The sequence below is a fragment of the Plectropomus leopardus genome, chromosome 7 (genome assembly GCF_026936395.1).
Source record: "Plectropomus leopardus strain MGB_pleo_1.0 chromosome 7, ASM2693639v1, whole genome shotgun sequence".
Classification (NCBI taxonomy): domain Eukaryota; kingdom Metazoa; phylum Chordata; class Actinopteri; order Perciformes; family Serranidae; genus Plectropomus; species Plectropomus leopardus.
In genome coordinates, this window is record NC_142182.1 from 19,662,586 (window position 1) to 19,806,764 (window position 144,179).

Sequence of the window (144,179 nt, forward strand, 5' to 3'; positions counted from 1 at the left end):
TGTTTTGTCATTAAGTCGACCAAAGACCAGGAATTTCTGTTAAAAGCTGTTGAAAAAACTCATAAGTGGACCTTTGAATTGAAATATTTTGTTGCAAAATTGTCTTGGCAATCGGCTCTGCCTGCACATGGTCAAATTAAACCCCCTCTTCTCAGAACATCAGTTACATTAACTGAGAAAACTACATAGAAAGATGCAAATATATATAAATAAATACAAGAGACATCAGCATAGTCGTCAGACTTATAGAAACTAAAACTGCTTGGCTTAATCAGTCTGAAACACGCAGATAAGCTGCCATGTTTTCAAATCGTTTGAATGGCTGATGAACCCACTGACCTCAAGTTTACTGGATTCCTGTTATTCGTTTTTTCTTCTTGTGTACACAGAACTGCCTCTCTGCTCTCTGCAGATGTGCCAAACAATTGGCAAGTCGTCACTGTAACAGCAATGTGGCAAAGGTTTTTACAAGTCTGTACATTAATAGTTTTAGGTTTACTGATAGCTCTGTGTGTCTTCTGAAGTCATGTTGGTGATAAAAGTGTTTGAACGTGTTAAAAGCAACTGGCAACTGAAATCGCCATTGCCACCTGTGGTGCCTGGCCTTGAAATGGTATCCATACAGATCCATAACACCCAGCCATTATTTCACACATTTCTGCTAACATGCTGCTTTTCCCTCTCCTCCTCTCCCTCCCTTGTTTTCTCAGTCTCTCTTTCTTTTCCTCCCTCCAGCCTTGCTCTGTCTGGAAGCTGCTGAGGAGCTGAATGGTCAAAGCCAGGATGAAGTCATCATGTCTTTATATCATTATATTCTCCTTTTACCTTTTTTAGTCACAGAAAACCCATAAGGGTGGGGCGCCAGGGCATAGATTGGCCGTCGATGGGAGCGACACACACACACACACACACACACACACACACAAACACACACACCCTTTAACCCTGTTATGTGCCCACTCTTCAGCAGGCCCCGTCCTTTCCATCCTGACTCCCTCAGAGTTTCCATGACAGAGCTACTTTAAATGGGCACAGTCACATTTCTTTTTGGGAAATGCTGCGTAAAGTGACGTTGACATTTGGTGGATAATACTCTACTTTATGGCTGTTCAGGAAATAATCATCACTTTTGTGGTGCAACATGTCTCAGTGAAAAAAAAAACCTTTGAAGGTCCACCAGCTTTCATTTGGAAAAAAAAGTGGCTTTGGGGGTTTTTTTCACCTCAGTAGAACTTATAAAGTACAACAAGCGCTACCTGTGCTGCCAAAAACTGCCGTTAAATAGAGGGTGAAGCCACCAAAAACAATTCTTCACACATTTTTTGATAATTTTCTGAAAGTATAATTGATTTTTTCACATATATTTTTTTGGCTTCTTACAATCCCCAAATATTTCTTAGAACTGCATCATTAACTGGCGTTACATGTTGTCATTGGAGGAGCTCTGCTTGGTGATGCAGTTAATGGTTTTGCAGTAGTTTGTAACACACCTACATCACCCAGTTTGATAAACATCTTCAGCATGAAAACTCAGCAGCAGCTAATTCCCAACAAGCGTCTTTTCAGCTACTTTTCCACTCAAGCTAATATATTCATGTGAGTTTATGTGTGTGTATTCCAACATAAGAACGTACACATTGACTGACTGTTTGCCACGGACAAACTTTCCACACCGTGGCACACACACACACACACACACACACACACACACACACACACCACACACACACACACACACACACACACACACTTTTTCTTTTTTCAGTGTGTGTGTATATGAGCGCAGGCTGAGTAAACCCCACAGTGGTTTCCAGGCTCAGGGTGAATAAAGGTGCCTTTTGTCAGGCCTGGGGTGGGTTGGGGCGGCCGGTGAGGAGGCGGCGGGGGTGTCCAGTCTGGAACAAGCATGAATGTTCCCTCAGTTCCCTCAGACATCGCACTTCCCTGCCTACTTTCACAGCAGCACTAGAAGAGAGCAAGAGAAAAAGAGGTGGGGTAGGGAGGGGTGCCAGGGTGGAGGAGGAGGAGGAGGAGGAGGAGGAGGAGGTGGGGTGTGTTTGAGGAGGTGAGCGGGAAGCTGGGGGGTGGGGTTTGCATCCAGCCAGTGAGCTCATTGGAACAGCGTTGTTGTTTTTATCCTCCTACTGAGCGTGTAGTTTTTGGAAGGCATACGAGCCGCCGGCCGGCCAGCTCCCTCAGTTGCCCCTTACCGCTGCAGCAGAGAGGAGCCACCCCCACCCCTTTACACACACACATACACACACACACACACGCACATGCGTGCACACACACACACTCACACACACACACACACAGCTGGCCTGACTTACCCACAGGTATCACCCCTGGTTTTGTTAGCGAGGTCAAGCGAAGACTTAAGCGAAGATAGCTTCACTGAGTGAGTTTTCTCATTTTTTTCTTAATCTTCTCATTGGCTTCTCCCTTCTTTCTGTATTTTTTGGGGTTATTTTTTCCCAAACATTTCCACATCCTCACACGGCGGTGAGAAACCAAGTGGACCGACAGAAGAATTTCACACCCTGATGTACATCGAGGACAACAAACGCTGAGAGAAAGCAGGAAATTGCAGCGCAGAGAGGTGGAAGAAGACAGAGACAGAAAGGTGTCCTAACTGGATTTGTTTTGTCTGTCTCTCTGTGTCTCTCCCAGCCGTCCGGCGCTCCGGTGGAAAATGATCCTCTGGGCCCGCTGCCTCCTGGATGGGGTAAGTTTGCCTAAAGCACACTCCTAATACATACACTCCAGACAAAGTTATGGATGTAAATTGGTCTTGAGGTTTGGACTTCTCTCAGATTTTGGTCAGTCTTAAAGGCCTCTCTACCTGCTGGAGGTGTCTGGTGTTGAAGAAAATCTGATCAGCCAGGACAGGATTCCTAAGTTTGAAGCTGTTTTCAATCAAAACCTGAAATCCTGGCCAGTTTTGTGCAGGTATTTTTGATGACTCTTTGCAAGCAGTCAACAGCAGAGCAATGCAATTTGTCAAGCTATGATCCGTGGGCTCTTGATTTAGTCAGAAGTTGTTGAAAATGTGTTTTTTAAATTTCTGCAGACAGTTGTGATAGTGTGAGTTTTGCACAAAGTATTGCAAAATGTTTACAGCACGGGAGCATTTTACTTTTCTCCACAGAACTCAAACACATTTTTGATGAATTTAGCCTCCATGCAACATCGGAAACTGGTTCTGAGCTTCTTCCTCGTGTTCTCCCACTGAGCACAGCCATTAATTGATTGATTTACGTCTCTGATTTTCATTCCGCCACTGAAAATCTGGATAAAGTGTCTCTCTGGGTTTTTTTCATCCCCTGCTCATGTTATACCAATCCATCACTGTACGCACTCCCTTTACTCTTAAGTCCGCAAATTACAGAGGCTGCGTTATTGATGGGACTCTTCATCATCCAACATTTTCCCAAATGAGTAATGTAATCGGATCCACGCAGAATCATGTCACACACATTCATTCATAAAGGAACGCCGCTGGCAGCTCCGTACCAACATTTTCACAGACTTCATCACACAGCCATGTTCGCTCCAAAAACCCCTCGCTCCCTGCCCATGATGCCTTTTCAACATGTTGCGGTACCTCAAGACCAAAACCTCAATTATATCGCTGGCTCAGATTCGCCTCTCTGGCGTGCTCTTTTTTTTTTTTATCTGTGGTCGCTTCCCTCGCTTTTTTTTAAGGCTCAAATTCAAAAAGAAAAAGATGTGAGAAAAGAGGGAAAGATGGAGGAGACGTATGAGAGACACTGGAATGAAAGAAACGAGAAGGGGGTGGAGGGGGGGTTCATACTGGATAGTAAAATGGGGGTGGAGTGAGCCAAGGAGAAAGCTAGTAACAGTTGCAATGTGAGCACTACTGTTTCTGGGCCCTCCACACACTCCTGTTAATGAGAAAAAGATGTCAGAGCGATGGAGGGAGGAGGATGGGGCACCAGCTACTCTCTCATGAGACCAGTGGCTTACCTAACACACGCACACACTTTACACACACTTCCATAAAATAATGTTCTGTGTTAAAGGTGCTTCCAATGTCGTCCTTCAACCATTTCGTGCCTTTTTGTAACAAAACCTTGCCTCTGTGCCTAACAGAGCATGGTCAGCATGGTCACTTTGACTTTTAGACACCCCCACCATGACCTTAATGCCACACACACTCACACACACACTTAGGTTTACCCCGGTGAGGTATTCGAATCAAGCCATAGTGAAATATCACACAGCCTTGCTGGTTTTCTATCACGCTGGTGAGATTTTTTTTCTCTCCATGCCGAAAGAGAGAGTGAGGCCAGTTTTTGCTGTCGGAGCCACTCCGGTGATCCCTCTGATCTCTGTTGATTTATATTGGAATTTATGTGTTTTTATCAACTTTCCAACTTCACATATCTCAAATCCTGTTAAACTCATTTTTTTCATTTGTGTTTCTATTTGTATCCACAGAGAAGCGCCAGGACAATGGCAGAATTTACTTTGTCAACCACAACACACGGACAACGCAGTGGGACGATCCTCGGACCCAAGGGTGAGACTATGAACCAGAAAAAGCACTGGTGTGTGTGTGTGTTGGTGTGCGTGCATGTGTCTGCCTGCTCGTTGGATGTTATGTCGCTTTGGGTGTTTGCTCTTCCTGGTGAAAATTAAATTATCATACACAGTTTAGTGTGACAACAGAGGGAGTCGTCTGCATTATGATGTGTACATGTTTCCCACTGATCAGGGTGACTCCTGGAATATTATGGGATTTAAATATTTTGAAGAAATTTGCAAGAACACAGCAGAAAACATTTTACAAATTGACAGTTTGGAGCTGAAAAACAGCACCAGTAAAAGAAAATTTTGAAATGCGTGAAACCCGATGACCTTCGATCTATCTTTATTTGATCATTTTCTGGCATCGCTCTCTATTTATTTGACATTTAAACACTTCCTGAGCTGAATTATTTTCCTCTCACCTCACTCATTCTAATTGAACCTCTAATTTCACACATTACAGATTTAAATCTTCAGGCTCGTGAAGGTGCAGGGCATCCTCTTCTGTATATGACATCATAAGGGCGAGCTGGAGATGTGGTGACGAGCCTCAGTTTGTGCCTCTCGTCTGTTAACATTCAGGTCACAGAGCTAAGTATAGTGACCTTTGACTGACTCAGAAGGTTGTCAGACAACACTTACTGCTGTTGTGAAGTTGCCTGGGTCTAGATCTTTGAATCCACACACTCCACCAGATTCGAGATGACCTATTGATTAAATTTAATATGGAAACGCTATGAAACAAGTTAAAATTCTGTCTGATATCAGGCAAGTTCTGAAGATATTTCCAGAATCCCCAAAAACTATGAACGTCTGAACAGGGAAAAAATAAATTTTTTAAGCAGTTTCCAATCAAAGATGGTAACCAAAAAAGATCCTTGCCTAGTTTCTTTGGTTATCAGGTTAAAGGTCAGTGTATTGATGTTCATATAAAAAAACCTTGATATTTTAATTGTGTCCAATAAAATGATCTAGCATATTTATCATGACTGTTAACCTTGTTAAAAAACACAACTTGTTACACGCAATTTTTTTTTCTGTTTCTTGTTTTTGTTTCATTTGTAATTTTTATCCCAATGATTGTGTGAAGACTCTCAGTCATCCAGGTCATGGTAGCTTTAGGTGCTGTATCATAGGCAACTGTACTTTCTTGAGGATGTTTCTCAAAACTGAGGTAGCCTCTTGGATGAGAGAAAATGAAAAGAAATGTCTTCAAGAAACTCAAGGATCTCCAAATGCCCACCAGAATCCTGATGATTGAAGTGTTGTAAAATGACCTTTTGTGTTTGTCAAAGATTGGTGGGTATTTATTTTTCTGACAAACAGATGTTTAGTCTGTGCTTCAAATGTAACACACAAAAGGCGCAAACTGTGGCTAGGCTGGGATGAGGAATTCTGGGCCGCATCACAATATTGCTCTGAGTCAGTAGTCTTTATAATAAGGTAACGTTAAATGGGCCACTGCTGCTGTGAACCCCACTAATGAAGGCTCTTTAGACTTTATTCTGTTTGGCCGCAGTCTGGATGCCCTTATGGATCCTCAGCGGAGACAAACTCCTGATATGGCTTTAAATTTAAAGCAGCGTAGGGTTTTTGTTTCAGCGTACAGGGCTTTAGATCCACAGGTTGGCGGGGAGGTGTGTTAGTTTCATCCCCAGGACGGGGCCCCTCCGGCTGGGACCGTGCTCACTGCCCTCTCCCTGTTGCAGGATGATCAAGGAGCACCCCCTGCCCCCGGGCTGGGAGATGAAGTACACCGCAGAGGGAGTCCGATATTTTGTGGACCACAACTCACGCACCACCACCTTTAAAGACCCCCGACCCGGGTTTGAGTCAGGGTAAATATTCTCTTAGCCCTTCCTCCCAAATCTGCTTTTGAAAAAAAGTATGTCACAGGCCGAGGCAAAGACATTCTGAGGAAATGATCATTCAGTTCATGGACGAAAAATACATGTAAAGTGAACTCAATCAAAACATCTTTTAAGTTGTTTTATTATAGCACAATGTTTTTGCCTGGGTCTGACATAACTGCATTGTTAATAGTAATTTAAACAATCCCCTCGTTTTGTGAAAACCTTAAAGATCATGATAAAAGTTAAAGCTATATCTTAATCTGAACTCCATTATCTTTTTTTTAATTTTTTATCTGCATCGTTATTGAGCCCATGTTTTATCCATTGCCTTTCATTTCTTTTTTTTTTTTAACAAAATATTTCTTTAGGCCAGACAGAGTCACCTTAAGCCTTACAGATATTTTAACAAGAAGTCCTTTTTTATAACAGCAACATGTTCATGCTAGCGCACACACACTCACACACACACACACACCTCTTCCCCTCAGCCTGTGGATGTTTGCCTTGCCTTGAAGCAGTCTCAAATCTCACCGCAAAAGTTAGGAGAATGTGCAGATGTGCGACAAGAGATCCACTGCAGACTGCGCTGGCATGTGTGTGGGTGTGTGTGTGTGTGTGTGTGTGTGTGCGCTGGTGTTTGTGCCTTTCTGTGTTTCTGTTCATCATACAAGTGTGTTTTAGCTTGTGGCGTGCTTGTGTGTGCGTGTGTGTGCATCTGCAAGCTGCGTTTGATGCTGATATTTGAAAATATTTTTAGGCCAACGGTTATGGAGGCCTTTTGAAAGAGTCTCAACTGTTTTTACTCTGAATCCTGCAGCAGTGTGTGTCCGCGGCCAGCGCTCTGCCGCTGCGGTCTCCATTTCCTAACCCAAACCGAGATGTGCCCGGCAGCTCGGCAAGCACAAACCCGACGCATTAGAGGCCTCCTTCTTCTTCTCCCGCCCCCCCAAATTTCACCCTCTCTCCTCCCTTCCTCACATTATCTCTCTAACTCTCTTTCTTTCTCTCTGTGTCTCAGCCTCTCCGGTGCTGACAAGGCACATATCCAGCGTGTGTGTGCAGTGGGTTGGTGGAGCTTATACTAACACAGCTGCAGGCCCAGACTCACCTCTGCCTCTGAGACCCAGACACACACAGTCGTTATTTCGAACAGAATGGCTGCTGGTGTGAATTTAATATTTGCTTTTTGTCTCTGGTCTGAAACCTGGAACATGAGGGCCTCCTAAAGGAGATCGTCATTTTTCTGTTGTAAAATTGACTGAGTCTCTCTCTTTGTATGTGTGTGTGTGTGTGTGTGGGTGTTTGTGCATGCGTGTGTGTGCGTGCAGGTCACGGCAGGGCGGTTCACCTGGTGCTTACGACCGCAGCTTCAGGTGGAAGTACCACCAGTTCCGTTTCCTGTGCCATGTAAGTGTTCACTACAGTCTCAAGCCACTTCAAAACTGTCCCTGTCGACACACCTCACCACGATCTACGTGTTTGCGTCTATCGCTGGAGTTTTGGTTTGTTTAAGTTATGCCGATAGTTTTGTTTTATATACTCAGATTTTGTTATATCTTTCTATTAGATTTTTGGCCCCATCCCAACATAGTTTGGGTTTTGAGGAGCAGAATTCTTTAACTTCAGGCTACATATATGTGATAGAATTTTTAAATTATTGACTGCATTTGATTTATCATCAGTGGTTAACTAGAACCAGATTCTGCTGAATTAAAGCAAGTATCATAACTAAATATATCACTATAACACAAGTACTCACCCATGTTTAGCTTAGCGAGGGTGTTTCTGGCAAAGACTTACGAGTCAAATTTGGATTGGCGTTAAAGTTAGAAGATGTTTGTGTTAATCAGCAGCTGTCAGCGTCTTTAAAGACTTTTCGGGAGGTTTGCTGACTCAAACCTTTGTAACAATTAATTGTTTAACATATAGAGTTCTTTTTAGCTTTACGGTGATGCTAACTTCTTGATGTATTTATGTTATTTTTTATTTTGTCTCTGTCTAGTCCAATGCCTTGCCCAGCCACGTAAAGATCTCGGTGTCCAGACAGACGCTGTTTGAGGACTCGTTTCAGCAGGTCAGAGACAAAGAAAACACACTCCTGTCCTACACTTAAATATAACTACACCGATTGTGTTTAGTTTGCCAAAAAAAAATAAAAAATCACCACATAATTATGGGATCCACTCATAGTACTTGTTTTTTTGTTGTGTTTTGTTGTTTGAAATTCAAAAAGCTGTATTTTGAAGCTTTTGTATGCACTTTATTTACACTCAAAGTACTAAAAAATGTCCAGTTTGAATTTTTTTTGTAAATTAGAAAATGTTCAGCGGGCCAAATTTGTCCAGAGAGTTGTGAGTTGAGTATGACTGATTTAGAGGATGAAAACACACATTATTCATTTCAGACTTCACTCAGTGACTGAGCCATCATTATCTTTCACAGCAAGGAAAATAAAAGATGAAGATAGATGTTTAATCCACTTAGTACTCATCTCCAGTTTTCTGTCAGTCTCAAATGTTGCCTGTTAAAAAATATTTGTATTTATAGTCATGTATGTCTTGTTCTTTTTTGTTGTTTTTTTTTATATCAGATCATGAATGTGAAGCCATACGACCTTCGCCGCAGACTCTACATCATTATGAGAGGAGAGGAGGGGCTAGACTATGGCGGCATCGCCAGGTGAGAGCAACAAAAAAAACAATGCACCCTTCTCTAATTTTGTTTTTAAATGTTGTTTATGGTGATGGTGTTTTTTTCCTTCTCCTGATGCCGCTGCACAGACTTCCTCCTTGAATTTAAACAGCTTTTATGTTGGTGTTAACTTCAGTTTCAGGCAGGATTGATTTTGAAAAATCACATAGAGGCACTGAGGTGTTGAAAATGCTGATTTTCTATTCTCTGTAAATCCTTAACTTATTATTTCTCTGGTGTGTCAGAGATTTGTGTGTGTGTGTGTGTGTGTGTGAGGATTCTCACTTGTAACCGGCAATCGCACAACACCTCCTACCCTCTTGCAACATCTCTGTCCTCCTTCCCTTACCCCACCCCTCCATCCACCCATCACATGTATCCATCCTGCCCCCTGCATCCGCTGTCCTCCAGGTCTTCCTCTCTGTATATGTTGTTATTTTTCTGTTGGCAGTGTTCTCATTTTTCTGTTTGGTTTTGCATTGTGTCTCTGTCTCCGGTGTCACGTCAGTGGTTTTACCCTATGGTAGGTGACATCATGCTGTTCTACCACAGGGTAGAACCACGGACGGGATGTTGTGAGGTGTCTGCGTCCGTCCGTCCTTCAGTCAGTCCATATCCCTCCCCTCCCATAAACCCCAAGGGGGAGGGCAGGGGCCTTGGGAGCACTAGGGGCTGGTGCTGCAGCTGGTGGTGGTGGTGATAGTGGGCCCTCATTCTCTCTAACATGCATCCTTCCACAGTCTGTTTGTGTCTATTTTATTCTGCCCTGTTGTATTTATCCGCCATGTTATATGTATTGTCCCCATGTAATTTATATGTGCAAATTTGTTGATGTACTATATGTTCTAATTTATACCGCTAGACAGAGTACACTTATAAAATTCTTATTTTTGACACCTTTTCATGCAACATTACCACAAAAAAATAGCGTAGATGAAGAGAAAATAGTCTTATTTATGTTATAATTCTTCATCATGTTTATTTGCCAGAATCTGAATCAAGGATTTATTGCTAAGTAGGTTGTTATTTACATTTGCTTTGGTATTTTGGTGCATTGATTAAACTTACAATAAACATTTTAAGAGGAATAAATTAAGACAAAGCACTGCTTCATTCAGAAATTACATATAGAATAGAAAAATTTACATTAAAAAATGCACCTTTAAAAAATACCATGACATAATAAATGTGTACAGCTTCGCTGTTTTAGAATAAGCTGTACAGTTTTGTGCAAGATTTGCAAAAATATTTAGCAGTGGATGTGCAAAAGTTAACAGTAAATATGTGCAATGTGCAACCCTTCTGTTTCTGAGATTACAATATAAAGATTATTACCACTCATATCAGTCCTGGCTCTGTTTAAATGTAGTAAAATCTGTCAACGTGGACCTCGAAAGTTCAGAAATTATCACATTATATCTGTTTTTTTACATGGCGAATAACTGACGTGGAGTTATGTACATTATCGATCTAAAACATTCATTAAATGAGAAGCTGTAAACTGACATTTTTTTGCCAAACGTAATTCAGGATTTCTTTATTCAGAATTTAATTTAATTCAGGATTTGGAAACCTCCATTAAATTCATCTGAAGTAACATTAAATGACTCAGAGTGCAGTCGTCACACTCTGCTTTACTAAGATGACCTTGTCACATTTAGAAGGTGGTAGTTATTTTCAAAATACTTACAAAGAAAAAATATTAAATACTTCATTAAGTAATCTCTAACCTCAGTGGAGTTGTACTCAAAGTTAAACCTGCGTGAAACTCACAGACTCAGTATTGTGATGTAATGAAACAGAGAGCCAGCATCTCCTCCCTGAATCCTCTAGTCTTTCTCTATAAATGATGTTCATTCATTCATTAATCCTAAATTAATATGTCAAACAAACCTGGGACTACTTGAAGGATAAGCACGGAGTTAGACACTGGGATGAGTCCACAGAACCAAACCTGCCAGTCAGTCGACTTCAGACCTGAACTTAGGCTATAATCAGTTTATTACAAAATTCAATCATACAATGTGTCATTCCTCTGAAGAGGTAGAATAACTGTGCAATATTGTGAGTTCTGTTATTTTGTTTTATATTTTCTTATAAACTGTGCTCGTTGATATTGTTCTGTGCTCTGAATAAATGGACTGTGATTGTTTTTGTCTTTTCTCCATCATCTGTCATATATTTTATCTGCCCTTGCTCTTGAACACAAAAAGTGCTACTTCTTATTATAAAAATCCCCATTGTTATAACAGTAATTAACCTTGATCCCTGTGTCAAACTGTGCTGTGCTGAGAAGTTGAATTTAAGGGAACTGGATCTGGAAATTCCTTGAATAGTCCTTGAATTTGATGTTAAACTAGTTGTTTGAACCCTGTAATAGTTTTTTTGCTTCCACTGTTTCCTCCACTTCCTCTTTAGACAAGTCTTTGATAAATAATTGATAGTTCTGACATGTTAATTTACAGAATCATACATAATACTTCCTGATATGTGACAGTATTGCACCCCTGCCATCATCACTCAGTCCTTGAGACAGTATCGCATCTTCTTTCCTGCCTTAATGTTGATGTCCTCTCGTTCTGCAGGGAGTGGTTCTTCCTGCTCTCCCACGAGGTGCTGAACCCCATGTACTGTTTGTTTGAATACGCCGGCAAGAACAACTACTGCCTGCAGATCAACCCGGCCTCCTCCATCAACCCCGACCACCTCACATACTTCCGCTTCATCGGACGCTTCATCGCCATGGTGAGCTTCACCTTGGTTTTATTAAATCATGCTTGAGATTTGGTTTGCTTTCAGGGAGATTACAGAACTTTAAAACTGAACTACAACAGGCATCATCTGTTATTTGCTGTTTTTACTTTTACTCTGTTACACTTGCTTGCCAGTCTAGTTATTTTTTTATATTTTTGTCGCAGAAAATGCTGCCTCAGACATCTTCTGATACTGAAATGCCATTTGTAAAATCAACTTTTTATTGTTTCATTGTCGCTAGTAGTTATTGCACCCAAGCAACCTTTGCAACTCCAAAATCCATGTCTTTATTTTGATATTTTGCCAAGAGGACTTCTCCAAAAACATCACTCTAAGAGGTGTCAGTGCCTGCAGAGATGCAAACTGCAGCACTTTTTTGTCAGAGCAGCAGACAACTGAGCTCCTTTCAGCCACTCTTTCAGCCACCACCATCTGTGTTAAAAAAGGATAGAAGAAGAAATAAAGCAGAACAGTGTGAAAACAATAAAACCGAGCATTGTGGTGTAGTGGAGGAGGATTTAACATATGAGAAGCTGGCTGAGTCACAGAGCTGCTTTGAGGCTTTCAAATGTTCCTGTTAAAAAGGATGAATCATGGAGATTTCTAGTTATTTTGATCTGAATACTAATTCAGTTCCTTTTTGTCATTATGACAAGCATAAAACTTTAAGGAAAACACAAGTTGACAAGTATTTACTGTATTGATATCGACATTTTGCCCCAAATATCCATTGTTGGTTGTGGTATCTCAGAAGCTGTATCTGTCTGACCTTCTATTTGACTCCATTTATATGCAGAGCAATATTTAAAGCATAATTTGATGACAGCATTAGTCCACGTTGTGTAGAGCAGTGTTCCCGCAGATCCTTAAAGTGTTAAAAGACATTCAGTTTATTAGTTTAGAAACAAGGCCTTAATTGGAATTAAAATGTCTTACATCGATCTTTCAAAAGTCTTAAAAATGCTAAGACATTGGAAGTCAGATTTGATTTATCTTTTTGCAAAATCTTAAAATAATCTGTAATAATTTAATAATTATATATTATAATAATTTATTGTGACACAGAACAGGATAGAGGATCATCCAATGAAATGAGAAATGAACCTGCTATTTTGAGGAGAAATCTGTAAATCTTGCGTTACGCCCCCTGACCAGTGTTGCCACCTGGGTAGTGACTTCGTTATGGACGGTACCATCCTATCACTCAAAGCAGCCGCACTTGCATAACTTAAAGCTTAAAGTCTTCTATGTTTTAAAGATCTGTACAATTCAGTAGTTTTCAGGTTTTGGTGTCTACAGTGTATAAACATGATGTCCAGTATGTTCTATAATGTCCCTCTTTCTGGGATCAACTCCAGAAAGCTGTAGGTCCCAAAACCAACACCCCCACCCCCCCCTCCCCCTGCCCCCCCCCCCCCCACCCACATCATGACCTCACTGCCTCACCCAGCCCACACCCGCCAGCAGCTGCCTATATTTAGTCCTAAAATGCACTTTGCTGACTTCCCTTATAAAGATGCTTGTCTCTACCGAGTCTCAACTACCAAACCCTGTCGCTGCCTCCTTTTCTTCCTCTTTTCTTTACCTTTTTTACTTTCCATCCCTTCCCCTCACTTTCCGCTGACACCCTCTCCTCTGTCTATAAATCTTCCTGTCTCTGTGTGTGTGTGTGTCTCGCTGGCTGTGAGACAGACACATGGTCAGTCAGGATACAGTAGGACAGAGCAGACTGACTGAGTCAGTCATTGGGCGTCTGTGTTGTTCTTGGCTCATCACAGCTCTGAGCCCTCTGTGGTTTTTTTAACATTAAACAGCTCCATCTGGCCGAGTCTGCTCACTTTCTGTGAACACACACACACACACACACACACACACACACACACACTGAGCAAAAATTGTGACTTGGTTTGAAGCAATTTTGAATGTATTTGTGTTAAGTGCACACAAAGGCTTCAGTTATCTTTGTGTTTTGTCTCTGTTTTTAATCTAAGTGAAAATAAGGATAAAAGGTGGAGAATAAATCACCAGAATGTCATTTTGTAGTCAAATCTTCGCTGGCAGCAGCTACAGTGTCAGTTCTCCCCAGGACCAATCAGAAACACATAGTATACGATTTACAGCTGAAGTTGTGGAAACATGCGAAAATGAAACTTTTGTGACTTGAATCAGTTGTTCTTTTGTCGTGTATATAAGCAGGTATTGGGTGTCTGATGCTTAATGATTTCAACAGATGAAGTGAGCAGAATTAAATCAGACCGCCATGATTCTAGAAATAAAAGCCCCATTCATGTTTCCTGTAAAGGTGACTGGCTGTTAAAACATTTTTAACACTTGAATGGGCACGAAACAATCCCCAGTGAATCATCAGTAAAACGCTAAGCGACTGAGATGAAAATATTTATGAATTTGTAAAGAACAAATTTGAACCACATGTCACCACCGGCCGTGCAAAAACACCATAATATCACAAAATTACAGCAGGGGAAAAATTTCCCCTCCACTTCTCTGCTTTGTAAGATCACATCATGAGTTAATTTTTTATGTATGCCTCTCTGAATTTGAGCAGTAAAGACCTGGAAATGTTCATTATTGTTGTTACTAACGTTACAAATCCTTCCTGCAGGCTTTGTATCATGGAAAGTTCATCGACACCGGCTTCACGCTGCCCTTTTACAAGCGAATGCTGGACAAGAAACCCACGCTCAAAGACCTGGAGTCCATAGACCCTGAGTTTTATAACTCCATCATGTGGGTCAAGTAAGTACTGCAGGATAAGTTATATCTTTGTGTGTTACTATGTTACGCTGACAAGGGCAGAAAGAGGAAGAAAATAATCAGTAAAAACATTTTTCCATTTTTCTTTTAATATAATTCTCTATATGTTTTTTTACAAGAAAACTCCAGGTGTGTAGGCCATTATGAAATCAGTCATGTCAAAAAAAAAGAAAAATTGAACTATTTATTAATTAAAACATTAAATTGATATTAGATATTAATGAATTAAATCTTCATTTAATGTGTTTTCCAAGGATAACTGACCTTTAAAACCGATGAGGTGTAGCTATAAAGGTATACTCTGCAGGATTTTCTTATAAGAACGATGTATAGACTCATACAAAAGTAATCCCTCTCTCATCGCTTATGACCCACTCTGTGTGTGTTTTTCTGCACAGACTTTGCCCTCTTACTGAACTTTCATATTTCATCTTCTTATTTTCTGTGTTTGGGATGTTTATGTGTGTGCATCCCCAACACACTGAGGTGAGGGGGCTTAATACAAAGGTGGCAACCAGATGCCAGACAGTATGCAGCAAGCATCAAAGAGAAGGCGCTAAAAAAACTTGTTAATATAGCCAGCAGAAATTACAAACCAGTGATTCTGGGGTTGACTTTTACTTTCACTTTCGCTGGCGAGCGTGTTCGACAATCCAGCATTGTATACCCTGAAATATTCACAGCCCCAAAGAAGTTAACATACCCTTACCCTAACGGCTGTGTAGTAGGTGATTTAAAATGTAAAAGATTTATCCATTTTGTAAAAATTAAGCTGTGTAGCAAAAAGTACTGCCTTTAGTTTAGGTTGTTTGTGTGTGTGTGTTTCCAGAGAGAACAACCTGGAGGAGTGTGGCGTGGAGCTGTATTTTGCACAGGACATGGAGATCCTGGGAAAGGTTTCCACTCACCAGCTGAAGGATGATGGAGAGAACGAGCTGGTCACCGAGGAAAATAAGGAAGAGTACATCAGGTATGATAACAAGCAGAGACAGCTACTGAAACTAAAGAGACAAAAATTCAAACTTCATCATTAAAAGTCTAAATGATACCAGCGGTGGAGAGCCAAACATAAAAACCAACCAATGGCTCTTCCAGGGTTCCTGTGGATCCTTAAAAAGTCTGAAAAGGCATTGGAATCATTAATCCTAAAATAAGGTCTTTTTATGGGTAGGAGTTTAGTCTTTTTCCTGACTTTACTTTGTAAAATCTTAAAATAATTGGTGGTAGTTATATGTTTTTTTTAATCACAAAATTTACTGAATGCTTTTAACATTAACAACACCAAAAAGAGATGTTTTATGTTACAATAAATATTTGGAGAAAATTCTTCCTTACCCTAAGTAATAGATGTCAGTTCATGTTTTTTCTGCAATTTTGTTTTTGGAAAATTAGTTTAGATTTCATTCTGTGTGGCATTAATTAATTCTTTAAAAGTCTGAAATCCAGCTCAAGAAATCCTTTTTTCCGTCCCTCAGCCTGCTGACGGACTGGAGGTTCACCCGCGGGGTGGAGGAGCAGACCAAAGCCTTCCTGGACGGCTTCAACGAAGTGGTTCCTCTGGAGTGGCTTCGATACTTCGATGAGAAAGAGCTGGAGGTGAGGAGGAGCAGGGGGAGGGCTGTGATAGGGAGAGCAGGCTTCTCAGAGCTTGAAAACTAATGAAACAAAGTCCTTTGAAAGTCAGGACAAGTGTAATGACTGGAAGCCTTCAGTAGTAGATTAAAATGTTCATAATCCAGTCATAAGTAGCCAGCCTTTGACAGTTTCTGCTCACTAAAATTTAATGTCATATTTTAGACTCGACAGTGATAGTTAATGGAGTTTATATTAGCAGATATGTCATTTGCTGTGTTTAGTGAGAAAGAAGACATTTCAGTGTTGTTTCCTCTTTTTTTTAATGGTTAAACTGATCTTGAATGTAGTTTTTAAAAAAAAGTCCTAAATGTAGTGTTCTGGTACTTCAAAATAAAAGAAAATCTCTTCTCGTATGGGCAAAATGATAGCAGTTAAACTTAATTTATATTTATATTGTATGTGATACAAAAAGGTGCGTTACAATGTACTTCAAAATAATTGAAAACATAGCAGAAATGATTTATTTAAAGAAAAATAAAGAAATCAGAGATGCTAAAATACAATTAACAGTGAGGTAAAATTTTCTAGAAAAATAAGTTTTGAAAGACGAGTGTCTTTTAAAAAAATCTTAGCAAAGTGCACACTCTCAAATCTGTTTGGAGGCAAATCCAGAGTGGCGGTGTATGAACCAAAGGCAGCATCATCTTTTTACCTATTTTTTGTCTGTTTCAGTGGTTTAGTTTATAAATATTTCCTGACTGGTGGACAGTTTGACTCCTGCTGCAGCTGAGCTCTGTCCCAGCATGTACTCATTTCTAACACACACAGAGGATTAAATTAAAATTAGTTAGAATGAAATTAGTGTTGAGTAGAGATGGGAAATACTGTGACCTACTGTGTTAATACTGTCCTGTCCTGTGACGTCCTCTGCCCACTGAGTCAGACAAATGAGAGGAAAAAAGGACACACAAGTTCAGCGGACTTGAAACATCATTTTGTTTGTTGCAGCTGATGCTGTGTGGGATGCAGGAGATCGACTTGGCCGACTGGCAGAAGAACACCATCTATAGACATTACACCAAGAACAGCAAGCAGATCCACTGGTTCTGGCAGGTATGGACACACTGCGGTTCAGTCAGACATCACAGAGGCTTCCATCTAAACACACACATCTGTTATGATGGCGTACATGTGTCCCGCTGTGTGTGTGAGCTCTGATGTGCCGCTGAATGACGGAGTTGTGTTCCGGCAGGTGGTGAAAGAGATGGACAACGAGAAGAGGATCCGTCTGCTTCAGTTTGTTACAGGAACCTGTCGGCTGCCCGTTGGAGGCTTCGCTGAGCTCATAGGTACGCAACGCTGATTCACACAACACCACAACCATAACGATGCGATATCATCGTCCTTTAGAGATTTTTGTGGTTTAAGGATATTTGGCATAAGTCACGATGGCTCTCCACTATATATTTGTTGAGATTTTATTTTTCCAAGGCGACTGTGAACACATCATCAATCATCGATCATTTGGGGTAGATCTTTTTTCCACCACAATACGGTTGTCTCATACTCAGTATTCACTTTTCTGTTTTTACTGATCAGCGCTGAGCAACAGTCAAATGCAATTCGCCACCTCCAAGAGAAATTTCAAGTTATTGTATCCCAGCTTTCCCAGTATTTGTACTTAAGGCTTTTAATTTGAAAATTCTGCATGACATTTCACTAACAGCATCTGAACATCGGTCAGGAAAAGCCAAAAAGTTAAAACAAAACAAATAAACAAACAAAGAAATAAAACTAACCTAAATCTTAATTTATATGCTTTTCTAAGACCATTACCAGGAAATGTGTTGCCAGCCTTTTTAATAATTGATTAATTACTTTGAGTAATATTAGGAGAAAAACAAAATGTATGTTTTCAGCTTATTAAATGGAACTATTTATTCCTCTATGACAGCAAAAACCTATCTATAATTTCTGGAGAAAACAGGACATTTGAGGACATCATCTTGGGCTTTGGGAAACACTTTTTTCCATTTTATAACTTTTCATAGACCAAACAACTAATTGATTAATTGAGAAAATAACTGAAAGTGAAAATGGTTAGTTACAACCCTAATATTTGACGACATACCTTTTTTTACCCCATGCAGGAAGTAACGGTCCCCAGAAGTTCTGCATAGATAAGGTGGGGAAGGAGACTTGGCTTCCAAGAAGCCACACATGGTGAGCTGCTGTCTTATCTGTTAACATGATAAACATTGTGTGTCAAAATAATCCAAACTCAAATGGTTGCTTTTAGATTTTATGGGTGATGTTCCTGGAGACAAGAGGAAGACTGTAGGAGGAAGGGAAGAAGTTGCAATTAAAAAGCTCAAAAAAGCTGACAAGTGCACCTTTAAGATTAGATAATGTTGTGCTGGATTACATGCTGCATTTTTTATTCTGAATCTTTTTTGTGTAGGTAAGCCATTTAAAGGTCCAGTTTTAAGGATTTAGGGGCATCTATTGGCAGAGACTGAATATAAAATTCATAATTATGTTATCATTAGTGTATAGTCTCCCGACGATAAGAGTAATATTTTTGTCACCTTGGAATGAGCCGTTTGTATCTACATCTAAAGTGGGACAAGCCAAATACTGACTCCAGATACAGCCATTTGTGTTTCTGTGTCGGCCTCTGTTATTTTATAACATGCTTTACACACAGGAGACGTTTCAGTTTTTTTGCGATATGCAACTTCACTGCTAGATTCCACTAAACCCTACACACTGGACCTTCAACCCTTTAAAACCTGTGGAAATTGGCTCGATTTCCTTTAAAACAAGGGAGGCGACAAGCAATTTCACAAGCAGTGTTTTTGCAATTTGCAGGAAATTTCTTTCCAAGTTGCCAGTTATATTCTTCCAATGTTTTCAAAAGAAATTAAACTAATTTTCTCAGGTTTCAGAGGTTTAAATGTTTGTGAAAGGCATATGAATGCAGCACAAAAAAAAACAGATGTTGATCCAGGTGTTAAATAGTTAAACCAGCGTTTAATCTCATGGTGATCAAGAGAAAAGATTAAAAACATTCATACATTAATCACACTTGTGTAGAATGTGATCATAACAGTGTTTTGGAGCTCCGGCGGGATAAGATCATTTGGTTTGAAGGAAGATGAGACAGATGAGACAGAATCAGACGGCTTCATATCAGTCATTTGAAAAGAGGACATCACTGACAGGGACACATCTGCTAATGTCAAACTAACATACGGAGCAACACTATTGCTCTGTGTCTGAGTCAGTACTTTTGCCAGACAGAGCTGTGGTTTTTCCACTCTGTGAATCCACAGAGAGAAATGACTAATGGTGACCTGCCTGTCTCCTCCTGTTTGTCTTTTCCTCACAGCTTCAACCGTCTGGACCTGCCGCCCTACAGGAGCCTGGAGCAGCTCCGAGAGAAACTCCTGTTCGCCATCGAGGAGACGGAGGGATTTGGACAGGAGTGACGCAGGAAACGGACACAAGACAGATAAAGGAGAACATTTAATTCAATGGGATAGTTTTTTTTTGTTATTAATATATATAATTTTGCATTTGTTAATCACAGGGCTGAGAAATCACCTGTCATCTATAGCCCCTCACCTGGAGGGGATCATTTTGTGAACTGAATCATGGGAGCTGTGAGACGAGGACACAGGAACATAGAGGAAGAGTGTGTATGCTTACCTGTGTGTATGTGTGTGGTTGCTCACATTAATGCCATTGTGTATATGCATATAAATGGTGTGTATGTCAATGTGGGTTTGACAGGACGGCACATACAGAGAATTATATTTGACTAGAGTCTCACCCCCCACATATACACCGATTCACTGCTTAGAAATGCACCGAAACAAGACAACAGGATAGTTTTAATGTAAGCAGCAACTCACAACAGCAGCAGCACAGCTACCCACAAATGCAGTATAACATATCTACAAGAGAGAGAGAGAAATACATTTTTTAACATTTTAAAAGTAACAAGAGAAAGAGACGGACAGTGTGAGAGAAAGAGAGGCAGTGTGTGAGTGCATGTGTGTGTCCGAGAGACAGAGTGCTGTTATCATGTACAAGTGCACCTCTGTTACAGAGGCTAGAGAGATGAAATGTGATTTTATTTTTTATTTTTCTGTTACTTGTGAAAATTCAGCATTTTTCTTCTGTACATAACTAAAATAAATGAGACTTCAATCTTGAGCTGTGTTGATGCTCTTTCTTTTAAGAGACGGTTTGACGCACATAAAGGGTTTATATAAAAACAAACAAACGTTAAGGTTGTCAAGGTTAGAATTTGGTGGTTGACTGTCAAAAGTCAAGGTCACTCTGACCTCACAAAAATGTTTTTGGCCAAAGCTCAATAATTCAAATGCTTTTTATGAAAAAAAAATCACACACATATCCAGTAGGTGGAAAATAATGAAGCAATGACATTTTATATCTGAAGATCAGAGGTGAACTTCACTGTGACATTATAATGTTCTGCAAAAATACTTTTCTAGCCATTAATAGACACCATAACTCAAGAGCAGAGAGGTGACATTTGGTCAGATTCTGAATTGGTGACACTCATAGGTCTTCTGTGCAGGGCAAGATGTGTGTGAAGTGTCTGTGTTTTTACAGACACAGATGCAAACCGTAAGTGCAACTTGAGTGGTTTGCAGAGGCAAACAGCAGTGAAGCAGTCATTCTAGTTTCTTCCTGTCACTCTTGAAAGACTGTGGTTCAAATAGAGCCTTTCTATTTGAAATACATGTAAATCGTGATCTCCTTGCTCCCTCCTCTCCACCTCTCCACCCTAAAACAGTGAGAGAGTTAAAAACTGAAAAAGACTTAAAAAACAGAAAATAGAAAAGTTTTCAGCGTACAAATCTGACTGAAAAAAGAGTGTCATGAAGAAAAGTCTGAAGATTGTCATTGGAAAAACACATCAGAATGCAAAAAAAATCAAAATAAAGTTTCGCAATGCCTGTTTTATATTTAGGTGGATTTTTTTTCAGTGCCAATATTTCCTTTATCGATGCCAGATTTCCCATGCAAAATTTACTGTTGCTGTTCTAGCTCCATAGTTCTCAATGATTTCATGACTGAGTGCCATTTTATGGAGCCAGCATATATTTTAGATGCACACACTGATTTTTTTAATGACAACTGACTTTTTTAATGACCTTTTTTATGACATGCTAACACTTTCCAAAATCTGGCTGTGATAAAGCCTGTGTAACACCTATAGTACACTCTAGTTTTCCCATGATTAATGCATTTGAAAGTAAACAGAGAGACCGTATTTTTACATTGTAGCACTGCTACTTCTGTGTGAGTAAAAGATCTGAATACTATTCCACCATTGGCAAAAACGAAAGTGGCGTCATGTGTGATTCAAATGTTGATAAATCCAGATTGGTGCATAGATATGTGTGACATCACCTTTGTCTGTCATTAGTGAGAAGAGCAGGGATGAAAATATATAAAAATTTGTGAAATATTCAAAGTGTTTGCAGAGTACAGGGGGATCCTGAAATGAGGGAGTACAGAGAAGCAAAGTGGTCCCTCTGCATGAGCCTCTGACAGATGGGGACTGCACTGAGATCTGCATCTTTGGCCAGTGTTGGCTCAGTTTGTACACAGAAGAAATGACGACAGTTTGGATCAAAGTCTGTTTCCACGTTTTCCTTTTGCGTAAGAGATGCAAGTGTATTCAAAGAGCACAAAGAAGCTCAGTGTTCTCACGCTGGCCGTTATAGCAGCGGCTGCAGCCAAACAGCAGCAGTGCAGCATTTGCAAAATGCTGCAACAGATTTGACCAAGAGAATCAGTCAGTCTTTGACCTGCATGTTTGGGACTGCATATCAAGGAGAGACGGTCAGGTTAGAGCAAGCATCACATGATCTGAGATGAACCTTTAGTAATACACACGTCCACTCCTCGTCTAAGACAATGCTGAAGTTTGCTCTACTGGGCAACTGATATTTATTAACCATGGAGTCAGTTGAGATCATATTATAAATGGTCAGTGTTGTATAAACTTTTCAGATATTTTTTGAATTTGGTCGTACTGTTGGACAGAGGTCTTTTCAGGTATTGAAGATTTACTGGCTATCAATTTGATGACAAAAAGTGATTTTTCAATTGACAGAGCTGGGGGGGGGTCCTCCACTGGCACTTATTTTGATAATCAGGCTCTATTTTGATGATGTTTTATGCAATCTGGCAACTTATATATACTAAAAGTACAATTCTCAATGTCGATCACTTCATTTTTATTGTGACTTAGAAATCGGGGGGCCACATTTGGCCCGCGGGCCGTAAGTTCTATATCACTACATCTTGGTGATATTATATTTTATTCTACTTATTCCATCAACTAATATTGCAACTTCCCGTACAAAAAAATACTAATGTGCTAGTTATATATACGGATCATTATTAATGTATTAGCATACTGCATTAATACCATGTCAAATTGCTGAATTGGATTTTCAGTTAAATGAGGGACCTTTATTGTGAAAGTACAGCCATCCTCGGCTCCGCCCGGAAGTAACTTCTCAGTTGTCTCGAGGATCCTCCAAGCTGCTCAGTCAGTGGAAATTAGTCAAAATATTGTCCGTATATTGTTCATGTGATACCGTGACTAAGTTAAATACCTCCATTGTTCACTTATCCACATTTGTAATGCCCGTCTGCCTGCACTCACGCGCTCCTGTCCGGTTAAACATGGTGAACGCGGATGAAATCGCCAAGTTGTGCTACGAGCGTTTCAGCCAGCTGCCCCGGAGAGGGAAGCCTGAGCCGGGCAGAGAGTGGACCCTGCTGGCCGCTGTGGTCAAAGTCACCCGGTGTGCTAACTCTGACACAGGTTGGACAGCATAATGAACTACAAAACACGTTACAGTATATTTCATGCTCTTTTTATGTCCACAATGTTCAATAACTGTACAAAAAAGCTTTTTTTTCCCGCCTTCCTAAACGTTTTGCATTTTAATATCGTTTTTCGTCCACTATAACGTTATCTAACTTTTAACGTTAGTGTTTATTGTTACTGGTAGTGAAAATAACACACATTTCATTTAACCCTTTGCAACCTGAGCAAATTGCCTTGAAACGCGTGAAGAGAGCAATGAGCATTGAAAGTGAAGAAAATATTTTTAAAAATACAGCAAAATTACCTGAATTTATTATTATTATTTTTAAAAAGGTAAATGTCATGGAAAAGTGCTTAAAAAATTTAATAATTTTTTGACGTAATTTTAAATATGTAATTGTGAAAAATGTTCCCTAGCTTTTTTTCTTTTTTCCCTAGACATCTTCCTTAGCTTTTTTTTTAAAAAATAATTGTATAATGTAATAATTTCTAGCTAATTGTTTGATATTTCTTACCAAGTTGCTTATTCCCTTTGCCCCCATGTTTTTGAAAGAAATCACACCAATTTTGGTTTAAATTATTGTGAGAAGCACCTGAAAGCAGCACAAGGAGAGTGATATTGCTCCAGGTTTTAAAGGACTAAGTACATTTTCCGGTTTAGACTTCAAAATTGAACAGAACACAACACAGATTTGAGTGAAAATATTTTTTTGCACATATTTAGGCTATACAAAGAAGCAGCTTAACACAGAAATACAAATTAGACCACAAAACATGAAAATGGATACAAAAATATGTAGAATACATATACAAATGTTAAAGTATGAGGATGAAATATGTGATAAACTGTATTCTCATCAAACTCTTTTTGTCCATTCACAGTTGACAAGGAGGTTGTTTCCTTGGGAACTGGGACTAAATGTATTGGACAGACAGCTATGCGTCCCAATGGTGTGTGGTCTTGATGATGTAACTATAATTGATGTCTTTGGTTTCCTTTATGTGCTGAGTACTCAGTGTCTCTGACTTCTATACAGAGTATATTTTGGCCGCCCAACCAAATAGATTTGCCACCACAAAATACTTTCTTTTTTGTTCCATTAGTCTGTGTGTGCAGTTGAATTGTGACTTAATTTAAATGTCCACAGAAATGGTGCATTTTGGAAAAATATATTCTCTAGATGAAAATTTGTTTTTTAATACAGAGCTCGATGTTTGTCAGTTTCGGACCTTAGATCGCAACAAATGATCTTTGGCACACTCCTTCAAAAATCATTGTTAAAATAATATTTGTCTTAGTTCCTGAAAAACTGGCTTTAAAACAATATCTTGTTTTTGTTTTTCTTGATTCTCTCACAGGTGATATACTTAATGACAGCCATGCAGAAATCATTGCTAGAAGGGGGTGTGTCAGGTGAGTGTTTGTATTCAATTTTCTGTCCCTAACAGCTTGTTGGCCCATGCTGACACTTGGGCTGCGTTCCAAAAGTTGTTGAACTTGCCCTCCCTCACTTCCCCTCAGCCCTTGGTGTTTCTGAACAGCTGACGTTGCACAGAGGCCACTCTGAAAGCTGAGGGAAAGCAATAAGCAACTATCTGCTAATAGACGGGTGGATTTTTATATGTGTAAGTCGACCTACACAGACCAAAGAGATATATTAGAAGAAGTGAAACTGAAGAGCATCAGATGGTGAATGTACCTGTATTTAGGTTTGTTTTTTTAAAATTTATTTTCCAGTTTATTTACCCTCTCCTTCATCTGAGTTTACCTATCACTGCCCCCTAACCATGGATGTTTTTTTTGCATTACATGCATAGCTGCAATGCATAAAGACCTCTGAGGTGACCATCGATGTTCACTCGCTCCCTCGATCTCGCCAAGTTCACTTCAGTTTTTCAGACTATTGGAACGGCCTTTAAGATGGCGACTTTGATTCCCCCAAGGGCATGTGCTGAGGGGAAGTGAAGGGGGGCGTGTTGAACGAGTTTTGGAACGCAGCGTTGGTCATTCTCAAAATTGAGTATAGGCTGTTGCCATACTGTGTGTGTGTGTGTGTGTGTGTGTATGTGTATGTGTATGTGTGTATATATTTATATTAAACGCTGTGTATATATATTTGTAGGTACCTGATCCAGGAGCTGCACAGAGCCGTTACTGGCAGGGACAGCTCTGTGTTTTGTCGGGCAGATCAGCGGGGGAAGTGGAAGCTTCAGTCAGGAGTTTCCTTCCTCTTCTTTACCAGTCACACTCCCTGTAAGTCCAGTACGCTCCCAGTGTATCTACCAGCAGTGTATGTTAAAGGATTCACGAGCTACACATATGTATAATATTTTTTTACGTGTTGCTATTTAGATTTATTTATGTAAGGCATGTTTTGTCTTAAGTAATCCATAGTTTTTCAATGATCACTTAGCTGTTGTTTTATTCTTCTAGTTCGTTCAGAGAGTTTAAGTCTCTTGTGTTGATCTAAATGCTGTTTTAGGGCCTTTGATCTTGTCAGACAGCTTTAGTCCAAAGCTGTCCCATGCTCAGAGGTTTGTCTAGGAAGCCAAAATCAGTCTGAATTTTTTTTTTTGTATTTTTTAAAAATTATTTTTGTAACAGGATTGGTAGCACAGTTACAGTTATTTAAGTGACAGAAAGTAAGTTGTAACATCGAAGTCCACTCCACCCCACCTACCTACCTCCTGATATGATACACTAGCCAGGCAGTAGCCTATACATAGGGCAGGAAGAGAGACAGACAGAATATGATATGCAATTTAAAAAAAATGAATAAGAAAGGAGAAAAACATGTTATGCACATGTGCCTATAAAAACAACAAAACATTAATACATTCAGCTGATCTGTTACTCCTCACTCCCGTCTCCTGCTGCCCAGGAACCCATAATCGCCATACACATAAACCAGCAGAATTCAGACTAATCCCAATTACATACTTGTGCTGAATTCCTGTGTTGTCCATGATGAGATCCACAGGAATAGCCAACAGTACACATAAAAAACACATATAAGACAGTAATCTGAAACTTCTTGTCTGTCACCAGGTGGTGACGCCGCCATCATCCCCATGACTGACAGCCAGTCTCCGTCCTGCCCGCCCGTCACATCTGTAAGGGGCCAAGAAGGGACTGATGGAAGAGGAGATCTGAAAAGGAAAGCTGTGGAACCAAGTGAAGGGAAAAACGTCAAACGGCCCTGTCTAGAGGAACAGGAGACAGCGCAGACAAAGCCAGAGGACACAGGAGACACAAAACAAACTTTCCTTTCAGATTCATCTAAAAGTGAAAATCCATCGCAGAGTCACTCTGCACAAACACGTGCGGAAACTGCCTCACAAGATTCAGGACAGCTGGAGACAAAAGCCAGAGACCCCTCTGACGATGCTAGACTGCAATCACATGTCCTTGACATTCACAGGACGGGGGCCAAGTGTGTCTCCGGTGGGCCGGCCGACCCTCTGCACCCTGGGGCGGGGTACCACAGCACAGGGCTTCTCCGAGTGAAGCCTGGGAGAGGAGAGCCGACGCTGTCCCTCTCGTGCAGTGACAAAATGGCCCGCTGGGGGGTGCTCGGCTTTCAGGGCGCACTGCTGTCCCACTACCTTCAGGAGGCGCTCTACTTCAGCACCGTGGTTGTGGGGAAGTGTCCGTACAGCCAAGAAGCGATGCAGAGAGCTTTGGTTACAAGGTAATGCTGAAACAATAAGTCAGTTATTAAACCTTGATGTAAATTAAATGAGTTTGAGTTTCACACTGTTGGCCACATAAATCAAACAGCTTGAGGATCTTGTGTTTGGCTTTGGGGAATTGCTTTGATTTAATTTATTTTCTGACGTTGACAAACAATTAATTACTGTGACGGTCTAAGTCTTGATTTGATTGGAACATTTTCAGAAAACTGGAGAAAGAGCCATTTCTAGTGTAACATGTTAGCTTTGTGAGTAGCATGTAAAATGCTGAAAAAAAAGGGGGGGGGGGTGCAACCAATATTGTTTTTTCAGGCCAAAACTGATTCTTATTATTTAATGAAACTGATAACTGATATTTGAGACTGATATGCATTTAAAATAAAAATGTTTAGAATATTTAGAATTTGGAATATATCAAATTCCAACACAAAACTTTGTTTAAATGTCTTTGGCAAATGTTTAATGAGATTTTACAAAGTAGTTCCTCCAATGCTGACACTTTCTTTGCATTTTTTAATTAATTTTATTGGCGATCATTAAAATAAAATGCCTATACAGATTATCGGCAAAATGTCAAATATCGACCCTGATAATCTGTCGACCCCTATCACAAACAGCTGTCAGAAGATGTTTCTCTTCTCCATTTGACCATGTTAAAGTCTCTCTTTTATGCAGAAGAAGCTATAAACACAACATTTTGACATGTGGATACTTTAAAGCTGGTATGGTAAATGTGTTGACAAACAAGTCGTGTTTCTGGTGAACATGAATCCAGTATTCACTTTCTTTATAATCTCTGTTTTGGTCTCCACCAACTCCTGCGAGAAATGTTGTTCTCTTTAGCTGCAAAATGTTTAACTGACTTAATGGGCTTGTCGCTAACTTTGCAGTTTAGTTCTGGACATGTGTGTAGTGTTTTTCACTCAAATCCTTTGTGGCTAGAAACAAAGTTGATGAGAACAGAATTTTCTAAGCAGGAAACCAAAATGATGAGCTGAATGATGCTAAAAAATAAAGATCCGTAGCTGAAGGGAACTGCAGAATCAGGTGATGATTCTCTGTGGGCTTTCACGTTTCACAGTTTAGCTATTATTCATATAACAAACAACAGTAGTACAGCTTTAAATCAAAGACCCCTGCTGTAGTTTCATCACATGTAGGTCAGATTTACAGATGCTGAATATCCACACTGTTTCCAGCCTCAGTGTTAGTCCTGTGAGAGAAACCCATTATACATTATCAGTCACTGTTACTTTTAACTGTGTTGGAGCATTTTGAAGGTGCTTTTCCTTTAGTGCAAAGGAGTCAGCAGGGTTTCTGGAATGTAGTCGTCCTGTTTTGACAACTTCTATTGCGCGTCCTGTCTGTCCTGGACGAGGAAACTCTCCTGAGTTGTTCTTTCTGAGGTTTCTATCATTTTTTTCCTCGTTAAAGTTTTTTTTGGAGAGTTTTTCCTTACCCGTTGTTAGGGTCCAAGGACACCGGGATGTTGTATGCTGTAAAGCCCACTGCTGCAAATTGTGATTTGTGATAGTAAGCTTTAGAAATGAAATTGACCTGACTTGACTGTTGCGCTCCAGGTGCTCCCATCTATTGGACCTCCCTGCAGGTTTCTCTGTGTGTCCACCTGAGCTGCTCCAGTCCAGCCTGGAGTTCCCCTTCAGCCAGGCCCAGACGGAGCTCCGACACCAGGCCCAACAGGGACGTATCTCTCCATGCGGAGCAGGTGGGATCTCTCTCTCACACACACACACACACACACACACACACACACACACACACACACACACACACACACACACACTCTCTCACTCTCTCTTTGGTCAGAAAGAAGCATTAATGCTGAATTTACATCATCACAGTTAGTTACTGTTATTTCCAGTTTCCGACTCATGAACAGCATTCACACTGTCAACATCCAAGCTGTGATTACGACATGAAAATCTGTCTGACAGCTCTCCTTTATCTGACTTTGTGCTTAATAATGTGGAAATATCTGAAAAACAGTGTGGTCCCTCACAGCAGCCAAAGTCTGTAGTTCAAGGTGTTAACCTGCAAAAGAAAAGTGTTACATCATCAATGCATAGTATTGAATTTGAATCAGATTTGTCTGAAAAACATTTGGCAAATGAGTCAAAAAAAAAAATTCTGGGTTCTTGAAAATTCATGTAAAAGATTTTAAAATACCTATTATTATATTATTAATATTGTCATAGTATGTACAGTAGAACAAGAAACAAAAAATAGGACTTATATTTTAATATTTTGGAATCTGTCAACATCAGAATAACTAAGATAATTACAGAATTTCAGCTGGTTGATGATTGATCCCAGAAATCTCCCTGGAGAGTCTAGAAGAAACCTAATTCTCAACTCATAAGTCATAAATCAGGTTCCTTTCGGATCCTTAAAAAGTCCTAAAAGGCATTGAATTAATCAATATAAAAATAAGACCTTAAGTGGTCTTAAAATGTCTTAATTTAATTTTTAGCAGTCTTAGAAGTGCTAAGACTTGGACAGGTATGATTTTATGAATCTTTTTTTTCTAACATTGCATTGTTAACTCTTAAAATAAAAGTAACTTAAAAAAAGGAGAAATTTACAATTTATGCTGTAAGCTGTAGCAACCCTGATAAATTGATCAAGAAAAAAGTAATCATAGCGTGATTACGGTCTCATGTGTTTCAGCCATCAGCTGGTGTAATGTGACCGAGCAGCCACTAGATGTCACTGCCAACGGTTACAAACATGGAGTCACCAAGAAGGCCTGTGGCACCGCTAAAGCCAGGTAAACACTGTCTTACACTATACATGATACAATATTGTTACATGAATGAGAAGTCACAGAATTTGATCACTAAGGAGTATTCATTTGGAAATGTCAGTTTGTGTTGATGCACATTTTGTTTCAACAGGTCTCTTCTATGTAAACTGGAGCTTTTCCACTCATTCCTGTCTCTGGTAGCAGCCACCGACCCCTCAGCACTTCCCGACTCCCTCAGGTAACAAACAATGAGCTCTTTCATAATATCACCGACTGTGGTTTTAAACAGCCTCAGACTTAATCTCAGCAACCACAAACACTAATGAAGATCTCCAAATGATGATGTGGCTTTCATTAGTTTTTCATTTTGAGTAACTCTCATCTCATTTGCTGCCAAAGCATGTCGAATCGACAGTCAGGCACACTACCAACAGCAATAAGTAAATGTTTGTGTCACAGTCACAAGAAGCAGCGTTATAAAGAGAAAGTGCAGGAGGGTTTAAAGGAATCGTACAGTCACAGCGAGCCACAGTGCAACCTGGACAAAAGACAAGTGAACACCGACTGATGCTTTTTATTCCATAACGTACACCGAGACCTTTGACTCATTTCTGTGACCTCCATGTGCTTTTGTTTACAACTCATGATTTATGGGGTTTTTTTTGTAGTTAGGATAAGATTATCCTAGGTATTTTTCTTCCAAATGGTGTCACAAGGCTTGCTTGGGGTTGCACAACAATTTTTTTCTTTGTGGGTGCATATTTATGTGCGCCGCTGCTCTCACTGTGTGTGTCTTTGTATGTGAAATTTAGTGCTCACATTTCAACTGTTAGTCCCAATGTGTGCATCTAGGGTTGTCCCTGTTCACATGCTCTGTGTGTGTGTGTGTGTGTGTGTGTGTGTGTGTGTGTGTGTGTGTGTGTGTGTGTGTGTGTGTGTGTGTGTGTGTGTGTGTGTGTGTACTGATAGCTGAGAATCCTCTCCAAAGGCAGAACAGTGGTCTCTCTGTGTATCAGCATTTTAGTAGATAACCTGATCCCAGCCCAGTACACCCGGGCCTGCACATAGAGGGACACACACTCATACACACTCATACACTCAGCCCCAGCATACAATGACAACATTTTCTCCAAAGACAATGGTATGACTGGTGAGCAGAGGCAGTTGAGGTCAGGGAGTGGCCATTTTTTCTGCAGTTATAGAGTTTTGTATCTGACGGGACATAAATCGTTCAATAAAGTAGCCGACCAGCTAAGATCCAAACTGTCCACTTTATCTGCACAAGATTTTGTTCTTAATGCAACGACCCCAGTAACGTCATTTTGCCAAAAAACATGTTAATCTTTTAACAGTTTTTTCACAGCAGCCATCTTGAGTCTCTTAACACTTGGTTTTAAAATGCATTTTGGTGATCAGGACACAGACAGACAGCCGAGACGTCGCCGTTCACACCTGTGTCTGTCGTGCGTCTCCAGCCGACCACTTGTGTTCAGATTTCATTACCGCCTGCATCTCTTCCACCAAGTCAAAGAGCACACACACAATTACATCCACGTCTTGGCAGTCACGTCAGCAGTTGTGTCAATACAGCTGAAGATATCGCTGTCAACAAAATTCATCACATCTCTTTCCATACAGCAGTACGAGAGATGGTTGTGCATCACTTAGTTAAATGTTTTTTTCTCTGTGTATGTGTTCAGCAGAGCCGAGCTGCAGACCTACTGGGACTACAAGCAGGCATCCCAGTTGTATCAGCAGGCCTGGCAGCAGCTCCGCAGCCAGGCCTTCCCCTTGTGGCCACGCAGTGACAGAGATCTCCTGCTCTTCCACTGAAGGCCCACTCTCCCAAAACCCCACTCTGCAGCTGAAGTGTCCTCGTCATGGTCCAACTTGCCTGTTGGGTCAGCTGGTCAGCGACGTTTGAGGTCTGGATAAGTATTGTTTGGCTATATCTGACTCTGCGTAGCCCAGGATGTTACTGCTCGCAACAGCAGGACACCCCGCTCTGTCATGCTGTTCTCAGAGGTTGATGACCGCAGCTCGGTGTCCTCAGATGATGGCTTTATTTTCACAATGTGTGTGTCTGCGTGACGTGTTGTGACTGCAGCTGGCCGGTGTTCATGTTCTGAAAACACAGCTGGACGTACCTGTCTGCAAATGGAAAAAGTTCTAGGACCGAAGTGCTCTGGTCAGGTGGACTGAAGACAAACCGAGCACGGTAATGATTGTACATGTGTCATGTACACGTATTCAGTTTGTGATGGCCTGTAAACCTGACCAGGGTGTTTCCAGTGCATGTTGGGATAGATTTCAGTCCTCTGGGACACTCATAAAGTCAAAGAATAAGAACCTGAAGCTGCATATTTCTGCACAACAGTTAGGTCCTTCACGAAGACCAGAAACCAAATCAATGCAGGGTTGAGGATCTGCTTTGTTATTGCTTTAGCTCAGCAGATTCCACTGACAAGTAACGACCCACTTCATCTCGGCTAACACTGCACAGCATGCTGCCAGTTATGACCAGGAAGCTTTCATTGTGTATTTAATGTCATTCTCCTTCCCCTGCAGCAGAGAGCCTCAGAGATTTACAGCTCTTGTTTTTTTAAATTGCTTCTTAAAGTGTCAGATTAAGATTCAGACAATTTATTTGAACAGCTTGCTGCTGTAAAAAAAAATATTTACTGCAAATATCTGGTGATGCTCAAGAAAACAACCCAGGTATGTCTTTTTATTTGAATGTTTTTCACCTTAAGTTTGAGGTTTAATTTCTTTATATAACTCTTCTCCTCCTCCTCCTCCTCCTCCTCCTCGCTCTCTCTTTAGACACAGCTGTGTGAAAGCATGGGATGCACATTTTACCACTCATTATAATCACATAATTTATATTACATTCAATATACAATTAGCCACAACTGCTTATTCAGCTAAGGGTTGGGGGGGCTGGAGCCTATTCCAGCTGACATTGGGCGAGAGGCGGGGTACATCTACGGCCAATTTATGTCTTTGGATTGTGTGAGCCAGAGAATGTCATCGTTTAAAGTGCATATGGGCAGACCTGTATTGTAAACGATATACAATTTATATTGTTCACAATACATTCTTAGTGTATTTTCCTGCCAGATTCGCTTGTGTCTTGTGTGGCCATGTCACTGCACTAGTGGTCAAACACTGTACAAGGTTTCTTTCAATCTGAACAAATATGAAGTAAAAAGTCTTTTGAAATATGAACTATATTACTTTTAATAACACAGAAACACTTTGATCCATTTTACATTCACTTTTATTGGTCAGGTCTTCCAGCTACCTTACCTTTTTCAGATATCTAAAATCCCTTTATGTCTTTAAGATATATTTAACAAACATACAACACTGATGAAATAAAACAGTACTGAATATCATAGCATCCCATCAATATATTACACATCTACATACCATGTTTAAAGCCTTAATCAGCTTTGTGGTGCACAAATATGTATACTCTGATGGATCAAATAAAAGGTGGAAATACACTGCAGTCTGATTCAGCACCAAAAACCACAGATGCAGCCAAAATGTCAGCTTTTCAGGGGCGTCAGAGTGAAGAGGAGAAAGATCACAAGCGGTTCTGATTTTATACCTCTGACACCCGCGCAGCTAAAGAACTGAGCAACACTTTACTTGAAGTATTTAAAAAATGAATTATAGTGCTGTGTATTCTTCCTGTGGTCGTTACAATCACAGGGTTCATCAAATATGTGTATTTAATCATTAACAAGTGTTTAGCAATAAGTGTTTAGCACTCTTCGCACTAAAAATACACTTTCGGTGATTTTATCAACTGTTTCCTTGTGTATATTAATCATTAGAGTATAATGGGCAAGGAGAGGCTCAAACACTGCGTGTCTATGTGTTATCCCAGGAAAAGATGGAAAAATACTGAGACATAAAAAATGTTCCTGATGTTATCTTGTAGCTGTTTGTGTGCTAATGGCTCACAGTGTAATAGCAGTCATCCTTCTTAAGACAATCTGATCTTATACTTTAGTCCTACAAGCTGTACGAACGCATCACAATAGCTACATGTAAAGGCAGTGCAGGAGCCCCCGTCTGTGTTCACAGTGGGGTGTAAACAGTTGTTTCACTGCTACATACTGAGATATTATATGGCCTGCTTCCTCTGCTTTTGCTGCAGGATGATTTCTTACATTTTCCTGAATGCCTAAAAAAAAAAACTCCAAGGAAAGAAAAACATCTAACTTGTAGCTTGCAAGCCACCCAATTCATGTGTGTAATTGTATTGTAAAATTGTATTCCCAATTCAGTTGTGGAATTGGAGGGTGTGGCCCAAGCTTTTTACACAAGACACAGCATGGCTCAAAACCAGAACACTGACAACTTTTGAAGTGATTGTAAGTGACACGTTAGCTATAAATAGTTTATTTACACATCCAGTAGGCGTGGGGTAACATTAGCATGGTTGGTGCTAGAATGGATGGTTTTGGGGGGAGGAACACTGCTTTGATTGGTTATATGATCGTGCAAGGCATTGCAAGAGTGTTGATATTGACCACAGACACAAAGCTTTTTTCTGCTGTCATCGCGAGTAGTTCGATTTATGACAAAACATCGTATTATATAAAGTCGTCTGTATGTTTTGTTTGCAAAAATATTGAAGCTTTCCAAAGGCTGGAGAGGCAGGGCCTGCAGTGTATTTTGGAGGCTCCACATCCAACGCCCAGGCCACAGTGCATGCGTGAGCAGTGCATGTGTAGAGCGGAACCTGTTGTATTTAATTTGGGCGCCTGTCTTGACCGGTTAGAACAGCCACACTGCCAGTGTGAGCAGCGCTGCCTAGATGTGCTCTGCCCATTTAGAGAAACAGAGTCTTGCCGATTTTTTTCAGCAAAAATGGACTTATAAGACTTATATTGACATTACACTGTCTTACCACAATTCCAATGTCTTTATCTGTCAAAGACATTAAAAAAAGAAAAGAAATCTGATTTACTCAACCATTCCTGTTAAAACCCTCCAACTATGTTTCTGTCAACAGAATCCCTTCTGTTGTTGACACGAGGCTTTTTATTGTGAAACATTTGCAGGACTGTGTTGCTGACAATGCAGGAGCTTGCACGGCTTTATAAATGAGTGGGGTTCGTGCTTTTAATAGTGGAAATATAGTAGTTATCACAGTGGGCAGCTCTGCAGCAGTGCCGCTGTCATTGTGAACATCACAAGCTCGCAGGCCACAGCAGTTCAGCGAGGTTGCTGTCGCGCGCTGCTCGTGCATGCAGTGTGGCGGGAGGAACTGAGTGAGTTTTCCTGTTAAGTGTTTATAATTTCAGATAGTTGACCTGTGATGAAAACGTAAAAATATCACAGTAAACTTCAAGTAAAGTGTTGGATTTCTGTAGCAGGTCACTGAGGTTCATGACTTGCTGTTTGCATCATGAGTCTGAATCCTGGTTGGTGCTGATGTCTATCCAGCCAACATAATGTGCAAATACATAACAGCCAGACTGGGAAGCACTCAGTTACATCCTCGGGACTGGTGCTGGTCCCTGTCCCTGAGCTGGACACACTCTTCACACCACCGTCCACCATCATTCACCATCTCGACAGCATGAGCCGCCTTCTTTCACACCTACAGTTGTTCTCGTAGCCTGTCGTAGTGCTGAGTGAACCTGTGGCATTAAATACTGAAGTTTTATACACGATTAGATGAGCCAAACAAATACATCCATAACATGATTAATGATTTTAGTCGAATGATTATAAGGTTCCTTTCTCACTTCAGCCGAACACAAATATCTGTGACAACAAAGAAAGACAATGTAGCATGATTGGATAATGAGTGATTACTGATATATGTGTTTGCGTGTGTGTGTATGTTAGAGCCTAAATTATTATCATTTTTTATTTAATACTGGTGTCGGAAAATTAATATCTGACGTGCCTACAATGTGCGTTGTTATTGTTGTTTTACGGCAGTGTTAAAGATATTTTTCTCCACGACTGACCTTTAAACAGCAACCATGACAAAGGACCATTAAAGTCAAGTGTTTCTTGACACTAATGAGTTTGTTTATCATAGCATTTTAGTGTAGTTAGTTTTCACCATAAACGTGTATTTTCTAGTATCAAAAATTGACCGTAAATAACTGTGCCAAGTGTGTAGGTGCATTAACTCAAGAAAAGGCAAATGTTTGAAACATTTTGCACCAGTATATGTTAGGCTCTATTGTGTCAGTGTGTCTGTGTGTGTGTGTGTGTGTGAGAGTGAGAGAGAGAGAGACCGGTTATTAAGTGTTAACCCTGTGTTGTATAAAAGGCCTTGTAACCAAAGGTGTTTTCTCCGCTGTAGGCCACATACAGAAAGCCGTCCTCGTCCTTCTCCTTGTCGTACAGCTGGCCCATAGTCAGACTGCAACACAGCAAAAACCAGACACTTATTAGATCACAAACAGACAAGCAGCATCGATTATATTTACATCTCCTGTATAGGTTTGCACGCCTTCTATAGTGGTTATTTTTGCCGATAAACATAATTTTAAAATCTGTCTTCTATGTTAAAACCCACTGTGATTCCTCAGGAAAGAACAATTAGAGAAAGTAAAGAAAATGCACAAATGTTTAGAAAAATGCTTTCCAAATTAAAATAGAATTACCATCTTGCAGTTCTTCAAGTTGCAGTTTACATGCGTGTCTGTCCAAACTCGTATAATCAGGTTCGTACATACAGGGGCGAGTCAAATTCATGTACTTTCAAGTACTTTTTAAAGCGCTCATTTTTGTTTTTGAGGAATCATGAAATTGTTTTTCTAAACTCATCCGTTTTAAGTAAATTGTGCAAATTTAAATGGAGCAAACATGCTGCCAAATTTTACATCATCTTGTATTGTTGCCAAAAACGTCCTTTTACGAGAGGCTCCCATCCAAAGTGCAAAGGTCTTTAAATCAGCTCCAAACACTGCCAGCAGTGTCAGCTTATTATTAATTAACTGCTGCTTATATACTGCTGAATTATGGCTCAAAACTCATGCTATGGGCACAGGGAAATAAACTGTTTCTAAGTCTGTTTGTTCTGCTTTAAAAAAAAGTGTCTGACCAAATGTCTCCCCATTTGTTCCTGAGAACTGGCATTAAATGATGGTCAGAAAAGCATTTTTGCAGAACATTGTGATGTCACAGTTAAGTTGATCTTTTGAATATAAAATGTCATCACTTCATCATTTTATCCTATAGACATTTGTGCAAAAATGTTGTCATAATTAGCAAAGAAATTTGTGAGTTATGGACAAAAACACTTTTTGTGAGGTCATGGTGACCTTTGACCGTCAAAATCGAATCAGTTCATTGCTGAGAAGAAAGTTTCAGAAATAGGAATTTTAAGAAATTTCCTCCTGGGATATCACATTCACGAGAATGGGACAGACGGACTGACAAAATACCGCTGACTCAGCTGTAGCCAGCCTACAGGCATACAAACACTGTAGACACTAAAACAAAAGGCCTAGTTTGTGTGACACGATGAACCTGGAAGTTGCAATAACCCGTGCAGGTACTACGTCACAAATCGCACAGCCTAGACTTCAGAGCAAAGCCATCATCACTGTTTTTAGCAAAACCTCTGCTTTTCCAACCATGACAAGCCAAAATGTCTGTTGTAGGAAAAGCATATTCCAAAGTCTTATTTTGTACTCGTCAGTGATCCAGATTAGAGGATGTTTCAGATTTTAAGATGACTTAGTGATCTTGCTTTTAGCAGCAGTGCTGTAGAGTTGGAGTGTATCTGCCTTCATATTTGTACTTTCAGTCAGAGGTGGATCTCAATAGATCAATTATGACATTTAAACAGAGCACAGCATTTTGGGAATTACTCTCTGTTGCTGTCTGACCAATGTCAGATGTAATTTACATTACACAATTAATACAATTTAGGTGAGTAAAAAGAAGTGGTGATTATCGGTGACTGCTGACGACTTCTTTTTACTTTTGTAATTTTTGAGTCGGCACCTGGAATACTTTAAGGGATTTCTGATGAACACAGCACTTCTTTTGTTACAATTTACGTGAGACATAACAGAGTTCTTGTGTTAATATCAAACAGAGATGAATATGTGGAATAAGGAAGTGGTGGCTGTAGTATTTCCTTTCAGCTCCTTTTCATCCAGACTCCTCTGTTGACTCATCTGTGGGAATGTCTGCCTCGATAATCTTCAGTCCAGGTGTATCCTATTACCACACAATGCTGTTTAGAAGAATGTGAGATCACTTTGCTCAGTGGTTACGGCATGACTTTTAATCTCAGGCAGCAATGTATGAAATGAGAAGGTGATCACAACTATTTGGTGCTGAGGATAAATGTCAACTGAATTGAATTTGCATCATATTTTATCATCAGCACAAAAATTGTAATGTTACTTTCAAAAACTATGTTGTAATAATTAAAGGACTTCAACTTGTAACCCTCAATATTTTAGTTGTTTTTGTTTGTTTTGTCAACATGTAGTTATGATATGGTAACAACGAGTGTGGTTTAATACTACAATACAGGCAGTCTGTTTGCAGCCAAACAAAGTTACATTATTTTAACGAAGAAGTCAAAAATGGGTCACAGTTTGTTCCCCTGCTGACGTGTTGGAGTTGTATAGCCGGTCTTCACCTGAAAGCTCACTGTGGCTCCTGACGGCTGCATCAGTCCCTTAACTTTATTATTAATAAATTATTATTTATTTAACGTGTGTTTATCATCTAAACATAGGATCTAATTTGGTTTATTAATACATTTGCTTCATACAGTATATTTTCATTCTACTATTTGTTTTGTTGTTTCTCGTTTGCTGTTGTTTCTGATCATTGTTTTCTTTGTTGAGGTCTAATTCCTGGTGAAGGATGCTGCTCTCATGAACGCACGAGTTTGAAATGTAAAAAAAAAAACGTGAGTATAGTAAGTAAAGTTCTACTGAACTCTTGTTTATATACACGTCACTGCTGAATGGGTGAACCTCTGACACACCCATCAAACAGGAAGAAACATACCTGAAAGCCTGTTTCACACTGTTTCAAAGAAGTAGGAGGTAGCAGAGGGTTTTGTTTTTGAATTTAATTCCTTATCAGCCTTAGTAAAATTAACTCTAACCTGAATTGTGAGTGTATAGTTATTGTAGATGTTAAAGGCCGTTCATAGAAAGACTGATGTAAATGACGGTTGTTAGTTTAACTGTTGGTTTAATTTTACCCAGTGTGCATAGAAATGGTCTGATCCAGGAGTACTCAAAGACTCAAAGAAAGTTGAGTGTCCCTGCCCCTGAGTATCATGCTACAAGAAGGCCAGATTATTCGAGTGTGTGCAGTTACTCTTTAAGGGTTGGGGTAGGGCACTGTATTATGCTAAACGTAAGCCAGTTTTCACAAGATCTTTATCAATGCAATACAAAGTCTGGGAAGCAGGTCAGATTCTCCAGATAAACTGCATGTGTATGCATCACATCAGCATGTCAATAGCTAATGAGGGTAAACAGCAAAATGGAGGGTTTTTGTGTATACTGAGAGCGCAGGTGTGGCCTCATCCTCTTTCACAGGGAGATGGATTTCACACACACCAAGAGCTCATATGTATGTGCTCTTTACTAACCCAGATGTATATTTAACACGTTACACAGAGTGCACATATGAATGGGGAAAATCAAACTAGCTTTCCCGGCATATCGCTTTAAGAAGGCCATAGCACCACAGTATTTACAGTGGCACAACCGATTTGGATTTTCGAGGAGGATGTACTTTGTGAGGCTTTCATACTGAGAGGTATCTCTAATAGTTTGTCTATCCTCAGTGATATAAAGAGGGTAGGCAAAATGCAATAAACAACACAAAAACTGAACATTTGAACCTTCATGACGGGACGATTTATCGCAGGACTCTTTCACTAGACTGTACCTAATAAATGGCAATTGAGTGTACGTAGGTACTGGTACATATCTGCAATTGCAGTCTCTACACTGCATTTTACATTGTGTACCCTCTGTGTACTTAGAGGGAGAGAGCTGCATCAGTGGTTCATGTCACAAATGATTTAGATTGATGATACGCAACAGGAAACAGGTCTGTCTCTAACGTTTGACTGTCTTCCTTCCTTCCACTATCACAGCTGCAGAATGTGGTGTTCCTCTCACCTGGATTGGGGGACAGTTTTGTCGACAAAGAGGAAGATGGCTTTCTCTGAAGGCAGCTGGATGCGTTTCCTGATGATCCACATGAACTGGGCCACTGTGATGTCAGAGGGCACCAGGTACTTCCTCTTATCAATGTCCACTATCTGAGAGCCAGAAACCTTCTCCACTATCACCTGGAGCACATATTAACAGAAAAATAGACTTTTAACAATGTGTGGTAGGGCATAGGCGGTATGTTTAATACGCTGTAATATACAGATTGACAGTTTTGTTGATGTTGGTTGATCTTTGGAGTTCACTGCTGCAGCAGAACCTTTTCGGCCTTCAGAGGTTGAGTCCGATGAAGTACAGGCAAACCTTGTCAGGGCTACAGTTGTGTCTGGATAACGTATTCTGACTCCCATCTTGTCAAGTAATGATGTTTGATCAGTGGCCTTACGTGTCAAACTATGACAGTACTGCAGCGTCACTTTCAGACATTCAGGGACGCTGTGCAAATTTATGCTTGTTAAATGCATTGTGTCTAAAAGTAAACTTCTACTTTCACAAGAAAAATTTAGTTTTCATTCGTAAATGCATACAGTTTCTTTTAAACAAAGATAGAGGAAAAATTAAGTTATATATATTTTAGGCTTACTTCCTTAGTTTTAGGCAACTTTCGTACAAGTTTAAGTTAAAAAAGCAAACATGATTTGGCTTACTATAAGCCAGTTTGTTATTAACGTAAATTAATGCCACGTGACATAAGCTACTAACGTATTATTGTACACATACAAGCACACTACTTCATTCTTACAATAACTATACTGACTTTTGGTTTCACACAGGACACCAACAACAGTCTTCTGTGCAAAAGTAAGAAGATTTTATTAAACATGTCTGCAATTGGTCGCTCTAGCTAATAAAATTAGTGACATATGTCTCCAGATAGTGTTGACAATCACATATTTATGTGCAGTCCTTTACAAAATGTCAGGAACACTCATCATTTATTAGGTCACATGGTGGCAAATGTCTGCCCCAACAAGCTGAACATCTGCTCAACATGTGTGTGGGTTTGTAAGAGCATTTCAGTGTTGATGAGAGCGCTGGTAATGAATCAAAACAAAAACCTTTAGCGGAAAGATGCTAAAAGTCTTTATTAAGTGAGGAAAACTACAGACTTCAGTGATAATTCTGTGGGCTTGTCACTATGGGTGACCCCTTTAATATTACACATTGGATCCATTTCTCATATAGTAATACTGACTTGTGCAACTTTAAAGCATTGAAAGCAGAACTTGATGACTCTGTTCAACAGGAGGAACCTTTAGTTTATGTCCTGTTCCTCCCAATCAGCAGGTGCAGAATGCAAGAATTAGTTAAAGGGACTGAGTTTAACAGGCATTATCATCACACAAAAGGCGCTGGGTTTCTGTTTCCTCACACACCAGCCAGTTAAACACCTCACACCAGCGTCCCTTTGTGCTCAGTCTGATCTGAGGTGTCAGTCTTCAGAGATGCTCTAATCACTTCCTGCCAGCGTGGGAAAGGTTATCTCACAGGCTCTTCGGGTCAAGTAGGTTTTATTTATATAGCCCAATATCACAAATGTACCTGTAATGGGCTTTTCAGAAGTGGGTGTGCCCCTGTGAGATAAGTTGAAGTCTACATATAGCGTAACATCAGTCACACATCAACAGCAGCGAGCAGACATGAGTTTCAAACGCCATTTCTTTAGACTTTATACGAAAGCTGCTAATATCTGATACATTAGTTATGATTTTTTTTTTATTTACAGGGCTGGGCCATATGGCTTTCAAGTAATATCTCCATATTTTTTTTAATTCCATGATACACAATATACAGTATATCTTAGTATTTTCATATGTTCTATAAAATAACTGTTTGATTTAACCCTTTGAGGCACATGATTCAAATGATGAGGCACATCATTCTGCTTGTCTTAATTTAGAGGGAAAACATGTTGTAGGTGACATTTTAGAGCACTTTAATTTTGAAATTCCATATCAAAATGTCAGAGGTGGCGTATTGTCTGAACTCATAGTGAACTTTGGAAATGTATTCTTTGTAGTTAAGTTTGACTTTTTATTCACAAAATTGAAATTCAGTTTTCCTCTGAAATGCAGTTTGGTGTTTATAGTTATTATTATTATTGTTAATAATACTAAAAATGCTACTTCTACTACTACTAATAATAATAAATCAGAATTATATAGCGCTTTTCAGAGCCCTCAAAGACACATTACATAGGAGATTTAAATACATAAGAAAGACAGAATCTGATATTGATGGACCAAATGACTGACTTATTGAACAAAAGTAAAACTGCCTATCAGTTGCCTATACCTTAATATCTAGTACATGCATGTACCACAAAACGACATGGGGGAGTGTTACTTTGGATCGGACCCTGCTGTGCTGTAACTGGCTAGCACTTGCCTCAACTATGACCTCTTTGCCGTAAACCCCAAAAGTCTCCAATCTCAACATGTAGATGACAACTTCTAGCCAATCACAGCACAGTAAGGCAGAACAGTGAGATCCATCATAGCAACCTGGGGGCCAGTTTTGCCATATTTAAGTCCAGGTTGACTTGACTGCAAGGTTGGAAGTATGTTGTGGTGCTGCTCCCTAGCAACCATTTCATGGCATATTTTGAGGGTGGAAATCTGTTCCCCCTCTGCTCCCTTGAAACTGAACCACCTCTATATGATAGACCTATTCGGGATCTTCGTCCATTTTGAACTGATATGAAATCAGTGGCCGACGTTAAACTGGCATCCATGGTTGTTGAGTCTGAAGAGTGTGCACGTGAGGGAGTCTTCGGTATGTAAGCACGCCGTGCTTTTGTTGCATATGTTAATTACTGAAATGACATTTTAGAGGGCGTTAGAATATCCTTAAATTGTCTGTGAGGCATCCTGAATTGTTGTACTCTCATTAAGTCAGATTGGACTTTGGAAATGTGGTCTGATCAGGTTTGTAGTGCAGCTTTAGCAGCTATTGTTTCATGGCATATTTTATATGCGTATGGTCGTCTGTGTCATATCTGCTCCCCTGAAATTGAACCACCTCTATACTACAGAACCACTCTGGGATTTTCCTCCATTTTAAATTGATGTGAACTCAATATTGACGTTAAACTGGTGGGTGTGGTGTATCAGTTTATGTGTGAGCGAGTCTCCTGCATATAAGCACGGCCTGTTTTTAATGCAATAATAAATTACTAAGATGCCTGAGGAGGATATTGATATGACGAAATGGTTATTTGCCATATTGCACATGAAATAATATTCCAGGTTACTAGATAGTCGATACATCGTCCATCCCAAGGACCTATCTTGTTTGGTGTTTGAATGAAAAATAGAAAATGTTTTTACTAACTTTGAAGCTACCTAATGGGAAACGGCAAGAGGGACATTTGAAATATGTGTATGACTTTTCGCTGGGGTCACAGCTGTAACCTTGGTTCTCTGAGCTGCTCTCTTAATCCACTCACCCACACTCTTCTTTCTCACCGATAACTGTCACTCACTCACCCCGTCACTCACTCCTTATCTCACGACTGTCTGTCACTCACTCTATCTGTACCCTTAACCCCCATCCCACCACCAAAAACACCTCCTCCCCCTCCTTACTCACCGGTACTCTGTCAGGATATTTGTTGCGTATTTTGGCTGACTCCACACATCGGTGCTCTGAAGGAGAGACAGGAAACAAACAGGAAGTCAGGATTAAAGGGATGAGTGAGGCCTCTTGGGAGCCTCATGCCAAATACAGCCGAGCCCATAGTGCTCCATATGCAAGATCTAACACAGCATAAAAGCTGGCAGCGGCCTGCACAGACAGAGGAGTGGGTGGTCTGAGCAGGATGCAACAATACCTCAAGAGTGACTTCCTTCATTCTTGCTCACAGTAAGCCCAATAAAATAGCATGTCTGTTTAGTTTAAGTGTTAAATCTCAAAAATAGTCATCGTGTTAGTCCTTAATATTGTCAGAGTGACAGTGCATATACTTTCAGGATGCTTTGTAGGCAGATGCAGCAGGCAGACACTGAACAGAGGCCAGAGAGGGAAGGGTGAGGTGATGAGCGATCCATTTAAGTTCAACGCTTTGCACACTTTCATTAGCCCAGATAAGAGGCCTACTTTTGGAAACATCTCAGCAGTGTTTCTTTAAAAAGAAGGGTCGAGGTTATCCAAAGAGAATATGAACACAGAAGCTTAAAGGAGCTGAGGAGCTAAGAAATTTCACCTGTGGAGCTGTAATACAGCCACACCCAACTATCTGAGTGTGGAGAGAAATTCTGGTAAATTAATATTCGCCCCCGACACCTTAAAGATCCCATATTATAAAAAGTCAGGTTTTAATGTCTTGTGTAATATAAGGTAGGTATAGGAGCCATACAAATACAGTATTTAAACACTCAGTCCACAGAGAATGCACACAGCACGAAGTATTCATAAACTGTGCCTTTAAATGAGCTGTCAGATTTTTCAGGAATTTGTGATGTCACAACTATAGGTTACTATGGGTGTATTCAGAAATACTCAGTACATTTACATGAAAAGTACTACACTTATAGCTTGTTTATGCCATTTAACTGGACTACTGTCTTTGTCCCAGTATACAAGCATAAGTATTCTCTGACTCCGCAACAGTAGGTGGTGATATTCCCATTTTCAGTAAGTTGATATTGGACCTTCTCCGAATTGACCTATTACATCACATGCCACCAAGTTAGCAAGCGGCAAACAGGTTACATATTGAATGATGAAAATATGGATAACTTTTCAGTGCTGTACATTTCGTATGTACTCTACGCTTTACTTTGTGTACAACTGAGATCAATTCTATCCCCCAGCTTTCTTCTATGAATTTATGCTGTTCAATATCCAAGTCAAAGCCCAACGCAGGGGACTGTGGAGCATGCGCAGAACGCCTCAGCCAGTTCAGGTCCAGTTGAGGGGTTCACATCGAAGAGTATATCGACCCCCAACCGCATTATCTAGGTATGTAAGTCCATCTCTGAGAAATTCAACTTGGTATGATTTCAGTCAGACTAACATATTTACATGTAATTTAAAAGGCCAGTTTTAGTCAGACTAACACTATTACTAATTCCACTTTTTCTAAAATTGTGTAAATGTACTGGTAAATCATGTAAAAATAGAGCGCTCTGTTTCTAAGAACATCGCTCTCATTTTAGTCAGGAGCATTAGATTAGATTTACAAATGCACCCTCTATAAAAAGAGGTTTTTTTACAGTATATGTGAAAAATGGAGCATTTCAGAAAAAAGGTGAATACAGATATACTCAGGAAGACTGTATTAGAAAAAATTTGTTTTTTGTACATTAAAAAATGTAAACATATTTTCATAGAAAACGAAAATATATGTATAAACCTAAAAATAAGCATAATATGGGACCTTTAACATGGTCATGTTAGTGAAACGTGTTTTTAAAAATGGAGCAAATATAAAGGAAATCATATTAAATTCACCATTCATGAAGTACACAGCCACTACATTTTAAAAAAAAAGAAAAAGAAATGTCTTTTTTTTCGCTGGCTTTTTATAAATGAGGGTACCAAGCAGTGAGAAGCAATGCATGAAGTAACTAATGACGGAAACGTGCTTATTGGTGGAATATTTTGGCAGAATTGACTATTACACTAAGCCATTTCAACTAAAAAGCAAGGCGACATTAAATTCTCAGATGTTTAAATGGCCTCCGTGCAAAAGAAAGACACATTTCAGGGAAATAAACAGCTGACTAACATGATGTATCAGCAGTTAAAGGTGAACCCGATGTTCAGCGGTCATTTGCCTTGCAGGAATAACATGCTAGAATTTGTCACTAGTCATGCACCGTTAGCCATTATAGATCAGTCATCTGCGGGGTGCTGTGACCATCATGCATCTCTGCACCTGTGTGCAATGATATGGCAAAACAGAAACGAGGGCGCATGACATGACAAGAGCATCTCTTGTTTCATAACAACCCAAACCCCTTTACCGAGGGAATGGTCCTCTTTAAACATCCATTTCATCTTTGCTGGATCCCCGCACTGAGGCGTGATGGTAGAGTCGAAAGGCGGGCTTCAAAATGTCGGCGTAATGTCCAAAAATCTAGACAAAAGCGATCAAAACAAAACGCTGCCCGGAGCTTCCCCCACTGTCCGTCTAATGTTAGCTGGGAGGTTACGTCACTGTCTGACAGGGGAGGTGGTGATGATGCTGCCTTCAGGTGCTCTTGGAAATAATCGGTCCGTCAATTGAGCCCTCAAAAAATAATAAAAAATAATTAAATTTTTTTTAATGAAATTATGATACTATGTAAATAGCACATTTAAAAGCAGTTATTTAACAAACAAATCAAAGGCACGTACTCGGAGTATAATAAAAAAAAACATCAACAAACATGCCAAACAGAGAAAGGTCTAGAACAGTCAAATAAAAAAGCAAGAACAAAATGCGCATGCATAAGATCTACAGGAATAAAGCAAATAAAACGAATAACAGTGATAAAACAGGCGGATCTTGAAATGCAGTTTAAGTACTCAATGATTAAAGGTTTAGAGAGTATAAGAATAAGTGCAATAAAATACGATGAAAATAATAGTAATAAAAAGAAAAAATATAAAAAAGACGACATCACATCAGTGGGGATAAAACAAAGATAAGCAGATAAAATAGACGGATAAGAGGTAGATGTACAAGTGAATAAATTAAAACATGAAAAGATGCTGAGTACAGGACATTAGAGTATGGAGTCAAATTGTGGAATTTTCTGGATAATTACTTCAAATGCAGCTTAAATATTGTTTAGTTTAAAACACACACACACACACACACACACACACACACACACACACACGACTAAAAACACCGCGAATATTACAAATTTAGGCGGACAGGGTGTGGGGTAACCGTGCGTGGAAACTACATCAGAATAGTTGTTCCTCTTCGTCTTACTGTCATGAGGTTTCTTGAATGCAGCACGAGGGCTTCCACTGCAGCCATGGTAACCGTGACGCTAAGCTAACATGGCGCGTTGCGTGGTGCTACACTAGCTACGGGGCTAATGTAAATAGCATGTTTATACGCTACGTTTTACCAAAAATACGCTCTCTTTTACTCAGCGAGGGTTGTTTTCCGTTTGTTTGCCAGTTTGTTGTATGTGAGCGTTTACTCTGGGTAGTTATTCGGGCGTATCCCCTCCGGGAGCATTAACAAACTTTAGATAGCTAGTGGGCTAATTTAACACCAGTGAACGTTATTTATATCATTTCATATGGCTTTCTATGAAGTCTACTCTCACCCGGCTTTAATTCGGTACAAAACGAGTATTTGCACGAAAGCTACTCTGTTTCTGGTTGCTGTTTTGTGCCTTACCTACATCCCACCCCTGCTCGTTGCCTACAGGAGCCAAGGTAAGTGTGATATCGACACTAATGCTTGCTAAACTGTTAGACCACTGCTTCTGTGACTATTGCTGAGTATCATGTTATTCTAGGTTTTTGGATAAAAAGAGGTACTTATGAGGAACAGCCGATTGTGAGGTTCCAGTACCAGTCTTTGCTGGTGGCAGCAACCAGTACTCAGGGAGACTACGTCGCCTGGAGCACTTTCCCCCATCTCAACAACATGCTGGGGACAAACCTCCGGATCCCTGCTGTCTCTGTAAGAACAGATTCACCGCAGTTCTCTTAACTGTACAGCAATGTCCCCTGTCCTGTTGTGCCTGCTTGGGTTTGCCCGTGTTTACATAATGACCTCATTACATATTTCTGTTTTAATACTGTACTTTCAATACAATATTGTAACAAAGTGTTACTTTGTTCCATTACACCACTGAGTACAGTGTGTTTAAGAAATCAGTTATCAGATGAGCAAATTACTAACTACTATGTGTTTTCTTTTAACTGTGTTGGTGAACACATTCTACAGGTAAGAGAAGAGGACCAGAACCAGGATGGGAAGATGGACCTCCTGATATTTCAGCTGCAGCTACCTCTAAAACCTGACGAACAGGTGTACAGTGTCCAACTGCTGCTCACCTTCAGCTACAAGCTATTTGTATGTATTCCACTAAAGTACCTGTGAGACATATGTATACATCGATTAGCCAAACGTTTAAGGCACTGACTGGTGAAGTGAAAAACATTGATCATTTCGTTATCACGCAATGTTCTGCTGGGAAACCTTGGGTCCTGGCATTCATGTGGATGCCACTTGACACGTACCACCCACCCAAACACTGTTGCAGACCAGGTGCGCTTCCTCATGGCAACGTCACTCCCAGATGGCATTGACCCTTTAGCTGGAAATTAACCATACAACTACTGCTCAGGAATGGTTTAAGGGATGTGACAAAGAGCTCAAGGCATCGACCTGACTTCCAAAGTCTCCAGACCTCAATCTGATCAAACATTAGTGGGAATTGCTGGTGCTCCACCTCACAACTGTTCCCAAAAAATGTTTTTTTTTCTGAATTAGTCTTTGTAAATTATTTTTCTCCCTAAATTTTTTTTTCTTGTCATATAATTTTTGGCCATCCTGGTCAAATGTTTTATTACAGTTCACATTATTCTATTTTCATACTCAATTAGTGTAAATTTTAAGTTCAGAGACAAATATGTTGTATCCTCATATGCATAGTGCTAGAGGCAAATAACACTTCTTTTTATGAACACTTGTATACTTTATATATCAGTGTGAACTGGAGCCAGTGCCATTATCTCTTTCATTCTTCCTGCTATAAAGGGAATAACTGCATGTTTATGGCTCCATTATGAGCTGTTTTACAGTAATTGATGTCTATCGAATATAACACACTGATAAACAGCCGTTTTACTATTCAGAAAATTATGTCTATCGAATATAACACATTGATAAATTAACTATCACCCTTGTAAAGCAACAGATCGCTTTCTGTGTGTATACCACCATGGCAGCACAGCCTGCTAACTACAGTATGACACCAGGTTTATGCAGACTAGTTTTAGTCAGTTCACCAACAAAAGCATATTCCTCCTTTGTTTTCCCAGCGCATGTCCACAGTGGTGATGCAGAGCCTGGCTTATGTACAGCACTCTTCCTCTGTCCCTGGAGCTAAGGTGTTCATCAGCGGAGACCTGAAGCTACAGCAGAGGACACCGCTGCCTCACCGGGGACTGTACAACATCTACAATGTGAGAGCACACAGACCTATTGTCTTTCTCTCTGGCCACCTGTTTTCTCCTTTTCCCTTTCACATTAAGATGTAGTCTATCAAAGTAGAGCAGACTGGGCCACCCATGAATGACATGGAAATATATTCTGACACTGATTGTCAGATTGAGTGTTGCTTGTTGTACTGACAGAGACAGAGTGTTTCTGAATGCAGGTCAAGCTGCTAAATCAGCTTCCGAACAGGATATGTTTTAGGAAGGGAGAGGAAAATCTTACCAAACACACACTGCACTTTGTGATTTTGCAAAGGCATGCTGGTCACACATGCACAGTCAGTGGTGAATGAAATACCTGAAAGCACAGATATCTTACCAGAAATGCCTTTGGTAGACGTTGAAGTCACCTATTAGAATATTACTTGTGAAAAAGTCTTAAATTATCTGCTGTTCACTTAATTAGCAAAAATAATAATAAAATAAATAATATAATTAAGTAATGACACAAAGTATTATTACTTAGTGACGTTCCACCACTGCATACACAATACACATATCTTTAATGTCAGTGTGACTTTCAGTGGATATCTTTGATGTCCGTTGCAAATATACATCATATTAGAAATATGAGAAAAAAAAAACGCTCCCTGAGAACATTTCTACGTTTTTTTTCTGTGTCAAAGCAATCCAGACCTGACACCGCTCTTGTACTTAAATTGCATATATCCCTCTCTTAACCCAGCATTCGCCTACCCACATTCATTTCAGCCCTCATAACAATCACGGAAAAAATTCAGTATTTCATTGCAACATAGAACCACATGTAGTGCTACCACATACAGAGAGATGTGACTGGAACAGAGGATCAACATTTGTATGTTTTTTTTTTCTCTACTGATGCAAAGGTGTCAGTGATCGATGGCTCCAGCCCCTTTGCAAGCGCGTATGACCTTGACAACATAATTAGGAGCTACCAGGAAAGAAACTGTAAGTTGACAAAGGCTCTTACATTGTTTGCTTGCTTTTATTACTTCTGAGTAAAGGGTGTGACTAAAACTAAAATCAACTCAAGCTGAACCACCATCTTTGAGTGTGATTTAAGCCTTGCATATTACTTGCACTGCATTATGCATATTATGCAAAATGTGGATATTGTAAAATATTACAACCCTCACTTCTCTTCCTCTGTTTTTTTCCTTTTCCACCTCAGTGACCACAGTACTGTCCTGTCCCATGCCAGTGTGGACTGTGGGACGAGCGGCAGGCTCTCCCTTTCAGCTTAATGCTGAAATCCGGTACCCTTTGGAGGTCATTAGATATCCTTTAAGAAATGCAGGAATGTGTATTCTTTTAATAAACACTCTGTAGTGACACTTCACTTTAACCCCTCAATTTTGTGCCTATTATGAGTAATATAAATGTTGATTTAGTGGTTTATAACACACAAAAATGTCCTAATGACTTTTTACAGCTAAGTTATAACGTTTTTATTGATGTAAAATATTTATTCAGAATTATAATCTATGTTTTACTAAAGACTGTTTGAAACTTGACAACATAAGCACTTAAGCCCCTTTGTATTTCCTGTTGAAAGTTTTTCCGGTATATATGAATGAGATTAAATGACAGGAAGTAAACATGGACCCAAACTGTTGCCTACAGTGCAATTCCAGTGAAATGTTCATTAATTACTTGTTTATAGACCAGTCTCCACTTCTAGGTGCTCACAGGAACGGTTATTGATGCTGATAAATACATAAATAAAGACAAATCTACCTACAACTAAATTATAGTGTGTTATAAACCATATTAAATGTTTATATACTATATACTATTCTATGCTGCTTATAAAAGCTAAGTATGGGCTTAAATAAGGGATGTAACAGTGTTATTATAGCTATATTCTTCTTAAATATTTGTATTTAGATTTATCCATGTACAAGATTTAGATTAACCTGTGTTAATCATATCTACTCCTACATCTTTCTACCACAGGTCATGATGTGGTGCATATTATATTGTCAGGATAGCATCTGTCTGTCTGTGTACACACTGTAAATCAATAACAGCACATGAAACTCATCCCTACAGGACATTTTACTGTTGAGAGGGTAATCTGAATATTATATTGCATGTAATGCCAAACATTTGTTTCTCAATGGAAAAAAAAACTGATAATATATCCATCTTTTTTTAGAAAACAGAAAAACTAATAGTATAATTTAATAAAATTGAAACGATCGGCATGACAAAAGTTTTTTTTTTTTTAATGAGGTGAACAGACCCTTTAAGCCACACACTTGGGGTGTGAGAAAAAATCGATATACTTGAGTATCACGTTATTATGTTTTGTGATACTGTATAAATAAAAAACCCCAAGATTTTATTACTAATTTACGTGCAAAGAATCTATCGAGAGCCATTTGACTTGTTCACGCAAACAAAACAACACATTGCTAGCTTAAACACAAAGAACATGGGCTTATGAAACAGGCAGCATTATAAAGTGTGCACAGCTGGCTCCTAAGATAAGATTTTATTAAAAATCCCATTATATCCCCTCGCTTAAAGTTTTGCAATATATTGAATCGTTACACTGGTATCATGATACGTATCGCATCGCCAGATCCTTGCCAATATACAATCCTGTTTGCAAGCTATTCATACATTCTGTGTTGTCCCTCACTGTCCTCAAAAGAAATTCTTCATCAAAACAAATTGAACTACATCCACATACAGTGGTAAACAAAACACGTTTGGCTTGTACTATGAAGTTTTCGTCAGCATTTCTACCTTAACCATGTCCTTCCACCTATCGTCCTGGCTTCTGGGAAACCATCAAATTTGCCTGGATTCAATATGTCAGTGTCCTGCTTATCTTCCTCTGGGTCTTTGAACGCATTCAGAGATTTGTTTTTCAGAACCAGGTTCTCACCACCGTACCCATACCAGTGGGGAAACCTCACCAGTCATGATGCAGTGGTTGCTCTTTGACCTCCAGGTACACAAGAACCACCAGGCTGCATTTTTCAGACTCGCAAACACGGATACTCTTTGAAATGTAAGACCTAATTAATGACTGTTTGAGATCTAGGGAATAGCCATTAGGTCAGTTTTGCAATTACCTTTTTCTGTACAGGTTTTTATGCAGGCCCTCCTCTACAGGAAGTGCAAGAGTTCTTGTCCTGGAAAATGCATTTCTTCTTCTGCTGCTCTTTTAAGCAATGGATTTTATTTTAGAAAATATTAATACATTTTCTATATTGTTATTATTTGTATGTTTATGACAATTTGTGACAGTAACTAAAGCAATTCTTTGTTGTTGAGCTGTTTCGTTTTTGCATTGCAAATAACTTTAGGTGATGAATAATAAATGATTTGTACATTTTAACATTTTAAATCTGATTCTACCCCAAAGCTTTCATTTACTGTAATCTTTGAAGTATTTTTGGGGAGTGAAAAGTTTCATTTGAAAGCAACAGCAGTAAAAATGTTCTGACTACTTTTAATAATGAGAAGAATGGTTATTGTTGCACAGTACTAGCAAAAAAGGCAGAAGAATGGGCCTTGGAGTTTTTCTGTCCGCAGTCCTGTCTTAACCCTTAAGGCATATTAATATGTGACTAATGAAGGTTCCACTATACCACAGCAGGATACACCTGAGCAACAGTGTGGCATGTAACATATTCATCGCCAGCCTTTTCTAAACAATAACAATGGCATTACATGACAGTAACCATCATTTACCTTCTCCGTTTTGTCGCTGCTGATCTTGTCCTCTGCGCAGAGGTTAAGGATCTCCCGAATTTCACTTTCCTAATATGCGGGCATTCATGTGTGCTGTTGCTCTTCTCTGAGTTAGCTGCTAACAGCTATTAGCTGCTTTTTAGCTGCTAGCTGCTCCTGTGGTGGGTCACAAGCATACCACGCTGTCAAAACGTCACACCTGTCCTGTACCTGTTAATTCCTCTGTCTCAAAGGTCGGACAAATCTGCCCCCGTTCTGCGATCGTATGTTTTATACAGAGCGCGAGGCTACATTTCCACCTTGAACAGGCTACATTTTAGCCTGATAAAATCATCCTGATAACATGAGCTCAACATTGTGTTTCTGTCGTTGACAACAATGAGTACTGAAACATGAATATACATGGATATGTATTTTTTAATTTTTACTGCCCATGAAATTGTACTGTTCTCAGTGGGAGCATAATCTGCAGTACCAAAGAGACAAGAGTCATGGTTTTCATTTACTCTCTGACTCACCGTCCCGGGAGATGTTTGTTAGTATTTGATCGTGTCCATGATCAGTTTGTTGTCTCTCTCTCTCTCTCTCTCTGTCTGTGTAGGCTATGTGTAGTTCTGGACCTGTACCATTACATTAGGTCATTTAAGCCACTGAGTCCGCCAGTTCAGGGTGGACCAGACTGTTTAGTAAGAGTCCCACCCAGTTAGCTCAGCTACACTACCTAAAGTTCTCATCTGCTGTTAAAACGTTTACACAGCCAAATTGCAGCCATCCTCATGTGGACTGATACTGTCTAAGTGCAGCTACACATGGAGGTTGTACTACTGAGTATTTTAAGGTTGTATGTTATTATGTTTTTAAGATTCATGCTTGTATTTGGGGTTTTTACTAGAACATGTTTACAAAATGTTAAAAAAACGCTTATCATAATTATATACTGTCTGCATGAACACACCTGTATTCACCCTCTGTCTGAGATGCTCAGTTAAAGCGCCTGTCTGTTGAAGCCCCCCCACCCTGAAAAGTCCAGTATGCTCTGATTGGTCAGCGTTTAGGGTCCTCCACATCTGCATAATAGAGCCATTACAGACACTTTTACACAGGTTGTGAGTGACACAGAGCACTGTATTCTTTTTTTCTCTGTCTTTTTTCTTTGTCTTTTTTTTTTTACACTTCACTGTCTGTTTCAAACTGATTCCACACCAGTGCCCTGAGGCACTCCTCTCTCTCCGTCCAGCAGGCACTTACTGGTGACCAAAGAGCTTTGGCTTTGGCCGCAGAGAGCACAGGGACAGGATATGAGTCTGGTTTATACAGGAACCAGGTGCATCCTTTTCTCAGTGTTGTTATTTTTCTCGGGATGAAGCTTGTGATCAATATCTCTCCCTTCCAGTTCATTCACCAAGGCCCAAGAGAGCTAAACTCAGGTCCATTTTACTCATTTCTTACACATACATTAATCATCACACATTTCTGCAGTATCATCTGATCTTATTTCAGAGCCATAACAAAGTTACCTACTTAAAAAGAAGAGAGGGCGTCTCTAGGAATTTAGCTGGTTTATAGTGGGAAGGCGTAGTAGGAGAGTGGTGTTTCCATCAAAGAAAACGCGATTTATTTGGCTGTGGTCTGTAATAGCAATACAAATAACAATCAGTATAGCAAACACCATACATAATATGCGGCATAATAACATAACTAAGGTTATAAAGGACTGTATTCATTACTCAAATATCATATGGATCATATTGTGGTGGTTTGTGTTCTTTTTGGAGGGCTTGTGACTGTTTTGTATGGGTGCTTGGCATGTCTCCTTCTTTTCTGCTGTGTTTCAGAGGCTGGGCATGGCTTCCGGGTGCTGGAGCTTACTGCACACTTCCTCACCTGCTCCTCATCAGCAATCAACCCTCTGCAGCATATATACCTCGGCTTCACTCCTGTTCAGCGCCAGATTGTCTTTCAACCTCACCCGTGGTATATCGACCGTCTCTCATGAGATTTTCCTGTGCTTCTCGAAACTTTTCGACTCAGATGTGCTCATTGTGCCTTTTTTTGTGCTTGCTTGCAGTGCTTACCTTCCCAGAGCTCCAGCGCCTCGCCACCCAGCCCCCACACCTTTGTGTTCAGTCACGCGCCTCCCTCACCCTCTTGGATCTCCACCACTCCACGCTTCCCCAGCTCCACCGTTACCTCCAGCCTTACCAGCCCTCACGCTTCACGCGCTTCACCATACCTCCAGCCATTCCAGCCTCCTCCACCATCTCAGTCCCTGGATCCCTTACCTCGACCCCCATTCCCTCCCTCAACCCTCAATTAACATTAAAACCGTTTTTAATTGATATTTCAAGCCCTGTCTGTGTTTGCTCTTCGGTCCTCCTCTTGTTCACGGTGCACCATACTGCAACAGAACAATCTGGCCAAGAATGGACCCAGCGAATCCAGACTCCATTAAGGACGCCCTTTCAAGCCAAGGAACCCCTTATTGGCCGCCATGATGACATGATGCGTGAAGTTATGGAAACCCTGCAAAATTTAAATGGTCACATCTCCAATATCACCACTCAGCTCGCCCAACTATCCATCCACTCAGCTGCTTCTAGTGCAGCCAACCCGGTGAATAACCCACCTGATTTGGTTATACCATCTCCCCTTCCCCACCCTGCAAGAAAGCTCTTTGTTCCTCCACCTGAACTGTGTTGGGGATTTGGGTTCATGTGGCCGTTTCTTGCTTCAGTGTTTGTTAGTTTTTGAACAGCAGCCCTCTAGTTATCCTTCTGATAAATCTCAGGCAGCATATGTGATGAACTTGTTACAGGATAAAGCCGCTCGGTGGGCTACCGCATTGTGGGAGAGGGGTTCCCCGTTTTTTTCATTCTTTCGCGGATTTTCCTACAGAGCTCCGCAGGGGCTTATAATTGAAGAATTAAAAGATGGATTGGCATCCCGTGATGGGCCCACATCACTTGAAAATTTGATTTCTCTCGCCATTGGAATTGATAATTGTCTCAGAGAAAGAAATAGAGACAGAGTTGGGAGATCCCGCAGATTTGCCTCACTTCCCACTCTACATCCCCCTTCCACAGCTCCTAGTGCCACTCAATCTCCGTCCCAGCTTCAAGTGCCCCCCACTGTCCCGGAGGAACCTATGCAGTTAGGTCGTGCCTGGCTTACCCCCGCGGAACATCGACATCGGTTGGACAAGAACCTGTGCATCTACTGTGGCCAAGCTTGACACTACTTGGCTAACTGTCTGCCATTGCTAAAAGGAAAGGCTCATCGGTAAAGGAGTGCGCACTTGTGAGCCAAACTTCCTCCTCCTCTAGCTCTCCCCCTCGCATTTCCCTGCCCACCATTATAAAGTGTTCCACTCATTCCCTCCAATCACAGGTACTGATTGATTCTGGGGTGGACGACAATTTCATTCATAACTCTGGTTAGTAAATTTGCCATTTTCCTAATAATTGTAAGGTGCAGCCCTAATCTGGTGTTCTGCCAACTGTCCCTTCAAGTGAGGAGCCATGGCCTCAAAGGCCTCACCTAGCTCTCGGGCCCCACCGACGAAGATTGTTCCGTTATCGGACAGGAGCTCGAAAGGTTTGCCTCTTCTGGCGATGAAAGGCCGTAGAGACATCAGAAAGCCGTCAGCGTCGAGGCTCTCCATGAGGTCTAGATATACACAACGGGTTGTCCTGCACTTGAAGACAATGCCCTAACGTTTCTCTGTTCGACGTCCAATCTTCACTGTGAAGGGGCCAAGACAATTGACTCCAGTCGAATGAAAGCGTGACAGTGGACGTCTGGAGCAGGTTTAAGGCTTGCTGATCTTGCTTCGATCGGGTCACCTGCCTCTCGCTTGTGTAAGGCAGTGTATCAATCTGCCAAAGACGTTCAGCGTTCTTGAAGAGTTCACAGGTAGGTGAGACTGTCACTGTGAACAGGCACTGCTGCTCGGATGCAGGAACTTGGTTGATACTGGTGGGACTTTGAAATGACCAGCGGAGCTGGGTTTGGACTTCGATGGGTCCCCCTATTGGGCCCAGCTACACTGTTGGAGAGGATAGGAATGTTCTGATAGTCCCAGGTTGTCAGCCGTGAATGCCTGGCGTATGTGATACTTCTCTTCAGGTTTGGGCAGGGAAGACACGAAAAAGGCGACTGGCGCACCGTGAAGCTGCATGACATTTTGGTGTGGTGAACAGTTCTAAGGGTAAGTGTTTCAAGCTGTGCGGGGAGGTTCAGGCGTTGCACAGCATGTGGGAAGATGATGCTTCGCTCCGAGCCGTCGTCTAGTACTGCATAGGTCTCCAGTACTCTGTCTTGATTATGGAGTGAAACTTTCACAGCCTTCGGAATCACCTTGGGTGATCTTTTTGGTGTATCCCGACACACCTTCGCAGTAGGAGCGGTCATCATCAGCACACTTTTCTGAGTCTGCTTTTTAAGTTATAATGGCATAGGTCCTGGCCTCCCGAGAGAATTCAGTTTTATATGCTATTTTGAATGTTGAACAGTTATTATCTATTTATTTCCATGCAGAAACATTAGAGCATAAAGGTTTTCTTTGTTTAAGCAATCATGCCTGTCAACTGTAACCAGATTTGCATAATATGTCACTTCAGATAAATAGTACAGGCCTGAACACAGAAATCATTGGACTCCTAAAATACATCCTTTCTTTGAACGAAAATCTTCTTTACTGATATCAACCTACCTCTTGGCTAGTAGCATAACTGAAAAAAGCTGGTCACTACGTTATTATTTAGGTTTAAAGCCATTTCCAGCTCCCTCCCTCTTTTTCTTCTTTCTTTCTCTTCTGGCATCCTGATTAATGTGCAGGTCCTGGCATTGCAAAGAAATTCACTCATTGTAAGTAAAAAATATTTTTTTATCTTTATTTTGACACTTGTATTCTCCTTTTCCCACTTTCTTTCCTTAGCACTGATTGCTTTCTTTCACTCATTGTTCACTCCTCATTGAGTTCACCTCTGCACACCCTTTCACTCACTTTTTCATGATCATCACATTGGACAGCAGAGCGTGAGTTTCTGTCTCCTTAGTTTATCCTGTGTATGATTAGTTTAACTGAGAACATTATTTATCCCTGTTAATATTGACATTTGTTTAATTTGATTCATGTTCTATTTTTTTTATTGGTTTCTTTCAGATTTAAAACCCATGTGTGTTTGCTCCTCACTTTATGTTGGAATTTCTTTATTTTGGAAAAAAAAACTTTTGTGTGCTGAAAAGTAAAATTTCAAGGCTGATAGTACACCTCCCCTTCTGAACCTCCTCCTTAACACTTCGTCAGCTAATAGTTGGTGTTGGGAAGATTACTTTTCAAATGTAATAGGCTCCGGATTAGTAGTTACCCTATGAAAAATGTAATAAGTTATGTAACTATTTCAATTGCTTCATCAAAATAATGTTACTTATTATATTTGGTTACTTTTTGATTGGTTATCTGACAAATGTTAAAAACTGGGCTATAAAACTGAAAATGTCTGAGAGTCGGCTTTGCCAAAAATAGGCATCCGCACATGACAAAAGATTCAAGGCAACAAAAAAAATTGTTTGATTCAACAAATAAACTTTTTACTAAATAATTGATTTGAATTTAAACTTTTTATAACCGCCAACATTTTGATTAGTAATTAATTTTACTGCATATTATTTTCTCAGTAACTACAATTGATTGCAAACATAGTTTTATTTGTTGTATTTCAATGACACACAGCCTAACTAGTTCCATGTAACAAGTTAGTCCCAACACTAATATTTTAGATAAGTGGATGTTTCTGGCCATCTGTGTGTTTTTTTCCCCTTGCAATGGTTAAAGACTACATACCAAAACGTCTTTCCCACTGCCCAAAAAAAGAAAAAAGAAAAAAACGCCAACACCCACTAAAATCTGACTTTTTAATGTAATGGGACATTCCAGTGTGGATTGGCATTGAATGAAAACACAACATTTCAGATCCTTAACCAGTGAGATGCAATGACGCGCCACCACTAAATACTGTCCATCTCGAACAAAGAAGCACTAAAAAGTTGAGTTTGAAAGAGACACTGAATAAGTAGGAGATACATAGAGAGTAGTAACAGTACAGCCCTCCATCCATGCAGATTTCTCTGGTTTTGTTGGCCTTTGCGCGATGTCAAACGTAATACACTGACAAAGCAACCACACCCAGAAAGGCATGCTCATGTTTAAAAAAACACATGCAGGTGCTAATGATGGTGGAAAAGGGTATAGAGCAACAATAAATTGCCTACTATAGATAATATAATCACTGCAGCATACTGGAGAAATACAATTTACTGAGCTTTGAGAATTTTAGATACTTTTCAAATGTATGCCTGATTTATAATATTCTGATTTTTTTGGCCCCTGCTTCTGTGACTTTTATTTTTCCTCTTCTCCTTGTGCAACTATATTGTCATGTCATAACTAGTGGGGCAGTAGTAAGCTATAGGGGCTTTCCCCTTTATACCCACTTATGGGCGGCCCTGCTTTTAACCACATTTTCATTCATTAACATGGCCTAACTTTACTCTTAGATTTAGAAATGAATAATGTATCATTGTATTATATGTTAAGGAAAGTTTGGTTAATATTTGATCTGTTGTAAACTTGGTCATGATTTTGCAGATCTTGCAGTCAGAGGTTATCTTGCAGCACAGTGCTCCTGCAGCAGTGACGGGGACTGGCTCAGGTCCCGCCTGCTCCACTGCCCACCACCCTCCTCTATCTGTGAACACCAGCCCCCCAGCCCAGCCCACTGCCAGTTAGACCAGCAGAGCCGCTGGCCACGTCTCAACATACAGCCTTGTACCCCACCGGACAGTGTAGGTAGCCAAGCAGCTGCTGGCCGAGGACAGAGGGGAGGGGAGGAGAGGAGGGGACAGCAGGACTGCGGGGTGCTGGGACAGAGAACACTGCGCACCGGCTCCGTCGCCAGGCAGCACGGCCGAAAACAAAGCTAAAGGTAAGATATTTCTGCTAAATGTGAGGTAAATAATACACAAAGTACCTCCTCCCATCTTTTCTCCCCCAGGACCGTTTTTTCTGTTCACCTTGGAGAATCGTGTGGCTTGTTTCGGTGGGAAGAGGAAGCTCGCGGGTGCACTTTTTCAAAACAAAAAACGCCAGTAGTTTCGTTTTTTTTATCCCCTATAATTAGGCGCGCGCGGAAAGGGCTTGTAGGTGGATAAATACACACACAGACACTTTCAAATACTTGAACCAAACTCAGAGATTATGAAACGGACAGATGGGGGCTCCATAACACCCCAATGATCCCTGTAGACCTGCAGCCTGCCAGGTCCACACGGCAAGGATATTGTATTTAAATGTACATGAAAAAGAAAGTGATTCATTCTAATAATATAAATTAACATTTCACATTTACCAGAGATCTTTCTGTATCATCCCCAAGTAGCACTGGGGTGTCCCAGTTTGAGGCTCAGTGACTTAAAAGGGAACACAGTCTAGATTCAAAATTCCAATGTTTTTTTTTTCCAAAACCTGGAAAACTTAAATTAATATTTGTGAACATGATCTACTCTCTCTCAAAGTCAGGAACCAGAGAGGTACTGATATGTTAGAATTTTCGCACTTTTTATGCAGAAAAGCTTAACCAAAGACTTCAATCGAAAATTAGCCTTGTTTAGAAATCTTATATGCAATACTACTGTAACCTGTAACAATGTTTTTGGTTTTTGTTTTTTTTCTCCTGAAGTTATTTATATAATAAAAGTCTAAGCACTTGTGACGTCATAGGGTATAAAGATAATGAATTGGACTGTGATTTTGTTGACATAAAGTTTGCTTTTTTGGTATTTTTTTTTTTATACCAAAAGAGCTTTATTTTAATTTTTTGACCTCAGTTCTGAAACAGAAAATGTCTTTTCCAATTTATAGTCTGTAGAGAGGTTACTGACTTTATACCCTCTGACATCACAAATTTGAGTTAACACTCTCGTTTTTGGATTTTGGAGGATAGTTGTCCATGTTTACTAATATTGCTGGTAGGCATTTGTATCAGCACATAGTCAACCAGTCAACATGTTGATTTATATCACAAATCGATATATACAATTTTTTTGTTGTTTGACAAAGTCAGCATTTTCAAAATATCAATCCTAAGTTAAGGTACTTTTCGTATTGTATACAATGAATGAATATTACATACACTGATAAGCATTGTATTTTATGTCTCCATCTGCTGGAGGACCATCACGATAAGAGTATGTGAAATACGTTGTTAACTCCACCACAGAAGAGACCTGATCACTAAGATTAGAAGAAGAACAAGTGGAAAAAGTGGATGTATTGATGACAGTGTAGGTTTATCTACCAAATGAGTTGTTATATATTGGATATCGGGAAAAAAAATCTGATATTGTGCATCCCTTATTGTTGGATTGTCCTTAACAATAGCAATAACATATGAATTTTGAAAATGGGGACTGTGACCCTTTAACTTGTAACAGACCCAGGAAAGGAGGCCACTGTTACAAGGGTAATGTGAGTACACTCTGTGTCCATTAGGAATAGCCCATGTGGCTAAGCAAAATGGTTTAATGGAGTGTCACAGTATTTATGGGGTTGTTTTTCTGCTATTGATTAACATCAGGCACAACACAAGTTGAAACAAAACTAGGTTGACTATTTGGTCAGAATTACTCACGTCCATTCCTATGGCGCTAAGAACATTATTTTGCATCAATATGAATGTATGAATAATTTTAATTTAACTGAGACCAAACATATATAATTTATTTAAGTGGAGCAATACTTGAATTTCTAGTTACTTTTTTATTGCCAACTACATCACTATGCAATGTTTGCAAAGTGTTAGGCACAATTAATCGAAGACAGCCCGAGTTGGCAAAGTGGGCAGCTGTTAGAGGTTGTTGTTGAGGAAAACTGTCTGGCTCTGTAGTTTATTTATCCTTTAAACACAGTGTTCTTTCTTCTGACACTTTTGCAGCTGCATGACATGCGAAACAACCCTGAGAAGCTTCTTGGGTTATTGGTCCTTCATTTAGACAGCTGAGCCCAACAAACAGCTTTATATTCTTGGTAACTCTAAGAAATAAGTACAAGCTTGCAGCTGGGGCAGTACAGGTGTAATACTGCATGCTTTCTTGAAGATTAGTTTTTGTTACCCTACCTTTACCCTTGTTACCATTTGTACTTTCAAAGTGTTTCACTCTGAGTAATAAAAATGTATTTTTTCCTCCTCTTTCTAACAATTTTAAATGGACAATGATTTCTGCACTGCAGCTTCTGATGCTGTCTTCAATATCAATACTACACCTGTGGAAGATTTAGACATGTTTCCTGTAATACACATGAAGTCTATTTTTACAGACAGAAAATGATGTTCCTGAATCCAACCTCAGTCACATTTTCATGCTGAATTATAAAGTTAATTATTGCTACATTGTCCCTCATTTTTAGTTTAGGGTTCGTTTTGAAACGGCGCATGGCTGCAGCTATACATGTGGGCATGGTTGGTTGTTATTACTATCTTGGGTGTTTGTATAGTGCATCATGGTTGTGTCATCACAACACTGAAATTCCTAACTTTGATAACAATACCTTGAAAAATATTGATATTGGAAACTATTCTTGATACCACAGGATCAATCGACATTGAGGGCATAAAGTTTAAAACATTAAACGATAGATCTAAAATGGCAATACCATGAAAATGACAACTTTTCATTTTTTGGTAATAGCAGAGAACAGCAGAATGACTGCAGTAAACTTTAACAAACGCAGCGAGAAAGCGTAGCTGGTACCAGTATATCAGTGCTGCGGAAAATGAGTGTTAAAACCCTTTCAATTATTCAGAATCTGTATCGATGAATCAGTTTTTTTGACAGCACTAGTTTGTATTAGTTTACACACTGTAACGTGGGAGGTGAAGGTGCAGAGAGTGAGTACTATGGGTTAGTTAGCAGGAGCTCCAGGATAGCAGGATACATCAACCATGCATGCCACATCTTCACGGCACTATATTCTCTTATTATACAAGAGCAGTAGAACACAGAAAACATAACCTGCACCAAACTTGTTACTGATAAGAGTCCTCTCTTTTGGATGTCAGTTGGAGTAGTGAAATGTTACTGTGTGCTCAACGTTCAGCTCAAGTATATCACAACATAACAGAAGAGGGCACCACCCTGTATGCCACAAATCTGGCTGTTACAGCACGTGACATTTGTGAATCGGGTCCATACGCACAGTCCACACTGTTCTTACCCTTTAAGCTACACTGAACAAATGATCAGATTTTTCTGCATTCAAAAAGCACTCTATGTTACCTCAAGGTTTAGTTGTTGTTGCCCTGCTACAGTTCACTTGCCTGGGAACCAGACAAATTCGTGAGCTCATTCATCCAAAACTAAGCTTTTCGTCCCTAATGCAGACCATCACAAACATGGGCAGATGACCAAATGTACATCAGGCAAACACTCTGGGCTCTGAAAATGATGGAAAGTAGACTATGAGCAGCTCCTGCTGTAATATTCTGAAGCTTATGAGTATTATGGACTCCATCTGGAGCAACAAGAAATGTATTTCTTGACCACAGTTGTGTTTGATTGGGCCAGTCACAATTGCTGGAAATTGAATTTCAGGTGATGGACACTAGGGGTGCATGATGTTGGATTTTTTTTGCTGATATCCAATATGCCAATACATAACAACTCATTTGGCCAATAAGTGATACTGATATTGATATATCGACTTTTTCCCCACCTAGTATAGTAATTATCAAGTCTCTTCTGTAGTGGAGTTAACATCATATTATACATACATATTACAACATATATTATACTCTTATTGTGATAGCTCACCAGCAGATGCAGTCATAAAATACAATGCTTTTCATTGTATGTAGGCTAACATCCATTCATTGTGCAAAATAAGAATAATACTTAAAATTAGGCTTGATGTTTTGTACATGTTCATTTTGTCAATATAAAAAATATATCGGTTTGTGATGTCGGCAAAAATCTGATTGTTGTAGGATTCTGATGTTTCATTTTGAAGCCAATATCTGCTGATACCGATGGTGTGCCGATATTATCGTGCATTCTAATGGACATCAGAAAACTCTAATGGTTTTAACTTTTTAGAAAACTTCTCAGACCCTTTTGGTGGATTAGCACGTAATCTATTCCTGTCATGGTGCATCTGAATTCTCTGTCGACTCTAAAGCATGTTAGCAATTTAAACGAGTCAACTAGAGGACACGTATTCATGCCACACTGGGCAGTTTTCCACATTAGTGACTCCAATCATGCCCATGCTTGTACATATGTCTGTGATACTTGGTAACAATGGACAACAAAGGGACCACAGGAGAAAATGCTTTCTGTTTTGTGCAGATAGAAGTCAGGTAACAGCGAATCTGTCTGAGGATGGGAAGCTTAGTTCTTCAGCATTGCATCTTGCAACGTTTATCTGCAGTTGAATGTAAAATCACATCGACTTCCTCTTGCAGGGCAGAATGTTGAACAATCCAACATGGTCTAGATTTCAAGGAAACAGAAAGTCATTTGAAACTGTCCATTACCTGGAACTATTTCTTGTAGATTAGAGCTGCACCCACTTAGGAGAAACTGCAGTGTGTTGCAATTCGAAATGACGTGAACTGTCCTGCTTCAGGCCAGAAATCCAGCCACAAGTTCTGTTTTATTGTTTTGTGGAAATAGAAATATCAGTGATTTGAAAGTCAGTGAATTAGTAACTCAAGATACATTTACGTATGTTTTGACCTGATTTTGAGAGTGATGTAATCCCAGCTATGATGTAAGATGCTAGTTAAATGACTGTAACTGGGTTAAAGAGGCTGCTTTGTTGGGCACGTCAAGGATGTTAGAAAATCACTCCAAAGAAAGAACAGGCCTTATGATTCACTAAATACTCAAATTTGCCAGTGCAACATGTTACATAAATCCAAAAAATTATGGACGAAGCTACAGTGGCGTTACTCATCGTGAATTATATGAAGATTCACCCCCTGTGCTTTTGTTGTGACTGTTGAAATCCGCTTTCAACCTGTTTTTTTTTTTGCACCAGGCCTAAACATGCCTAAACATAACCACATGCAGCGTAATCAGACGCAGAAGGAAACCTAAAGGGAAATATGTAGACATGCAATTCCACTGCAGAGTGGCAATATGTGATCATTTAGGATGAGAACGTGTTTGTAAAGACAAATAATAGAACAGCTAGGTTCAGAAAATTACAGTCTGCTAAGCTAAAAAAATCATATTACTCTAACACATACAATATTATAATCTCCAAAATCTAAGACTATATAAAGTCTCCTATCACAATATTTATTTGTCTATAAACTGCCTGGCCCCTATATGACAATAATTGTTCATAATAAGGGCTGTTGGACATAATTCATTGGAAGTGGAGTTTTTCAGTCTTGTATAAAATCATCTTGTGCTTGAAAGTGTTTGACAAGAATTGAACACTGTCATTTGGTGTATTTCCATGAAGTGTCTAATGTTTAACTGGTTTGGAGACGAGAGGGTCTGATAAGGCGAAACCTTTATGACTAGCTTCCCGCTGCAGCAAATAAGGGTTTTAATACTAGAATGAAAACTGGATGGTTTGTATTTGTGGTTTGACAATAGCTGCTACTGAGGAGACCTGAGGCTGAATGACAGGGAGAGAGGGGAGTAAGAGGAGAGGAGGATGGACCCGTCAGGATGTCTGTTGTTTACTTTTGTATCCTGAGGGTCTGAAGCTGAGGAGCTCGTGTCAGGGCTTGTCCAATAAGCACAACAGATAAAGGTCTGCTTGCATGGTTCACCTCAGTCAGCAGTGATCTTGATCTCCTACTGGAAACTTCGAAGGACAGTCCCAAACACTGTGCTTGTTTTTTCTTTTTTCTCTTGTTTCTTTTCCTGCTTGCTGAATGAATTCATTTAGAGGCTGGGATAGATCACAGTGGTGGGCATCCCCAACTTTAGGCACACCCTAAAAGAGTTTGTGTCTCACTGGGGAGTTTTATTCTCCCATGATAGGCTTAATGGTCTCTCAGAAGTATCTCCACTCTGAAACTTTTTGGAGAAACACTTATAACCTGTTTGTTTTTCAATTGCTTTGCCAGAAAGTTTGCTGTCACACAGCAAACGTAAACAAAGGGAGCATGATTTGTGGCAGATATTCAGATTATATTGTAATGCTGCTATTCCAATGCTATTTTCATGTTCAGCTGAAGCTATGAGAACTCTTTAAGTGGAATTTAATTGTTCATTTTTAGTGAACTATTTTTAATACAATGCTGTAATATGTGGAATTGTGACTGATTTTTATTTGTTGGGACTGGGAATATTGAAGTTCAGCTATAACACCAGTTTGAAGTGGAATTGTTATTATATTACTCATTTATAATGCTCTGTACATTTATTACAATGTCACACAAAGTGGATTTAAGAACAATTTCTTAAGACTCATTTTACTATGTTGTTTTGTTTTGTCTGGAAACATCAGATTAAAACTCTTAAGGAACCATCTGGATGCAGACTTTTTGTCTTGTATTGCATTGCATTGCTATTAGACATGTACACTGGATTGATTTGAATAACTTCATAGTACTGGTGGCACTGTGCAGCGGTATTATCCCAGTAAATACAAGGATCGGATCGGTATCGCTATCGGCAGATACTCAGTATTAAATAACGCACTTCAGGGGCAAAACAAAAACTTGATCAAGACATCCCCCGTGAATTAACATGAGTCCCTCCTTTGACACATACACAGTTGCATCCACATGCACTTTTCTGCTTCCACATGTTGCACGTGTTGCACATGTGGAAGCAGAGCCTTTGTACCTATTGTTCCTTTTAATCTGATTTATTCTGTCTTGCTCACCTGCACGTGTCAGTCACCAAGAGATAAAGCTGAAGTATTACACATCATAAACTGCAGATGTTATAGCTGCCCCTTACACGTCAGCATTATGGATTTCATATGCTTTACTGCATAAAGGATAAAAGTACATTTGAGAGCAGGGGAGAGAGCAAAGTTCACCATCATGCTGCAGAGTTTAAAGGATCATTTTTAACCAGAAGACAAAAGTGTTTAATAGAGCTGCAATGATGAATTGATTTGTTGAACTTAATTTTCAACTAATTTGACAAGCCATAAATTTGTTGGGTTTTTAGAATTTTTAAACATGTTGCGATATGCATATTTAATAATGTCGCCAAAGGAAAGCTTTGTCAGCATTTGTTTTATATAAGTTTTCAGTCTGTTCAGCTCACTTCAGTAATTTTTATTGCAGCAATATAAATCTAGTGGACTGAAAAATCAATTGATTATATTATTCCAGTAAGCTACCAAAAGTTTAATCTGTATTTGTGATATTAATAATTTCTATGATAAAAAATGGACATTTGCATCCCTGTAATGATAAGATATTACCAAACAAAAATATGATAATGTACTGCATCGATTATTTTCCCCACGTCTATTATCTACAGTATTATTTCAACGCTAACAGTTAAGGAGTGATTTGCAGGGGAATTTGTGCCTTTTGGAAACGCGTATTCTGTTTTACATATCCTTTTCTCTCTCTTTCTCTCTCAGTTCAGGACGAAAAGGGAAAGATCCACATCGAGCGCCAGAGGCAGACAGTGATTTTCAGCCATCATGCCGCGCTGCAGAGTGAACCTCAGCACCATGATTTTCCTGGTGATCCTGCAGGGAGCAGCAGTGGTGCTGTTCTGCGGCTGGTACGTCCAGCTCAGTCCATGCGGCTCTGCCCCCTCCAACGGTAAAGTTCATGTTCTGCTGCTGTCATCGTGGCGATCGGGATCGTCCTTCGTGGGTCAGGTGTTCAGTCAGCACCCCTCTGTCTTCTACCTCATGGAGCCAGCTTGGCACGTGTGGACCAAACTGCATAAGCCCGGAGCACGAGCACTCCGAATGGCTGTGAGGGATCTATTACGGAGCGTATTTCAGTGTGATTTGTCTGTGATGGAGGCCTACCTGCCAGAACACCACAATGTGTCCTCCTTGTTCATGTGGAGTCACAGTAGAGCACTGTGCTCACCGCCCGCCTGTTCTCTCACACCACGCAACCAGTTCAGCAACCAGACTCGGTGCATCCAGACATGTGATGCTAGAGGCCTTCAGTCGGTAGAGGAGGCCTGTGGTACTTACAGTCACGTGGTACTTAAAGAAGTGAGATTCTTCGAGTTGGAATCCCTCTACCCGCTCTTGCAGGACCCAAGCCTCGATCTCCGCATCATCCACCTGGTCCGAGACCCTCGGGCTGTGGTGAAGTCTAGAGAGGAGTCAGCCAAAGCCTTCATGAGTGATAACGCCGTCGTCCTGGAGCAGAGAAGCATACCAGCTGCGGAGGTGCAGTATCAAGTCATGCAGGAGATCTGCCGTAGCCACGTGCGCATTAACGAGAGGGCCATTGTGAAGCCCCCTCCATTTCTAAAAGGCCGCTACAAAATGGTACGCTATGAGGATGTAGCACGCAACCCACTTGCAGAAATAAGTGCCATGTATGAGTTTGTAGGTCTGGAGATGACCCCGCAGCTGGAGGAATGGATCTACAGGGTGACTCATGGAAAAGGCAAAGGCTCCAGGAAGGAAGCATTCAAAATCACCTCACGAAATGCTGCTGATGTCTCGCAGGCTTGGCGAACCATGCTGCCACACAACAAGGTCAAACGTATCCAGGAAGTGTGTAAAGGCGCCATGTCATTGCTTGGGTACAGGACAGTTAACAGTGAAAAAGAACAGAAAAGACTCGACATAGATCTTCTTGTGCCGCGGGAACCGTATCAGTTCAGCTGGTTGCCAGCTAAAACAGAGCGTCCTGGTAAAAGTTAATGACAGTATTCTGGTAAGTGAATGAGAAAGACACCAAGAGACTTTGTTGGACAGAAGTCTATATTCTTTATAGGCTGTATAGACTTTATTGGCTGGGTAAGTCTTTAATTTGTGCGACAACAGACTGATTCATCAGCTGAGAGAACACTGGCATGATGTCCGAGGTTAAAGCAATCTGAAACAATTGTATAACTTGAATGGGAACAACACAGTAGTTACAACTCTCTTCGAAAGATTTTACAGTTTGGGTGAGTTTGTGTTACATAGGCCTGTCACGATAATTACATTATTGAATTATTTAATGGGTTACTTTGCTGATTTTCAACCAGCTTTGTACCAAAACAATGTGGGTAGATGAACTGTGGTAAACTTTCCTCCATCTAACTAACCCCTGCTGCCTAAATGTCCCCCCCTTAGCTTACTGTTTAACTGTAATACGAGATCGCCGGTCGTCATTGTTTCACACGGACCACCAGCGGGAGCGTTTATTGGTCTGGCGCGGTGCACTGCATTCTGATAGTTGTAGGTTTTCTATCTCTTGCGCAAAAGTGTCCCTTTTCTCTTTTTTCTCTGGTCATGTGGCACCAATTTCAAAAGTATTTGAACTTTTTGCTGCATCGACGGCCTAGTTTTATGTGAGGACCCTCTTTATGTCAGTGGAATTCTCCTTTAAGGTCAGCAAGGATTGTCAAGGTCATGTCCATATATTTTACTATAATGCCCTTGAGTTCATACGCATGTTTGTTTTCATAAGAATATCAATAACAAATTAGGCAACATGGTGCCAGAATAAACAGCAGGGTTTTCCCAACTATTAGGCAATGTCATACCTAATCTGTAAAGCACAAGGTGGTAACTTAACAGGTAAAGGCAGAAGAAATGAATTATAAAAAAAATAGAAGCAAGCATTTTAAGACTAAGTGTTTTTCCACAGCTCATAAGCCAAAGGAACTGAAAAAAATATGCTGAGACATGCTGTAATTTCTGGTCATCCTTTTGTCCTCTTGTCTGATCTCTGTGTCGGACTTTCACCGTCAGCAGGGCTAGGCTCCTCCACACACATTTATTTATGTTTTATTTATTGAGGATATTTTAATATTCTTTTCACATTCGAATCCAATGGCTGAATATTCCTTTAAAAATTCATTGCATTTAAAAGGTTTGCACTTGCATTATTATGCTCTTGTATTATCACTTTATCAGTGACAATATTGTTTCCTGACAATAATGTTTACTGCAGTTATTTCTGGTAGAATATATCATCCACCCAAAATAGTTATCGTGACAGGCAGATTTGTATGATTTCATAAATCATGACCTGGTTACTCAAGATAATCCACAGACCTGGTTAGCAGTTTTATGTTGGAACTATTTTCTCTTTACTGAACTACGCCCATCACCGGGCAGGAGGAAGCACACATCTTCTCTTGGACAAGAAGCTTGTAAGAGTACAGTTAGCAAGTGTGGTTTCAAAAAAATAGTTCCTACAACTGCTCACAACCAGTTCTGTGGATTATCTTGAGTGACCAGGTCATGGTTTCTGGAAAGCGACATTGATGTTAAGTTATCAAATATAATTTTTCCAGAAGCTGAGTGCCATCTAGTTCCATTATATTGGAGAGAAGACAGACATCTCTAAGTACGATATCTCCAACACCCAGCAACCCACCCCAAAACAATCTAGACTGATAAATAGCACTGCTGGTACATGGATAAGTTTTGGGGTCTGAGTTTGTTTGTTTTTTTAACTGTCCCTTTAAGTAGCTTTCCACTCAGTGTGCACAGTTTGTGAATCATGTGGGCTTGTTTTGGCACAAGTGTGTTCTCCCCTGCACAAAGTGAATCTGGGTCCAGGTTTTGCACCGTGCAAGCACTCTGGTGGTGACAGACTGAGCATATTGAGCAGTGCCGTGTCCCTGCAAATCTGTCCATACTGGAGAATTCTGTTATTTTGCGGAGCTGCGCCATCAATCAGTGTGTACCAGAGAACTAATGTGAATTCAGCCCATTTAAATCCACATTGTTTGCAGCTGGGCCTCATGCCAGTGTTCCCTGAAGGCCTGGTCTGTCCCAAGAGGAGACTGTTGATCACTGATGACGCTCCCACAGAGCAGGAGAGGCCAGCCTGAGGCCTGTGGTGTCACTGAGACAGGATGCTTGGTCATGTTATGGATTTACATGTGGGGCAGCCAAGAAGCACACTTACATTGTTAGCCAGAAAACCGCAAAGGTCTGCTCATAGCTTGATGTAGTGACTTTGAATCAGCAAAGCTATGCTTGCACCTGACAAAAACACACTATTTCTAAGCTTTAACTGTAGATACCTCCGTTTTCCCCCCAAATTAGTTTCAGGTGCCTTTGATGTCACTGTTGGGAAATCAGCCCAGTTTCCAGAGGAAAATGTTGATGTTCTAGGTTTCTGCAAATCACAGAGAAATGTCAGATTTGTACGTTTCATATGTATCATATCAACATTGCTAAAGTGATATTTATGGTCAGACCTCGTCATTGAGAGGTGGAGGTAAGTGAATGGTATGACACCGGGGTGAGACGCCTGCCATGCTGCAGACCACTGTTCAAGACCAACAAACAACAAAACTGGTTGTTAAAAAAAATAAAAAATAAAAAAATCAGTCATTTCTACATTTTCACTGGCTTTTAGCCACCATCCATGGGTGTTATTTCGCGATCTGTTGCTCTGTTTCCACTGGAGAAAGTGCCATGGAAGTGGTTGGTTTTTACTGAGACATCACAGCTTTTTTTTAGCAGAGATTGTGCCACCAACACAGAGGATTTTAAACCCAAACCTGATCTGTCCTAACCAAAACCAAGTGAATTTGTGCCGGTTAACTTCCCATTAACCACAGTTGTTGTTGAGGTAGTTCCAGTGTATCCCCTATATCAGGAATACTGAACTTGTTGCTTGGGGGGCACTTTTGCAAAATGACACGACAGCTATTGACATGCTGATGTGATACATATATATGCAGTTTATCTGGAGAATCTGATCTGCTTTCCAGGCCTTTGTATTGTGTTGATAATGATCTTGTGAAAACTGGCTTACATTTAGCATAATACAGTGCACCCATAGCTCTTACAGAGTAACTGCACACAGTCGAATAATCTGGCTTTCTTGTAGCATGACACTCTGGGGCAGGGATACTCATATTGTTTTACTTGGGGGCCACTCTTGCAAAATGACAGGAGGCCAGGGGTCAGTCGCAGCAGCCCCATACATATTTTAGAGTTTTAGGACATTTCTAGGATTTTAGAACATTTCTAGAATTTTAGGACATTAGGGGTTTAGCTAGAACCTCTGTCAGAGGGTGCGGGGTATCCTCCACTGGCACTCTTTTTGATATACAAAGTCTATTTGGTACTATTTTATGCAGTCTGATCCCTTATGTATACTAAAATTTAAAAAAATCAGTGTGAATCACTTTATTTTTATTGTGAATTAGAAAATAGTCACTGGGAGCTACCCCGCATCCTATTGTGGGCCAAATTTTATCCGCGGGCCATAAATTAAGTATCGCTGTGCTATATAATAATGTAAAACAAATGTAACAAATCTGTGGTTTGCAGAAATGTGCTATGCCAACATTTATTCTGGTGATTTGCTTGAGGGTAATCCTCTCCTGCTGGAACTTTAGGTGAAAGTGAATGGTTGAACTTATACTTCATTACACTTCAGGAACATCTGGGTCTTAGCATTTTAAAGTTTGAACATTTAAAACATTAACTTATGTGCTGCCAATTGAAATTCCTCAAGAATAAAGTTACCTACAGCAAAGCAGCTTACTTAGCGTAGTTTAGTCATGAAAGTTTATACACCACGGCTGTCAGTTATTTAGGAGTTGCAATGAGATATTGATGTAATCTGGCTATCTGTAAATCTACTTCTTGGAACACCCCATTTCTTTGTGTTTGTTCTCATAAATTGTTCTTTTTTTATTGGCATAATTATCTTACTGGCTCACTGATTACACGGATATAGTTAATGACTAGTGTTTGAGTAGAGCATTTTAGTCAGTGATTAAGGATCAAAGCATGAGTCAACAGCAGAATGATAAATCATGTTTATTTATGACTTCAGGGCCGGATTAAAGAGCCAAAACACGACTGTTTGCAGTTAATGCTTAGACACTACAGTGCTTTCTGGTAAGATTTTTAATAATCTTCTTTCTGTAAAAAATGTATGAGCATCAAAGCCCAGTAGTTTCACCTCAACATGAACTCTGTTGTGATTGAATATCTACCCTTTATACATCCTGATAAACCTGAGCTGTGTCACAGTTGCACACAACTGTATATAAAGCCTTTTTTAGTACAACACGACATTGTTAGTACGATGTTAGTGTACTCTTTACACAGTTTCTCAATTTGAAGCTACACTAATAGTTATTTTATTAACAATAGCTCAAATGATGTGTAATGTGGAAAGGGTAATCCCAGAGACAAACCCAGAGAGAATTATCCAGTTCCTGGTGCTTTATGCAGTTTTTGCATCTTTCAGCCCAATATTAAAATCTTCTAGCTTGCAAACAACCTCAAGCCATGTCACCAGAAGAAAATATTGCTTTGTGCGTTTCTGCCAACCACAGATTTGTTCCATTTGCATATTTCATACCTATAATATATAACATTTTAAAGTGACACAGAATATGTCACCTTGGTGAGACGCCTGCAAAGCTGCAGCTTGTTGAGACCAACAAAAAACAAAATTAGTTGTGTTTCAGCCACCCAATAGTCTTTTCTTTGTCTCTGAAAAATAAATCAGCATCTTACTCAGAGATGAATAGATTCTGATCTAATCTGATTGATAGTTCCCCTGACTACTATGGAGAACTGTTACTTCAGTAGATATGCTGACGATAATAATAGCAATATACAAATATAACGCACCCATGGTTTGAAAAAACACACAATGCCAACATTTATTCTGTTGTTTGGATTGCAGCAACCTTTTCTCGCGCAGCAGCCAGCTGTTTTCAGAAAAAAACGAAACTCTCACAAGGAGTCACAAAGCAGCTCTCACCAGAGGCAACATATAGAGTGTGACTCTAAAGATTTTGAATTGAGAATTGAGCATTTAAAGTAAAATTCCCCATAAAAAATGTCAATACAGCTCCAAAAAAAGCAGCTTGTCATGAATTACTAGAAGGCACTGAGCATTGGAGTGTAACATTTCCATCTGACATTATGATGTTTTGGCTGTTTTTTGGCTTCATCAAACACGCTGTAGTGAATTTCTGCACCAGCTCTCAAATTAGGTGAATGTAGTTGCCCACACACACTATATTCAACAGGAAACTCTTACTGGAGAAACGGAAAGTTAAGTAATAGACTAAAATATGCCTTCTGTGTTGAGAGGGTAACAGTCAGTGAGAGTCTCGCTGAAGAAGAGAGTCAGTTTCTGTGCTGTCTGCGTGTCTCATATGGAACATATAGAACACGTGGAACAATGAGTTCACTGGGTACACTGTGTTCTCTCAGTGTGGATGCAGAAATGTTTAGGGCTGGATCTCCCTGTGGACAGTGTTATACTGCATGCAGGCCTGTCAGATATTCCAGAGATCATTCCAGATATTCTGTGCATTAATCAGATTTTCTGCTTTGAAGTTTCGAAAAGAAAATGTTGAAGAGAAAACAGCACTCCACTCACAGTGTTTAACAGCAGTTTGATGGGTATTATTAGATATAAATCATCATTGGGAGTTTTCTCTGTTTTCTCCTCACAAGTCAAACTCACTTTAACATCAATATAGTCACTTTACTCACTAATTGTGGTACTCAAGAGTGATTAAATATGACAAATTAACCCTGGATCGATCAGTTTTCTTGTGCTACATTCATAAGCGTGTTGTGTGTTAAACCTATGAAAGCTTAGATAATTGGTGTGATTTCTCTCTAAAACTCAGGAAAAGCATGATGAGCAACTTGGGAAGAAATGTCCTGCAAACTGTAAATAAAATAGTAAAGAGAGAAAAATAAATTATCTGAAAATTTTTTGGGGTGGGGCATAGAGGTGGGTTACATATTATCAAATACAGGGAAAATGTCCAGAAAATTCTATTTATAAATCTATTATTATATATTTGAAATCATGAAATCATCATTTTGTATCACCATCTTAACAGAAAAACTATTATTTACCTTTACCTGTCTCCAGGGTCCCTTTAAAAAAAAATGACTGTTTTGCTTATTTTCAGGTAATTTTCTAGTAATTTTTTTTTTTTTTTGCTAATTTCTTGTAATTTTTGGGGCCATTTCTTGTTAAGTTGCTGTCGCTCTCTTTTCATGTTTTTGAAAGAAATCAAGCCAATTTGCTGCAGTATCAAAGGGTTAATCTAGTAGCTCTGTGATGCTTCAGCCATCCAGACTCACGTGTGGATGAACTGACCATGTTTTAATGTCTTGAGCCATTTCAAAGTCGAGAGATCAACTTAACATGTTTTTCACTGTGGAATTTATCAAATATTTTTTTTAAAAAAGAAAGAGTTGCCACTGATTTCCTGAAGTGCCTGAACAGTTAACATGTGTCCCTGTGCAATGTGAAATGTTTTCTTTTATGTTTAACCACATGTCTGCCCTTTCTGTTGTGTTTTAGTTTGTATGAAGTCAGTCGGCAGTGTCGGTGCCTCTCAGAACAGTTTAGCTGTCAGACGTGCCAGCTTGTTCTCCTCTTTATCTAAAGATGAGATGACATATGACGCAGAAACTCTATGGTACTAATGACTGCAATAAATATTTACATGTAAGTTTGGGCTGTTTTTTTGCTGCTATTGCCTTTAACTGATAGCTGGTTACAAACCTGACTTCACAATGCCGAAGATTTTCTCAGCAGTACATAATTTACATTTGGGCGCCATCTGTTGGCTGAGGCTAGTTCCTGTAATTGCATGACACGGATTTTATACGTCTCCACTAAAAATGTAATGTACAACTGTATGGATTAGAAAGCACAAACAAACCAATGTTCACTTGAGGAAGTACCCTGTAAGAAAAAGATTGTTATAGTGATCACAAAATGACCCTTACTTTTGTATTTGTACTTTTACTAACTGCACTTCCACTTTACAATATCTAACTTTTAAACACAATTCAAGGAGGAAAAGAGCTTACATCCTTGTTTCAGTGAAGGCTGATATAACTGGATAAGATGTGCAACATAATTGCTGATAGTGAGACTGGGAAACTAAAGTTCATAAAGGCAGAAAATACATTTCCAGAAATGTAAAAGAGAATAGTTTAATCAGGAAAGTGAATTGTGTATAATGTGACAATCAAATAGAAAATATCCAGAATTAAAATGGGAATTTATGAATAGATGAGTGGACATTTTCTAGTGATGGAACACATATTTCTTCTGCGTTACTAATTGTTGCAAAGTTTAGTCATATACATTCAAGAGAAAATCCATGAGAAATAATCATTTAGATTTATGTTGTCAATACACAAATATATTGATAATATATTGAATTTATTCATTTTTTTATGGGAAATAAAAAATATGAATGTAAATGGACTTGAAAGAAACCCAAAATAGAAGAATTCAAAACAGAACAAGAACATTACATCCAAACATTATACGGACAAAAAGACAGCAAAGCTGAGAAAACACTGGACATCTGTAATCTTTGTTTGAAATTTTTTGATCGATACCCCTATGTATATATGTGTATATGGAAAAACTTGTATATAGTTTGTCCTGCATGGTTTTGTTTTTGTTTTTATTATCTTTTTTTTTTTTAGTGTCCTATTTCCTTTTTGTCACAACTGACTGAATTTGTATATATAAATAATCATTTTTTTAAAAAAAACTTAGGTCAATTTGATGCGATGTCTTTAAGCCAATCACAGAGTCCTACATCATCTAAAGTGGACTGCAGGTGAGCCAGCCCCCTTTTCTTTAAGTGTGGCTGACCATGTGGAAAGCAGGAAGCACAAGGCAAGTATAGATCTAACATTATTCACCTAACTAGAACAACAGCTCAAGTCTTCAAGACACTCAAGCAAGTCCAGTTACCTAAAGTTATACGCTTAGAAAGTCCATATGCACACATGGTCTGTGTCTCCATCTCGTGCTTTATCTGTGCTAATAATGCTAATGATTGAATCTTTATGGGTCCTGATCCTCAATAGAGGACTGAACTGTCAACACAGACCAAGGGCACACATGGAGCATAGAGAGACAATCTGAAGGTTACCCCTCAACATGTTTCGACTAAAACCTCTCCTCTTTGCTTTACTTCCTTTTATCAGCATCAGTCTCAACTCATGTTTACATGTTGTCTTGTCATTTTGGCTGCAGCTGCATCATTCCAAAGAAATATCAGTCCCTGCGGGATGTTAGGAAGTTGTGATCCTAAAAAAATTGTGCAAATCCAGCCAGTCCCCTTGAATTCTGCATGACCTTGAATTCTAGTCCAGTCATGACAAGAATGAGCCATTTTGGTTTTGGTGTGAGGTTTATGGTTTCAGATGTGCCTCTGCTGTGAGGCTTCAGCCCAAGTGACAATATATGACACATAGAGAGATCAGGCTTGTGCTAACCAAGCAGAAAGACCCTGGCCTTAAAAAAAAAAAAAAGAAGATGAAAAGATTAAAAGCATATGAGAATTTGAATTAGAAGTTGTGATTCATGATCATTCACAGCAACTGATATTTCCTTGTAGCCTCTGTTTCCATAATTTCAGCATTCATGGTTCCACACATTTGTTTTTGCAAAACAAAAAAGGTTCATTAGTAAGTGTTAAAATGTTAAAAAAAAAATGCAGCTGTATGTGGAACCTAAACTAATGGCAAGAAGAGTCACGCAGAGCAAAAACTTGGCATTTCATCTTGCTTTAATTCAGCATACAGATATAAATTATTTGTTGTCAAATTACATTACTAATACTTATTTGACCAAGTAATTGAGTTCAAAACATGACTAAAAAACCCCATCAATTTACTTTAACAAAAAACATGACCAATAGCTCACAATATTCATTGTAGAAATAATGGGGTAACCTTTAGCTTATACTCTTCAGATGACAAGTGTTGTGAGACATTGCTCTTATACCAACCCCCTTTACAGTGAATCTGTAAGTCAAATTACTTTTGTAGTTAAATTACAATGCAACATGTAGTTCACAGTGTTGACGGTCATACTTTGAGTGTTGTATTGAGCAAAAATGTACATGTTCTATTTCAATATTACTTTTAAAATCAGAAATGTATAAAAGGTAACAAATACGATATTAATAGGATGTCATCTTAAAATGTTTGCATACATTATCAGTATATATAGTGAAAAAACATGTCTTTGACAATTATAATGTAAAATGTTGCAGCATCAAGTGGCTATATTTGAAGCTCTGATAGTGGATATGCTGTAACTACAGGTTGGACGTCTCTCCTGGGACAGATTTGGCATCCAGGTAGCTGATGAGCGTCTTCACCCAAGTGGCTGAAGGTCTGGCACACAGGTAACGACCAGCCACAGTCCTCAGCCTGAACACACACATTAACAAGACAGTCAGGTTCAGTGCATTCATGTGTGGATACGATAATACTGGTGAAACATTTCTATAAGGTTGTGTACTTACAAGATGGCAGGGTTGGGGCACCGCTGGCTGGTCCTGACATAGTCAACCACTCTGTCCCTTTGCACCTCGTTCTCATTGAAACGAAAGCAGCATTTCTTGGGGCCAGGACCGCGCAATCCTACCAACAAACACATATGAATGAGCAACTCATGGCAAACACACATCATGTGCCTTTTAGGTATTTGTTCCCTTTTTTATTTCCTCTGGGCTAGCATGAGGCTGAATCTGATTGTTCAGTTTTTTTTTTTAATTGTGACATGGAAGAACTCTTGATGAGTATTACTCAGCAATTATATTAAGAAACTGCTTTGTCATTTTAGCATATTTTGCGTCTCTATATCTTAATAAAAACCTGTTGAACTTAACTCAACCTACTGAGCTAGCTCTATCATTCTGTTTAGATATGTTATGCTAAAAAATCCAGACATGAGGGCCCTGTGTGCTGGGATTTAGGTAGACATATTTTTCTGTGACATGTTTAGTTTTTTTTTTTTTGGAACAAAAACAAAAAAATGTAACAAAAAAGTCTAATAAGGGTAAAAAAATAAAACATGTTCTACCAAACAGTTGAATTACCTTTTTATGGTAAAGGTAGTGATACTAAATAGTATATTTCCAATTGTTATGAAAAACAAAAAAAAAGTTGAATATTTACTGTTGTTAATGCCAAATATTTAATGCTATTCCATTATATGTTTCATTATATGTTTTCACCATTCCTGAGATGATTTCAAAGTACTGTACTGATAAATGTGTAGAATACATTTGTGGAAATAATATGAGTGCTGGTAACATCTCTAATTTTATTGAAAAATGTATAAACAATTTTTTTCCGTCTGTTTTACCTTTACCATGAAGGGACATTTCAACCATTTGGTAGACGCTTAAAAAACTATGAAACTATGGAATCAAACAAAAACATTGAATTTTGTTTTATTATCCCTGAGGAAATATTTTTTTCCTATAGGTTTTTTCTTAGTGAGGACATTACAGGGATAAGATATGTAGCCTATCACCTGAAACATTAATCAGTGCTTCAAAATATAGATCAGACTAAATCATATCCATTGTATTAAATGCAAGATTAAAGTTTTTTCACGTACTGATTGAATTTATTATTGTCAAATTTCTTCTTACCTGCACTCAGAGTGATGACTGCCAGCATCAGCACAACCACAGACAGAGCGAGACGAGGAGCAGCCATCCTGACGTGTGTTCGCAGTGTATCAGTAGGTGAAAGTCTCAGTTGAGCTGTAACAGCCTGTTCTCTCTGCTGTGTGAATCTGTTCTCCATCTGATTCCACTTTTAAACAGCACAAGAGAAGCCCGGGGAGATCCCGAATCTGCGTGGGGACTTCATTATGACATATTAGTTTCTCTCACCTTTATCTGAAGGGATTTACCAAGGGTCAGAGTTTAATGCGGGGGCATTTTTTCAAGTGTATTTATGTCATGTCAGTTTCAGTTCTCTATACAGTGACATTCACTGATGAACCCTGCATTCAGCACGTGGAATGAAGAAGTACTTTTTTTTTTTTTTTTCAAGCGTGTTTTCCCTGTGGATTACACATTGCTTGTGACCAAAACCACTGTACTTTCTGCTCACCACCAACGCAGCTATAATGGATCTTTGAGGATGTGTGTATGAAACTAATCAAATTAATATTAAAAGAGGCAACAACCAGTCTTGATAATGTTTTTGATAAGGCCCGTCTTCATCAAAATCAAATCTGTAATCCAGTATGACATTTTTACAGAGGACACTTTGAGGAAAAGGACAGGTGCAAATAATTAAATTATTGATGACTGAATTCTATTTAGCTGCTTTAATTAGATTTTTTCATCTTGTGTATATTGGTGAATTCTTAAAGGCCATTCTCTTCCGTTCTTTAGTCTAACTGCCATGAACGCAAACACACATATATGCCCCTTGGGCAAGAAATGTGGTTGCTAAAGAGTGGAGAAAATTTAGTGGTCCAAAAAGGCCAAAAAAAGCTGCTGGTCACAGCTAAAAATAAACATTTTCATTTTACAAATTTATCTATCTTTTTTTTAAAATTTATTTTCACAGGGACAGAGCACATGAATAAACATTTCTAAAAATGTGCCAAAGACTAATTTTCAGCTGTTGTCCCTTGGTCAGGTGTTAAGACAGCCACTGAAACAGAAAGATATAAAAGCATGAAAACAATGAAAATCATTAATAAAACATGAATGTACAATAAGTGCCCCTAAAGCACATGAAGCACTCTTCTTGTGTTAGCAAAAGTCAAAACCAGTCATAGCGTGTCAATGGAGTGGTTAGAACTTAATGAATTGTTTGGTTGGTCCTTTATCCGTTTAGTAACTGATGAAGGACAGGGGTACTCGATGGAAAATGTAGTAATTTGGTGGAATTATAATGTCACTTATTTGTTGGAAAGTTGTTGATTGAGGTGATTAAGCATGATGATGCAAGGGTTAAGCTTGTATGTTTATGTATTATAGGTGTTTTCCTTTTGTTAGTTCTGTTTTGTTTTGTTGGTCTGTCTATTGTTTGGCTCTGTTTTCATCTGTCTGTCTGCTTCTTTGTTTGTTGTTGGGGTTTTTTTTTGGTAGTGGGACTCTGTTTTGTGTTGTTGGGATGTGTACTGTATATATGTTAAATAATGTAGATAAAATATTACAAAAAAAGCACATGAAGCAGACAATTCTACATGGACAGAACATAAACAATTAGCCAACATACACAGTATGTACAACAAAAATATAAAAATTAGCTGACAATAAAACAGTTATGCATAAGACATATGCACTGGCACACAAGGCAGTTATAGACAGCATGACATAAGCATCATCAGACAAGAAACAGTTTGATATTGTTTTTTTGGAAAACGACCTTGAGTTCTTGAAAGGCGCTAAATCAATCCAATGTATTATTATTTATTATTTATACTAAATTATATTTGTAAAGTAGCAGGGAAAAGATGTATAAAAGGTGTGCTTTCAAAGAGTAGACGCATCTTGCGGCAGCATTCATCATCATCAGTATACTATAACAGTGTATTGTACATCTGTGTGTCTGACTCATATCACTGTAATTTCTGCATAATTTAGTCATAGCAACCCCCTTACCATGTGAGCCACTCATATGTGAAAACACGTTGCAGCAGGATGAGGAACTAGATATAGTGAAATGATTAGGACTGAATATTTTAGTTACCCTCAGTAAGAAGTCGTAGTCATTAGGTGTCACCTTGAGATTAACTGAAGTTTCTTTGTGGCCTTTTTTTCATCTCTCTGTGGTCATTTTACATCTGTAGTTGCACTTTTTGTAGTTTTGTAACTGACCGAACACGTTTTGATAAAAACTGTTTAAGTTTTTTATCTTTTGTTTTTATTTTCCATGAATCAGCTAAATTATTGGCTTGGTCATGAAAACAAGAATCAATAAAAATGTAGCACAGATATCTCACACAGTAACAAGATTTTTCTGAAGCAGTGTCTTCTACCAATTTGAGGTTACCATGGATGATACAGTTTTTTTTTCAGCGTCTGATCACTTCACCACTTCTGTGGTGTATTTTCTCAGCTCGCTTTCACTGAGACCCTGCTGCTTGGTCTGGATTTTTAAATGTTTTTGTTTTAAACCATTCTCCTCTGTTTGCAGAAGATTACTGTCCTGGTCATAAGAATATGTTTTCTGAACTTTCTCTGAGTTTTAAAAGTAATGCAGAGGTGACTGTGGAAGTAGAAGAGCTCCCTCATGTGGACAGTGTTGGCTGTGTTGTGCTTTTGTAGGGCTTGCAGCCTGTTCAAGCTGATGAATACTGAAAAGCATAGGACCATGGAGGATGATATAAAATTGTATGTCCAACCTCATCAAACTGACTTATTTTGATTGGAGCAATATTTTCCGGAGCAGCCCCCCGTTTATTTCGGTCTCATGCTTTGCTAGTTTAGAAACAAGGGGGCACATGTGCACTGACTGCAACCCGATTGCCAGAAAAGATGTTCACATTGTAGTGGATACGATGACTCATTTATCAGTGCTGTGTTGAATGTGCAGCTGGCAGCAGACTCATATCAGTGGTTTGCAGAAATGTACAATGCAACAATTTCCTCTGGAAACCTGGTTTCTGATTTCAGTAGCTCAATACATGTTTACTTTCCTTCAGACAGTTTCATTTTAATCACATTAATCTAAAAAATGGAGACACATCAACAAACAAGTAAAAAGACGAGTGTGGCACCACCACAAAGGTGAGGGGAGAGGCATGTGATTGTTTTCTTAGAGGGTGCGAAAGGAAAATAACCTTTGACAAACTGTTAAAGTGTTTCAGCTCTCTCTCTCTCAGCTCTGTCTTGTTGCCACCCAGCTCACTCTGCTCAGGTGTGCTGCTGAACACATGTCCAGGGGGCCTGACCTGTGACAACAAAGGGAAGGTAATTGTTTTGGGAAGGGATTTAGATTTTTGCTGGCAGAGGAAGAAACAGGGGAAAGAGATGGAATCTGGACAGCCAGCAGAGGAGAAAGCTTTCTGATGTCTCTCTCTTTTGTGGTGCTTCCTCAACCAGCTGAAGACTGAACGAGAATCAGGGAGTGTGTGGAGGACCGTAACTGCTGGACATGTGAGTTAAGACTGGACTGTTTCTTTTCCTGACTTCCTTGGGCAGTTTGATTCTTTTTTTCCCCTTCTGAATGAATGAATTGCTTTTTCAATTTGATATTTTTGCATTTCGAAAGGGTGGCCTCCCCCACCACATTTGGTTTCCATTTAGTGTTCTCTTTTGCTTTTTACAGTGGCGAGTTGAGGGAAGCACCATCATTTTTACTTACCTGCCTTTAAGTAGGTTAAAGTTTCACAGTAACTTTTGAATTCGAAGTATAGCTAGGCTTTAAATGCTGATTGTTATAGCTTGCTGATGTTAACATAGATGTAAACAAATGAATTACAAAAATATTTATGAAATTCATCTTTTAAAAATATTTAATGAGAAAGAAAATGTATTCATTAAGTGTGTTAGATGTTTAGGACACACAAAATAATCTCAATTCAAAATCTACAGACTAGCTTTTTCACAACTTTCAACCACATTAAAAACCATTAGACGTGTTTGAAAGTTAGTAAGTTGACCTAGTAGCCTATGCATAATGTATTCTAGTTAGAAACACTGACTGAAAACATAATTGCACCAGACACCTTTTGATTAGAGTCCCAGCCACACAGCTGATGATTCAAGACTTCACCTGTTGTGTTATGTGTCATATGTGCTATAACTTGGTTTAGTAATGTTTTACCTGTCTTTGCTTCGAATAACCTTGATCTCCACTAGCTCTATGGTATTGTGGTCCATGGATTTAAGAACCTGTACAGAGTACCCTGTGCCAAAAACCTAGCAGCAGTAGACCACGTGGTGATTGAGGATCTGTGGATTTGTTTTTGAAAGTTACATTATACACAAGTAAAATAAATCAACCTACAAAAAAATCAAATGACAAGACGGGAAGATGCTTCAAATCATTGCTTGCAATTATATCATCATAATATAAGAGTTACATTGATATTATATAATCAATTTTTTTTTTTTAATAAAATATGGCTCAAATGTCTAAGCATAAGATGGAGTACGATAGCATAATTGAGCATGTTGTTGATTTCTGGCCTGCAATATCGGCTCTCATTAGTCTTGTTTCCAGATGCAGCGAACACCTTGTACACGACTTGCCCAGCACAAAAGGCAGACAAGGTTAGTGAGAGAAGTTTGTTTTGAAGGCTTTCCTCCAGAAAGGGACTTTTTGGTATCTGTTTGTCACATCCTTTGGATTTTCCTGGGAAATTCAGCTCGAGCCCTTTACATAGAAATCAGTCCATCTGCTATTAGAGGTAAACAAGAAATTCAGCTAAGGTGTCAGTTTTTAAGTTACGATCAACACCTATAAAAAGCTACAGTACCTTTAAACAAATCAAACCACAAATTAAATAAAGTACTTAAAGTAAATTATAGCCTGTTTAATTGTTCTTATTATACTCCATACAGATGCAACTCCTTCTCTGATGTAGTTCAACCGAAGATGACTACGTTTTCCTCTGCTGACTTTTAAGGGACTTCAGTCTGTCTGACCTAAATTAGACAGAAAGAGGCAGAATTCTTCAATTTCTGGCAGGACAGTAACTTCTGCAGCTGCGGACAACGACGCACTTCTCACATATTTTCTCTCTTGACATCGTCAAACTCCACTCTTGATGGTCTATGATAAATGGTATCTTGCACTTCTTGAATTTCCACATTTTCAAAACGTTTCCTCATTAAACATACACTGTCATGAGGCCAAACAAATGTCAAACAACAACAAAAAACAAAAACAAAAAAAACCCAGCTCTTTGTTCACTGACGTGCAAAAACAAGTTTGGCAGCTTTCCATTTGAGTAAATCTTTATTGAAAGTCAGACAGACGTCGAACAGAGAGTCTTTAGGGCTGATACTGGCTGGCTGAATGAAGACTGGATACAGAATGGAAAGTAAAGGTGGTCTAAATACAGTATATAGCATATGTGCAATAAGTGAAAAGTATACATATGTATACACAGTGATTGAGAGGATTACTCCAGCTTTCTTTTGTGCAGGACACACCTACAGTACATAAAGTGCATGACGAACACATGACCAGCATTACAGCAACACTAGTGTGGGAGAGTAGTCAGACAGCTGCTGGGGAGTGACGGATGATCAGCAAACATGTCTTTAAAACTACAAGGTAATATTTTAGTGACTGGGACCAACAGAGGCATTGGTTTGGAGCTGGTCAGACAACTGGCAGAAAGGACAGGAGAGCAGGCGCACATTTATGCCTGCTGCAGAGCACCTGAGGGAACTGGGGCTGGGGTAAGACAGTTACACTCAAACACACACACAGTGCTAACAGAGCAGCTTTGAAACTGATTTATGGTGTCTCCATAAGATATGGACTTTGTCCATGAGTCAGACTTTTATATAGCCTACACCCTAACACCTAATGACCATAATCTATCTGTATAGGGTTTGACAGAATTCTGATCAGTAAGGGTGACTAAAAAAAAACATGTTCAAGTTCTTAGAGATCAATTTTTTTTTCACTTTAATATTGTAAAAATCTTCTAAAACACCCAAAATTGTATCACTTTAAATCCTACTCAGTGTATATCGCATGGTGCAGTTCTGTTTGGCAGTAAGATGACAAGCAGTAGGATGAACTATTAAGACTGTTGCCAGGATTTCCTCAGGGAGAGTGTCATCAAAATCTGTGGGATGCATTTTACAGTTTGTTTAAATTTTTTTTTATAAAAAATAAGTATTGCATTTTGTACAACCTTGGTTAGAAGTAGTTCATTGTTTTTTCCAGTGAAGGTGTACATTTTGAGAAGCATTGTATTTTGAGTTTGCATCTGCCACCCAATATGATAAGAGTAGGCCTAATATGTTGCAGGAGAGACTTGATGTTCTCTGTGATCAAGTAGAAAACGTGCATATACATAGCGAATATCGGCAAAAATCCAATATTATTCATTCCTAGTGAAAGCTAATTTTATGGCTGCACCTTCTGTCAAAGTTAAATTATATCTATATGTTTAATGCTTTACTGTATATTTTTCCCTAAAAAGCAGTGAACAAAGACAATTTCCCCAAGTTCAAATGTAGCACTCACACAATCTGCTATTTGGCAAATCGGGGTGTAGTCTGTTTTATAGAGATCATTGAGAGGATTTTATTGAAGAAATAACAATCCAAACTGTGTGCTTGCACAATACATCTGTTAAGGGTGGGGCTAAATCAGAATCCCAAACTTGTCCGTGTTGAGTGAGTTAAGGGACTAAATCTGTAGGTGTATTCAAGCATATTGAAACGATTCAGACTAGAATTGACTAGAATTTATCAGAAAACACAAACTATATGGAATGGATCTATTCATATCTTATCTATCTATCTATCTATTTATCTATCTATCTAGAATGGATATATTCATACATATGATGGATATATTCAGATGAGATTCAGACTTTACTGTCCTCTAAGAAGGAAATTTGTTTTCACAGTCTGTACAGATAACACTCAGAATAGTTAAACTCACAGGATGTACAAAGACAAGAACATAGCAAACATAGCACATGATTGTCACAATATGTCCAGGCTATTTAAAATGATTGTGTCTGTGGGCACAAAACTCTACCAAGAGTCAATGAGGGCTGGCAGGTCAGGGGTGGGTAGATCAGTTATTTTAGGGGAGATGCTGGTGATTCTAGGAGCTTGTTTTTATTGGTAAAAGTGAGCATGGTGAAATAGTAGGTGGTACAGGAGGATGGATCCAATGATGCTGCGATACAGAGTGCTCTGCCCACTCTGACCACCTGGGGTCTCTCATTGAGGAAGCTGTGGATCCAACAGATAAGGAGTGGTGGAACGTGGAGATGGTGGAGTTAAGTGATCATCGGATGTCTCTGGGTGGTGTTGAAGAGGACCCTTGCATAGTGGCCAGGGGAGTCCAGATGTTGGAGGAGGGTGTGAAGGAGGCATGCCACTGCATCCTCTGCCCCACTTATGGACTTGTAAGCAAGCTGGTAAGGGTCCAGCTGTGGGCTGACAGCTGGGAGGATGGGGTTCAGTACCAGTTTTTTGAGACATTTAGCTGTGATGGAGGTAAGAACCATTGGTCTGTAGTGAGTCAGTTCAGAGGGGTGGGGTTGCTTTGGGACACGGGTGATGGTCGATGCTTTCTAGAAGATGGGGACATTTGCAGTCTGGAGCAAATCACTTAAGATGGTATGAAGAACAGGGGAGAGCTCCAGGGCACAGCTTTTGAGCAACCTTCCTTTGATCCCATCTGGGCTGGGTGCTTGCTGGCTTTGCTCCTTATGTGCTACTGGTAAACATACCTTCCTGTGAAAGGGACAGAGTGTAGCTGTTAGGCTGTGGGTAAGCTAAAAGTCAGTATTGAGGGTTTTTAATTTTTTTAATTTTAAATACTTGCAGCACTTAAAGGACCTGCCCATTGAAATATTGCTACAAAATGCCATTATTGGTCAAAACCTCCACAGCTTACCTATAAAGGATATCCAATCCAACAACTCCAAAGCTATACAAAGCTACACACATGCTGTATGATGAATATAAAATGTATCTTATGGTATGCATTCTGTATATCCTGATAGCTTGAATCGCAATATTGTCGCTTGCATTAGATTTGTATATTGTAAAAAAAAAGAAAAAAAAAGAAAGTAAAATCTGATATCTGTTCTATTTTTATTATCATGGACTAAATCATCGTAAATGTTGTGTTTGGACTAACTTACTTTCTGTCTGTCTCTCTCTATCCATTCTTTGTCCTCTATCTGTCTTTCATTCTGTATGTCTCCCTCCTTCAGGCCCTGAGAGACCTCATCACTCAATACCCTGGAAAGATCACTATAATCAAACTTGGTAAAAACAACAAATCCTCATATACATGTCTCTGTAAATATTTTTATATACACTAACAGAATTAAACTATTACAAAGATGAGGGTTGTGCTTTTTAGATTAAGGTTGTTAGTGACCTCTAACAATTTGTGTGTACGGATAACTGACTGAATGATAAATTACTCCATGTAATTTAGTGTAACTTAAGCTGCCGTGACCATAGGGGAAAAATCCTGTGAATTTCTGTTTTCACAGACTGCTTACTGTCATGGTTTAAAGACTTATGCATTGACAACTTTTTAACATCTGGCTGCAGTGTGTCTGAATCAAGGGGCCTTCATGCAGGGCCTTCATGCAGCATCATTGTCTAAAAATTCTGTTATATTTTCTCTTAATCTTTGGTAAGAAAAAATATAAGAGAGGTCAGTTCTTTGATTCTTGCATGAGGCCTAGTGTGTTAGTTTCCCTCTCATTACTTTCTGACACCAGTTCCTTGATCTCAGCTTCAAACCCACTGGCTTCTATTTCAGACATCTTTAAAAACAGCTGTTATCAGGAGCTATTTTCAGCAGCGGACTTATTTACATTTGGTGCTCTGCTGAGTATACGCATGGGATTGAGTCAAAATGATCTAATCAAGGAACATGTCGTCTGGTGTATCAGTGTGGTTTACTGGTGTATTTTTCACAACAAGATGTATGTCATGATAATACATTCATTGCTGGTTTGGCTCTGCACATGGGATTTGCTTGCTATATAAAAATATAAAAGAATAATACCAACCTTTATTAGAGCAGGGGAGATTAATTTTTAGTCAGTATTATTGAACAGTTTTAGTAACAAGTTGCAGACAAATGCCAAATATCAGCTAAGTTATTGTTATTGGCCTTCCTTGGGCACTGGCTTTAAAAATCCACTATCAGTTTGGCACTACAATAAACATTTTTCTTCATTATGCATATATACTATACTTCGTTTTTGTGAATCTGGGCTCTAGTGCAAGCTCAGGGGACAAACACACAAGGTGCCGCAAAGTTATTTCTGTAACTGTTCTGACCAGACAAACAAGTGCAACCCTGCAGTAGTATGGAGGTCAGGTGATTGCTAAATGCCATCTGCCATCAACACTGATGTACAAAGTTCATGTCCTCTCTGAGACCAGTGGCCACTCAGCACTTCTTCCTCTTTTCAGTTTTCATGCTTGTATATTTTTACCATTTTATTTCTTCTGGGTGCTCTGACACACCGCAGGCCCATATATTAGTAGCCAGGTTTGCTTTATAAGCCTTTTTTGCCACCTACAAGGACAGAAATAAGTGCAGAAATATAGAGGAAGTGAAGCTGTACAAGAGTAAAAGAAGTCACGATTACAAGACAAGAACTGCTAGATATACAAATGTTGTGGCCATTAATCAATTTGATAAATCGCAGAATATAGTTTGACGTCGGCACGTTACCAGCTGCCTTTCTGTCAGCTCCGCTAAATTTGTGCTTAATTTGAACTAAATTTGTGCTAAATTTGTCTTGTGTTTTTTTTTGCACATCTTGTTGTTTTTTTGTGGTTATCTTAGGACAGTGGTTACAGGTAGCTTTAGCTCGGAGGACATAATTTCCAAAAAAAAACAAAAACATTTGAAATGTGGACTTTTCTGACCACAACACACTTTTCCACTTTGTGTCAGTCCATCTCAGATGAGTTTGGGCTCAGAGAAGGCATTGTTGTTTCTGGATTTTGTTGATTCTAAATCTAATCTTGCATTTGTCGATGCAGCTATGAAATGCATTGACAAATCGACATTGTTAGTGAAAAACTGTGTTCACTGACAGAGTGCTCCTGGGCTTGTGTTGTAATACAATCAATTTAACGACCAGTTTTGCCACCTAATGCATCAAAAGTCAGAGCCTTTTAATGTTGGTTTCCAGCTATGCTCCTCACATGCATTCAGACCGTCTGAATCTGTTATTATAGATTGTAAATGTTGAAATCTATGAATTCATGGCAATTGTCTATTGAGAAAGGTTGGTGTTAACATTAAATTTCTTGTTTTTGTATTGTATTCAACTGAATACAGGTAGCAAGGTTAGCAAATCATTGCAATCTGTTTTTATTTATGTTTTACACAGGGTCCCAACTTTTTTGGAGTTAGGGTTGTACATTTATGTGTGTCTATCTGCAGACATGTCAGATGAGGACAGTATCTCAGCTGCTGTCCAGGCTGTGGGTGAGCGGATCGGGGCTGGTGGGTTGAACCTCCTCATCAATAATGCTGCTATTAGCAAACCGGCCTTACCAGCACCATTATCTGCCACTGAAAAAAAAGACATGATGGAAGTGTATGAAACCAATGTGGTTGGACCATTTCTTATTGCAAAGGTTGGATTGTCTTTCTCTTTTCTTTGTGCATATACACACAAGAGAGCAGCATGTATGCAGAAAAAACCCATTTCAGCATGTTATCGTGATGAAAAGCGAAAACTGCGGCATTTCTGCAACATCTGACAACAAGACTGACTGTTAAATGAGGAAAGCATCTACACACATCTGGTGTTCGCAGTCCTCGTGTATCAACAATGCTGCAGAGCTGTCGCTGATATAGTAACAGTGGATAAGTCAGAGAAAAACACAGACAGGAACAGATGGTGGTCAGTTCACATTCAAGCCTGTACCTCAAAATATTAAAAAAGTAAATGTGTACATCATAACAATGTTGATGGTATGACTGTTATTCAAGTATTTGTATCAGTTATGAAATGAATTTGTCAGAAAAACACAGCACAGCACATCCCTTCTTTGTCTTCAGATGTTCCTTCCACTCCTCCAGACAGCAGCAGAGATGGACTCACCTGAAAAAGATGAGGGTAATGAAGTGGAAACAGCTTAATCACTGTGACACTTAAACTCAAACACACATCAATGTTCAAAAATGATCAATTACTGATTGTGCATGTTGCAAACGATAAGTGTTATATTAGAATTATTATTTTTTTTTATCATTCCTATATTATGATGTAAGTCTGTTTTTCTCTGTCTTAGGTGATAAAATGTCCTGCAGGAGGTCGGCCATCATCAACATCTCCACAAGCGTCTCATCCATGGAGAAATTACCAGAAACCTTTCCTATAGCACAGATGTACCCGTACAGGGCCAGCAAGGTACCACCAACTTACACAAAATCTAAATTTGATTCTCAAAACAGGACTTTTTAATATGATATCACTTTATCCCAATTTGTATTTTTATGTTGCATATATATGTGTATTTTTAGGTTGTCTGTCTGTCTGTCCAGACTGCTTTAACCCTTTAAAACCTGAGCAAAATGGCTTTATTTCTTTCAAAAACATTTTAAAAAGGCAATCAGCAACTAACCAAAAAATGACCAAAATATCAGGAAATTAATAAAAAGTTACAAGATAATTTAACTGAAATTATCCCCAAAAAAACAAATACAGGAAATGAACCGCTGAAGTGCTGAATTAAAATACTAGTATAAGACCAAAAACAACAACAGTAACAACAGTATTAACAACTATTATTATTGTTATTTCCTGTAACCCAATTTCAAATATATAGTTAAAATAATTCTAAATTTAGTTTCTTTATATTTTTCTTTTGCTAGCGAAAATCTGCTCATGTTTCAAAGGTTTAAATGCTTGGTGTCTGAAAGCAGCACCGGAAAACTGGGGAAAGGTTAATTTCAAAACCGTGTGCACCATTTTGCTACAGTCTCCAGGTTGAACAAGGTGTTTCCTCAAAGCAGTGTGGAACAGTGTGCAGTATGTTTTCTTCCATTTGGAGGGTGTCTCAGAGGTGAAGCAACAACAACATAAATCAAATTCTGATTAATATTTCTTTATCGTGCATGGATTATTGTACATGCATAACACAACGGGGTGTTCAACCAACATATCCGTATCTGTTCAGATAAATGTTGTACTACATTTGTCGGAGCTGAATGCAGCACCGGTGATGGAAAGAGGTTACCACAGGACGTAGTGGCTGCAATTTTTTGCATATCATGGGCAGGTTTTCCTTTTTTTGTTTGTTTTGACAGAATAAATAATGATAAGAAAAAAAGGCTTTTTTTTAACATAGCACAATATCAGAACTTAAAGATAGATAAAACATGTAAAAGATTTTTTACATAACATTTTGGGTTGATTTTTAAAAACCAAATAAACAATTGCATATCACTATTGCAGGATTACAAGGTCAGTGTGATGCTGTTATTTGGGTGAAACATGCATAAACACAGAAACAAGAACAACAACAGTAATGCTTTGGCGTTTAGAGAAATCGCTCTGTGGCACCATTTTACAGCATCCAACCCATAATGTTGTGAGGCCAAAGACTTCATATGCAGAGAGCAGTTTATATGTCAGTCAGTGATGTCTCTGTGCGTGGTCCATCCTCACAGGTTTGTTTTCTTGTTACATGCTGTGCTTTGCTGATATCTCCCTGACTCCCCTGTTAGGATGAGAGAGCTTTTTTACGACATTGTAGAACAGGGTAGGTCTGGTGCCCTTGCGTAACCTCAACCTTGACAGAGGTTTGCTGAGCCAGATTAGGTGAATATGCTAGTGAGTGTTCAGAGCCTTTGAATTTGTAGCTGTTATGAGGAGTGTCTGGCTATTTGTTAATTGTGACTATAGTGTTGGGATAGATCTGCTGATGATCCTTTTGCAGTCAGGAGTCTTCTGGGTCCATTAGTGCTCTCCATCTGTAAACTGTCTGGAGCCTTACTTCCACACTCACAGCTTTAATTAGTATGCTGGTAGCATTCAGCTGTGTGTTTTTCTGACATTACCTTGTAGGAGGAGAAAGGAGGAGAAGCACAGGTAGAGTTGATAGCATTAATGTTGGCTTAATTTCCTGAAGTGTCACAGTAAGCCATGCACACATCTACCAGCCAGGGCCCTGAAATGACGTACCTTAATGGAAAGCAGCATTATACCTGTTACTGGGTACACTTGTGTTTTGCAGGTCTGTTCTAAAATCCCCATATAATTCAACTTGTTCTGATTCCAAAGTTTTAAAATGCTTTCTGCAGCTTTGACAGTGGCACCTTTCGTGTCCACATGATATGGCCAGACCAAACTGGTCATATTGTAATGACATGCCACTGGACAGCCAGATGGCTGGACAGCACCTGATAAACTGGGGGTGACGTCACTTGAGAATATAGATGGACGGAACCTGTTGCGTGTGCATGATATACACTACAGAACAGCATCAGGTTGAACACTGCCGGTTGTGAAGTAATGGAAGGAGTGCAAGAGCAGGTGAGAGAGGCAGTGGATGGGTCTAGCAAACCCTGGACTTTCATTCAGAAGTTTGATGTTCTTTTCCCCTTTGAATGTTTAATTTTTTCTCTTTTTAGCACTAAATACTATTACACTGAATACATTTTTTAAAAGAAAAAATGAATATGAAAAGAGATGAATTGGGCGTTAAGTCATTAAAACAATATCATCTGCTTCAATTCAAATTTGTGTGAATGGTTTCAGAAACATGTGTCCTTGTGTAAATTGTCATTTTTATATTGCTGAATCTTTATACAACAAAGCTTCTCTCTTCTGCCGTTAATCTCCAGGCAGCATTGAACATGCTGACTCGCTGTGAAGCTGAGGACTTCAAGAATTACAACATACTGGTGACGGCAATCCACCCTGGCTGGGTTCGCACTGAGATGGGAGGAGACAAGGTGAGGTGATGGAGAGATTAGATACTGTGGGGACCCTTAAATACATTAAGATCATTTCAACTGGTTTGTGTGAACTAAGGGGTAAGTACCTGGAAACTTGAGATCAGCACTAGGGACCTCAGGGGGATGGCCTCAGGGCTGGACAGGGACAGAACATGAGACCCCAGGTGGATGAACTGGGTGCAGGAATCACACAGAGCAGGGAACCTCAGACAGATGCTCTGGAGGTGGAGCAGATGGGAAGAACCACTCTAGAGAGAGAGACCAGGGTGCTGAGGCAGCTCTGGAGAACGCCCAGGAGGATGACTAGATGGGTGGAACACATCTGGGGGATGACCAGATAGATGATGATGTGGACGGGACCCAAACTCTGAGACAGGACTCTTGCAGACAGGAACCCACTGGAACTTTGAGACGGGATCTTACAAGATGATGAAGTGGATGATGGGACCCCCATGGAGAATACCACAGAGGCACTAACCCACTACAACATGAAGACAGGACTCCAGGACCCCAGGAACTGGCAACTGATGACCCCACTGCAGGCTAGACCCGTAGAAAGCTGAGTGGGAAGCTGGCAACAGTACAGCTGAGCTGGAGGCTGGCATCAGGACAGCAAGGCAGAAGTCCGGTGTAACCAAGGGACCAGGAGACCGCTGCAGCAGGAACACAAGTTTTTGATTGCTGCAGCTCAGCATGGAAAGGTTTCAGCTGTGCCACTGACTTGGGACCAGGAACTCACCAATGTACCGATCTGTTCCACTTCAAATGAGCCTCTGAGATATCGTTGTCCTAATGATGCCACATACAGCTAGCAAATCATCTGTGCTGAACAGGTCCAGTGAGCTCCTCTAGAGTTTAGCTTTGTCATGGTTCACCTCTAGGGCATGGATTATAAATTATGTCTTTTTTAATCAGCAAAAGTTCTAAGACTCAGACAGCTGTTAATATTTTTTTTTTTATTGATTTGTACTTGTGTGGACTATTAGCCATTTTAATATCAGCGCTTATCTCCCCACTTGCAACTGTTCCACTGACACATTTCCCCTCGACATATTACTAATAATGCACATTTTGCAAGGGCACTGTTGTTGCATCCTGGGTTTAGCATCGCCCAAAGCAATTGTGATTGATCTAAAGAAATACAAAGAAACAAAATAATTTTTTCCCCCTGTGGTGGAATGATGCTACAGTGCTCTGGAGATAGGTCTGACAATGGGTGACTAACATGACTAATCATTAATATTAATTGTTCATACCGTGTTTTAAGCATAATTGTTTTTTTTTAACTACAGTTACATAACATCATTAATGCAATAACTTTTAGATCTCTGGTAGCCAAAAAAATTAACCTACAATCCTATAATATACAGTATATACAGTATATAGCTATAGTTATAGCTGTTTTCAATGGATTTTTACACTTTCGTGTGTTTGTGTTGTCACTTTCTTGTGTTTGTTTTTACTGTCACTACAGGCTCCTATGACCACCCAAGAAAGTGCACATGGCCTGCTCAATGTGATGTCATCACTCAGCAGCAAAGATTCTGGGATGCTTCTGGACTGGCAGGGTACCAGGATCCCCTGGTAGCCTTGTCACCCACACCAGGTCTACCACACCTGTCATTATTGCATATTAATAACAAAGGCAGTATGATACTGCCAGTTATAGCTTTTTGTAATTGCAAACATCCTTTTATCTAATCTGTGGACACATTTTCAAAACTTTAAATACAATGAGCATAACGGCCATCTGTTGTTAACCATTAACGCTGTTAATGATTGACATGCTGATTAAAATGCTTAATTTCTCATTACACACAGGTTCATTCAATATGAAAATATGGATCTGTCCTTTCTTATTTTGCAAGTGCCGGCACATAACGTGCCAGAAATAAAAAAACAGATGTACCAAAATGTAGTATAAAGCTTCTACCTTTGCAACAGAAGAAGTCTAAAGGCTATATTGAATCAGTGGATAAGCATTTACACATGAACAGATGATTAAAAAATTAAAAGAGAGCTTTTTGGTTTGATTTTGTTCAATCTGGATATGTGGACAATGTAAAGCCGTCACACATCAAATTTCAGTATGTGACTAAAACTTCAGAAAAGAGTCATAGCATAATATGTCATTAAAAACAACCTTGAAAACCTTTATGGTAAAGCATAACATGTTGTGAAAAAAAAGATTAAGTATATAAAGTCTAACATCTGACAAAAAAGTCATAGTGTACTATATTGTCTAAAATATGAAAAAAGAATCATAGTATATTATGTCACCAAAATATAACAGTAGCACATCTTCCAAAATGACAAAAAAAGCCATAGTATATTGTCAAAATTGTTTTAAAAACCCATAATGGTATAATATGACAAAACAATGACAATATAAGCCGTACTATAGTATGTCGTCTAACATCTGACAAAACAGTCATACAATAGTATGTTGTCCATAATTTGGGAAAAAAAATTATATTATAGTATGTTGTCGAAAACATGACAAAAAAAGTAATACTATTGTATGTTGTTGAAGATGTGATAAAAATTGAGACTATAGTATGTTGTCCAAAATCTGACAAAAAAAGTCATACTATGGTATGTCGTCCAAAATCTGACAAAAAAAAATCCACTAAGGTATGTAGTCGAAAATTGGACAAAAAATTAATAATATAGTATGTTGTAGAAAATATGACGAAAAAGTCATACTATTGTATGTTGTCTAAAATTTGTTAAAAAAAAGTCATGCTTTAGTATGTTGTTGAAAATATGACCAAAAAAGTCATACTATAGTATGTTGTCTAAAATTTGATAAAACAGTCATACTATAGTATGTTTGCCAAAATATTACAAAAAAGTAATATCATAGTATGTCGTCCAAAATATGATAAAAACATCACACTACAGTATGTTGTCGAAAATGTGAGAACAAGTCATACTATAGTGTATTGTCCAAAATGTGAAAACCACTTGTTATACCTTGCAGAGAAACGTCACAGCATAGCATGTTGAAAAAAGAGCCATAAAAAAATGCCAAATACATCATAATATAACAAGTTGGAAAAATGGCCAAAACCACATAGTATAGTATGGCAAAAAATCTCAAATTTTGACATGGTTTCAGAATGGATGAAAACCACTTATTATACCTTGTAGAGAGGTATCATAGTATAGCAGGTCGAAAAATGAGCCAAAAAAGGCCAAAAATGTCATAATATAACAAGTTGGAAAAATGGCCAAAAACCTAATAGTAGAGTAATGCAAAAAAATCTCAAATTTTGACATCTCCCAAAAATGAATGAAAACAACTTATAATACCTCGTAGAGAGGCGTCATAGCATAGCACAAAAAGAGCCAAAAAAGGCAAAAACATCACAATATAGTGTGGGAACCACAGTGATGGTAGGCAGAAAAATGGACACCCCCCTATTTTCATTTAATATTATTTTATTATATCACTGTTGTTTTGTATACATGTTGACATGTATGTCCATGTGCAGCAATCACTTCAGTTTACTGAAACAGATGTGAATATGAAGCTATAGCTTTAATTCTCTACTGTGATGGTTGATGGTAGAAATGAGTAAAGTTTAGACAGGCACAGATGACAGCTAAGAGGGTCCTTTTGGGGGTGAGACCATACAACGTAGAGGCGCGCATACGCAAGAGTGTATGGATCGAGGAGGAAGTGTGCCGTGAGGTGAACGTGTCTGTGTTTTTTGCACCTGTGCCTGGAGAGAGAAGACACATCAAAGAAACTTGTTAAAGCTCATGCACCCTTGAAACCTCTTTCTGTCCGAGTGTGCAAAAAGTATTGGAGGCACAGCCGGGATGATTAACGCCGTGACGAGTGTGACGGACGGAGGAACGCGCGGCTCCTTGGGCGCGGCCACATACACACACAGTGGATGTGGAGGAGTTGGTGGGAACTATGGCTTTTGCAGCTGGACCAATTCAAAGATGTGTGTGTAGAGGGGAACATACCAAGTTGAAATGTCATGACAAGACGAGCGTTAACCAGACAAATAACTGAATCTATGGACAGTGTGATTAATGATGAAGATCATGATGTTGCAATTTCTTATCTAAAGCAAATGCTAAAAACAGTGGAGCAAATTACAGAAAAGATAGGAAACAGTGATAAAGTGGGGAATACAGAAAACACAACACAATTGAGCTAGAAACAAGCTGAAGAAATGGATTTAGTGGGAGAAACCTAACAGCTGCAGCTGCATGATGAGGTTAATGGAGCAAGGGGAATGAATGAGAACACTGGATTTTCAAGCCAAGCTTCAGCCCCACAAAGTATGTTGCCTACTAAGGTGTATAGCTGCCTGAAAAGGAAACGCCCAAATAAACCCACAAGAGCACCACTGGTTAATATTGTGTCCATCTATCCGTTTGAAGTTGTCTCAATAGACTACCTGCATCTGGAAAGCTTTAAAGGGGGATATGAGTATATCCTGGTTGTTCTTGACCTTTTTACACGCTTTGCGCAAGCGTACGCATGCACCAACAAGTCAGCAAAGTCTGCAGCAGAGAAGATCTTTGGTGACTTTGTTCTCAAGTTTGGATTTCCAGCCAGGCTGCATCATCATCAAGGCAAGTAGTTTGAGAATAAGCTGTTTTCCAAGCTTGAAGAGTCCTGCACAACACCTTACCACCCAGCTGGAAATGCCCGGGCGGAAAGATTTAATCGACTGTTCCTTTCCATGCTCATGTGCCTGACAGACAAAGCTTAGTCAGACTGGAAGAGCTCATTGGCCAAAGATGTGCATGCGTATAACTGCACATGCAATGAGGCAACAGGATATGCTCCATACTACCTCCTCTATGGTTGAAACCCCCGGCTGCCTGTAGACATTATGTGACCAAAGCCCTTCTCACAGTGAATATGCCTGCAAGTGGAGGAGAAGGATGCAGGAGGCATACAGTTTGGCATCCAAGACCGCTCAGAGGGAGCAAAATCGAGCAAAGAAGCATTATCACCGCAAGACTTATGGTGTGGAACTACAGCCAGGGCGTAGAGTGTTGGTGAAAAACTTCATGGACAGAGGAGGATCTGGGAAACTAAGGTCTTATTGGGAGGAGGAAGTCCACGAGGTAACTGAGAGAAAACACAAAGACAGTACTGTCTATACGGTACGGTCCAGAGAGGGGCCCATAAAAGACCAGAGTCCTCCACCGTAACTTATTACTGCCCTGCAACTTCCTGCCTGTGGACGGAGAGAATCTATAGGACAAGAAACCAGAAAAGAGAAAGTCAAACACAGACAAGAAGAGGAAACAGCAGACTAAACGCAGAGAGAGACCCTGACAAAAGCTCTGAGGATGAAAGTACCCGGAGGTTCATCACCACACGACAAACAAAGCCGTTTGACAAGGTCAGAAGCCAGCTGAGGGCAGAAGCCGAAGAGTTACAACCACGAGCAGCTGAAGGAGAGGTGGACCAAGGTGGTGAGAACGAGCCATGTCCAGATGGTGGCGATGAATCAAGGATGAATGCTGAGGTGGATGGGGGACAATCAGCAGGAGCGTAACAAAACACCTCATCTGATGAAGCAAAGGGGAGCAACACTGAGCAGGCTTCAGCATCTGATGAAGCAGACGAGGGGGCTCTGGTGCTGCAGTCTTCCTCAAGAAAGTATCCTTTTCAACAAAGAAATCCACCTAAGACACTCTCATATGACACTTTAGGTCAGCCATCAGTCTCATGCTGACATATGTAATGGTCACAACTAAAAAAGTGAGAGACAAGTTCATAGTCACAGAGTTTGATGGGGTATCAGTTTATTGGAAAGGCAAGTTCATGAAAGTGTGTTAAGAGTAAAAGTCAATAATTCACGCAGTCAAGTATTTCAGTTAATTTCGGTTAATTTGAGTTCAAAGATGGAGTACCAGGGGCCAGACCACTGTTACATAGGACACTGGAATATATGTGAATATGGCATACAGTAGTACAGTTTTGTCTGTGTAATTTGTTAATTGAGGTCAAAACCTTCCAGTCAGAGATACATAACCCGCATGAGTGGTGGAGTAGCATTTCAGATATCACCTGGCCAGTAAGGTCTGTTGCTGACACAAGTGTGTATGTGTCATGTTAAAGACTGTTGCTGTACAGGAAGTATCTCTAAAGACTGTCTCCTGTGTAACCTGCTGTTATAACTCAGTTGAAAACATGAGGACTCGGGGAACTGCATAATGTCAAGACAACATTTATGTTGGAGGGGAGAGTGTGGGACCCACAGTGATGCTAGGCAGAACAATAGACACCCCCCTATTTTCATTTTAATATTATTTTATTATACTGTTATATTTAAACTTTAATGTTGACATGTATGTTCATGTGCAGCAATCACTTCAGAATACCGAAACAACTGTGAATATGAGGCTACAGCTTTAATTCTCTACTTTGATGGTTATTGGTAGAAATGAGCAAAGTTCAGACAGGCACAGGCAACAGCTAAAAGGGTCCTTTTGGTGAAACGACATAGAGGCGCGCATACGTGAGGTGAATGTGTCTGTGTTTTTTGCACTTGTAACTGAAGAGAGAAGACACATTAAAGAAATTTGTTAAAACTCATGCACGCTTGGAACCTCTTTCTGTCCGAGTGTGCAACAATAGCATGCAAAAAAACGGCCAAAAATCTCATAGTATAGCACGGCGTAAGAACTCAGATTTTGATATGTTCCAAAAATGGATGAAAACTACTAGTTTTACCCTGTAGACAGGTGTCATATTATACAAAGTGGAAAGAAAAGCCAAAAAAGGTCGAAAATGTCATAATTTAACATGTTAAAAAAATGGCCAAAAATCGCATAGTATGGCGGAAGTGTCAAATTTTGACATCTCCCAAAAAATGGCTAAAAATGACATATAGCTTGTACACAACATGGAAAGAAAGGCCAAAAAAGGCCAAAAATGTCATAATTTAGCATGTTGAAAAAATGGCCAAAAGTTGCATACTATAGTATGGCAAAAATGTCTAATTTTGAAATGTCCCAAAAATGGCTGAAAAGGAAGAATTATAGCTTATAGAGACATGTCATAGTATACAAAGTGGAAACACAGGCCAAAAAAGGCCAAACACATCATAATTTAGCACGCAAGGAAATGGCCAAAAATCTCAATACTATAGTATGGCAAAAATTTCAAATTTTGACATGTCCCAAAAGTGGCTAAAAAACCTCATATTACAGCTTGTAGAGGCGCGTCATCATGTATAAAGTGGAAACAAAGGCCAAAAAAAGGCCAAAAATGTCATAATTTAGCATGTTGAAAAAATGGCCAAAAGTTGCATGCTATAGTATGGCAAAAATGTCAAATTTTGACATGTTGTAAAAATGGCCAAAAAATGACAGATTGTAGCTTGTAGAGAGGCCTTCTTACATGCAAAGTGGAAACAAAGGCCAAAAAGGCCAAAAACATCATTATTTAGCATGTTGAAAAAATGGCCAAAAATCGCATGCTATAGTATGGCAAAAATGTCAAATTTTGACATGTTCTAAAAATGGCTAAAAACAATATATTGTAGCTTGTAGAGAGGCCTTATTATATATAAAGTGGAAACAAAGGCCAAAAAAGTCCAAAAACATCTTAATTTAGCATGTTGAAAAAATGGCCAAAAATTGCATGCTATAGTATGGCAAAAATGTCAAATTTTGACATGTTCTAAAAATGGCTAAAAACGACAGATTGTAGCTTGTAGAGAGGCGTTATTATATATAAAGTGGAAACAAAGGCCAAAAAAGGCCAAAAACGTCATAATTTAGCATGTTGAAAAAATGGCCAAAAATCGCATGCTATAGTATGGCATAAATGTCAAATTTTGACATGTTCTCAAAATGGCTAAAAACGACAGATTGTAGCTTGTAGAGAGGCGTTATTATATATAAAGTGGAAACAAAGGCCAAAAAAGGCCAAAACATTGTCATTTAGCATGTTGAAAAAATGGCCAAAAATCGCATGCTATAGTATGGCAAAAATGTCAAATTTTGACATGTTCTAAAAATGGCTAAAAACGATATATTGTAGCTTGTAGAGAGGCCTTATTATATATAAAGTGGAAACAAAGGCCAAAAAAGTCCAAAAAATGTCATAATTTAGCATGTTGAAAAATGGCCAAAAATCGCATGCTATAGTATGGCAAAAATGTCAAATTTTGACATGTTCTAAAAATGGCTAAAAACGACAGATTGTAGCTTGTAGAGAGGCGTTATTATATATAAAGTGGAAACAAAGGCCAAAAAAGGCCAAAAACGTCATAATTTAGCATGTTGAAAAAATGGCCAAAAATCGCATGCTATAGTATGGCAAAAATGTCAAATTTTGACATGTTCTAAAATGGCTAAAACGACAGATTGTAGCTTGTAGAGCGGCCTTATAATATATAAAGTAGAAACAAAGGCAAAAAAAGCCAAAACATTGTCATTTAGCATGTTGAAAAAATGGCCAAAAATCGCATGCTATAGTATGGCAAAAATGTCAAATTTTGACATGTTCTAAAAATGGCTAAAAACGATATATTGTAGCTTGTAGAGAGGCCTTATTATATATAAAGTGGAAACAAAGGCCAAAAAAGTCCAAAAACATCATTATTTAGCATGTTGAAAAAATGGCCAAAAATCGCATGCTATAGTATGGCAAAAATGTCAAATTTTGACATGTTCTAAAAATGGCTAAAAACGACAGATTGTAGCTTGTAGAGAGGCGTTATTATATATAAAGTGGAAACAAAGGCCAAAAAGGCCAAAAACATCTTTATTTAGCATGTTGAAAAAATGGCCAAAAATCGCATGCTATAGTATGGCAAAAATGTCAAATTTTGACATGTTCTAAAAATGGCTAAAAACGACAGATTGTAGCTTGTAGAGAGGCCTTATTATATATAAAGTGGAAACAAAGGCCAAAAAAGTCCAAAAACATCATTATTTAGCATGTTGAAAAAATGGCCAAAAATCGCATGCTATAGTATGGCAAAAATGTCAAATTTTGACATGTTCTAAAAATGGCTAAAAACGATATATTGTAGCTTGTAGAGAGGCCTTATTATATTAAAAGGGAAAAAAAGGCCAAAAAGGCCAAAAACATCTTTATTTAGCATGTTGAAAAAATGGCCAAAAATCGCATGCTATAGTATGGCAAAAATGTCAAATTTTGACATGTTCTAAAAATGGCTAAAACCAATATATTGTAGCTTGTAGAGAGGCCTTATTATATATAAAGTGGAAACAAAGGCCAAAAAAGGCCCAAAACATTGTCATTTAGCATGTTGAAAAAATGGCCAAAAATCGCATGCTATAGTATGGCAAAAATGTCAAATTTTGACATGTTCTAAAAATGGCTAAAAACGACAGATTGTAGCTTGTAGAGAGGCCTTATTATATATAAAGTGGAAACAAAGGTCAAAAAAGTCCAAAAACATCATTATTTAGCATGTTGAAAAAATGGCCAAAAATCGCATGCTATAGTATGGCAAAAATGTCAAATTTTGACATGTTCTAAAAATGGCTAAAAACGACAGATTGTAGCTTGTAGAGAGGCCTTATTATATATAAAGTGGAAACAAAGGTCAAAAAAGTCCAAAAACATCATTATTTAGCATGTTGAAAAAATGGCCAAAAATCGCATGCTATAGTATGGGAAAAATGTCAAATTTTGACATGTTCTAATAATGGCTAAAAACGACAGATTGTAGCTTGTAGAGAGGCCTTATTATATATAAAGTGGAAACAAAGGCCAAAAAAGTCCAAAAACATCATTATTTAGCATGTTGAAAAAATGGCCAAAAATCGCATGCTATAGTATGGCAAAAATGTCAAATTTTGACATGTTCTAAAAATGGCTAAAAACGATATATTGTAGCTTGTAGAGAGGCCTTATTATATATAAAGTGGAAACAAAGGCCAAAAAAGTCCAAAAACATCATTATTTAGCATGTTGAAAAAATGGCCAAAAATCGCATGCTATAGTATGGCAAAAATGTCAAATTTTGACATGTTCTAAAAATGGCTAAAAACGATATATTGTAGCTTGTAGAGAGGCCTTATTATATATAAAGTGGAATCAAAGGCCAAAAAAGTCCAAAAACATCTTTATTTCGCATGTTGAAAAAATGGCCAAAAATCGCATGCTATAGTATGGCAAAAATGTCAAATTTTGACATGTTCTAAAAATGGCTAAAAACGACAGATTGTAGCTTGTAGAGAGGCGTTATTATATATAAAGTGGAAACAAAGGCCAAAAAAGTCCAAAACATCATTATTTAGCATGTTGAAAAATGGCCAAAAATCGCATGCTATAGTATGGCAAAATGTCAAATTTTGACATGTTCTAAAAATGGCTAAAAACGATATATTGTAGCTTGTAGAGAGGCCTTATTATATATAAAGTGGAAACAAAGGCCAAAAAAGTCCAAAAACATCATTATTTAGCATGTTGAAAAAATGGCCAAAAATCGCATGCTATAGTATGGCAAAAATGTCAAATTTTGACATGTTCTAAAAATGGCTAAAAACGACAGATTGTAGCTTGTAGAGAGGCCTTATTATATATAAAGTGGAAACAAAGGCCAAAAAAGGCCAAAAACGTCATAATTTAGCATGTTGAAAAAATGGCCAAAAATCGCATGCTATAGTATGGCAAAAATGTCAAATTTTGACATGTTCTAAAAATGGCTAAACACGACATATTGTAGCTTGTAGAGAGGCCTTATTATATATAAATTGGAAACAAAGGCCAAAAAAGTCCAAAAACATCATTATTTAGCATGTTGAAAAAATGGCCAAAAATCGCATGCTATAGTATGGCAAAAATGTCAAATTTTGACATGTTCTAAAAATGGCTAAAAACGATATATTGTAGCTTGTAGAGAGGCCTTATTATATATAAAGTGGAAACAAAGGCCAAAAAAGTCCAAGAACATCATTATTTAGCATGTTGAAAAAATGGCCAAAAATCGCATGCTATAGTATGGCAAAAATGTCAAATTTTGACATGTTCTAAAAATGGCTAAAAACAACAGATTGTAGCTTGTAGAGAGGCCTTATTATATATAAAGTGGAAACAAAGGCCAAAAAAGTCCAAAAATGTCATAATTTAGCATGTTGAAAAAATGGCCAAAAATCGCATGCTATAGTATGGCAAAATGTCAAATTTTGACATGTTCTAAAAATGGCTAAAACGACAGATTGTAGCTTGTAGAGAGGCCTTATTATATATAAAGTGGAAACAAAGGCCAAAAAGTCCAAAAACATCATTATTTAGCATGTTGAAAAAATGGCCAAAAATCGCATGCTATAGTATGGCAAAATGTCAAATTTTGACATGTTCTAAAAATGGCTAAAAACGACAGATTGTAGCTTGTAGAGAGGCCTTATTATATATAAAGTGGAAACAAAGGCCAAAAAGTCCAAAAACATCATTATTTAGCATGTTGAAAAAATGGCCAAAAATCGCATGCTATAGTATGGCAAAAATGTCAAATTTTGACATGTTCTAATAATGGCTAAAAACCACAGATTGTAGTTTGTAGAGAGGCGTTATTATATATAAAGTAGAAACAAAGGCCAAAAAAGTCCAAAAACATCATTATTTAGCATGTTGAAAAAATGGCCAAAAATCGCATGCTATAGTATGGCAAAAATGTCAAATTTTGACATGTTCTAAAAATGGCTAAAAACGATATATTGTAGCTTGTAGAGAGGCGTTATTATATATAAAGTGGAAATAAAGGCCAAAAAAGGCCAAAAACATTGTCATTTAGCATGTTGAAAAAATGGCCAAAAATCGCATGCTATAGTATGGCAAAAATGTCAAATTTTGACATGTTCTAAAAATGGCTAAAACGATATATTGTAGCTTGTAGAGAGGCCTTATTATATATAAAGTGGAAACAAAGGCCAAAAAGTCCAAAAACATCATTATTTAGCATGTTGAAAAATGGCCAAAAATCGCATGCTATAGTATGGCAAAATGTCAAATTTTGACATGTTCTAAAAATGGCTAAAACGACAGATTGTAGCTTGTAGAGAGGCCTTATTATATATAAAGTGGAAACAAAGGCCAAAAAAGTCCAAAAACATCATTATTTAGCATGTTGAAAAAATGGCCAAAAATCGCATGCTATAGTATGGCAAAAATGTCAAATTTTGACATGTTCTAAAAATGGCTAAAAACGACAGATTGTAGCTTGTAGAGAGGCCTTATTATATATAAAGTGGAAACAAAGGCCAAAAAAGTCCAAAAACATCATTATTTAGCATGTTGAAAAAATGGCCAAAAATCGCATGCTATAGTATGGCAAAAATGTCAAATTTTGACATGTTCTAAAAATGGCTAAAAACGATATATTGTAGCTTGTAGAGAGGCGTTATTATATATAAAGTGGAAACAAAGGTCAAAAAGTCCAAAAACATCATTATTTAGCATGTTGAAAAATGGCCAAAATCGCATGCTATAGTATGGCAAAATGTCAAATTTTGACATGTTCTAAAAATGGCTAAAACGACAGATTGTAGCTTGTAGAGAGGCCTTATTATATATAAAGTGGAAACAAAGGCCAAAAAAGTCCAAAAACGTCATTATTTAGCATGTTGAAAAAATGGCCAAAAATCGCATGCTATTGTATGGCAAAAATGTCAAATTTTGACATGTTCTAAAATGGCTAAAAACGACAGATTGTAGCTTGTAGAGAGGCCTTATTATATATAAAGTGGAAACAAAGGCCAAAAAGGACCAAAACATCATTATTTAGCATGTTGAAAAAATGGCCAAAAATCGCATGCTATAGTATGGCAAAAATGTCAAATTTTGACATGTTCTAAAAATGGCTAAAAACGACATATTGTAGCTTGTAGAGAGGCCTTATTATATATAAAGTGGAAACAAAGGCCAAAAAGGCCAAAAACATCTTTATTTAGCATGTTGAAAAAATGGCCAAAAATCGCATGCTATAGTATGGCAAAAATGTCAAATTTTGACATGTTCTAAAAATGGCTAAAACGACAGATTGTAGCTTGTAGAGAGGCCTTATTATATATAAAGTGGAAACAAAGGCCAAAAAAGTCCAAAAACATCATTATTTAGCATGTTGAAAAATGGCCAAAAATCGCATGCTATAGTATGGCAAAATGTCAAATTTTGACATGTTCTAAAAATGGCTAAAAACGACAGATTGTAGCTTGTAGAGAGGCCTTATTATATATAAAGTGGAAACAAAGGTCAAAAAGTCCAAAAACATCATTATTTAGCATGTTAAAAAAATGGCCAAAAATCGCATGCTATAGTATGGCAAAAATGTCAAATTTTGACATGTTCTAAAAATGGCTAAAAACGATATATTGTAGCTTGTAGAGAGGCCTTATTATATATAAAGTGGAAACAAAGGCCAAAAAAGTCCAAGAGCATCATTATTTAGCATGTTGAAAAAATGGCCAAAAATCGCATGCTATAGTATGGCAAAAATGTCAAATTTTGACATGTTCTAAAAATGGCTAAAAACGACAGATTGTAGCTTGTAGAGAGGCCTTATTATATATAAAGTGGAAACAAAGGCCAAAAAAGGCCCAAAACATTGTCATTTAGCATGTTGAAAAAATGGCCAAAAATCGCATGCTATAGTATGGCAAAATGTCAAATTTTGACATGTTCTAAAAATGGCTAAAACGACAGATTGTAGCTTGTAGAGAGGCCTTATTATATATAAAGTGGAAACAAAGGCCAAAAAGTCCAAAAACATCATTATTTAGCATGTTGAAAAATGGCCAAAAATCGCATGCTATAGTATGGCAAAATGTCAAATTTTGACATGTTCTAAAAATGGCTAAAAACGATATATTGTAGCTTGTAGAGAGGCCTTATTATATATAAAGTGGAAACAAAGGCCAAAAAGTCCAAAAACATCATTATTTAGCATGTTGAAAAAATGGCCAAAAATCGCATGCTATAGTATGGCAAAAATGTCAAATTTTGACATGTTCTAAAAATGGCTAAAAACGACAGATTGTAGCTTGTAGAGAGGCGTTATTATATATAAAGTGGAAACAAAGGCAAAAAAGGCCAAAAACATCATTATTTAGCATGTTGAAAAAATGGCCAAAAATCGCATGCTATAGTATGGCAAAAATGTCAAATTTTGACATGTTCTAAAAATGGCTAAAAACGATATATTGTAGCTTGTAGAGAGGCCTTATTATATATAAAGTGGAAACAAAGGCCAAAAAAGTCCAAAAACATCATTATTTAGCATGTTGAAAAAATGGCCAAAAATCGCATGCTATAGTATGGCAAAAATGTCAATTTTTGACATGTTCTAAAATGGCTAAAAACGATATATTGTAGCTTGTAGAGAGGCCTTATTATATATAAAGTGGAAACAAAGGCCAAAAAGTCCAAAAACATCATTATTTAGCATGTTGAAAAATGGCCAAAAATCGCATGCTATAGTATGGCAAAATTGTCAAATTTTGACATGTTCTAAAAATGGCTAAAAACGATATATTGTAGCTTGTAGAGAGGCCTTATTATATATAAAGTGGAATCAAAGGCCAAAAAAGTCCAAAAACATCTTTATTTCGCATGTTGAAAAATGGCCAAAATCGCATGCTATAGTATGGCAAAATGTCAAATTTTGACATGTTCTAAAAATGGCTAAAAACGACAGATTGTAGCTTGTAGAGAGGCCTTATTATATATAAAGTGGAAACAAAGGCCAAAAAGTCCAAGAACATCATTATTTAGCATGTTGAAAAAATGGCCAAAAATCGCATGCTATAGTATGGCAAAAATGTCAAATTTTGACATGTTCTAAAAATGGCTAAAAACGATATATTGTAGCTTGTAGAGAGGCCTTATTATATATAAAGTGGAAACAAAGGCCAAAAAAGTCCAAAAACATCATTATTTAGCATGTTGAAAAAATGGCCAAAAATCGCATGCTATAGTATGGCAAAAATGTCAAATTTTGACATGTTCTAAAAATGGCTAAAAACGACAGATGTAGCTTGTAGAGAGACGTTATTATATATAAAGTGGAAACAAAGGCCAAAAAGGCCAAAAACATCTTTATTTAGCATGTTGAAAAAATGGCCAAAAATCGCATGCTATAGTATGGCAAAAATGTCAAATTTTGACATGTTCTAAAAATGGCTAAAAACGACAGATTGTAGCTTGTAGAGAGGCCTTATTATATATAAAGTGGAAACAAAGGCCAAAAAAGCCAAAAACATCATAATTTAGCATGTTGAAAAATGGCCAAAAATCGCATGCTATAGTATGGCAAAAATGTCAAATTTTGACATGTTCTAAAATGGCTAAAACGATATATTGTAGCTTGTAGAGAGGCCTTATTATATATAAAGTGGAAACAAAGGCCAAAAAGTCCAAAAACATCATTATTTAGCATGTTGAAAAATGGCCAAAAATCGCATGCTATAGTATGGCAAAAATGTCAAATTTTGACATGTTCTAAAAATGGCTAAAAACGACAGATTGTAGCTTGTAGAGAGGCGTTATTATATATAAAGTGGAAACAAAGGCCAAAAAAGTCCAAAAACATCATTATTTAGCATGTTGAAAAAATGGCCAAAAATCGCATGCTATAGTATGGCAAAAATGTCAAATTTTGACATGTTCTAAAAATGGCTAAAAACGACAGATTGTAGCTTGTAGAGAGGCCTTATTATATATAAAGTGGAAACAAAGGTCAAAAAGTCCAAAAACATCATTATTTAGCAAGTTGAAAAATGGCCAAAAATCGCATGCTATAGTATGGCAAAATGTCAAATTTTGACATGTTCTAAAAATGGCTAAAACGACAGATTGTAGCTTGTAGAGAGGCCTTATTATATATAAAGTGGAAACAAAGGCCAAAAAGTCCAAAAACATCATTATTTAGCATGTTGAAAAAATGGCCAAAAATCGCATGCTATAGTATGGCAAAAATGTCAAATTTTGACATGTTCTAAAAATGGCTAAAAACGATATATTGTAGCTTGTAGAGAGGCCTTATTATATATAAAGTGGAAACAAAGGCCAAAAAAGTCCAAGAACATCATTATTTAGCATGTTGAAAAAATGGCCAAAAATCGCATGCTATAGTATGGCAAAAATGTCAAATTTTGACATGTTCTAAAAATGGCTAAAAACGACAGATTGTAGCTTGTAGAGAGGCGTTATTATATATAAAGTGGAAACAAAGGCCAAAAAAGTCCAAGAACATCATTATTTAGCATGTTGAAAAAATGGCCAAAAATCGCATGCTATAGTATGGCAAAAATGTCAAATTTTGACATGTTCTAAAAATGGCTAAAAACGATATATTGTAGCTTGTAGAGAGGCCTTATTATATATAAAGTGGAAACAAAGGCCAAAAAGTCCAAAAACATCATTATTTAGCATGTTGAAAAATGGCCAAAAATCGCATGCTATAGTATGGCAAAAATGTCAAATTTTGACATGTTCTAAAATGGCTAAAAACGACAGATTGTAGCTTGTAGAGAGGCCTTATTATATATAAAGTGGAAACAAAGGCCAAAAAAGGCCAAAAACATAATTATTTAGCATGTTGAAAAAATGGCCAAAAATCGCATGCTATAGTATGGCAAAAATGTCAAATTTTGACATGTTCTAAAAATGGCTAAAAACGATATATTGTAGCTTGTAGAGAGGCCTTATTGTATATAAAGTGGAAACAAAGGCCAAATAAGGCCAAAAACGTCATAATTTAGCATGTTGAAAAAATGGCCAAAAATCGCATGCTATAGTATGGCAAAAATGTCAAATTTTGACATGTTCTAAAAATGGCTAAAAACGATATATTGTAGCTTGTAGAGAGGCCTTATTATATATAAAGTGGAAACAAAGGCCAAAAAAGTCCAAAAACATCATTATTTAGCATGCTGAAAAACTGGCCAAAAATCGCATGCTATAGTATGGCAAAATGTCAAATTTTGACATGTTCTAAAATGGCTAAAACGATATATTGTAGCTTGTAGAGAGGCCTTATTATATATAAAGTGGAAACAAAGGCCAAAAAGTCCAAAAACATCATTATTTAGCATGTTGAAAAATGGCCAAAATCGCATGCTATAGTATGGCAAAAATGTCAAATTTTGACATGTTCTAAAAATGGCTAAAAACGATATATTGTAGCTTGTAGAGAGGCCTTATTATATATAAAGTGGAAACAAAGGCCAAAAAAGGCCAAAAACATCATTATTTAGCATGTTGAAAAAATGGCCAAAAATCGCATGCTATAGTATGGCAAAAATGTCAAATTTTGACATGTTCTAAAAATGGCTAAAAACGATATATTGTAGCTTGTAGAGAGGCCTTATTATATATAAAGTGGAAACAAAGGCCAAAAAAGGCCAAAAACGTCATAATTTAGCATGTTGAAAAAATGGCCAAAAATCGCATGCTATAGTATGGCAAAAATGTCAAATTTTGACATGTTCTAAAAATGGCTAAAAACGATATATTGTAGCTTGTAGAGAGGCCTTATTATATATAAAGTGGAAACAAAGGTCAAAAAAGTCCAAAAACATCATTATTTAGCATGTTGAAAAATGGCCAAAAATCGCATGCTATAGTATGGCAAAATGTCAAATTTTGACATGTTCTAAAAATGGCTAAAACGACAGATTGTAGCTTGTAGAGAGGCGTTATTATATATAAAGTGGAAACAAAGGCCAAAAAGGCCAAAAACATAATTATTTAGCATGTTGAAAAAATGGCCAAAAATCGCATGCTATAGTATGGCAAAAATGTCAAATTTTGACATGTTCTAAAAATGGCTAAAAACGACAGATTGTAGCTTGTAGAGAGGCGTTATTATATATAAAGTGGAAACAAAGGCCAAAAAAGGCCAAAAACGTCATAATTTAGCATGTTGAAAAAATGGCCAAAAATCGCATGCTATAGTATGGCAAAAATGTCAAATTTTGACATGTTCTAAAAATGGCTAAAAACGATATATTGTAGCTTGTAGAGAGGCCTTATTATATGCAAAGTGGAAACAAAAGACCAAAAAAGGCCAAAAACGTCATAATTTAGCATGTTGAAAAAATGGCCAAAAATCGCATGCTATAGTATGGCAAAAATGTCAAATTTTGACATGTTCTAAAAATGGCTAAAAACGACAGATTGTAGCTTGTAGAGAGGCGTTATTATATATAAAGTGGAAACAAAGGCCAAAAAGGCCAAAAACATAATTATTTAGCATGTTGAAAAAATGGCCAAAATCGCATGCTATAGTATGGCAAAAATGTCAAATTTTGACATGTTCTAAAAATGGCTAAAACGACAGATTGTAGCTTGTAGAGAGGCCTTGTTATATGCAAAGTGGAAAGAAAGACCAAAAAAGTCCAAAAACATCATTATTTAGCATGTTGAAAAAATGGCCAAAAATCGCATGCTATAGTATGGCAAAAATGTCAAATTTTGACATGTTCTAAAAATGGCTAAAAATGACAGATTGTAGCTTGTAGAGAGGCCTTATTATATATAAAGTGGAAACAAAGGCCAAAAAAGTCCAAAAACATCATTATTTAGCATGTTGAAAAAATGGCCAAAAATCGCATGCTATAGTATGGCAAAAATGTCAAATTTTGACATGTTCTAAAAATGGCTAAAAACGACAGATTGTAGCTTGTAGAGAGGCGTTATTATATATAAAGTGGAAACAAAGGCCAAAAAAGGCCAAAAACATAATTATTTAGCATGTTGAAAAAATGGCCAAAAATCGCATGCTATAGTATGGCAAAAATGTCAAATTTTGACATGTTCTAAAAATGGCTAAAAACGATATATTGTAGCTTGTAGAGAGGCGTTATTATATATAAAGTGGAAACAAAGGCCAAAAAGTCCAAAAACATCATTATTTAGCATGTTGAAAAATGGCCAAAAATCGCATGCTATAGTATGGCAAAAATGTCAAATTTTGACATGTTCTAAAAATGGCTAAAAACGACAGATTGTAGCTTGTAGAGAGGCCTTATTATATATAAAGTGGAAACAAAGGTCAAAAAAGTTCAAAAACGTCATAATTTAGCATGTTGAAAAAATGGCCAAAAATCGCATGGCAAAAATGTCAAATTTTGACATGTTCTAAAAATGGCTAAAAACGATATATTGTAGCTTGTAGAGAGGCCCTATTATATATAAAGTGGAAACAAAGGCCAAAAAAGTCCAAAAACGTCATAATTTAGCATGTTGAAAAAATGGCCAAAAATCGCATGCTATAGTATGGCAAAAATGTCAAATTTTGACATGTTCTAAAAATGGCTAAAAACGATATATTGTAGCTTGTAGAGAGGCCTTATTATATATAAAGTGGAAACAAAGGCCAAAAAAGTCCAAAAACGTCATAATTTAGCATGTTGAAAAAATGGCCAAAAATCGCATGCTATAGTATGGCAAAAATGTCAAATTTTGACATGTTCTAAAAATGGCTAAAAACGACAGATTGTAGCTTGTAGAGAGGCGTTATTATATATAAAGTGGAAACAAAGGCCAAAAAAGCCAAAAACATTGTCATTTCGCATGTTGAAAAAATGGCCAAAAATCGCATGCTATAGTATGGCAAAAATGTCAAATTTTGACATGTTCTAAAAATGGCTAAAAACGATATATTATAGCTTGTAGAGAGGCCTTATTATATATAAAGTGGAAACAAAGGCCAAAAAAGTCCAAAAACATCATTATTTAGCATGTTGAAAAAATGGCCAAAAATCGCATGCTATAGTATGGCAAAAATATCAAATTTTGACATGTTCTAAAAATGGCTAAAAACGATATATTGTAGCTTGTAGAGAGGCCTTATTATATATAAAGTGGAAACAAAGGTCAAAAAGTCCAAAAACATCATTATTTAGCATGTTAAAAAAATGGCCAAAAATTGCATGCTATAGTATGGCAAAAATGTCAAATTTTGACATGTTCTAAAAATGGCTAAAAACGATATATTGTAGCTTGTAGAGAGGCCTTATTATATATAAAGTGGAAACAAAGGCCAAAAAAGGCCAAAAACATCATAATTTAGCATGTTGAAAAAATGGCCAAAAATCGCATGCTATAGTATGGCAAAAATGTCAAATTTTGACATGTTCTAAAAATGGCTAAAAACGACAGATTGTAGCTTGTAGAGAGGCCTTATTATATATAAAGTGGAAACAAAGGCCAAAAAAGGCCAAAAACGTCATAATTTAGCATGTTGAAAAAATGGCCAAAAATCGCATGCTATAGTATGGCAAAAATGTCAAATTTTGACATCTTCTAAAAATGGCTAAAAATGACAGATTGTAGCTTGTAGAGAGGCGTTATTATATATAAAGTGGAAACAAAGGCCAAAAAAGTCCAAAAACGTCATAATTTAGCATGTTGAAAAAATGGCCAAAAATCGCATGCTATAGTATGGCAAAAATGTCAAATTTTGACATGTTCTAAAAATGGCTAAAAACGATATATTGTAGCTTGTAGAGAGGCCTTATTATATATAAAGTGGAAACAAAGGCCAAAAAAGTCCAAAAACGTTGTCATTTAGCATGTTGAAAAAATGGCCAAAAATTGCATGCTATAGTATGGCAAAAATGTCAAATTTTGACATGTTCTAAAAATGGCTAAAAACGATATATTGTAGCTTGTAGAGAGGCCTTATTATATATAAAGTGGAAACAAAGGCCAAAAAAGTCCAAAAACGTCATAATTTAGCATGTTCAAAATATGGCCAAAAATCGCATGCTATAGTATGGCAAAAATGTCAAATTTTGACATGTTCTAAAAATGGCTAAAAACGACAGATTGTAGCTTGTAGAGAGGCGTTATTATATATAAAGTGGAAACAAAGGCCAAAAAAGGCCAAAAACATTGTCATTTCGCATGTTGAAAAAATGGCCAAAAATCGCATGCTATAGTATGGCAAAAATGTCAAATTTTGACATGTTCTAAAAATGGCTAAAAACGATATATTATAGCTTGTAGAGAGGCCATATTATATATAAAGTGGAAATAAAGGCCAAAAAAGTCCAAAAACATCATTATTTAGCATGTTGAAAAAATGGCCAAAAATCGCATGCTATAGTATGGCAAAAATGTCAAATTTTGACATGTTCTAAAAATGGCTAAAACGATATATTGTAGCTTGTAGAGAGGCCTTATTATATATAAAGTGGAAACAAAGGCCAAAAAAGTCCAAAAACATCATTATTTAGCATGTTGAAAAAATGGCCAAAAATCGCATGCTATAGTATGGCAAAAATGTCAAATTTTGACATGTTCTAAAAATGGCTAAAAACGATATATTGTAGCTTGTAGAGAGGCGTTATTATATATAAAGTGGAAACAAAGGCCAAAAAAGGCCAAAAACATCATAATTTAGCATGTTGAAAAAATGGCCAAAAATCGCATGCTATAGTATGGCAAAAATGTCAAATTTTGACATGTTCTAAAAATGGCTAAAAACGACAGGTTGTAGCTTGTAGAGAGGACTTATTAGATATCAAGTGAAAACAAAGGCTAAAAAAGGCCAAAAACGTCATAATTTAGCATGTTGAAAAAATGGCCAAAAATCGCATGCTATAGTATGGCAAAAATGTCAAATTTTGACATGTTCTAAAAATGGCTAAAAACGATATATTGTAGCTTGTAGAGAGGCCTTATTATATATAAAGTGGAAAGAAAGACCAAAACGGCCAAAAAATGTCATAATTTAGCATGTTGAAAAATGGCCAAAATCGCATGCTATAGTATGGCAAAATGTCAAATTTTGACATGTTCTAAAAATGGCTAAAAACGATATATTGTAGCTTGTAGAGAGGCCTTATTATATATAAAGTGGAAACAAAGGTCAAAAAAGTCCAAAAACATCTTTATTTAGCATGTTGAAAAAATGGCCAAAAATCGCATGCTATAGTATGGCAAAAATGTCAAATTTTGACATGTTCTAAAAATGGCTAAAAACGACAGATTGTAGCTTGTAGAGAGACGTTATTATATATAAAGTGGAAACAAAGGCCAAAAAAGTCCAAAAACATCATTATTTAGCATGTTGAAAAAATGGCCAAAAATCGCATGCTATAGTATGGCAAAAATGTCAAATTTTGACATGTTCTAAAAATGGCTAAAAACGACAGATTGTAGCTTGTAGAGAGGCCTTATTATATATAAAGTGGAAACAAAAGACCAAAAAAGGCCAAAAATGTCATAATTTAGCATGTTGAAAAAATGGCCAAAAATCGCATGCTATAGTATGGCAAAAATGTCAAATTTTGACATGTTCTAAAAATGGCTAAAAACGATATATTGTAGCTTGTAGAGAGGCCTTATTATATATAAAGAGGAAACAAAGGTCAAAAAAGTCCAAAAACATCTTTATTTAGCATGTTGAAAAAATGCCAAAAATCGCATGCTATAGTATGGCAAAAATGTCAAATTTTGACATGTTCTAAAAATGGCTAAAAACGATATATTGTAGCTTGTAGAGAGGCCTTATTATATATAAAGTGGAAACAAAGGCCAAAAAAGGCCAAAAACGTCATAATTTAGCATGTTGAAAAAATGGCCAAAAATCGCATGCTATAGTATGGCAAAAATGTCAAATTTTGACATGTTCTAAAAATGGCTAAAAACGACAGATTGTAGCTTGTAGAGAGGCGTTATTATATATAAAGTGGAAACAAAGGCCAAAAAAGGCCAAAAACATTGTCATTTAGCATGTTGAAAAAATGGCCAAAAATCGCATGCTATAGTATGGCAAAAATGTCAAATTTTGACATGTTCTAAAAATGGCTAAAAACGATATATTATAGCTTGTAGAGAGGCCATATTATATATAAAGTGGAAATAAAGGCCAAAAAAGTCCAAAAACATCATTATTTAGCATGTTGAAAAAATGGCCAAAAATCGCATGCTATAGTATGGCAAAAATGTCAAATTTTGACATCTTCTAAAAATGGCTAAAACGATATATTGTAGCTTGTAGAGAGGCCTTATTATATATAAAGTGGAAACAAAGGCCAAAAAAGTCCAAAAACATCATTATTTAGCATGTTGAAAAAATGGCCAAAAATCGCATGCTATAGTATGGCAAAAATGTCAAATTTTGACATGTTCTAAAAATGGCTAAAAACGATATATTGTAGCTTGTAGAGAGGCCTTATTATATATAAAGTGGAAACAAAGGCCAAAAAAGGCCAAAAACGTCATAATTTAGCATGTTGAAAAAATGGCCAAAAATCGCATGCTATAGTATGGCAAAAATGTCAAATTTTGACATGTTCTAAAAATGGCTAAAAACGACAGGTTGTAGCTTGTAGAGGGGCCTTGTTATATGCAAAGTGGAAAGAAAGACCAAAAAAGGCCAAAAATGTCATAATTTAGCATGTTGAAAAAATGGCCAAAAATCGCATGCTATAGTATGGCAAAAATGTCAAATTTTGACATGTTCTAAAAATGGCTAAAAACTATATATTGTAGCTTGTAGAGAGGCCTTATTATATATAAAGTGGAAACAAAGGTCAAAAAAGTCCAAAAACATCATTATTTAGCATGTTGAAAAAATGGCCAAAAATCGCATGCTATAGTATGGCAAAAATGTCAAATTTTGACATGTTCTAAAAATGGCTAAAAACGATATATTGTAGCTTGTAGAGAGGCCTTATTATATATAAAGTGGAAACAAAGGTCAAAAAAGTCCAAAAACATCTTTATTTAGCATGTTGAAAAAATGGCCAAAAATCGCATGCTATAGTATGGCAAAAATGTCAAATTTTGACATGTTCTAAAAATGGCTAAAAACGACAGATTGTAGCTTGTAGAGAGGCGTTATTATATATAAAGTGGAAACAAAGGCCAAAAAAGGCCAAAAACGTCATAATTTAGCATGTTGAAAAAATGGCCAAAAATCGCATGCTATAGTATGGCAAAAATGTCAAATTTTGACATGTTCTAAAAATGGCTAAAAACGACAGATTGTAGCTTGTAGAGAGGCCTTGTTATATGCAAAGTGGAAAGAAAGACCAAAAAAGGCCAAAAATGTCATAATTTAGCATGTTGAAAAAATGGCCAAAAATCGCATGCTATAGTATGGCAAAAATGTCAAATTTTGACATGTTCTAAAAATGGCTAAAAACGATATATTGTAGCTTGTAGAGAGGCCTTGTTATATGCAAAGTGGAAAGAAAGACCAAAAAAGGCCAAAAATGTCATAATTTAGCATGTTGAAAAAATGGCCAAAAATCGCATGCTATAGTATGGCAAAAATGTCAAATTTTGACATGTTCTAAAAATGGCTAAAAACGACAGATTGTAGCTTGTAGAGAGGCGTTATTATATATAAAGTGGAAACAAAGGCCAAAAATGGCCAAAAATCGCATGCTATAGTATGGCAAAAATGTCAAATTTTGACATGTTCTAAAAATGGCTAAAAACGACAGATTGTAGCTTGTAGAGAGGCCTTGTTATATGCAAAGTGGAAAGAAAGACCAAAAAAGTCCAAAAACATCATTATTTAGCATGTTGAAAAAATGGCCAAAAATCGCATGCTATAGTATGGCAAAAATGTCAAATTTTGACATGTTCTAAAAATGGCTAAAAATGACAGATTGTAGCTTGTAGAGAGGCGTTATTATATATTAAGTGGAAACAAAGGCCAAAAAAGTCCAAAAACATCATTATTTAGCATGTTGAAAAAATGGCCAAAAATCGCATGCTATAGTATGGCAAAAATGTCAAATTTTGACATGTTCTAAAAATGGCTAAAAACGACAGATTGTAGCTTGTAGAGAGGCCTTGTTATATGCAAAGTGGAAAGAAAGACCAAAAAAGGCCAAAAATGTCATAATTTAGCATGTTGAAAAAATGGCCAAAAATCGCATGCTATAGTATGGCAAAAATGTCAAATTTTGACATGTTCTAAAAATGGCTAAAAACGATATATTGTAGCTTGTAGAGAGGCCTTATTATATATAAAGTGGAAACAAAGGCCAAAAAGTCCAAAAACATCATTATTTAGCATGTTGAAAAATGGCCAAAAATCGCATGCTATAGTATGGCAAAAATGTCAAATTTTGACATGTTCTAAAAATGGCTAAAAACGACAGATTGTAGCTTGTAGAGAGGCCTTATTATATATATAAAGTGGAAATAAAGGCCAAAAAAGTCCAAAAACATTGTCATTTAGCATGTTGAAAAAATGGCCAAAAATCGCATGCTATAGTATGGCAAAAATGTCAAAATTGACATGTTCTAAAAACTTTTACTTAACTACCATAATGCCATGCAATTGTATTCTTCTCTCTCTTCTTCTCTATTTATATGTTTTCAATCAGTGAGTCAGAAACAGTAAATACATGATTATTTAATTCATTAATTTATTAATTTATGTTTTTATTTATTTATTTTATTATCATCATTACTATTATGACTGTTATTATTATCATTATTATTATTATTATTATTATTATTATTATTATTATTATTATTATTATTATTATTACGTGGTTAAAGTGGGGAAACCTGAGCACCAGGAGAAAACTCCCAAAAAATTATTAAATAATTGCCAAACAGTTAGTCACAGAAATGTCAGAACATCCATGTGACTGATAATTTGGGGATAATCAGAATCAACTGTCACACCGGAACAAACAGTAGCCTCCTCCCTCTCCACCTGACTGTTGCCGACACTCCTCTTTGACGCCTTCCCCTCCTCTGCTTTCTCCTTCATTTCTTTCTCACACATTTTGTTCTTCATTTTTTCCAACTCGGCCTGCCTGTCATCTGTCAGCCGGCTGCGGAAGAACACGAAGCGTCTCTTCTTTTTGTTCTGCAGCAGACACATATCTTCCACTGCCTCCTTCTTGTTCTGTAGCTGTACTTCTTTGGCCTTCTAGTTTTCGAGTTTCCCAGCTATGGCATCCTTCAGTTCTGCGTACCTGACCTCCCACTGCCTTTCACTTTGGAGCAGGTCATCATTTTTCTGGTCCAGCTCCTCTGCAGTGTCTTTCGGTCTTCTAGAGAGCTCGTCATTTTCTTTTGCCGAGATCCAGGAATTTGGTGTGCAATTGCTGGATCTGGTTCTCCATATGGTTCACATTATTTCTGTGTTCCATCTGCTGCGTTGCCATGCTTTCTGTTTTCTCATTGAGGGTCTCTCTGAATATCCAGTCCAGTTTCTTCTTCTTGTCCTCCATCGCTCTCATTTTTGCCTTGAATTTCTCCTCCAGAGCGGCATATTTAGCCTGCCAGGCATCTACTGTCGGAGATTCAGGATCTCAGTATCTCTCTTGCTCCTTTTTGGTCTCTGTGAGTTTGTCAGAGAGCACCTTCTTCTCCTGTCTCAGAATTAAGATTTCAGTGTCACTCTGATGGACAAGTTTAATCCCAGAGGTCCTTGAAATACTTGAAGGTCCTTGAATTCAGGGGAAAATTGTGGCCTTGAAAGTTTTGAAAAAATTCACATGGGTCATTGAAAGTGCCTCCTTCAACATACTTCATCGTAGATATTCCATTCAAAAGTTAAAAAATTCAACTCAATTAGGACATTATTCGTTGTATTCAACTTTTTCATAACATTCACACTTTTCGAAATATCCAATATTTTTTAGGCATTTTTCCCCATTTAAATGAATGGGCGGCATGTTCAAGCCACAAATGAGCTTTTTTTCACGCATCTTCCAAACCTCTCATCTCCTCATTCATACCTTCACATAGGAACTCCATTCCAACTTAAAAATATTCCTCATCTTGTCAAGCTTGCATTTCAGATCCCATTCATACTTTTTAAAATATCATAACCTTAATCCTATCCTTTAAAACAGATGTTTACAAAGTTTTTTTACCAGACAAAGCAAAAGCAGGAACCTAGGGAATAATAAAATAAACATCAATAAACAGAGAAAGTAGGCAGATCTTGAAAGGCCGTTAAAGTACTAAATGAATAAAAAATTTAGAAAATATATGAATAAAAGCAAAACATCATTTAAAAAAATAATATAAGAAGACAACATCACATTAGTAGGGATAAAAAGACAAGAGGATAAAAACAAATGAACAATAGAAAGATGAACAGGTAAATAACTTAAAACATAAAAAGATGGCATGAACAGGACATTGAAAGGATAATGAACAGATAAATAGAGTAAGAGCAGAAAGAAAATGAATAGAGAAAGAGAGATAAATAAATAAATAATGGTTATATCACATGAAAGCAAGTCCGTAAAAAGAAAAAATATAAAATTCCTTTAAATCTTGTAAATAAGAATGTATTTGTAGCTTTACCAGCTCATGCTGTTACATGTATAACACTTGCGGTGTCCTGTTTTTTGGTGTTGGGTGTGCTATGAGCAAACACTGAAACCTCCTCACTCTCTCGGTGAGTGCACGCACAAACAAGGGCGATGCTTTTATATAACTGTGGGAACTGCTTTACAACCTGAAATAACCTCGGCATCCAAACTGGGGGAATAATTTAAATCCACGATCAGAGCAAATCGACACACTTCACATTCACACCTTTAGATCTGTGCTAAAACATCAAGTAAAGAGCACGGACGTATAGAGCCGTGCAGGTCAAAGGTCAGAGGACTAAGTAGTATGTGTGTTAACACAGGAAACAATGTTGCAGAGAGCTCAGACACGCAGATAGTGCCTTTGAGTGTTTGAATAATGCTTTCTTTTCAAGTTCAGGAAAACTGTGTCAGGTTCAGTGTCGGGAGGAGTTAACTACATGTAGTTCATTTTCAATTTTTCAAAAGTTTGGGGGCCAATTTAATTGCAACCTGGATTGACATCTCTTTTCTTGTGCTGCTTTTTAGGCGCCTTTCACAAGCATTTAAACCTCTGAAAAGTGAGCAAATTGGTTTGTTTCTCTCAAACACATGGGACAAAATGCAATTGGTTATTATTATAAGAAAGGTCCTGGAAATTGTACAAGACAAACCAGTAAACAATGACAAAGAATGATCTGAAAATTAGCTTAAGTGAGAGAGAATTATTTAAAAATTATTTTAAAATAGTGGGGTGATATATCAAAAAATTTAGGGCTAAGGCGATGCGTCGCACCATTTCACACAGCACGCGTCATGAAAGCGTTAGCAGCGCAGAGCTGTTTTGTTACTCCTCCTAAAAGTGACTTGAATTTTACATTGTTTTATTTATTTTGCTGCTGGATTGCTAAATGTAAATTACACTGCATTCCTTTCACTTGACTTGAACAAGCTCTAGCATTAATTTTATTTTGGAGAGACGTTATATCAGACTGTAAAACACAGATTACCAGTTAAGACTTGGCTATTTTTTGTTGGGGAATAATGCCCTGCGGTGTATACTCTGTCATGATTGAAGATGATTGAATAAAATATTTAAATATAAATGACCCGTTTTAAAATGTTATTTTCAGCAAAAGCATTGTTATATTAATTGAGTACTAAAAAAATAATAGATTCATAAAAAAAGTCAATAGATTAATTAAAAACAATCGATAATAAGATAATCGTAAGTTGAGGCCCTAAAGAAATCTAATTTATAGTTACATATATAAAATCAGGCTACAGTAAAAAATATTTTTATTATAATTTTATTCATTATTTTTAGAACATTTTCTGCTTCTTGTAAGTTTATATAATAATTTCTTGCTAATCTTTGAGTCTTTTTTGTTCATTGCCTTCTTTCCATGTTTTTGAAAGACATCATGCCAATTCTCTCCAGTTTTAAAGGGTTAACAGGCCAGTCTACCAGCAATCTCACCTCATAAATTACATTTATTCATCAACTTAATTTCATAAAAACAGGCTAACTCATTTTATACATCAAATCACTCAAAAAACTAGTGAAAAAACTATATTTACAATTATCACAACTGTCATAATAACATATTTCAAATTATGTATCAGAAGTATAATAATTTTAAACACTTTTACCAAGTCTTGTTTGCCTAGACAGTTTTTTTAAACTCTCTCTCTCTCTCTTTTTTTTTTATTTTTTTTTATTTTTCTGGTAATTCTTTTGCAACTTTACTAGTTTCTTACTTTATTTTGTATTTATTACAAACTTGCTAACTGCCATAATGTAATTGAAACTTTTATTCTTCAACAGGCTTGTTTTTTAAGTAATGTGTGTGTGTGTGTGTGTGTGTGTGTGTGTGTGTGTGTGTGTGTGCGCGCGTGTGTGTGTGATCAGCACCTGCTTGATATTGTTACTGAGGAAGACGAAGTAAATGCAGCAGAAGCCGAGCTGAGTGATGATTAGAAACACGTTCACCGTCCGTCTGTGGGAGAGAAACAGAGAAGGGGAGCTGTTAGACAAAAGGTAAGGTCACCCCACCTGAAGATAGGATTTACAAATACTGAAGTCAATCCAGCGAAAACTGGAAGTTTCGATCAGAAAAACATCAGAGAATTGCGAACAAATTATTTTTCAATGTAAAATGGCTCCAACTGACTTTTTTGTTTGTCTTGTCATGCTCCATACATCTACCAATTCTTGAATGTCTACATGAAACGGACTGCAGGGGCTCCTTCATTGAAATCTGTTAGGTAGCGCTCTTGAGGCATTTTTTAAAATCCATACAGTTAACCCACAAAATATCAAATTTTTCCCCAGTCCAGATAACTTTGCAAATTTTCATGACTTTTTGAATATGTTAAAGCCCTAAAAAAAGCAATTAATTTGCTGTAATAATAATAATCCTTTGCATTTCTATAGAGTCCTCGCACCCGTTTGGTGCTCGGGCCCTAATTACAAACAACAAACACAAATGCAACACTGTTAACTTTCAGTGAAAATGTATCAAACTTTACACTGCACCTGAAAGCAGCAGTTCGAAATTGGTCTGAGGGACAGGACTGGCCAGACTTTGGACATGCCTGATCTACATGGTCCATATTTAATGTTGAACTAACCAAAAACAGTCCTTTCACTATGTGAGGACAGGTATTTTGGGATATTATTTGGCATTGGTTGGGAAATTAAAGACATACAAAGATGCCTGTGTAAATGGCCATAACCCAGCATGTCCAAAGTCCGGCTTTTAAAGTCGAATAGACAATATTGGTTTATGAAGCATGATCACTTTCCCTTCACCTCAGAATGGCAGGACTATCACATCGTTTGTAGATATGCATCAAATAGGAACTGATGTGTTTTCATTAAAAGACAGTAGAAAAGCAAACTAAACATTGACAGCAGACATTTCCTGCTATGTAGCAGACATGGCAACAAGAAACATGAAGATGACATTGAGGACCGCTGTTTTCAGGAGCCGTGAAAAGTTAAATACACTTTCAGTTAAAGTTGAAAGTGCTTTCGTTTTCATTGTTTAATTATTATTGCTTTTTTAATTACCTATTTGATGCGAGCAGCAGCTGCCCCCCAAGTATTTTCACATTAAATAATCTGGCCCCCATTGAAAAAGTTGGACACCCTTGGCCAACACAGCGACTTCAGGTCATTTATATTACACCATGATATTAAAATATTTCAAAGAAAACACTGTATCACTGTGTCAGAGAAAAGAAGAAGAGCAGGTTTAATTTCATTTCTAGTTTTGAACCTTTTACACTCCTTTTCTGTTATACATGCCTCTTACAAAACAACCTACATATAGATTTCCAAAAAAGCATCTGAGATGGCACTGAAACATCTTTAATCACTGCAGGATTGAACTGTACAGCTCTGTGGACAGCTCTTGGCAGCAGTGTTGCCTGCTCTGATGGATTAAGATCAGTGTGGATTATTGAGCCACGCTGCCGTTGTACAACTTAATTCATTGGGATAAACCCTCTTGACAGGAACCATCTCATTTTCAAGGGGGGGGGGGTCCTGCTGTGTAACATAGTGCTCCAACACGCAGGCAACAAGCGACATGTAGAGCTGTCCGTTTGTCATCAGGTGAAGTTTAAACAGGGGGTGTGCTCCAGTGCTTTTTGGAAAGTGTGCCTTTGTCAGGGATGGAGAAGAGCATAGATGGACTACAACATACAGTCATACACTGTGAACTCACCAGCTGATCTTACTTTTATAAATCCAGGAATCTAGGATAGTTATGAGTAAACAGAACCATTACTCTGAATTTATGTATTTTCATACATGATTGTTAAGTTGACTTAAATTTAAGTTGTATTTACCCAATTTTGTTAAGTTGTTGGAACAAAAAAAATGACGAGTGAGTTAACTTGTTCTTTGTAAGTGTTATCACTTTAGTTAAAAAAACAAAACAAGTTAGTCACACTTAACTGAACAGTTTCATATATCATGCAAGTATTGATATTTGTGATAAAACTGCATCACATGGAGTCCTGTTGAAATCTTAAATAAAGTCAAAGACAAAAATTTAGTCAGAATATTTCTGTTTCGTTTTTTAAATGAGGTTTTTAAGTGGATTTGTTTTGATTGTATAATTTTGTTTATTTGGTGCAATCACTGGTCTTGTCTGAAGATACCCAGGAAAACATTTTGTTAAAATACAAATAATCCAAATGCAATCAGTTTCCCAAATATTACCGAGTAAACACAACTGTTCACTTAAGTCAGACAAACTTGGTTTTAAGTTAAAAAGGAAAAATTAATTTCACTTGTCATTTTTAAGTTGACTTCAAGAAATGAAGTAAATGCTACAACATTTCAAATACATATAAAGCAAACATAACAAAAGAATAGTTGTATTTCCTTACCTTTTGGTAAGGTTGGTTTCGTAGATATTTTTAAGTAAGATCAACTTGTCAGATTTTACAGTGTACATATCTGGAATTTACACATCCATAACAATAATGATACAAGGATCAAGAATCAGAGCCAGAATTATACAGTATAGCAATAATAATAACAATTATTGATATTGTCTAAAAACTACACTTACCTTTTCATCTTTTCTTTCTTCAAAAAAAAAAAGAACCATATATTTATATTTATATACTGGTAGTCCTTTAGTCTTTTTTTTTCTTTATGCTTTTCTGACTAAATAGGTAACTTAAATATTTACAATGATTATTTTACAACCATTGGCCCAGCCCACTGAGGATAAAATGTTCCTTTGAGTTTGTGTAGAATAAAAAGCACGCAGAGGAAGGAGGGATAAGGGAAGAATGGTCCCAGTGGAAGGTGAGGTAGGGAGGAAGCGGAGGATGGATGTGGGGTCTCCAACCTCACAATGGAAGAAGGGTGTACAGGGTTTCCTGCAGCACTCTGTGCTCCATGGGGCTCCAGGTCCTCCCCTGTGCTGCAGGGGCATGCAGGGTTTTCCATCCCTTGTTACAGGGAGGATTCACTGCCACATGTTCCTGGGACGTCTCCTGGGTCGTCGTTTCCTCCTCCCCCCTTGACCCCACCTACATTACCAGCAGCTGTCCCAGCACCATCCTGAACTGCTGCGTGCATCCCGCCAACTCCCTCACCCTCTCAGTCATCTCTCTGGCTGCTCCGGGGGAAGGATACTGGAGTGCCGCTGTCTTCGTGCTGATCACAATGTCTTTGAGTTTTTCGCAGAGGGTGTTGCTGCTCTGGGCCACCCGGGCCCTCACATCAGGAGACTTGGCCTGGCGTGACAGCGTGTCACCGATGAACACCAGCTTGTGCGCGCTGAGGATTACGAACTTGCTGTGCGCCACGAAGATCTTGGGTGGCTGGTTTGAGTTGACAGCGGTGAAGAAGGCGTCGATGGCATTGGTCACTGTGGTGACGTTCTGCTCGCATTGCTCCTGGTAGAAGAGGAGGAGATGCCGGTCGCCGTGGCATAGCTTGGAAGAGGGCCCTCCAGAGCCGTTCTGGGGCTGCTGGTTGGCCAGAGGGTGGTGTGGGGATGGGACCCAGCCCGTCATGTCGTTGTTTATTGGCCGGCTGACTTCCTGCTCCAACCGCTCAAACTGTTTAATCTGGAAGATAAGGAAGAGTTGGGAGACAGTAGATACTTAAAGTAATATTTCACTGCAGGAAAGATGGTCTTTTTATAAAACCAGGCTGTCTCTGCAGTAGAAAGAAACAAATTCTTTTGAGATTGGTGCAACATGAGCAGAAAAAACAGAGTAAAAGGACACTTTTACTCAAGCAGTAGAAAACCTAAAACTACCTGCTACTAGGTGACACAATGCTAACTTGTCTGTTTGAAAAAGGTTCTAGCAGCGCGCACATCCAAAAGCAATTAAAAACTAGGTGCTGGATGTTACGAAAATAGATGCAAAAATACAAATAGAGTCCGCACACTAGATAATTCTTAAATGAACATTTATTACCTCCACATGTGTTTCGGGCCCAAGTCCTGCTTCAGACATGGAAAAGTACTGAAGGACACCATGAGGACCTGTATGGACAGGTCACCTGACAGGTCACCTGAGTCTAAAATCCAAAGATGCCTACAAAAAACATCTTAGTTTCTATTTGATCAGCACCTCCTAGTTTTTTGTAATGAGACAAAATAAAACAGAAATATTACACAAACTAGAGAAAGTATGAATAATGCTAACACTCAAAATAATGAAAGAAATCCTAAAGATAAATCAGTATTTCTTTCATTATTATGATTGTTAGCATTATTTGTACTTTTTCTACAGTTATGTAATATTTTCATTTTATTTTGACTCATGAAACTTGTGTATTGCATTGAATAACTTATTTACATAGTGTGCCACATGTTTATTTGTAGGCATCTTCGGAGTTAAGACTCACATGACCTATCAGGTGACCTGTCCATACGGTTACTTACGTGGTGTATCTCTGCACTTTTTCATGTCTGAAGCAGGGCTTGGGCCTGACATGTCAAACAAATGGAGGTAATAAATGTTCATGGGAGCATTATCTAGTGTGCGGACTCTATTTATATTTTTGCGACTTGTCCATTTGAAACCAAGGGCAGCTGGTTGGTAGCAAACAATCTTGTATTAAAGTTAAACAGTAAGCTAAAAACATATTTCTGTAATCATTTGAGGCGTGAAATAGAAAACCCCTAAACATTATCTAAGATTATATTCAATATGCACTTCCCAGTTTTGCTGTTTGATCAGAGTTTGGTCTGAGTTTGAGAGAGAGAAACACAGAGAGGGGTAGCCCTGTCTCTTGATCGTGCTCTATACTGGTACGGTGGTGCTCTATACTCTATACTGGTAACCCCACTGACCAGCAATGTGAAAATGATAAAAACATTTTAATTATGGCCTAAATGACAACTCATTTTTTGCTATGTTCACCATCTATGTTCACTTTCTCACACAAACATAATTATAGGACAAATAAAGTGAAGGTGATGGATTGACACCAGGCATGCACACAAACAGGTACCTGTTGCTGTTCCAGTTGTGTCTTGTGTCGGATGATGTTGCCTTTCTCCAGCAGCTGTCTTTGGTTCTTTTCAAACTCTTCCTTTCCCTGACACATCAACACACAGACACACAGCTGTTACACTACGTGTACACACTTACATGATGTATTTAATACATAAATCTCTTGGTTTGTGGATCAGCAGGAGGATCACAAGTAATATCAAACCTCTGACTCCCTCTAGTGGTAACAGAGCAACTGCAATAACTTTGATCAATCTTACAAATATATCTGCACGAACACGATTCCTGCACAGCCTTCCTGACACAAACATACAAATGTAGTTAAAAGTACAGAAGCCCATTTTGAAAGGTAAGGAATACCTATCAGAATGACCTACTACCTCTATAAATGTAGTAAAAGTACAGGAGCCCAAACTCCTAACCCTAACCCTTGGCCCTGACCCCCAAACCCCAACCCTACTAATGTAAGCCATTCTTCAACATTTTAAATGTTGACTTTTTGGACTGAAATCTACACTAAAACGTCTTCAAAATGCTACACTATGACTTTTTTGACATTTAGAACTATGAATTCCTAACCCTAACTCTAACCCTAATTCTGACAGGAAAGGAATACCTATCAGAATGACCTACTACCTCTGCAAATGTAACTAAAAGTGGCGTAGGTCATTCAGTCAGGTAGGAAATATCTATGAGAATGAATGACCACTTAAATGTGGTTAAAGGAACAGTAGGTAATTCTGTCAGGTATGAAATACCTTTCAAAGTGACCAACTACCCCTAAAAATGTAGATAAAAGTTGAGTAGATCATTTTGTCAGATAGGAAATATCTATCAGAATGACCCAATACCTCTATAAATGTAGTAAAAATAGAGTAGGCCATTATGTCAGGTGGAAATAGATCAGAATCACCTACTAATTCTATAAATGTAATTAAATGTACAGGAGCCCATTCTGACAGGTAAGGAATATCTATCAGAATGACCTACTACCTCTATATATGTAGTCAAAAGTAAAGTAGCTCCTTCTGTCAGGTAAAAAATGCCTTCAGCCCAAAGGGAGGGGCGGAGAAGAAATCAAGATTTGTATTTTAAAAAATCATCGTGAACCAAAAATTTGAATCAATTGTTGAAACAAATTTATCACCCCGCCCTTACACACACACACACACACACACACAGACACACACACACACGCTTGTTAGGTGAAGAAGGTGCTGACTTTTCACAGGCACATGCAGTCATTCATCATGACTGAAAGGTGTGTATGTAAGTGACCGTGAGAATGAGGGTGGCCCCCATAACTACAGCATCACGCTCGCACGCATGCAGCTGAATTCACCAATTTTAACTCAAGTTCTTTGATTTGTAATGACACAAATACTGAGCTCCAATTTATAATCATACTGAATGGTGTCAGATGGCTGATCCGTCATTCATATCCAGCAACACGAAAAGTAAAACGACATACGAACCTGACAAGATGGCTTGGCATCAATATTATTTTTCATTGAAGATATTTCCTTTTCATATAATAATATAATAATATAATAATATAAATATATTATTATTATTATTGCATTTGGGGGCTGGGGGCAAAAAATATAAATGCAAAAAAGCAAAATGTAAAGGCAAAAATGTAAAAACTATATAACTTATAATGTGCATAGCATTGGCTTGTACCTGTTAAATAAATAAATGCAAATATTTAGAAAATAGGGGGCGAAAAAAAAACCCCAACATAAAGTACTTTCAGATGCAGTAGCAAGTACATACCAGGAAATAAAATGGAGCGATTCATGACTGCTGAATGAGCAGAGAGTATGAAGACGTAGTTCAAGCAGGCAGTGTTCATTTTGTGAACAAAAAAATGATGAAAAAAACCCTGTTGATTACTTTTTCCATAATGAAAAACATTTTTTTAAAAAACAAACACTGGCACAAAATGTTTTACAATTTTCCTCAACAATGAAAACTGTGTGAAGTCTGAGGGGCGGCTCAGGGACAGTGTGTGTGAAGCTTCCTCAGAATCACATAAGCACTAACACAGCAGCGCTAAAATCAGTTGCAACAACTGATTTAAAATGTGATGTGAGTGTACTTTTGTATGATCAATGAACTGAGAAGTGACAAGGAACCTCCAATGGTAGACTCAGAAACATCAACAATAAAAAAAAGGTTGTGCATGTGCGTGTGTGTCTCTGTGTGTACCTGTAAATGTACGTAGTCGTAGTCCTCCATCCAGCCTTCCTCTGTGGTCTCATACGGCCTGTCCACACCTTCCTCTTCCTCTGCAGCTGTAAACTTTGGCGGAGAGGGGAGGGGCCGCGACTGAATGTTCACCTTCTCCCCTCCCTGATAGCTCCCACTTCCTGATCCCGTCATGTGACCGCTGATCTCCCCTGGGATTGGAGGAAGTGGCAGCTGCTGCTGATGCCTGTTGGTCCGTTTGAAGAGTAGCGAGGCGTTACCGTGAAGAAAGGAGGCGAGCTGCTTGGCATCGTCAGGGATGCCTCGCGCTGTCATGATCAGTCGATCTAAGTCATCCCCTCCTGGTGGTGGTGCTGTGAGCACAGTGTGTGACCAGGAAATGGCATCTAAGCTCTGACTGTGTCGAATCAAACTCTGGAAGACCTCCTCCATCTTCCCCACCTGACGACCCAGCTTGGTCTGCAGGGAGCGGTCCGTGGCCTGGGCGGAGTTTGCCACAGCACCTCGGGCAAATTCCAGGAAGTCTCGAACAGTGGAGCGCACCCGGTCAGCAGCTTGATGAATGGCTGGGAGGTTCCCTTCCAGGTGAGCAGGGCTTCTCCAGTTACCTGTGATGAAGGACATCATGAGGGAAACACTGGACTCAACCGCTTGCTGGAGACGGGACAGACGCTCCATGGCCTGCTCCAGGTCCAACATGAGAGGTTTCCCTGTAATGGGGCCAGGGGCAGGAAGTGAGGAGGAAGAGGTGTCGCGTACAGGGACCATGTCTAAGGATGAAGCAGAGTGGTTGCTCCGTGTGCTTCCTGTGCTCGACGCAGAGAGACGCTTGAAGGACAAAGTGAGCTCCTCACTGGTGGACTGGGCATCACGCACAACCTGGAAAACATGAATCACCACTGAAATAATGTACAGATTGTCTGGATGATGACAGGATGCAAGTAAGATGATCTTAGTGAGCAGTTTGCAAGCAAGTTAACCGAACACAACAAAGAAACTGATAACTGTAGCCTCCGAACACTTTGTTTAGAAACAAACAAATGCCTTTCCTAAAATGTGGGACTGCCCCTTTAACTCTCCCACCTGTGGCGGGACATCGTAGACATAGTGGTCGCCCCGCTCTCCTCCTTTCTCCTCTCGTTCCCGAGGGAAATCGTAGACATCCTGGGTAGGGTGACCTCCGGTCCGTAGGCTGGCGGGGATGTCATAGATCTCCTGGGGGGCCTGGCTGACTCCGCCCCTATCTCCGTGGTAATGCTTGTCAGTCAGGATGGGGGGTGGGACGTCGTACACGTCCTCTGGAATCGGAGGCTCGTCGTCGTCGTTGAGGTTGTTGTGCAGGTACTGGCCAGGAGGGACAGGGACTGGCTTGAGTTTGGCAAAGTGGGGGGGCACGTCGTAGGTCTCCTCTCTGATTGGTGGAGCATCAGGGACATCTTTACTGACAGATGGGGGGAAGTCATACACCTGAAGAGAGAGGAGGAGAGAAAAAGTAAGAAAAATATTAAAGGAACCTTCACTCCTGATTGATGTCACTCTTTGTAACATGACATCTGCTTGATGATCTTGCACTATTTCAGTGATCAAGTCCAGAATTCGGTTCCTCACTGGTTTTCATCCAGTTGCTTAATTTATTAGTTTGTTGTTCAGTTAGTCATTTTAATCACTTTGTGACTTTGCTGTATTCACTGTTTCATCATTTATCCCTAATTTATTTTTAGTCTTTTAGGGGTATTTTTGCTGTGTACTAAGTTTAATAAACCTTTTATTTATAAAGACATATGATCTTGTGATGTGTGTGTGTAGCAAATTTCAAATTATGAGACTAGATTAATGAATAAGTCAAAATGGGCTATCAACCTTTCTATTTTAATGGGCGCTGCTGCGAGGTTTTTAAATTCTAAGTTTGAATGTAAGCTTATTGTCCCTGATAGCCGAAGTTGAGCCCCATTACTCCACTTCATATGTTCAGAATTTTGCATTATGAGTTGTAGTTATGTATTTTGGTATTGATGTATTAATTAATTAATAATTAAAATTTATTGCTAATCAATTGATAAATCCCTGACTTAAACCACTAAAGAGGATTTTAGGTAATTTCTGGGATTTGAGGCCTTTTCTCGGATTTCAGGACATTTTTAGGATCTTACGAAATCTCTAGGATTTTACTACATTAGGAGTTTAACTAGGACCTCTGCTGGGCTTTGCAGGGATGCTCCACTGGCACTTTTTTTTCTTTTATTAACAAGCTCTGTTTTGATGCTGTTTTATGCACTCTGGCACTTTATGTAGAGTAAAAGTACAAAAACAATTTCCAGTGAGAATCACTTTATTTTCATTGTGAATTTGGTTGGGGGGCCACCCAGCACCCTATCGGGGGCCAGATTTAGCTCATGGGCCGTAAGTTGAGTATCACTCCCATACAGTCTGTGGTGTGGTGAAGTCTAGCGCAGTATACTTGACAGAGTTGGCAGTTCAGCATGCAGATACCACCAAAATGTTAGAAAGTAGAGTGGCATTTCACAAAGCTGAATGATTCTGTTCACATGATAGGTATCAAATGACTAAAGAAAAAAAAAGGATGAAATAAGGTGCCATACTGGCACTGGTATCACTTTAAGGGTATCAGTATTAGTACTGGTATCTAAACAATACCCAGCCTTAGTATCAAGCACTTTGAACCAAAGCCCTACACAAAGCCTCACCGTCTGCTGTGTGTTCTTGTCTGTGCTTGCTGGGGTGTCATATATATCTTGACCACTAGAGGGTCCCTTCACCACCATGGGAGGAGTGTCATACACCTAAACACAGGAAAAAAACAGATATGAATTACATGCATCCTACTACAGACACACACACTCACATACACATACATGATTCTCGCTCTCTCTCACACACACACACACACACACACACACACACACACACACACACACACACACACACATCTGTCAGTGCACTGATATAATATGTCGTGCAGAGAGAATACAGCATACATGGGGTAGGCCTGTTTCTTACACTACACTCATATTTCCTAAGAGGTCTTATGAGCTTGTCTGTTTCTGCAGAATTCATCAAGTTACATTCAAGAAATTTTAATACCATTTAGGGTGTTTTCACATTAGGGAGATTGTTTTGTTCTGTGCCCAGGCATGATTGCTTCCCCCTCCCCTCTTCTCCTCCGGTCAGCTTTAACGTCAGTAACGTTGTTCTGTGCTTGAGTACACATGTGTATGTGATACAGTGGGTGGCGGTATGTACGTAGTTGGTTTTCAATGCGCCAATGCACACAAAGAAGAAGAAGCAACACTTGAGCCGTGGACTTGGGCACATTTGTTTATGTTTATATTCCATGCAGTTCAGTGTATCATCCAGTGTAGCATGCAGACAATTGGGAACACCCCGTTACTTTGTCTGTTTTTATTATTTTTCAGATGTCACCAATGGCCCTCTCGCTGGCCTTCCGACTACAACATCTACCTTGCAGCTCAAAGGATGAAATAGGCGAATACGAAGGTTTCAGAAGAGACAGGAGGCGCTGAGGAATTACTACAATTCTTCTTACTGACTGCAACTTGTGGTTGTCCGTAAGGTATAAAATAGACTAAGAAAAGAGAAAAAACGAACTTTTATTAATGAATAAATAAGACTTGGGTCATACTGCATGAGTTGTTTGAGAGTTTATATACAGATGTTTTAAAATAGATTTGCTGTTGTTAAACTTGGTCCCTGTTTACTTCAATTTGATGGAGAATGGTTGCCATTTTTGGATTTCCATTTACTGTAGAGGCATGAAGGGAAAATAAAAGCAAAGAAAAAGGTTCCTTCACAAATTGAAGGTAACACATGGTGGGTAACTGAAGTACAAATGATCACTTTGAAGTGAAGTATTCCTTTAAAATCTTTTTGACCTTTTTTGAGGAAAATGAATTTAGTGTTTTGCAGATGCCTCTTATACATTCACAGTAAGTGTACAACATTACTCATCACAACGGATCAGAAGCAGCTGATTTCTCAGGACATCTCTACACTGCAGTTTCTGCAGGGACAATGGCATGAAAACAGGTAAACCCTGCTGCACTCTGGAAGTTTGTTCATCACAAAACTACTGAATGACGCAAAGAGATCGGTACATAAATAAATGTAAATAATAATACATAAATGTAAAATCCTGATTTTGTGTGTGCACTGTTCATAATCTGCTCTCTTGATTTCCTCCAGTTGTTGATGATTTGAAGCTCTTGAAAATATGAAATGGTGCTTATCAACAGTTTCTGGCTGAAAGGCTTTAACAGGACACACACATTATATTCTTTTGGCAAATGAAAAAGCCAATGGAAGTAGACATTGGTTAGAAGGAGAAGTCTAACATGATGACCCTCCGCTAAAAGTCTGATCTGGTGTAGTTTTGCTCCACTCTCAGTTGGACTTGGCAATTGAGAGATCCAGAAAAAAAGCTAGTTTAAAGATGCTTTAAATCCACCCGAGCTTCATTTAGATGCCACAGAATGTAATCAAGCATCCACAAAGAGTTTATTCATTTATTCTATTACAATAACTAATCTGAAATACAAAACTGTCAAGAAAAATGTCTGCAGGCATGATTACACACACAGAAACTATAAAACACACCCTCAATTGCACACACACACACACACACACACACACACACACACACACACACACACACACACACACAGTCATAAAACAAAGTTTTAAATGGTTGAATGCATTACATCTACTGCCTTTGTCTGGGGAGAGAGGAAAGAAAAGCAGCACAGTGAGGATGAAGAGCTAAAAAAAGGAGAGGAAGGCAAGAACGATGAATAAAGAATAAAAGTGCAAGGAGGCAAAGGAAAGAGCAGGATTTAATAAAACAGAGGAAAGGTGCAGGAGAAGGAAAGACAAAAAAAGGCAATAAAGAGCCAGGAAAAGGAGAGGGAGAAAGAAAAAGGGGAGGTAGAGAAACAGCAAAAAGGAAAGAGGAAAAAGGAGATGAAAAACTGTCCCAGGAATGTGAACCACATGAGCACCTCTCTATGAGACAGTGAGCTTATTGAGGAAATGTCCATCTATTAACACTCACTCACTCCCTCCATCCTTCCTCTCCTTCAGTCAAGTCCACTCTTCACTTTACTCCGTGTCACTCACACATACTGGAATGACTTCCTGCCTCTGACGTCTGACACACACACACACACACGCACACACACACACACACACACACACACACACACACACACACACGCACACACACACACACACACACACATTCACACCAGTATTTCCTATTTTTACTAATACTACAATGCTGTGAATTTAATATAGTCATAAAATCAGCATATTCTGTTTACATATTCCGAAATGAGTCTGTTTAACCAATTTAGCAAAAAAAAAAAACAAACATATTTTTTGACAGATACTGCAATTTTCACAGAAAAAAATATGAAAATGATTTGCTGGGGTCTGCACCAAACAACCATGTACCCTTACATCTGGAAGATGTTTTGTAGGCCAGGGCCTCTCTGTAGCACTATTGTGTCTGTAGACACAATTTACCTTAATCAAAAAATTGCAGCTCCTGCAATTTAAAAATTTAACTTGGTTATATATCAATAATATTTCTATTTATTGTTCAGTCCTAGAATTTGGTACGGTAGGGACACGTCAAGCCACCTGAACTGTCTCAAGTAGTCATTTTGATGCAAAAATTAATATATAACTACTGTTGTCTATCAGTGTCGACTCTCTTCATTTGGTAAACTGTTAACAGCTCTCCTTCTCTACTCTGAGTCCTGCCTCCCTAACGCAATACTCCTAATAGGATTGGATTTATCGTCTCATGCTAACATGTCAGAGGCTTTAGCTGCATCTGGTTGTAAGGAGCCAAAGCTCCATCAGGATGTCTTTTTAGGCTCAGTGAAGAAGACACAAACCTGATACTGACAGTTCTGTGCACAAAGTATTGGACAAATCACGTCAAATATTGATTCAGTAAGAGACATTACTGCATTTTATTTTCCAACACACCAGAAGTTCTGTGTCGCTGTCTCTGCATCCCCCTCCCTTAGGGACACTTTGCTCTGTTTGGGACTGAATCCAGACGCCATGATGTTTCGCACTGAAGCAGCTGTGAGCTGCTCTTCATCAGATGTGGTGATGTTATCATTTGTGTTGACAATAAGCCATACAACAGTGAAATTCATGGCTGATAAGAGGTGTTTTCAGTTTCTGTAACCTCTGATGAGGATCAACACACAGCCGCTTAAACTTTGTCTCATCAAGAGAGAAACTGGATTCTGTGTCTGTCAGACAGTCTGAATAATGTAATGCACAGAAGACTATAGATAAGGTAGATTTTTACTTAATATTATGATTTTATTCTCATTAAATTACAATTTTATTCTAGTAATTTAACAACTTTTTCCTCAAAATATTGCAACTCTGTTCTTGACTTCTCAGAGAACACTCATACGAGGGATATGTTTTGAATGTTCAGAAAATTTTGAACATGAATAGAAATCTTGCTGAACACATATGAGCTGTTCAAGTACAGGGGTTTATGAATGAATTCAAAAAGGAATGAATCAGTTATTGATGTGAATAAGTGTCACGTGCAAATTTAAAGAGGATACTTCCCCAAACAAAATTATGCCTACATGTGTGTTTACTCAGCAGAGAAAACATTTAAAGAGAAAATCTGATCTGCATGAGAATAATAAAAACAATGTAGAATGTCTGATGGCCTTGTTGCATTGAATGGCACCTACATGTCTGTGTTTTCCTTTACATAGATAAGGACATTTCCACCCATGCAAGCGCATAAAACTTCACCAGGGGTGTTTGACATGTGTCCCCACCAATATCAAAATGATTCTGCACCCTTGTATTACAGTATGAAGTCCTTTCAGGATTTTGCAGGCTGTTTTTCTGATTGTTGTAGCCTGAAAAGTCTGATTTCACAGCAGCTTTTCAGAAAAATTCCAACATTTTCAGGACTTTTTTTTTCAGTGAAATTGCAGTGAGTGTGTGAAAATTGCAAAAAAACAGTTGAGATGCTGTCTTGTATTCGGAGCCCATTATTATCATGAGCATTCAGTGTTCCCCACAAGAATAAAATCTATTTAAAATTATCAGAACAGGTACAGGTATGGGTACGGGAACAGGTGCAGTTACGGTTACGGGTAAAGGTACACAGGTACACAGGTAAATAGGTACAAGTACAGATACAGCTGGTACAAGTACACAGGTATGGGTATGGGTACAGGGACACAGGCACAGGGTGTGTATGGGCGAACAGCCCCCACACTGTTACACCACCCTGAAAGTAGCAGCGATGCCTGTGGAGTCCACCAGCTCCATCTCTTTCACACACACTGAGTTGTACAAAGAATTACTGTTCCACAGTCCAGTCAGAGCTGATGTTCCTGCACTGACATGAGAAGATGTCTGCTGTCACACTCTCTTTAGATGTACACTAAGTGTGATGCACTGTGCTCAGAAATAGCTCGCTGTACCCTACAGCTGTAGTGCAATGCTACTATGTGTGTGTGTGTGATTGCTTGTTCTGGTCGGAGCCATCCACCATGAGCCATCTCCCACACAGCAGACATTTTGATGAAGTGTCTGGTGTTGCGGTGCGTTCATTCTTCACCTTTAAGATTGCCGCCTTCAAAAAGGCCCAGCAGCTACATCTATTATTACAGCTACACATCTTCCTCCTGCTCTTTCTCGTCTTCCCATCCTTCATCTTTCTCATCATTCACTGTCATCTTGTTTTTCTTCTTTCCTCCCTGTGCTCCTCCTCCTCCTTTTCCCTTTCTTCCTCCTACGGCTCATTTTCTCCTCCTGCGACTCCAGCTTTCATTTTGCTGTGGTTGTATGTGAGTGACCTTTCTCTTTTAGCTCGTCAGCATCAAGACTCTATTCTATGTACAGTTTGCCTATGTGTGTGTGTGTGTGTGTGTGTGTGTGTCCGCGCAAAGTACCTGCTTATTAAGCAAAAAACATTGCGAACAGTATGTGTTGAATCACGCAGGAAGAAACTGACCAATGTGTGTGTGGAATCTAATGTAAAGGCCCTAAAGGCATACACATACACTCACACACTCACACACACACACACACACACACACACACACACACACACACACACACACACTTACAGCACATCAATAACCTTCCCTACAGAGGAAAATTACAGCTTCTTGTTGCCTCTGGACATTTCAAGTATCTTGCATGCTACACACACACACACACAGACACACACACACACAGAATAGTATATCCAGCCTGCCTTTTGGTTATGAATGACCTTCACTAAAGATAGATCGAGTATTTAAAGGGGGAGCGGTTGAATATTACATCACATCAAATATTAACATGTGCAGACAGAAGGACGACTTGGTGCCAGACTGTGTGTGTCTATGTTGTACAGACAGGAAAACAATTCTCAGATGGGACACACACCATTTGTTTGGGTATTTATGCTCTCTCACACACACAAACACTATTTTACACTTCATTTACACCAACACACCACAGATTTACTGTCACAACATGCACACAGATTGCTGTAGCTATTACATTACTATTAATACATGAGGATGCACAATATTGGATTTTTTGCCAATATCTGATATGCTGATATATATAACAATTCAATTTGGTGGACAACCAATACTGATATCAATATATACACTTTTCCCCCACCTAATTCTAGTGATCAAGTGTCTTCTGTAGCAGAATTAACATTGTAAGATGCATACTCTTACCATGCATCTATACTAATATCAATACCAAAAGTAAATTATTAATTTCATGATCGATTTGACTCAGTTTTCACAATTTTAGGGCCAATTTGCGGAGTGCCAAAAACTGCAATTCCTCTAATGTCCACTTGAGGCTTGCTCCAAAACAAAGTCAATCCCCAGACCCCGATGTCCAACAAAAATTTCCAAAGTTACAGCAGAAATAAACATGTTTACAGCCAGGTACAAACATGTTTTTGGTGTTTGTAGCCAATTTCAACATTCATGACAACTGTACAGGGGGCATAATTAAAATGTTAACTCACCTGTTAACATTTTAATTATGCATGTGGGCATGGCCACATCAACAGGAGGGTGCTATCCACTGACAAGCTGCTACCATGGCAACAACACTGGTTAGGTAACGTAACCATGGCGTTACAGCCATAGCCATGCTATTTCAGTGTTTGTTTTTTTAGTTTGTGAAAGTTAACTGTAATGTTTGTGTCACCTAAAAAAGTCTTGGTTGTACTAACAGACCCTCTAAGGAGATGGAGGAGGTTACGTTTTCTGTTCTGTATATTGTGCTTAAAAGTTTGTTTTTATTCAAATGCCAACACTGTATTTTTATCACTTATGAGTTCAATCACTGGAAATACATCAAGCCAATACAGTGATGTGGAAAAGCACAATTTATAATGTATAACAGAAACTCAATGTGACAGTTGTGATTGGAAACATGCTGAATTGATGTAGTGATTTGAGCTCTGTGTAAATGTGACCTGGCTGACTAAGCATGTGATTTATGTTTGGCGCTCTTTTTCTATAAACATTATATGGAGTTTAAAATGTAAGAAATGTAGATAGACATGTTCTCTTGTAATGGACATTCATAAATTATATTATAAAAACTGTGAAATGTGAGCCAAAAAAGTGAAATGCCGTGAAAAGAACATAAATCCAATATTTCTATGCAAACCCATCAACCTGTCAAAAGAATCAGCTGAGGTCCTTGGTGCTACTGATGCATCATATAATAGATACTGAATCTCACATGCACGCACGCACACGCGCGCACACACACACACACACACACACACACACACACACACACACACACACACACACACACACACACACACACAGCAGTCTGACCTGTGTGTTGTACTGCTGGCGGGCCGGCGGCACGTCGTAAATGTCATGCTGGGTCGGAGGCTGGTGTCTGGGTGGGACGTCGTACTCGTCCTGGTCTGGTTTCACTGTGTCATACACGTACACCTGTCCAACCCGGGTAGGAACTACCACCTGGACACAGAAACAGAGAGGAAAAAGGCAGGTGAGAGTCAAGATCTGGGATATATATCCACACTACAATCATCAGTCTGAGTACAGATATCAACCCTACTATAGAAATTTAATATTCAAACCAACAGATAGAGAAAAGCTTTAAATTTATCGGCAGTAAAACACTGCAGCAAACACAAATATTAAACTCCTTATTCTCTAAAAAACTCACCAGGTCTGTGTTAATGTGACTATGGCAACCTACAAGGGTCACGATGCACCACCAAGTCAGGACGGTCTTTTTCATCAGTCCGACATTACAAAACTTAACAGCTTCTTCACCTTTGAATGAGAATTTATTGCTTTTTCACACTCAATGGGCAGAGACTTACAGCTATTCAGTCTCATTAAAACACGCTGCTCACACACGGCTAATAAAAACAGAGCAGGGGACCTGTCATAGTTGTCGTGGGAACCCGGCTGCCCTATTGTGTGCCTGTTTAAACTGCGTATTATATGGTGTGAGTGTAGAGTCAACCAGCCAGCCTGGGAAACCACAACAGCTGTGGTATACAACACACACACACAACAAAAGTAGCTATCACAGCCGGGATCCTCTCATCAGCCTCTCTTCTCTCCTTTCCCTCTCATTTCCATGTCCTGGTGAAACCAAATATGACCAGCAACAACTTCCGTAAAAAAAGCAAATGTAACCTGGCCCTACACTTACCAATGGGATGTTGCATTTTATCAACTAGCATGCTAATCACCAGTGGTGTATCCAAAATTACTTAGTCATTCACTATTTCCCAAACAGCAACCTCTGTGTGTGTGTTGTACAAGTCACTTTGATGGATAAGAACACAATTCTGTGATGCGAAACACCACCATTTGTATATCTACATATGCTGTCACACACACAAACATCATTTTTTAACCTACATTTACTACAAAAAACACCACAGAACTACCATTACAACATGTAATCCACAGGCTGCTGCAGTTTGCACTGTACATTTTTTTTATTCTCTCTGAGTCAGTTTTAACAACACTTTAAATACTCTCAAAGTACTCCTAATTATGAGGTCAATTTCTGACTGGCTCTGGATAAGACATTTAATTCATTTTCCTAAAAGTTGGATAATAAGTGTGTCAGGTCAGAGAAAAACCAAGCCAGAAACTAAGTTAAACAATGCTATAAATTCTGTGGTTTGTGACATTGGTTCATGTTACGCACTAGAGCAAAATTAAGCCAAACTACAAGCAAGAATTACCGGCCTTGCTTTGTACATCTCTGCCAACCAAGTTACAGTTACAGTTTACATCCATGTCTGTCCAGACTTGTTTAATATATATCCTGAAGGCTGTAATGGAATTTCATAAAAATGTATGCAGTTTATTTTTTAGCAAAACATAGATGTTTCACACACATCCTCTCTCCTGCAACACAGAGGATCTATACCAGGGACATTTCACTTGCTTTGTTTGGGGCCAATATTGCAAAATGACACAAGGCAGCTGCTTTTTACATTTCCATTTTGTATTTCAGTCATTTAGCCAATGCTCTTATCCATTTTGACTTGGCCTGAGTGCCACAGTGGTACAAATTGGATTTTTCAGATGACCAAACACCAAGGGACCCAAGTAATATATGCAGGGATTAGAGTCAAAGAGCCCCAACAACAGAAAATAATAAAAGACAATACACTCTAATGTATTCATTATGAAGTCTTTGTGTGACAATATATCCCGTAACATCAGTTAGCAGCAGTGCTTTTAGGAATATGAATCCAATTCTGTCCAGCGGCCTCAAACATGTTTCTAGGATTTTAGGACATCTCTAGGATTTTACAATGTTTCCCAGATTTTGGGACATTTCTCAGATTTTGGGACATTTCTAGGATTTCAGAATGTTTCTCAGATTTTGGGACATTTCTAGGATTTTAGAATGCTTCTAGGATTTCAGGACATTTTTCAGATTTTAGGACATTAGGGGCTTTGTTGTCTGTTATATGCACTCTTGCACCTTATTTACTAAAAGTACAAAAACAACTGTCAGAGTGAATCTCTTGTTTCTCTCTTGTTTTTATTGTGAATTACAAAATGGTCTGGGGGCCACCCATTTGGCCCACAGGCCGTGCATTGAGTATCACGGATCACACACACACACACATATATCGCGTCACAAATTTATAAAGCAATACAGTTTCATTTACTGTGTATCTGCTGATTTTATCATTATCTACATGTTTAATTCAAATAGTCTTCATCAGTATCAGACCTCACAGCCTGTATCTGTCTGCCTGTGTTTGTAAGTCGAATCATTGCTTAATCACGCTTGGCTCCAGCCTTGATTAATGGAAGCTCTCTGATAATATTTGCTCAGCTCCCAAGCTGTCAGAGGTACGCTGTGTGTGAGACAGACAAAGACAAATGATAAAAGCATCCATTTGACAACCTGTCTGTACTAATCTGCCTCTGCCTCCTCACTCTTCCCCTGCCTCATGACACATTCTCTATCTGCTCCTCCACAGTACGGGGAATTACAACCATTTGTATTTTCTAAAAGAATGTTGTAATTAGAACAAAATCCTAAAAAGCTAAGAAACATTCTTTGTTATGTCTTGTTGTGTCTTTGTCTCGGTTTCTGTCGAATTCTCAGACTGTGTCACACTCATGTAAACACCCCTTTCCTCATTGTCAGAAAGCTTTCCACAGTATTGACGACACTTGGCTAAGTGCCAGATGTGTCCTGCACGCACGCACACACGCACACACACACGCAAACGCACACACACACACACACACACACACACACACACACACACACACACACGCACACACACACGCAAACGCACACACACACACACACACACACACACACACACACACACACGTCATCCCCAGCCCTGTGTCAGATTGATAACCCATGTTATTGATCACCTGTCTGTGTGCGCCCTAGAGGATGGACACACACTTACACACTAAGTGATCTGTTTGAGTGTGTGTGTGTGTGTGTGTGTGTGTGTGTGTATGTTAGTAATAGTAATAGCCTTCTGAGCCTTTTAATCCCTTTAGGAGATCACAGTGATGGATCAATGATCACCACTAGAGAGACAACATACTCTTGTCTGTATGTATATATATATATATATATATATATATATATATATATATGTGTGTGTGTGTGTGTGTGTGTGTGTGTGTGAGTCTGGGATGCGCATCACTGATAACTCATAACATCATTTAATAGCAGCATAAGTGCTTTATGTCTGCACTGACTTGTTTCCCTGTTTTAACTGCTGACAGCACCTCGTGTCCAACTCAATTCAATATCTCATCTCAGTCATCAATAACAGAGAAGAGCCAAAACAGAATTTCTCTTTCATCAGGACATCAACTTTTACACCTAAATCAAGCCCTAAGGATGGACAGGTCACACCTTAGTGGAGTCCTGTCTGGCCTTCCTGATGAGTTCGCCCATAATGAACTTCAACACGTGGATATTACGTGTGAGACCAACTTCAAAGCTGGAGGAACGGTCACACTGTGAAGTTTTTATGCAGGTTTGTTGATACTTTTTAACACTGATTTAACATTCATGAGAGCAGGAATAAAAAAGTTGCCTGGCAACCTTATGTTGACAACACTAATCCAAAAGTCACTGCCCCAATAAAGTCCTCCACATAAACCCCCCTAAAACCACAACTTGTGAGCTTTAGAGGCGCTGGTGCATGTATTCTGTTGATGATGATAGACAGAGCCAGTCTAGCTGTGTCTCTGTTTTCTGTCTTGATACTAAGCTAACCATCTCCTGGCTCTAGCTTCATAGTTACAGTTCAGACATGACAGAGATATGGATCTTCACATTTGAATCTCGACAAGAGAGCAAGAAAGCATATTTCCTGAAATGTCAAACTATTCCTACAATATTTTTTTGGGAGTATTCACACCCTTATTCTCTGCTTTGTCAAACATGAAGTGATCAAACTCCACTGAGCAATCTAGAAATTTAGGCATGGTTTGCCCTGGGCAGACATTAAACGGAGGAAGACTTTTGGTCTCATTCGCAAAAATCTTCCTAATTTTTTTTCTGAAATGTGCAGAAAAGCTGAGCGTTTTGTTACACTGTTGACTTTTGTAGCAGAGTATAAATAAGTTTTTAGTTGTAAATTGTAATTGATCCCATTGCAAAAACAAGCGATAACAGGCATAGGTGTATATTCTGCTGGGTCAGGTCTGGAAGCATAGCATCTCCAGTACCTACGCTAGTGGAGAAAAATGAGTCCTGTCACGTTTTTCTGAATTTTGGCATTGACTCGTAGTGAAGTATCAGTTCTTGTGACACCTCCAGTTCTAGCAGATTCTTCACTTTATACTCCTGGGTATAGATGAGGTATTTCAGGAAAAATGCATCTTATAGACTGGGTTTCTGCTCCAGGGATGTAAACTTAAACATT

At 38.5% G+C, this 144,179-nt stretch overlaps 8 protein-coding genes across 17 annotated transcripts in view; 5 read left to right on the top strand and 3 right to left on the bottom strand.

Annotated features, from left to right (window-relative positions):
• Positions 1-20,420, top strand: part of wwp2 (WW domain containing E3 ubiquitin protein ligase 2) — a 60,670-nt gene extending 40,250 nt beyond the window's left edge. Inside the window, exons 11-24 of one of the 2 annotated variants that reach the window (XM_042495626.2) lie at positions 2,671-2,725; positions 4,462-4,543; positions 6,261-6,389; positions 7,733-7,811; positions 8,407-8,478; positions 8,995-9,083; positions 11,681-11,840; positions 14,473-14,606; positions 15,454-15,594; positions 16,100-16,220; positions 17,208-17,312; positions 17,452-17,548; positions 18,350-18,422; positions 19,591-20,420. In XM_042495626.2, the coding sequence (XP_042351560.1) occupies positions 2,671-2,725; positions 4,462-4,543; positions 6,261-6,389; positions 7,733-7,811; positions 8,407-8,478; positions 8,995-9,083; positions 11,681-11,840; positions 14,473-14,606; positions 15,454-15,594; positions 16,100-16,220; positions 17,208-17,312; positions 17,452-17,548; positions 18,350-18,422; positions 19,591-19,690 (1,437 nt within the window). In that variant the 3' untranslated portion in view covers positions 19,691-20,420. The remainder of the gene's footprint in view (positions 1-2,670; positions 2,726-4,461; positions 4,544-6,260; positions 6,390-7,732; positions 7,812-8,406; positions 8,479-8,994; positions 9,084-11,680; positions 11,841-14,472; positions 14,607-15,453; positions 15,595-16,099; positions 16,221-17,207; positions 17,313-17,451; positions 17,549-18,349; positions 18,423-19,590) is intronic. The other variant, XM_042495627.2, reaches the window with a different exon arrangement.
• Positions 20,421-22,715: 2,295 nt separating this feature from the next.
• adat1 (adenosine deaminase tRNA specific 1) lies at positions 22,716-37,993 on the top strand. Of its 3 annotated transcripts, none has more exons than XM_042495492.2 (9): positions 22,716-23,076; positions 23,965-24,033; positions 24,442-24,496; positions 25,206-25,336; positions 26,132-26,774; positions 28,356-28,501; positions 29,464-29,563; positions 29,691-29,777; positions 31,240-37,993. In XM_042495492.2, exons 1-9 carry the CDS (start codon positions 22,893-22,895, stop codon positions 31,370-31,372), a joined length of 1,548 nt encoding a protein of 515 aa, XP_042351426.2. In that variant the 5' UTR covers positions 22,716-22,892; the 3' UTR covers positions 31,373-37,993. The 3 variants fall into 3 exon arrangements, with proteins under 3 accessions (XP_042351426.2, XP_042351427.2, XP_042351428.2); XM_042495493.2 differs by having other exon boundaries at positions 31,243-37,993; XM_042495494.2 differs by lacking the exons at positions 22,716-23,076; positions 23,965-24,033; positions 24,442-24,496 and adding an exon at positions 24,654-24,792.
• On the bottom strand, positions 32,802-45,911 carry gabarapl2 (GABA(A) receptor-associated protein like 2). Its single transcript, XM_042495500.2, has 4 exons — positions 45,717-45,911; positions 43,339-43,394; positions 39,694-39,866; positions 32,802-35,942 (listed from the first exon to the last, which is right to left on the bottom strand). The coding sequence occupies exons 1-4, from the start codon at positions 45,748-45,750 to the stop codon at positions 35,828-35,830; spliced, it is 378 nt and encodes a 125-aa protein (XP_042351434.2). The 5' UTR covers positions 45,751-45,911; the 3' UTR covers positions 32,802-35,827.
• Positions 45,912-46,048: 137 nt separating this feature from the next.
• Positions 46,049-51,847, top strand: tmem231 (transmembrane protein 231). Its single transcript, XM_042495495.2, has 7 exons — positions 46,049-47,133; positions 47,217-47,383; positions 47,651-47,779; positions 48,751-48,894; positions 49,776-49,857; positions 50,081-50,186; positions 51,683-51,847. Exons 1-7 carry the CDS (start codon positions 46,995-46,997, stop codon positions 51,843-51,845), a joined length of 930 nt encoding a protein of 309 aa, XP_042351429.2. The 5' UTR covers positions 46,049-46,994; the 3' UTR covers positions 51,846-51,847.
• A 7,620-nt stretch (positions 51,848-59,467) lies between these two features.
• On the top strand, positions 59,468-75,264 carry chst6 (carbohydrate sulfotransferase 6). The gene is made up of 2 exons (XM_042495441.2): positions 59,468-59,603; positions 67,244-75,264. The coding sequence occupies exon 2, from the start codon at positions 67,307-67,309 to the stop codon at positions 68,501-68,503; it is 1,197 nt and encodes a 398-aa protein (XP_042351375.1). The 5' UTR covers positions 59,468-59,603; positions 67,244-67,306; the 3' UTR covers positions 68,504-75,264.
• Positions 75,265-77,334: 2,070 nt separating this feature from the next.
• LOC121950474 (C-C motif chemokine 4-like) lies at positions 77,335-79,394 on the bottom strand. Its single transcript, XM_042496491.2, has 3 exons — positions 79,234-79,394; positions 78,097-78,214; positions 77,335-78,001 (listed from the first exon to the last, which is right to left on the bottom strand). The coding sequence occupies exons 1-3, from the start codon at positions 79,388-79,390 to the stop codon at positions 77,887-77,889; spliced, it is 390 nt and encodes a 129-aa protein (XP_042352425.2). The 5' UTR covers positions 79,391-79,394; the 3' UTR covers positions 77,335-77,886.
• On the top strand, positions 79,244-95,233 carry LOC121950597 (zgc:158868). 4 transcript variants are annotated; one of them, XM_088080154.1, is made up of 11 exons: positions 79,244-79,325; positions 82,434-82,521; positions 82,654-82,707; positions 83,777-83,826; positions 84,118-84,340; positions 87,477-87,531; positions 89,687-89,883; positions 90,311-90,368; positions 90,544-90,662; positions 93,101-93,211; positions 94,689-95,233. In XM_088080154.1, the coding sequence occupies exons 5-11, from the start codon at positions 84,338-84,340 to the stop codon at positions 94,800-94,802; spliced, it is 657 nt and encodes a 218-aa protein (XP_087936280.1). In that variant the 5' UTR covers positions 79,244-79,325; positions 82,434-82,521; positions 82,654-82,707; positions 83,777-83,826; positions 84,118-84,337; the 3' UTR covers positions 94,803-95,233. The 4 variants fall into 4 exon arrangements, with proteins under 4 accessions (XP_087936280.1, XP_087936281.1, XP_042352576.2 ...); XM_088080155.1 differs by having other exon boundaries at positions 79,268-79,325; positions 82,455-82,521; XM_042496642.2 differs by lacking the exon at positions 82,434-82,521 and having other exon boundaries at positions 79,275-79,325.
• A 28,475-nt stretch (positions 95,234-123,708) lies between these two features.
• Positions 123,709-144,179, bottom strand: part of bcar1 (BCAR1 scaffold protein, Cas family member) — a 92,864-nt gene continuing 72,393 nt past the window's right edge. For all 4 annotated transcript variants that reach the window (XM_088080157.1, XM_088080158.1, XM_088080156.1 and 1 more), the window contains 6 exons: positions 139,591-139,740; positions 132,391-132,486; positions 130,769-131,152; positions 129,686-130,564; positions 127,473-127,559; positions 123,709-126,073 (listed from right to left, as the gene is read on the bottom strand). In XM_088080157.1, the coding sequence (XP_087936283.1) occupies positions 125,531-126,073; positions 127,473-127,559; positions 129,686-130,564; positions 130,769-131,152; positions 132,391-132,486; positions 139,591-139,740 (2,139 nt within the window). In that variant the 3' untranslated portion in view covers positions 123,709-125,530. The remainder of the gene's footprint in view (positions 126,074-127,472; positions 127,560-129,685; positions 130,565-130,768; positions 131,153-132,390; positions 132,487-139,590; positions 139,741-144,179) is intronic.

Bases quoted from the DNA above. Each gene is read 5' to 3' on its own strand.
- adat1 (XM_042495492.2), top strand. From the start codon at position 22,893: ATGCCCGTCTGCCTGCACTCACGCGCTCCTGTCCGGTTAAACATGGTG. The intron at 24,497-25,205 runs GTGAGTGTTTGT...ATATATTTGTAG, and splicing joins GCTAGAAGGGGGTGTGTCAG to GTACCTGATCCAGGAGCTGC. The intron at 29,778-31,239 runs GTAACAAACAAT...GTATGTGTTCAG, and splicing joins GCACTTCCCGACTCCCTCAG to CAGAGCCGAGCTGCAGACCT.
- chst6 (XM_042495441.2), top strand. From the start codon at position 67,307: ATGCCGCGCTGCAGAGTGAACCTCAGCACCATGATTTTCCTGGTGATC.
- tmem231 (XM_042495495.2), top strand. From the start codon at position 46,995: ATGGCTTTCTATGAAGTCTACTCTCACCCGGCTTTAATTCGGTACAAA. The intron at 47,384-47,650 runs GTAAGAACAGAT...CACATTCTACAG, and splicing joins TCCGGATCCCTGCTGTCTCT to GTAAGAGAAGAGGACCAGAA. The intron at 47,780-48,750 runs GTATGTATTCCA...TTGTTTTCCCAG, and splicing joins CCTTCAGCTACAAGCTATTT to CGCATGTCCACAGTGGTGAT.
- LOC121950597 (XM_042496641.2), top strand. From the start codon at position 84,817: ATGTCTTTAAAACTACAAGGTAATATTTTAGTGACTGGGACCAACAGA. The intron at 89,884-90,310 runs GTTGGATTGTCT...CTTTGTCTTCAG, and splicing joins GACCATTTCTTATTGCAAAG to ATGTTCCTTCCACTCCTCCA. The intron at 90,369-90,543 runs GTAATGAAGTGG...TCTCTGTCTTAG, and splicing joins CTCACCTGAAAAAGATGAGG to GTGATAAAATGTCCTGCAGG.
- LOC121950474 (XM_042496491.2), bottom strand. From the start codon at position 79,390: ATGGAGAACAGATTCACACAGCAGAGAGAACAGGCTGTTACAGCTCAA. The intron at 78,215-79,233 runs GTAAGAAGAAAT...GTTTGTTGGTAG, and splicing joins AGTCATCACTCTGAGTGCAG to GATTGCGCGGTCCTGGCCCC. The intron at 78,002-78,096 runs GTAAGTACACAA...GTGTGTGTTCAG, and splicing joins TGCCCCAACCCTGCCATCTT to GCTGAGGACTGTGGCTGGTC.
- gabarapl2 (XM_042495500.2), bottom strand. From the start codon at position 45,750: ATGAAATGGATGTTTAAAGAGGACCATTCCCTCG. The intron at 43,395-45,716 runs GTAAAGGGGTTT...TCTCTCCTTCAG, and splicing joins TAAAGAGGACCATTCCCTCG to AGCACCGATGTGTGGAGTCA. The intron at 35,943-39,693 runs GTGAGAGGAACA...GCTGTGTTGCAG, and splicing joins AAAACTGTCCCCCAATCCAG to TCTGACTATGGGCCAGCTGT.